This window comes from Pipistrellus hanaki (genome assembly GCF_964339955.1).
Source record: "Pipistrellus hanaki genome assembly, chromosome: X".
In the NCBI taxonomy this organism is placed as follows: Eukaryota; Metazoa; Chordata; class Mammalia; order Chiroptera; family Vespertilionidae; genus Pipistrellus; species Pipistrellus hanaki.
Genome location: NC_140524.1, coordinates 31,387,458 through 31,531,636, shown reverse-complemented (window position 1 = coordinate 31,531,636; position 144,179 = coordinate 31,387,458).

The window sequence follows — 144,179 nt, the reverse complement described above, 5'->3', positions numbered from 1 at the left end:
ATGCCCAGGTTGCAGGCTCAATCCCCAGTGTGGGGGTGTACAGGGGGCAGCCTATCAATGATTCTCTCATCATTGATGTTTCTATCTCTCTCAGCATATGAAAATTAAACAATGTAATATACCATTCTCTAATTAATATTCTCATATTAAAAGAGTGAAAGATAAAACCCCACAAAGCATCTCAATTGATGTACTAGTAATAAAAGCATTCGAAAAACCCAACACCCTTTCATGAGAAAAACACACAGCACACTAGGAATGAAAAGTAACTTGCTCAAAATGATAAAGGGCATCAACCAAAAACCCAGAGCTAACATCATACTCAAGGGTGAAAGACTGAAAACTTTCCCTCTAAGATCAGGCAGAAGACAAGGATGTCTTCTTTCTCCACTGCTATTCAACATTGCACTAGACATTATAGCCAGGGCTGTTAGTCAAGAAAAGAAGACATCCAAATTGGAAAATAAGTACTATATTCATCTGTAGATGCCATGATTTTATATGTGGCAATCCTAAAGAATCCAGAAAACAACTATTACAGCTTATACATTTTAGTGAAGTTGCAGGGTACAAGATCATCAAAAAAATATCAGTCTTATTTCTATATGCTAGTAATTAACAATCTGAAAATGAAATTAGGAAACAATTCCATTTACAATAGTATCAAAAAGAATAAAATACATTTCATAAGACAGTTTCTTGTCTTCTGAAGCTGACCAGCAGACCCTGAGCAATGGATGAAAGATTACTCTGACACAAGTTCTCTGTGAGAGGGCTAAGGGGCTGCCTGGCTAAAGGAACCAGACAGCCTTGATCATTTGCCTCTTCAGGCTTTTATTGCAATAGAAGTTTGAGATAAAGTTTATCTTTTAGATAAAATCAGTAGGGTAAGTAATCTTGGGAGGACACATGTGTCTGTAGTGTCCTTTAAGCAAGGACACTTAAATATTAAGCATAAAGATTCCGGTAAACACCCAAGGGTCTGCACATACACAGACATGTTTGGAAAGGTCAAGGAATAATTAGGGGCAGTCACCTTCAGCCAGCTCCCGTAAGTAGGAATTCCGACAAACAGGGGTGGGCCACCTTTAGCCAACTTCCCTTAGGTTGGAACTTCCTCCTTACACACTTTTCCAACCAAGTATCCTGTGCTCCCCCACACTTGTCTATTCTGCATCTCTATTGAGAATGCACATGATGAAGATCATTGTTACCTGCCCACTTTTTATACTTTATCAAGTCTTCTGAACAAACTAAACCTTCTCTCAGTTCCTTGCATTACATTAGTAGTGAATAGCAAAGATCTTCTCACTTTAATACTCCCTTGAAAGTAATTTTCCTGTTCTAGTCTTTGACTTGTTCACCATGGAGATTCTGAGAAGTCAAGACCTCTAGGACAGTGGTCAGCAAACTGTGGCTCTTGAGCCACATGCGGCTCTTTGGCCCCTTGAGTGTGGCTCTTCCACAAAATACCACGTGTGGGTGCACATGTACAGTGCGATTGAAACTTTGTGGCACATGCGCAGAAGTCTGTTTTCGGCTCTCAAAAGAAATTTCAGTTGTTGTACTATTGATATTTGGCTCTGTTGACTAATGAGTTTGCCAACCACTACTCTAGGACAATACTTTATAAAGTATTACTTAATAAGTTTTTTTAGTAATTACTTACTCTCCCCCCTAAGCCCACCCCCCACACACACACACAATTCATGTTTTTTAAAAAATATTTTAAGATTTATTTTTAAAAAGAGAGAGAGGGGAAGGGAGGGAGAGAGAAACATTGATGTGAGTGCAACATCTATCACTTATCTCTTGCATGCTCTCTACCAGGGATTGAGCCTGCAACCTAGGCATGTCTTCTGAGCATAAATTGAACAGGCAACCCCCAGGTGCATGGGATGGCACGGAACCAACTGAGCTACACTGGCCCAGGCTCTGAGTACTTTCTTACTTAGCTTTGAGAAAAACATTTTATTTCTTTGTCCTTCCTTCCTTTACTGCATCCATGCTACCCTGTTTCCCCGAAAATAAGACAGTGTCTTATATTAATTTTTGCTCCCAAAGATGCGCTAGGTCTTATTTTCAGGGGATGTCTTATTTTTCCATGAAGAAGAATACGGTACACATTTATTGTTAAATGAAAATAAAGGAAATTTATTACCTTTGTATGGTACGGTAGTATGGTAGTTGTCAACACAAACCAGACAAACTGTGAATCCTACAGTATCAAGAATTTACTCATTTATTCAATGACAATCATGTCATCATCTTCTGGAACATCATCATAACAATCCACTTCCTGAATTTTCTGGTGAATTTCTTGTGACTCCCTTTCTTTCAGAATCAGTGGATCAAATCTCTCATGTTTAGCAATAGCACTGTGTTTAAATGAGTACTTCTTGTCAAGGTAGCCTGCTCGCAGTGCAATTGCAATGCAACTATCAGTGATTTTCTCCCATGAATTCTTCACCCAAGTCACAACTTCTTGCAGTTTAGGTTTCACAAAGTTTCCACGCTGATTTCTCTCCATTCTATTTTCAAAGTAGTCATTAATTTCCATGTGCAAATTGCCTTTGAATGGCTTGTTTATTGCAATATAAAGAGTCTGGAGATAGGTCGTCATCCCTGCGGGAATCATTATCTGATCTATTTTTCTTTCGTGAAGAAATGTCTTCATGTCTTTAGTGCAGTGAGTGGTGGCTGCATCCCAGACTAGCAGACCTCTTTGACTCCCTCGCATAACAAACGGCAGCATTAAATCGACCCACTTCCTTATAACTGCTTGTGTGGCCCAGGCTTTTTCAGTTTCAAGAATAAAAACGCCCAAAACACGTTCAATCTTTTCCTTCTTGCCCTTAGAAATGATTAAAGGTGGGATTTTAGTGCCATCCAGACGAATTGCCAAAATACAGGAAACACGTGCACTTTCATAAGCAGTGGAGGGAATGTACACTAAGGAGGCACCCTGCTGTTCAATTGTTGTTTGAAATGATTGGCCCATAAACACTGCAGTTTCATCCATAGCAATCATGTTGGAAAGAATGTATTTAGAGAAGTCAGCATCATCAACAAAGGACTTGAATGCAAGTGCTCGCTTAATAACTTGAGTATCTTCCAACCTATCTTCTTAAAGACAGTTCACTTCGCTGAAGGAAATTATCCAGCCAGTGTTGTGATGCTTTGAAGTCTTCGGGGGCTATGTCAAACTGTGGTGCCATTGCAAGGGCAAATTCTTGAATCTGAGCCCTATTCACAACCAAAGCCTCTGCTCTCCTGTCAACAACCCATTCACAGATCAGGTCTTCCAGCTCGGAAAATAATGGTTGCCAACCTGATCCACACTTGCGCTTTTTAGCATTTCCTTTGTCCACTTGTTCAATGAGGTTACCATACTCTGCTCACCATTGTCGGACCAATCGGAAACTCAACATCTTCTCTTTGCAGAAAGCAGTAAGATTTTGGCCCCAAGAGTCTTCCACGATTCCTTTCTTGTACACCACGGAGTAGCTTTGTCTTTTTGCGCTTATTTCTAGGGGTAAAAAAAAAAAAGGAATTGGGATATCAAGGTGGGGGGAGGGGGATCACTTAAAATGACACAGGGGGGATCAGAGGGGAGAATAAAAATGGCACAGGAGAATCAGAGGGGGGATTACCATTTTAGTAGCCCCTTTTGATCCTCCTGTGTCATTTTGATTGCCCCCTCTGATCCTCCTGTGTCATTTTAAGTGAACCCCCTCCCCCTCCCCCTGTGCCACTGAACACCTTCACCAGACATCCACCCTACCCCTTTATCAGACATTTACCCCCTGGGTCCTGCTTGGGGACTGTCACTGGGCTTGCTGGGGCCTGGATCTGGGCTGGAGCAGGGTCTGCCACTGACTGAGTACCTTTAGTCATCACGAGGGCGGCCGAGAGCATCAGGTAGTGTCACTAGAGACAGACCAGCACTCACCACCTTCGCGAAACGTCACTGACTGGTTGCTAGACGCCAGTTGGGGCGGCCCTAGTGACCAGTTTACGGTAAATGAATTTTCATTCTGAGTCAGAGCCTGGGGGGCCTTATTTTCGGAGGATGTTTTATTTTCGGGGAAACATGGTACCTTCTTTTGGCAATTTCATTTTGGGAAATTCTCTACATTTATACTGGATAAATTTGGCAGGAATAGTAATTAAAACACCCTATCTTCTCCTAGCTTAGGAGCAGTGATGTTGATCCAAGCTGAACTGATTAGAAGCTTCCTCTTAAATTTGAGCCATGAGTGGAGTAATCAAAAAGACCGTATAAAGCATTAAGCAGTTCTTGCTCAACACCTTCTGGGGTTGCCTGGTTTCTGCCCTAGTTTCTCAAGATCTGGGTTCTCTAGTCTTTCTTAAACCTGTTTTCTCCCCGGTATCCTTCAAATAAATTCCTCTTTGTCCTACGTTAGCCATAGTTGAATTTTGTTATTCAAAACCCAAAACCCTTGGCTCAGAAAGGCGATCCATTCAATCATTCAGCAATTTTTTATTAAGTATTTACTATTTGCTAAGTACTGTGCTAGTCACTGGGGAGGGTTCTCCAAGTGCTTAATAAGCTGATCTCTTTCTGTCAATAAGAGAAAACTGGGGGTTAACTCCACAAGCCTTCATTTTAAGTGCCAGGAAAGACAGAGACTCTAGGAAACTCTAGGAGAATAATTAACTATCATTATACAAAGTTTAATAGAAATAATAAAAACATGAATGCTGAGAAATATTTTTCTCTACTTGAAGTAACTCAGGGCTGTAATAATTCTCAACTTCATAAAAAGTTTCTTTAGAGGTCAAATGTATTGTTATACTCTAAAAGCACATTTGATTCCTGTTGCTAACCACTCCAGAACACATTACATAGTGTTGCATATATGAGAAGCAGCTTCATCACAAAACAATGCTGGTTATTTGAGGCATCTGCGCTTGTGATGTATTAATAGCATGGGGGAAATATATACTCATTTGGTATTTCAGGCATTTAAAAGATAAAGGGGTAATTTTAAAGGAACGAGTGGTTTTGGGGAATTAAAGACTGATTCCCCTCTACCGCACCCCATGAAATACACAGTTGAAATGTGGATATTATCTTAAAGGTCTTAGAATTCTGATACTGTTCTATTATTCATTTTAGCAACTTTGGGGGCTTAATAATTGGTTCCAACATAACCTTTTCATTGGAACATTTAGGCTTTCCTTTCAGGTTCCAGACATAGAACTGGTGTAGATTCTTTAGCATAATTGATTTGGAGCTCATATTTAATAGCACTATTTTTTTCTAGCAGAAGCATCTGCATTCATAGCTCACATAGCTCCTGGTCAGCAGTCAAATGTCTCTTTGAATTCAGACTTTGGTTTTAACTGCCTGTGAAAGAACATGATTACCCTGGTTCCATCAAGCATTCATCTCATTGTACCTCTATTTGTTCTTGAAAGAGCTTATCTTTCCAATTGGCCCTCGTATGGGTGTGCATGTCAAACTGGGTTTCCATCTCTCAAAAATTGCTCATTTAAAAATGCACTTGGTGCCCTGACTGAGTAACCCAGTTAATTGGAGCGTCGCCCTAATACATCAAGGTTTCAGGTTCAATCCCTGGTCAGTGCACGTACAAGAATCAACTGATGAATACATAAGTATGTGGAACAACAAATCAATGTTTCTCTCTCTGTATCTCTCAAAATCAATTAATAAAATATTTTAAAAATTTCACTTGGTGATGTGAAACTAATATTCAAAATATTCGAGGTGAATTTTGTGGTATTTAATTTGTGTTTGGAGAAAAAAAATTATTAATTTTGAAATTAAATTAATGAAATTTTTGAATGTCCTCTATATCCATGGCATTTTAGCAAAATTCATTAAGTATAAATTTATTTTCTTTCTCTTTAAAAAATATTTTTATTTATTGATTTTAGAGAGAGAGAAAGAAGAAGGCAGAGAGAGAGAGACTGCTTTGTTGTTACACTTATTTATGCACTAGAGGGCTGGTGCACAAAATTTGTGCATTTTGGGTGGTCTTTCAGCCTGGCCTGCACCCTCTCACAGTCCAGGAGCTCTCAGGGGATGTCCGACTGATGCTTAGGCCTGCTCCTCATGATCCTGGCTTCTGCCTGAGTGTTGCTACCCTGAGAAAGTGCACTGACCACCAGGGAGTGGCTCCTGCATTGATTTTCTTTCCCCTGGTGGTCAGTGTATGCCATAGTGGCTGGTTGTTCCATCGATCAGTCTATTTGCATATTAGACTTTTATTATATAGGATTCTTTGGTTGATTATTGTATGTGCCCTGACAGGGCATCAAACCCCAAACCTTGAAGTATTAGGATGACTCTCCAACCAACTGGAACAATGCTATAACCAACTGAACTACACAGCCAGGGCTAAATTTCTTAACTCATCCAAATCTATATAAAATGATAGGCCACTGCCCTAACTGGTGTGGCTCAATTGGTTAGAGCCTGTCATCCCATTCACCAAAATGGGGCGTGTTTGATGCCTGGTCAGGGCAACTAAGGGAGTCAGTTGATTGATGTTTCTCTCTCACATTTTTATTTCTCTCTTTCTGTCTTCCTTCCTCTCTCTGGGATCAATAGGAAAAAGTTTGTTGTTTTAAAATGATGGGCTACACCTCTCACTATGAAAGAAGAAGAATAATCAAGGTGTTCTACAGAGTCCCTAACATTAATTTTGTCAATACAATGTATTCTAAGTCACACTACCTCAAACATGGCCTTCAAATTTGGTGAAAATCTGTGAGTGGTTTCCATGCTATGTAGAAACAGACAAAACTGGATGTTGATTACATATAAATAAGACATAGGTAATTTTAGTCAGTAATGACCTTGTCCCTTTCTTCCTTGACTCCTGCTACTCATTAATACCTCCACCAGAGGGCAGGCAGTAAAAGAAAAAGGAAAGAAGAGGAAAAGCTGTGAGATCTGCAACATGAGATAGAACTCAAGGTTACCATCTCTGAACCCATTCACCAGTGGCCCTAATGGGTCTAACTTATTTGAATGAAGGTATTATCTCAGATGGTGACACCAGGACCAAGTAATGGTTCAGTCACTTTGGGAAGTCAAGAACTATTTATTGAATGTTTGCTATATGCAAGGCACTGTTCTAGACACTGTGGATACAATAGTAAACAAGGCAAAAATATTAGCTTGTAGAACTAACATTTTAGTATTATCCTATTTAATAAAAGAGTAATATGCAAATTAACCATCACCCCACTACACCTACAAGCCATGCTCACCAGCCAATCAGGAGTGTGTATGCAAATTAACCCAACGAAGATGGCTGCAGCCATGGAGCGAGTGGGAGGGTTGGGTTTCCCTGGCAATGGAGGAAGCCAAGCTTTCCACACACCCTGGCTGGCCAGGCCGCCACTCAAGCCTACAAAGTTTCAATTATAGAAGATAGATAAATCCCAGATACCAGGGCCTCCACTTGGGTCACCCAGGGGCGTGGCCAGCCTGCAAACCACCACAGGCCCCTTGCTCAGGCCGCCCCATGCCCCAAGGGAACCCCCACCCTGATCTGGGACACCCTTCAGGGCAAACCAGCTGGCCCCCAGCCATGCACCAGGCCTCTATCCTATCTAATAAAAGAGTAATATGCAAATTGACCATTACTCCAACACATAAGATGGCTGCCCACATGTGGTCAAAGATGGCTGCTACAAGATGGCCAGCAGGGAAGGGCAGTTGGGAGCAATCAGGCTAACAGGGGAGGGCAGTTGGGAGGGACCAGGCCTATAAAGGAGGGCAGTTGGGGGCAATCAAGCTTGTAGGGAAAGGCAGTTGAGGGGGACCCAGGCCTTCAGGGGAGGGCAGTTGAGAGTAAACAGGCTGGCATGGGAGCAGTTAGGCATCAATCAGGCTGGCAGGGGAATGGTTAGGAGGTGATCAGGCTGGCAGGCAGAAGCAGTTAGGGGCAATCAGGAAGGCAGGCAGATGAGCAGTTGGGAGCCAGCAGTCCTGGATTGTGAGAGGATGTCCAAGGGGTCCCAGATTGGAGAGGGTGCAGGCTGGGCTGAGGGACAGACACCCTCATGCATGAATTTTGTGCACTGGGCCTCTAGTATTTTCATAATTCAAGAAGGCTTCAATTTACTATCTATATCATGGGGGCAATAATACTAGAGTTTCTGTGAACATTTACATGAGATACTTAAACATCTAAAAAATTTCCTGGATTATAATTTATAATTTGTACAGAGTTTTAAATAGTGTCTATAAAATCATGCATTCTAATTTTCATTGTTTCATAAACACTTTTAAAAAAATTAAATTTATCGGGGTGACATAGGATCATATAGGTTTCAAGTGTCCATTTCTATGATACATGGTCTGTATACAGCATTGTGTGCCCACCACCCAAAGTCAAATCATCTTCCATCATATGTTTGGCCCACTTTTCCCTTTACTACCCTGAACCCTTCCCTCTTGTAACTACGATGCTGTTGTGTCTATGAGTTTCAGTTTTATATCCAAAATATGAGTGAAATCATATTGCTGAACACTCCTAAGAATATTTTTAGGCCCAGCAGGCATGGCTCAGTGGTTGAGTGTCAACCTATGAACCAGGAGGTCATGGGTTCAATTTCCTGTCAGAGCACATGCCCCGGTTTTGGGCTCCATCCCCTGTGTTGAATGTTCAGGAGGCAGCCAATCAATGGTTCTCTCTCATCATTGGTGTTTCTATCTCTCTCTCCCTCTCCCTTCCTCTCTGAAATCAATAAAATTTATCTTTTAAATATATTTTTAAAAAGAATATTTTTAAGTTGGTATTTTAATAGTTATGTAACATTTCTTTGTGTCAATGTATCATAATAATTAAACTTACTCTGTTCTATTATATACTTGGTTCATAGAAGGTTCTCAGTAAATATTTGTTGAAAGGATGATGCATGATTACCCCAAATTTATATTATTCCCATTTTTTCAATATTGCAAATTCAGAGGCAGAAATATTTTCCCTCTACCCTTCTGGTTGTTTGCCTGGCCTAATCAAATTGTCATAAGACAGGTTAACAAGAGAAAAACACATTTAATTATGTACTGTGGAGAAAAAAAGGGTGGGTTCTATGGAAGATAATATTACAGGGTGATCTGATTCTAAATTCCTAACTGGCCAGGTAGGTAGTCAAGTCCAGGCCTGTAACTTCTTTAGTGAAAGGTTTTAAGCCAGCTCTGTCCATTGTTCTTGGGCATCTAGGTTAACACATCTTTGAAGTACCAGAAGTAATACCCCTTGAAGGGGTTATTAACCCTTAACAGAGTACATGATCTTGTTAACTATCCTGTAATCCAATTCCCACCTGCTTTCTCTAATCTTCCTTACATGCCTTCCTTAATTTCAAATACATAGAAGTTGAAAAACTGTTAATGTGCAGAGCATTTGAGATCTTGCTCCCTGATATATTGTTAGTTTAGCTCAAATAAATTCTTATAAAATTTTTTTATTTATTGGTTATAGAAAGAGAGAGGAAGGGAGAGAGAGAGAGAGAGAGAGAGAGAGAGAGAGAGAGAGAGAGAGAGAGAGAGAGAGAGAGAAACTTTGATTTGTTGTTCCACCCATCCAAGCACTTATACGTGCCCTGAGCAGGGGTCAAACCTGCAATCTTGGTCTAGTGGAACGATGCTCCAACCAACTGAGCTACCTGGTCAGGGCAGGTCTCAATGTTTGGGGGAGGAGTAGGGTGGGTGGTGGTAGAAGAGGGTATAGAGGGGATAAATGGTGAGGGAAAAATAAACAAATAAATGCTTAAAATGGTGAAGAAATAAACAAAACAAACCAAAACAAAACCAAAAAATACCCAACCAGTACCTATGGGAGCCGAATAAAAATATGAGGCCCAAAAGGCAGCCAGGTAATTGAAGTTTATGTAATATCCTAAACTAAGGAAAGGAATAGGAGCCTGGGAATACAAAGGTGAGGAAGACCATTTACAGGAAGGGCAGAGGCAATGTTTGGAAAACAAAGTTGCGGATACATTTCTTATGTAAACATAGTCTCCATTCTGTGTAAGCCTCCCATTCCATTGTCAAGTTAGGTAGTTGAGGGGAAGGTAAAGAACATTTTCTGAATCTTCAGGGTTTTGATTGCTTAACTCAAAAATAATCCTTACACCAAAGAGTCATATTTTGGGGTAGCAATATCTACCCTCTTTACAAACAACATTCTTTTTATCTTTTGAACAAACTTCCTGTGAAAAGTTCTAAAAGTAGGCCTATTGCCGAGACTGGTTTGGCTCAGTGGATAGAGCGTCAGCCTGCGGACTGAAAGGTCCTGGGTTTGATTCCAGTCAAGGGCATGTACCTTGATTGCGGGCACATCTCCAGTAGGAGGTGTACAAGAGGCAGCTGATCGATGATTCTCTCTCATTGATGTTTCTAACTCTCTATCCCTCACACTTCCTCTCTGCAAAAAATTAATAAAATATATTTTTAAAAATAAGTAAAAGTAGGCCTATTGCATCAAAATGCATGATACAAGGTATAAATATTTTCGTATCCTGTAGGGGTTTAGAACAAATCACCCCAAGAGGTGCCTTTGTGGTCTATGGATTGTTTTGAATTAAAGTCAACACAACTTCGTGGGCTCAAGAGAAACTTCTGCTCCCCCTTACCTACCTAGAAGAATTTAAATTGGGGGCCTTGCTCATAATAAGATTATCAGAGGTAAGTTTTTTTTTTTAACTTATTGTGGGAACCCTAATCAGAGTATACTGGATGATCAAGGCCCATTTGACACACACATGAGCAAAGGCAATGACATAGCAGTTTTACTGTATGCACTACCAGGCGTACCTTTCTATAACCCAAATATTGATGTCACTATTTGGCAAGAAGCATATTTTGTCTGAGAGAGAGAGAGAGAGAGAGAGAGAGAGAGAGAGAGAGAGAGAGAGAGAGAGAGAGAGAGGGAGAGAGAGAGAGAGAGAGAGAGAGGAAGAGAGAGAGAGGGAGAGGAGAGGAAAGGAGAGACTTTAAAGAACTACTTTGTCTGATGGCTACTTGGTAGCAATGGCTACTTGGTCTGCAATTAAGTCTCTCCTATGATTTCGTTTGTCTTCTCTGTCTAATACACGATGTCTGAGGACCTGTACTCTCACAGTTGTCACAGCGAGCAGGATCAAGGAGTAAGTCCTCTGACACCTATTGGAACAGGGCAAACTACTAATTACTGAACATCTGCTCTTCTTTAAAAAAATATATATATTTCTATTGATTTTAGAGAGGAAAGGAGAGTCAGAGAGAGATAGAAACATCAATGAATCATTGATCAGCTGCCTCCTGCACACTCCCTACTAGGTATTAAGCTCACAACCCCAGACATGTGCCCTTGGCCAGAATCGAACCTGGGACCCTTCAGTCCAAAGGCCGACGCTCTATCCACTGAGCCAAACTGGTTTCAGGGTTTCAGCTATGTTTTTTATTATTTATTTACCACAAGTAAAGGTCAGGAATTGTTATCTTTCCTTAATTTTTTTTTTTTTTTTTTTTTTTTTTACTGTTTCACTTCATTACTGCTGTGTACGTGTTCCATGGGAGTGACATAGGTGCTTATGTAGGTGGGTTCTGACTTACGGTGAAAATCGCATTACATCACATTGTAGGAACAGATCTCTGACATAACCCGAGGATCTACTGTACTTCTCATCTTTCCTTTCTGTTTTGAACTTCTCATACATGTGAGGTCTCTATCTCATGTTTGTGGGGTGCCCATACATATGTATGTAATAAAATTTGATCACCTCTTGCTAGTTTGTCTCATGACTATCAGACCAATTGAAAGAACCTTGAGGGTAACCTCTTCCACAATCCTCAATATGCACCGAGTGGCCAGATTATTATGATCTCTGAATGCATAATAATCTGACCACTCAGTGTATATATAGTATATTAGCATCATGTTGCCATGAAGAGTAGTACTAATTTAAAAGTAATGACTGCCCTGGCATGTGTTGCTCAGTTGATTAGGCATTGCTTGATGCACCAAAAGATTGCCCATTTGATTCCTGATCAGGGCACATGTCCAGGTTGTAGGCTTGATTCCTGGTGGGGGGCATGCAGGAGGCAGCCAATCAGTATTTCGTTCACATTGATTTCTCTCTCTTTCTCTCCCTCTACCTTCCTCTTTCTCTAAAAATCAATTTTAAAATATTTTAAGAAATAAAAATAAAAATAAAATAAAAAATTGACTACCACATTGTTGTTTAATTTGTATTCCTTAATTACTCATATTGTTTAATTTCTCTCACATAGTTACTTATTATTTGGATATCCCTGTTGTAAAAATTATGTGTTTGAGGGGCAGATTCCAACTGAGGAGGACAAGCCCTTTTACCATCCCTTTAACCATCAGGGCTTGAAGAGCAGAGAGAAGAGGAGCAAAATTTGTCACCTCAAAATATTTCTTTGGCATAGGCTTATTTTAGGATCATTATTTTTAAGAAACAACAGACCCAGGAGAAGCTCTAAAAATTGTGTAGAGTTACCCTTTTGAAAGAGACATTTACACGTATAAGGGAAATTTCCATTTGTAGTGTGTCTCCTTCTCCGTACCAGATGCCTAAACCTCTAGAAACTTATCAATGGAAAAGGCATGGACATAAATCTTAATAATAACCATACCATTTCTTATTGTGCTTTGCCTGGTAATCTTCTATAACTGACTCTCCTTCCCCCTCAACATCTTTCTCTTGTCATTAGAAGAAGATGATATGTAAGGTGATGGTTTGGGCCATTTGGGGGATTTTTTCTGGGTATCTCCCGTATATAGAGGAAGGATACTTGTTATTACACGTCTGTTGCTTTTTCTCCTGCTATCCTGTCTTATCACAGGGAAGGGGGCTCTCAGCCAAGAACATATAAAGGTAGAAGAAAAATTATTTCCCTCCCCCACAGGAGAATGAGGTGACAAAAGGAAGAGCAATGCAGAAAAGATATTGCAGAGGCATTGAAGAGTTGTTACAGATTTGCTAAAGACTAACAGATGCCAGATAAAGACTGTTACCACAGAGGAGTACCTCTTTGCTGCATCACATCAGGGTAAGTATGTTTTGAGCAATGAGCACCTGCAGCATTAGAAGTCCTAAAACTCTGCTGCCTTGGTCAGACTCCAGAGAGCTGATGCAGCACTGGGCATAGAAATGTTGATGAATTAGTATGAATAGGTGCCTGCTTGTTAGTGTGATTTGCATACCTGTGGTTTGGGGTTATGAATACCATGATTTTTCCTTTTTGCTCTGAAAAAAACAGGACTGGTTGAGTGGTTGAAATTAAGCTATGAGCCTTTGATCTGAAATGGTTTGGTAAAATAACAATTGCATGGTTTTGAAAAATAATGTATTTTGAAATATTTTCAAACCTACAGAAAAGTCACAAGAGCAGTACGAAGAACTTCCATGGTCCTTTTGCCCAGTTTTCTAATTAACATTTCACTGCATTTGGGCTCCCTTGCTCTTTCTTTCTCCAATCTCCAGTCCTTATTAAAATTGTGCCAACTGTCTGTGGACAAAAAAGGGGCCATATACAAACTCAGAGAAGCCCTGCATGGTGGGCCTTACCAACTCAGAGACCTAAAGTAACCACATAGGATGCTCTAAACACAAAAATCCCTAACTAAAAGCGAGTCATATAAACCAAATCATTATGTGTGGTCCTTCATGACTAACATCTTTCACTTAGCATAATGTTTTTCAATAGTCATGTTGGAGCATGTATCAGTACTTTTTATATGACTTTTTTGGCCTTTTCAATTTCTTGATAAGATTCTTTGGAACACAAAAGTTTTTAATTTTGATGAAGTCCAATTTATCTATTTTTCTTTGTTTAGAATAGGTAAATATATGGAGACAGAAAGCAATTTAGTGGTTGCCTATTGAGGGTTTGTGGAGTGTTGTAGCTAAAGAGTATTGGTTTCTATTTGGAGTGATGAAATGTTCTAAAATTGACTGGGGTGATGGTTGCAGAACTCTGAATATACTAAAAACCATTTAATTATACACTCTAAATGGGTGAATTGTATGGTATGTGTACAGTGCTGTCACAAAAAAAAAGATTGAATTGATAACTTGAGGGTTTGGGGATATGAATAGAGCCCATTACATAAAGAAATAAAGTACAGCTGAAACAGGTTTGACTCAGTGGATAGAGCGTCGGCCTGCAGACTGAAAGGTCCAAGGTTCTATTCTGGTCAAGGGCATGTACCTTGGTTGTGGGCACATCCCCAGTAGGGGATGTGCAGGAGGCAGCTGATCGATGATTCTCTCTCATCAATGTTTCTAACTCTCTGTCCCTCTCTCTTCCTCTCTGTAAAAAATCAATAAAATATATTTTAAAAAAAGAAATAAAGTACATATCCAAGCTCTAAAATTAAAATCTTTAGAAATCATTAAAAAAATAAATAAATAAAATAAATAAAAAAAGAGCAACTCATGGCGAGTAGTCAAGTCCTAGGCTGTAGCTTCCTTGACAAAAGTCAATCTTTACCTTAAGTGAGCTTGTCTATTGACTTTTTTTTTTTGCATCTAAGGTCCATTTCTGTGTGCTGTAAATGCTAACTATCCTGTACCCACCAATGTAAAAGAAGTATATGTCTCTCTGTTTTACTTTTTATCCAATCTCAAAGATTTTCCTGCTTTATTTTCTCTCACCTCCCTAACCTATTACCAATGAATTTTATGTAGCCTAGTGCTTACATCTCCTCCTTTGATTGTAATGTATGAAATAAGGTGTTGGCTTTTGGTTGGGACCTCAGCTGGAGCTGTCAGTCAGAACTCCTACATGAGGAGGTAAGGCTAACTCCTGACTCCATTTTGTATTGTGGGGTCGGGCGGAGTTATCCTCCATTTTGTGTAACTGGACCCTAGCCCTCACCCAACCAATCAGGGTCAGCCAAAGCAGTGACATCACCACCGGTGTAAAACCCCTGGGCTTGGCAAAATTCGGTCTCTCTTCTGCCATGCTGTCGATGTGAGTGGGAGCCCATGCTAGCATGGAAGAGGCTCTTTTGTTTATTGCATCGGACTCGGCTCACTGGTGGTCCTTGGGGATCATGAAGTCTGGGCATAACAGTAGTATTCTCAGGAAGTCAGAATGGGCCATCAGTCAATTTAACATTAAAGTAATTTTTTTTGGGGGGGGGCGGTTCTTGGAAAGCAAGAATGTCGATGCCAAGGGCAACAAATGAAAAACCAGAAATCTCATAAATCCCCCTTTTCAAGGGCAAAACTACTCTATGTAGCCTTTGGAAGAATTAGGTTGTGGATATCTGATAAAAAATAAATGGGATAAGAAATAAAACCAAAAAAAAAAAAAAAAAAAAAAAAAGAACTACATGAGGCCTCTTTATGTGGCTGTTTGATTTCATCCCAGCATTATGGTTAAGATTCAACACAAGCATCCCAAGAGAACAAGGTGAAAGTGCATGGCCTGCTCGCCATTCTTCCCATACATTCTTCTCTACTTACTTTTTTATGATACAACTGCAGAATTCATATAGCTTCACTTTCCTTGTACAATGCTGGCTGAGGCAGTCATACCCATCCACTGAGTTTCAAGGGGAGGGGATGTAGCCCTTCCCACTCAATGAGAAGATTGTTAGCATCACAGTGTAAGAACAGCATGTAGGATAGACTATATTGTGGTGGGCTTCTTTGTAAAATACAATCTGCCCTGTCCCCCATTTATTTATTCACTTATGCCCTGGCCACTTGTGTGGCTTAGTTGGTTGGAGCATCGTCCTGTGCACAGAAAGGTCACAGGTTCAATTCTGGTCAGGACACATACCCATGTTTCTGGTTTGATCCCCGGTTGGGGTGCATACAGGAAGCAGCCAATCGATGTTTCTTTCTCACATTGATGTTTTTCTGTCTCTCTCTCTCCCTTTCCCTGCCCCTCTCTCTAAACTCAATAAAAACACTTTAAAATATCTATTTATTCACTTACTAGAGGCCTGGTGCACAACATTCATGCACTGGAGGTGTGGGGTGTCCCTTGGTCAAGCCTGTGCCCTTTCACAGTCAGGAAGCCCTCAGAAGATGTCCGACTATGGCTGCAGCGGTGGGCCACTGCGCTTGCCGCCGATGGTCAGTGTGAGTCATAGCGGCCAGTTGTTCCCCAGTTTGGTCTATTTGCATATTACCCTTTTATTTTATAGGACTAGAGGCCTGGTGCATGAATTTCGTGTACAGGGGAGGTGTCCCTCAGCCCGGCCCGCCCCTTCTCACAGTCCAGGAGCCCTCGTGGGGAGTGGGCCTAAGCTGCAGTTTGGCTTCCCTCTGCAGGAGGCAACCCTTCGATCAGGAAAAGGCAACGACCCCATCACGCCTCTGCTGCTGTCACTGCCCGCTGCTAGGCTGCCTGAGCCTTGGCACAGCCACTGCGGCTTGCCTGAGCCTCACCTGGCCCTCATTGCCTGAATCTCAGGCCCTCACAGGAGCAGTGTTTGAGATGACTACCTGAAACTTTCTAGCAAGTGACTTATTATTCCAGAGGCAGAAGGTTACAGCCTCATCATCCCATTGAACTAAATTCTTTTCTTACTAACTCCTCTTCTTAAACTTCTCATTTCTTCCTCCTATTGTCTCTTTTTCCTGGCCCATCTTTTTAAAATTCCTCTTGCACACATTCTCTGGCTCATTTTTTTAAAAAAAGTATTTTCTTTCCTGCTCTCCTTTTAAAACTTTTTCCTCTATCCCCTTTCTCCTCACTCGTTACTCTTTCCTCCCCTTCCCTTTTCCACCATATTCCATCGCATCCCTTCTTTTACCCTCTATTTACTGACCACTTTTAACATTTTTCATTTCTTCTCTTTCCTTCTCTAACTCTCATCTTTTAATATTTACTGGTTTTTCCTTTTCCCAATCAGTTCTATCTACCTGTGCATGTGTCTATCAATTCATTCACACACCTACCTAGCTATCTTTATTATATTTTTTATTAACTTTAAAAAAAATCTTATCCCCTTCACACATAATTGTATTTGACTACCTTATTGGCTTCTCCCTCTCACACAATTTTTCTCTCCTTTATGTAACATTTTCCTACTGACTCATCATTCATAAACTTTTCTTTCCTCATTTCCTACTTCTGTTCCATCATCATTCTTCCCATCTTTCTCCTACCCTCCCTCCCTTCCCACATTCCTTTTTTCCTTTATCTTTACTCCTGCCCTCCCTCTCCTTTTCCTTCCTTCCTACCTTAATTTTTTTATTCACTTCCTCCCTTATACCTGCTTTGCTCCCTCCCCCATTTCTTCCTTCCTCTTATTCTCCTTTTAAGCTCTACTGGCTCCCCTTTAGAACTTTTTCTTCCCTCCCTCTTTGTCTCTCATCCTCCCTTTCCCATACATTCTTCTCTACTTACTTCCACTTTTTAAATATCTATCCACCTGCCTAATTATTCACTATCATTTTTTTTCTTTTCTGTCCCCAGTACACAACTATACTTGATTTTCATTATAGCTCTGTCAGCTCACTCATACATCCTCTTCCCTTCTTTAACTCTGCTCTCTACTGACTCCTTTATAAAGTTTTTCCCTTCCTTCTTTTTTCTTCTTTCCCATCCTCCCCCCTCCTCCCTCCCTCCCTCTTTTGCTCTTTTTACAGGCTAATTTAAAAATAATTTCTTCTCTCTCTTTCTATGCTTTTTGTCCTGTCTTCTCCACTTAAAAATCACTCAATAAAAATATATTTTTAAAAAATCATTCTATACTTAGTTTTCTTACTAACTCCTCCTTTTAAACTCCCCTCACTCTCACATTGTTTCTTCTTTTCATTTGACTATTTTTGTGGCCTCACCCCATTTTAGCATCCTTTTCTTTCCTCCCTTTGAACCTCCCTCCTCCCTTCATTCTCCTTGTAAGTCTCCTTATTTCTCTGCCCTCCCCCTGTTCCCCCATTCGCCTTTCCCTTGTGAACCTGAACTCAGCCTCTCCCCCTCCTTCCCTATTATTTCCCTTCCCCACCGCCCCCGCCATGTTCACTGGTTCCTCTTTTAAACCTTCCCCTTTCTTCTCTGGGACCTGCTTCCAGCCCCGCTTGAGCGCACTTTGATATTAAAGCTTCTGTTTGGGGGGCATTAACCCCCAGCCCAGGGCCCAGCCCCAGCCAGGCCTTTGCCGCCCCACCCCCTTCTCCAGCTTCCCCACCACCGTCGTCCTCCCATTCCCTGCCCGGGATGCCCCAACTTCTAGTCAACAAACTACACTTAATGTGCCACCAACCTAACCCTGGCCAATGCGTTTGGGGTGTAGCCCTTGGGGGCGAAACGGGTACCCTCACTAGTGTCAGATTCTGCCCAGATAAGCTGGGCCTCCCCTCCCAGTGCAGGACGCCCGGTCAAGAGAGGGTGCCGAAGCCCGCGCAGCCCGGGCGCTGCTGCTGCAAAGCTGTAGGGCCTCCGCTCATCCGCGCCCTCCCACCCACTACCCCCTACACCCCACCCCCCACCCCCGTCGAGGACCCGTGGGCGCCTCCTGGCCAATGGCCTGCGCTGGGGGCCCCCGCCCTCCACTCTGCGTCTGCGCGGTGCTCCCCGTTCTCCCCCTCCGCGCTGCGCCCCGCCCCTTGCCAGGCACACTTGCTCCGCCCCCCGCTCCCCCGCCTCCCCCGCGGTCTCCACCCTCTCCCACATGCAGGAAGTGAAATACAAGCCCCACACCCTCTTCCTGCCCAGCCTTTCACCCCCTCCCCCCTTCCTTCCCTTTTCTATTCCTGCGTCTTTTTCTCATTCCCATTCTGTATTTCTGTTTCTCCTCTCAGCTTGTCGGCACGCAGGCCTGCCTTCCTCTCCCTCTCCTTCCTTATCCCCTCCTGTGGTATCATATCCTACCCACCCCCGGCCTCCAACCTTGCAGCTGCCTGAGCCCGGCCTCGAAACCATTGTGACTTTGCCCGCCCTAATTAGCATATTGCCCTTTTATTAGTATAGATTTATTTGTATCAATATAGACTGATGGATTTTTATTTAATATAATTGGTTGTAATACATTATTATCATTATTTATTTTGATGTTCAAATCGTCCCAGATTTGACCCTTGCGAGTCTCTTTCATGATAGTATCTATGTCCTTTGGACATGTTCCCATTATTTTTTGAGCACTTTCTCTAGTGGAGAGTGATTTATAGAAACCATGATCTGGGCACTTGGTATATTCACTGCAAATGGGCTATCATTGCTTCTAGGCCCCCTTACAAACAGGAGTAAGAAATACATACATATATTGTATTTCTACATATAAGTATATAGCTGCATCTCTCTGAATAAATATGTTTAAAAAGCACAAGTTCATACCAAAACCTCCAATTTCAACTCAGAATCTCAGGGGTCAGTCTGGTCTTCCTCTTATCTATGTGTTTCGTATCTTTTCCAACAGTGAGACTATTATCTTCAATATAATCCTCATTTTTTTTTCTCAATTACTGTAACTAGTCTTCCAAACCACACTGGCTTTTTCCTCCACCTGCCACCCCTGCACTCTACCACCAGCACTCGGCATTCTCAGATATCAGCAGGCACATACCCAATGTACTTCCATGTGCCATCCTAAACTGCTTTAGCACCCCATATCTTCACATACCTCCAAAGAATCTATGCAATTCCCTTCTTAACCGCCCCCCCCCACCTTACCATTTCATGTCCTTGTGTGCCAGAGGGCATACTATTTAAAAATATATATATATATATATTTATATATATATATATATATATATATATATATATATATATATATATATATATATATAATTGATCTTTTACAGAGAGGAAGAGAGAGAGAGATAGAGAGCTAAAAACATTGATGAGAGAGAAACATCGACCAGCTGCTTCCTGCACACCCCCTACTGGGGATGTGCCTGCAACCAACGTACATGCCCTTGACCAGAATAGAACCTGGAACCTTTCAGTCCACAGACCAATGCTCTAGCCACTGAGCCAAACCAGTTTCGGCAAGAGGGCATACTATTGATGTTCCTCCATATAGCACCTCTTGTCTCCCTTCCTAGCACTCTGCATCTTCAGGCACCAGCAGGCATACCACTGATGTGTCTCGGCGGTGCTGGCAGCCCTCTTCACTGCCACTGACTCCTCTGAGCTCAACTTTTCCAAAATGGAAAGGGAAGGCAAGAAATTTTAGCATGATTGAAATTGGCCAATACGTGGTCCAGGTACTGAGGCCTCTGTCTTTGAAGATCCATACTAGCTCCCTTTTAAATAATTTTTTAAAAGTGCAAACTTGATCTTGTTCTTCCCCTACTTGAAACCTTTGAATGACTTTCTAGCCCTTAGGCTAAAACCCAAAAACTCTAATATGGACGACAAGATGCTACAAAATTTGACACCCTTCATACTTTTCCAGTAGCATCTCTGTTGTATTTCTCTGGGTTCAGTCCGTTCACCAGAACAGAATTTTCTAATTTCTTGCTTGGAGTGTATAAACCCGACTGTCAGTATTTTGGGAATTGAGCCAAGGAAGGGGATAGGAGGTCTCAGTGTTCCTCCTAAATGCAGACTTTAACTTAATCCCCGTTTTCAGCATAGCACTCAGTGGGCTCTCAGCTGTACGTAGTTTAATTGTTTCGTGTTTAGCTGGGATGGAGGAAGGGATCTGAGGACTAACTGCTCATTATAAAAATGTTCAAGCCCTGGCTGGGTTGGCTTAGTGGATAGAGCATCAGGCTAGGGACTGAAGTGTCCCAGGGTTGATTCCTGGTCAGGGACATGCCTAAATTGTGGGCTCAATCCCCAGTAGAGGGTGTGCAGGAGGCAGCAGATCAATGATTCTCTCTCATCACTGATATTTCAATCTCTCCCTCTCCCTTCCTCTCTGAAATAAATAAAAATATATTTAAAAAAATGTTCTATTAATCATCCTGATTTAAACCTCTACCGCTTTAAGAGATACCTGGTACCTTCAAGTTTTGAACCTTTGGGGGTTTACAGTACAAACAGCTTCCTTAGGTTTTAGCTTTCTCCAGTCTGCTAAGTCATTTATCCATTTTCTAGTTTCCGTATTTTGTGGGGGGAGGGTGACTGGGGTGTGCTGTACTGCCTGCTGTAGCCTTGCCTTTTGTTTTTATGGTCCTCATGGTGTTTTGGTTTTTAAAATCCTATCCTTTTTTGTAGGCTCTCAGGAAGGACTTAAGTACATGTGTTAAATTTGCCAGATTTAACTACAAGTGAAGTTGTTTTAAATAGCAAACATGCTGGTTCCTTTTGTTATTTTTGTGTGTGGAAATAACAGGTATTTATTTATTTTTCAATTACAGTTTGCATTCAACATTATTTTGTATTAGTTTCAGGTGTACAGCATAGCAGTTAGACAGTCATATATTTTACAGTGTGTCCCCCCACCCCCATATTACATAGTTATTAAAACACTGGAGGCCCAATGCATGAAATTCATGCAAGAGTAAGCCTTCCTTCCTCCCAGCTGCTGGCGCCAGCTTCCCTCTGGCACCTAGGACCCGGGCTTCCCTTGCAGCCCCAGTAATCCGGAAGTATGTCCAAAAGGACGTCTGGTCTAATTAGCATATTACGAATTTATTATTATAGATTGTTGACTATATAGTCATTATGTTTACATCCCCATGACTATTTTGTAACTACCAATCTGCACTTCTTAACCTGTTAACCCGAGCGGGACGTATAAATACGTCAAACGTAAACAATATCGGGTACGGGTAGGACGTATGAATAGGTCCTTGAAATATAAGTTGCGCCCTGAAACGGGCAGGACGTATATTTCCGAACAACAAAGGTATTAGTCATCCATACATGTCTCCACATGAATTTAAGACACGGAGGGAATCAGTATAATTTCGCTATTGAGAGTGGTGGACGTGTTCTGGGTGAGCAGTGACGGTAAGTACTTACACTTAACTACCTACTTTCGTATTATATGTTATTTACTTATATTTTTTTATATCTCCAACCTTTATATAATAAAAAACATATAAAATTGATCCAATCATCAATTAATTTGTCAGAAGGGTTTAAAAGTTTTTATGTACGTGAACGAGAAATATGCGTAGATGAATCTCCTTTATTATGAAAAGGGAATTTATCTTGGAAACAAAATATATCTACAAAAAGAGCTAGATTTGGAATGAAGTTGTTATTTTGAGTGAAAGCCAATCTGGATACTTACAAAATATAATTTTATACACAGGCAAGGACATAAATTATGGTTTGAACTACCCACAAGAAAAACAATCAACAAGAATTGTTTTGGAGTTAACACATGACTTACTGAATAAAGGGTATAGGATTTACTTAGATAATTTCTATATGTCAATTCATTTGGCTGAACTCTTGTGTCAAAACAATACAGACATTGTTGGAATAATGAGGATAAACAGAATCGGAATCCCCAGTGAAATAAAAACAAAAAAAAATTACAGAAAAATGAACATATGTAAGAATCAAAGACAAACTTATGGTTTTAAAATGGAAGGATAAAAAAGACGTATTGATGCTCAGTTCTATTCATAATGACGAAAAGACAATGATTGAAAAGGGAGGAAGAAGGCAAGAAAAACTGAATGTTGTCCTGGATTATAACAAGAATATGGGCGGCGTAGATTTGGGAGATGGAGTTATGGTGGCCTACACGGCTGCCCGTAATAGGGTAAAAAAAATTTATAAAAATTTATAAAAAATTTTTTCTACGATTAATTGATATGTGCTGCTTCAATGCATATATTATATACAAAAAAGATAAAGGTCATTTGGATCGATTACACTTTTTGATAGAGTGTGTAGAGAAATTGGTAGATAACAACATAGTGAAAATCCACCCAAAGACATCAACAAGCAGCTCTACATCTAAACCATCACGCTTAGTTGAAAGGCATTTTCCAGAACAAATGAAAAGCGATATAGGAAAAACTAAATCCAGGAAATGCTGAGTTTGCTACAAAAAAGGTGTTAGGAAAGAATCTACATACTGGTGTCCGGATTGTAAGGTAGTACTATGTATCAACAATTGTTTTAAAATATATCACAAGGAAGTTGAGTTTTGAATTTTTACATCTATATTTCAATTTTTTAAACTCAATATTTCTATTTTATTTGTGTACTTTTGTTTATTGTTCTGTAATTGTTAACTTTTTTATATTTTTTATTGTGTATAGAAATAAAAAATATATTTTTTGTAATCTTTATAATTGTTTATAAAATTTATAATTTTTTAATTTGATGTTTCCATTTTTTGTAGGTATTCTTTTCTATTTGTAATTTTGTATTTTCATTTGTGCTTCATATATAAATAAACGAAAAAATATATATTTCATTTATTTTAATTAAGTATAAAAAATAATAATATAAAATTACGTCCACTGGGTGTGACGTACTGACACGTCCTAGTGAAAGAGTATGCGCCCGTTGTACGTTGCGTAATTAAAAAGGGAACTCCCTGGTTAACAGGTTAATCCCTTCACCTTTTTCACCCATTCCTCAAGCCCTCTTTCCTTCTGGCATCCACTATTCTGTTCTCCTTATCTATGTCTGTTTCTATTTTGCTTGTTCGTGTATTTAGATTGTTAGATTCCACATATAAGTGAAATTATATGGCATTTGTTTTTCCCAGTCAATCTTATTTCACTGAGCATAATGCCCTCTAGGTTTAACCATATTGTCGCAAATGGTAAGATTTCATTCTTTTTTTATGGCCAAGTAATATTCTATTCTATATATGGAATATTTATCCCCTCTATTGATAGGCACTTGGGTTGCTTCCATATTTTGACTGTTGTAAATATGCTGCATTGAACATAGAGGTGCATATATTCTTTTGGATTAGTGTTTTGGGTTTCTTCTAATATATACCAAGAAGTAGAATTGCTGGGTCATAAAGCAGGTCCATTTAAAATTTTTGAGGACCCTCCATACTGTTTTCCATAGTGGCTGCACCAATCTGTATTCCCAAAAGTGCACAAGGGTTTCCTTTTCTTCACATCCTCATCAACATTTGTTGTTTGTTGATTTACTGATGGCCATTCTGACAGGTGTGAGGTGATATTTCATTGTTGTTTTAATTTGCATTTCTCTGGTGATTAGTGATGTTGAGCATCTTTTCATATAGCTATTGGCCATCTATATGTCCTCTTTGGGAAAAGGTCTATTCAGGTCCTTTGCTCACTTTTTAATTGTTTGTTTTTTGGTGTTGAGTTGTATGAGTGCTTTATAATGCATAATTATTAACCCTTTATTGAACATATCATTGGAAAATATGTTCTCTCATTTAGTAGGTTATTGATAGCTTCCTTTGCTGTGCAAAAACTTTTAGTTTGATATAATCTCATTTGTTTATTTTTTTTCTTTTGTTTCCCTTGCCTGAAGAGATATGTTAGAAAAAAAATGTTGCTAAGAGAAATGTCAGAGAGTTTTCTTTCTATGTTTTCTTCTAGGATTTTTATGGTTTTAAGTTTTACATGTAGTCTTTTAGTCCATTTTGACTTTATCCTTATATATGGTGTATGAAGGTGGTCTAGTTTCCTTTTATTTGGCATGTATCTGTCCAATTTTCCAAACACCATTTATTGAATAGATTGTCTTTACCCCATACTATGTCCTTTCCTCTTTTGTTATGGATTAATTGTCCACATAGGTGTGGATTTATTTCTGGATTCTCTATTCCATTTTTTTTTAACCTATATGTCTATTTTGATGCCATGTGTATGCATGCATATTAGCATAACCAATGAACACAGACACTTGGTGGTGGGGGCTTGCTCGGGTTAGGAATGGCTGAGGGGGGGGTGTTAATCAGAGAAAAAATACATGTCTAAAACTTTAGACAATAAAAAAATACTTTAAAATATATATTTTTATTGATTTCAGAGAGAAAGGGAGAGGGAGAGAGATAGAAACATCAATGATGAGAGAGAATCATTGATTGGCTGCCTCCTGCACACCCCCTACTGGGGATCGAGCCTGAAACCCAGGCATTTGCCCTTGACCAGAATGGAACCCAGGACCTTCAGTCTGCAGGCCGACACTCTATTCACTGAGCCAAACCAGCTAGGGCACCATGCTGTTTTGATTACCGATTTTATTTTTCAGTTCTCATAGTTTTTTTTTTTGTTGCGTCTTTAGGTTTCTCTCTATTTAGTATCATGTCATCTGCAAAAAATGATAGTTTTACCCTTTCCTTTCCAATTTGAATGCCTTTTATTATTTTCTTCTCTGATTGCTGTGGCTAGGACTTCCAACAGTTCCTTTTAAAGCAGATCACATGAACAAAAATTGGGTTTCATATAATTGTAGAGGTTCAGAACAAGTCACCCCAAAGTGTATCTCTATGATATGCAGATTATTTTGAATTAAAAGCAACTGAAACCCTGCAGGCCTACGAGAAACGTTTAGACTCTTCCTTAAAGAATTTAAATTAAGGGCCTTGTCCATAAAAGTTATCACCAGAAATAACTTTTTATGATTTATCTATATGGCAGGACAAATTTCTAATTATTGAACATCTGCTCTTCATGTCATTCTGTTCATGGAGGGGAATGTGCCTAGTCTCCCCTAGTTGCTGCTGGTTGTGGAGTTCTTGCAATATCTTGAGAAAAGGAATTTTCTGAGACTCATATGGGAGGATGTGATATGGTAGAAAGCTTTGTTTCTGTGGAATTATACCCCTGGTTTTCCAAAGTTCCATTTCCCATAGCCTAGTCATAGAAAAAATGTAGCTGGGGTTTCAGTAGAGATACAAATTAGAGCCAGTGTCCAGAGTTTCTTTTCCATGTTAGCGCTGCGTCCAGTCCAGCATCAGGCTAGCTGCAGTCTTTTGGGTATGAAGTCTGCATGGCTGTGGGCCTTAAGGGGGGATGCAAGAGTGCTAAGAGAGCAATCCCTGGACAACAAGAGTCCCAAGAGCAGAAGAGAGAGAACTCATTTGTTCAAGGGATTATGTATTCATATCTTCACACACTTGCAGTGGCCACACCCATTCTTGCCAACCATCTCTGTCCCCAGGTGTGATTGACAAACATCTTCTCTATGTCACCCCAACTTTATTGGGCATGAATTTATCTTTGCCATCTGGTTCCTTCCCCCACTGTTTTGTAGGGAACCTGGCCTTCCCTTTGCTCTTTTTCTGTTATTAATAATGAGTTAACCTGCCCTGACTGGTTTGGCTCAGTGGATAGAGCGGAGGTCCTTGGACTGAAGGGTCCCAGATTTGATTCCTGGTCAGGGCACTTGCCCAGGTTGCAAGCTCCATCCCCAGGAGGCAGCCAATCCATGATTCCCTCTCATGTTGGATGCTTCTCTTTTTCTCTCTCCCTCTCCTTCCTCTCTGGAATCAATAAAAAATATATTTAAAAAAATGAGTAAATTACAATGGTATCAATCTTACAATGACTTTTCTCCCTGTGAAGCTGAAAGGTGCCTTACTTCATTTTTAGCTCAGAATGCCAAATACACCCTATTTCCCTTTCTATTTGAACTTTTCATGTATGTGGGGGTCTCAGATTCTATCATGTCTGTGGGGTTCTCATGCAAACATATACAATTAAATGTGGCCATTGTTTCTTGATAATCTGTCTCATGTAGATGTAATTATTAGAGCAGTCAAGAGAATCTTGAAGGGAAGTTTCTTCCTCCATAGCAGAATCATGAAATATTATAACTAGAAACATTCATCCATTCCAGTGATTCTTGTCTTGTTTGTTTAATTTTTAATAGTCTAAATTTTAAAAAAGAGTATCTTTATTGATTTCAGAGAGGAAGGAAGAGGGATAGAGAGATAGAAACATCAATGATTGAAAGATGAGACAGAAGGGAAAAAAAGAAGATGGTGGCACTGGGTAAACACTCCTAAACGGCCGCCAGGCACAAGTCCAAGGAAAAACTATAAAACAAATGTCTATCTCCCCAAAACCAAACGAAAGCTGGCTGAGAGGAAGCCCTTCATCTAGACTGAAATAGAAAGAGGAGAATCCAGGGCACAAGCGCTGAAAAACTGAGGTAGGAGGGGCGAGGACGTGATATGGGTTGGTAAAGGATCCTGGTGCACAGAGGGCGGTGCTTTCTTCAACCGGAAAAGAGACAAGCGCCTGATCTCTCTGAAATCGTTTCTGGGGAGAGGCTAGACTGTCTGCCATCTGGTCAGAAAGTGAGGCTGGCTTGCTTGCAGAACTGAGATTGTCTACTGTGCTGTGGTGCGAGACGTGGGAAGACGCAGGGACGCCATTCAAGAGGCGGCGGCTGCCATTGCTGTTGGCCACGCCTTAGCCTAGTGACACCCTGAGACTCCATCCTGAGACTCCATCCTGAGACTCCATCCTGAGACTCCGCCCTTCACAACACATCCAAGCTCCAAGCAGCGGACTTTGCATATGAATGGCCCTCTCGGTTGCAGTTTAGCAAAATTGCAATCTGGGGCAAACAGATCCAAGGAGGACAGCACTATAATTCATGCTGTAGCTTCTGCGACAGTACTGGCCTCAGACAGTAGCTGAACTGCACCTCATTGAGACCCAGAAACCAGAGTTCTAGTGCTCAGTTTCAATCCCTCACAACCATAAGTGACATATTAGGGAGACCGTCTCAGTGAGCACCAAAGCCCCCCTGAAACAAGGTGTGTCTCCAGCGCAGCAGTTCTTCCTTTATAGACACAGCAGATCCTCACAGACAATTGGCCTAGAGGTCAATTCCTCCAGTATACCAACAGCAATCAAGGCTTAATTACACCAAGACTGTGCACTAAGCCCACAAAAGGATATAGCAAAAGCGACCACCTCAGGTGATTGGGGAAGCTGACCTACTGACCCCTATAGGCTACCAACCACATAAAGCCACTCTATCAACACAGGGAGATGGCCAAAATGAGGAAACACAGAAGCATGACACGAATGGGAGAAATGGAGGAGAATAAACTAATGGATGACATACAGTTCAGAATCACATTTATAAGATTACTCAAGAATCTTCTAAAAACCATTGAGAAACTTGATGAGATCTCCAAGAAGCTTGGTGAGACCTTCAAGGACCTTAAAGAGAATACCAAAAAAAATGGAAAAGGACCAGTCAGAAATTAAGCATACAATTTCTGAAATAAAGAATATACAGAAACTCAACTATAGATCAATGTACCCCAAGAATCAAACCAAAGATCTGGAATATAAGGAAGAAAAAATCACCCAGCCGGAGAGGCAGAGAGAAAGAAGAATCCAAAAGTGTGAAGATAGTGTAAAGAGCCTCTGGGACGGTTTAAAGCATACCAACATCCAGATTTTTGGGGTGCCAGAGGAGAGCGAGAAGGATATTGAAGGCTTAATGGAAGAAATAATGACAGAAAACTTTCCCTACCTGGTAAAAGAAATAGACTTACAAGTTCAGGAAGCATACAGAACCCCAAACAAGAGCAATCCAAGGAGGGACACACCAAGAAACATCATAATTAAAATGCCAAGGGCAAAAGACAAAGAGAGAATCTTACAAGCAGCAAGAGAATAACAGCTAGTTACCTACAAGGGAGTACCCATACGACTGTCAGCTGATTTCTCAACAAAAACTATGCAGGCCAGAAGGGAGTGGCAAGAAATATTCAAAATGATGAACAACAAGAACCTACAACCAAGATTACTCTACCCAGCAAAGCTATCATTCAGAATTGAAGGTCAGAGCTTCATAGACAAGAAAAAGTTAAAGGAGTTCATCAACACCAAACCAGAATTACATGAAATGCTGAAGGGTATTCTTTAAGGTAGGGGTGTTGAACTCAATCAGAGAAGGGGCCAAAATCTAAAATCCAGCCTAAATCGCGGGCCGAATGGTTTACTGAACAGTCATAAACTGACAATGTCATAAACTGACAGCGGAGTGCAGTGATGACAGCGCGGTGCGGGCCACATTGCAAGGCCTGGCGGGCTGGGTTTGGCCCGCGGGCCTTGTGTTTGACACATGTGCTTTAAGGAGAGGAAGAAGACGAAAAAAGTAAAGGTAAAAATTATGAACAACAAAAAGACATAGAATACATACCTACCAACAAGCGAACCTAAAAATCAAGTGAATAAAAAAATCTGAAGAACAAAATGGACTAGTGAATATAATGGAATCAGGGACATAGAAAGGGATTGGACTAACAATTCTCAAGGGGTGAGGGAAGAGATTGGACAAGAATCTTACACCTATGGATGAAGACAGGGGCATGGATGGGGTGGAGTTGGGGATCAGGTGGAGGGGAGCTATGGGGGAAGTGGGGGAAAAGAGGAACACCTGTAATAATCTGAACAATAAATATTTATTATAAAAAAAAAAGATGAGACAGAGGGCTGAAAACCAGGACTAAAGGCTTTATTAGAGGAGAAGGACCCCTGCCGGGCTGTCTTGCAAGGGGAGAGTAGCAATACGTGCAGAGGGGAACACACTTTTTGAGGAGAGGAAAGGGAAGGGATGGGGCTTAGGGTACTTGGCACGTGCTGATTGGTGGTTTCATATAGGGCGCATGATTAGGGACCTAGAGACTTAGGAATCAGGGGCTTAGGGTATTTGGCAGGTGCTGGTTGGTGGTTCAATGTATAGTCCATATAAGGTGCCTGCTTAGGTGCTCAGGAATGTCCAGGCCACAGGTGCAGGTTACATCATACTCCGTCCATCAGTTGGGGGAAGGGAGGATCTATCAATGATGAGAGAGAAACATTGATTGGCTGTCTTGTGCATGCCCCTTACTGGGGGATCGAGCCCGCAACACTGGCATGTGCCCTTGGTCGGAATTGAACCTGAGACCCTTCAGTTTGCAGGCCGATGCTCTATCAAATGAGCAAAACTGGCTAGGGCAAAAAACTAAATTTTAAAGAGAAGTAGGTTTACAACAAAATTGAGAGAAAGGTACCAAAATCCCCCATATACCTCAACACATGCATAGCCTCCCCCTTTATCAATATCCCTCACCAGAATGGTACATTTGTTACAGTTGATGAGCTTATATTAACACATCATCATCCATAATCTTGGTATTGTACATTCTATGGGTTTGGGCAAATGTATAATGACATATATCCATCATCATAATATTGTGTAGAGGATTTTCACTGTCTTAAAAAAAAATCCTCTGTGCTCCACTTATTCATCCTTATTAGCCCACAGAGGGCTAAACACACTGGGAATCACTGGGGCTTCCTCAGAGCCTCAGGGGAACTATGTGTTTAAAATGTAATAAAGGTTTCTCTACACCAAACGTGAGTTAAAGCAATGCTGGGAACACTCCAGAGTCAGTGTGGGAGGTCTTGTCTATCTTAGTCAATCAACCAAGCCGCGAGGATAGATTAGATTTGTACTGTGAGCTCTTCTATGCTAGAAGTTACCAAGGATACATGGGCTTTGCCTGATGGGGTTTATGATAAATTTGCTGAGACAAAACATCCTATCAAACAGCTTGTAACCTCTCTAAAGGTATGGCCTTTGTCTTCCCTAGTGCTTGTGGGCCTCAATGCACTTGGCCTCCTTCTGGATACATCTTAGTTATGTATGGTTTGATTAAGCCGCCTTTGTTGTAGTACTTCTCTCCAAAGGGGAGACAATGAGTGCTGAGTTGATGCAACCATTTAGCCACATTTTCCCAGGTAAAGTACATATATTTTGAAAAGGTAGTGTGGTGGTAGGCTGGCAGGCTTAATAGCCATCTCAGAAGATGGATAAAGAAAAATTGAATTTACTTACGAAAAGGGGATGGGAGATTGAATATCCAAGGGGAAGGGCTGCATAGCACCAAGCCAAGGGGACACTGGGTCTATGATGGCAGCACTCAGGAGCTGGAGTTTCAGCCTTATATGCAGTCACTGGAGGGAAGCTCTTGTGGTCAGTGGGTCTGGGGCTAAACTGGTGACTTGGAATATGGATGGAATTCAAATGTGTGATCAGGTGTGTTTAAGACAATAGCAATTCCTTACATGATCTGATTGCTAGTATCCAGCAAGTTTTTCCTGGTCTTTGTCCTCTTGTGGCAGGAAGCGTACAAATGGCCATTAAAGATTATATTGCCCTATAGTCCTAACACATTTTGCCTGGAAACACTTCCTTGTGCAGAATTCCGTCACACTCTTAAAGGTTAAATTTTCCTTTTCTCCTGGCTCTTTTGAAAATATCTACAAATGAGGAAGCTAACAATAAAACCCCTACTGTTTGTAAAGGCTTTGTAGTTTACTGTGATCTCATTTAATCTATTTTGCCTTTTTCTTCAGTGCTTTGTACACAAATGTTATGCATTCTCTCCAGAGGCAGCCATGTGTGATGGAATAAACAGCATGAGATTGGAGTTTTAGCACTCACCTCTTCCAACTAACTATCTGCGTGTTAGTAGGCAAGTTGCTTCTCCTCGCTGGGCCTTGATTTACTGACGTGCAGAAGGAGGAAAGGGTTTGGATTCCAAAGAATCTGAGACCACTTCCAGTTTCTAATTGGAGTGCAGTGCTACTGTGCGATTTCTGTTATGGGCCTGTTGTTCTAAAACCAAAGGGCTGGGACGGGATGCAGTCTGAGGATCAGGGACAAAAGAGGAGTGGTTGAGCAGCTTTGCACATTTGTTGGTCCCTCATTCCCTGTCCTTTAGATTTCCCAGGCTGTTTAAGTTCATGATCCTAGGTCACAGCTGGTCCACCCTCTGCCACACACACCATGCCATTCAGGGCTTTCTTTCCCAGGGTCTGTTTTAAAGCCAGTGGAATATTTTCAGAGGTCTGGGATCTTCTTATTTCTTGCCCTCTTGACATCTGAGGCCTGAAAAGAACTTGGGTTGCCTGCCTAGGCAGGCTTCCAGAGGCTGCAGCCTTCTGTCTTCCGGGGCTGGGGCAACAGGGTGCCCAAGTGAGCGCAGGCAGTCATTGTTTGGGTATTGACTCAAAGGAGTGAGAGCCACAATGCACAGGAAAAAGGATGAGCTCATGACGGCTAAATGAAAAGATTCTTATCTTGGAAACAGCGGTTTCTTATGCAAAACAGGGGGCGGCAATGTGATTGTGCCCCACTGAGTACATTCAACAACAGGGATTTCAAATGAAGAAGCTGTTTTGCATACCTACTGGAGCAGCAATGGGCCAGATTGTTCATTAATTTAAAAAAAAAAGGGGGGGGGGGCGTTGCTGAAAACCCCGCTCTCCCTTGCACTTGCTGCTGAATGAAAGTAATTCATTTGTCTTCTTCTCAGTCCCAACTGATCAGCTGGGAGACAAATGTTATTTTCAACCTAGGCCACCTCTGGAGAAAGGAGGGGAGGGGAGAGGAGGAGAGAGAACCAGAGAAGGGGTAGGGAGTAGGGATGTCACAGATGACTAGAACAGCAGTGATCTCTCAACCATTTCTATTTGGCGTTCAAATGTATTGTACAGAGGTGGTGGCATTTTGTTGTCTTTTTTTTTCTTACTCAGGAGATTTACCTTCCTCATTCTGTTTGATTTTGTGTGAAAGAAGTCTGAGCAAATACCCACTGATGGGGAGGAAAGCAAAGGAGAGAGATAAAGAGGGTGGGAGAGGGGGAGGCCAGGAATGTATCCCCTCCCCTATTTCCCCAACTCTGACATGTGCTCCCCTGAGGGGATGGACTAGAACTGTGGCTGTCCTGGAAATTTCAGAATGTAGGTCACCGGCTGAATGCGTAATGCCACAAGTGGAGGGAAGAGTTAAATGTGGTTGCAGGTGGGAGGCACCAAGGCCCTCCCACATATCTTTCCTACCAGCCAGAATGCTCTTCTACCCCAATCATCTTTTGATTTAGGAATAAGATTGGTTATCATTTACAAAGCACTTTCATGTACACTACTTCCTATGTTATCTCCTATCACTGTTATATATGCTTTAACTTATGTTTGCTCAGGTACCCTGCGAGATAACTGGATACTATTACTTCTGTCTTAGAAATAAAGAAACTGAGGCTCAGAGATATGAAGTGGGTTACCAAGGACATATAACTTGGTGATGGTGAGAAGGCTAAAAAGGGCTAATTCCAAGGTAACCCTGATATTTGGGATTAGTGAATCCAAGCTAGCAAGCTCAGTGTACATTCCTGATAACCTATACCAGTAATTCAGTCACTATCTTCCTCCCGGATACTGGTCTTGCAGAACCTATTACTGTGAACAGTGCATTGCCCTGGATGGTGGGTCATTAACCCTGGTACCAGGCAAGACCATCAGATATGGCCTGGGGACCCCCAACGCCTGGGGGACTTCTTGCAAGGCCCGAGAAAAGGACCAGAAGCATAATCCATAATTTCAGGACAAAGACCACAGGGAGATATAAAAGAAAGCCTCACGCATGTTTCTTCACTCAGATTTGGAAGGTTGTTCCCTGAGTCCGCCAGTGTATTACACAGTGTCCCTCCTCTTCTTTAAGGCATTGATTGGTTTGTCTTTGGTCTTCTGCAACAATGGGATTCAGGACAAACTGCCTAAATATGCCAAAGTGGCATGCTGATGGTTTTTCATGAAAGTTTCTTGAGAAAGACCTGGTGCAAGAACACTCTGACTCTCCTCTCTCTGTCCCCCTAAAAGCAGAAATAAATCCCCCCATATGAAAGGTACCGTTCCTGCACTGGGAATTAAAGAGACATCTTCATTCCCAGAGATAGGGAATTCAGGACCCAGAGGCCTATATGAACAAGTCTCATTAATTCTTTACTAATTTAATCCCTAAACCATACTCTGCTTAGATTCTTCACTAATTAAACATCCTATTAGGGGTGCTGAAGGAGGAATGCACTAGGCCAAAAGGGGTGAAGAATTATGAATTTATTAGGACATCTGGAAACCCAGATGGGGTTAGCCCCAAAATGGCATCAGCACCCAAAGACAGGGAGTCAGAGGTTTTTAAAGGACTCTAGGTGGGCTTTTTCTCTGCAGGGAATTCTCTGTGCAGGTCTGGATTCTGGTAAATTCTGGAAAGGAGAGATAATGGTCTTAGCAAGTGAAATGTGAGCTAAGCAAGTAGAATGTCCCTTGTGAAGTGGCCTAAAGGTCAGTTCCCGAGGAAGGGTATCGATTCAATTATTTCAACAGACCTAACACATCCAAGCCTAAGTCTCTTTGTCTTGTCTATACCTCACAAATATATTGTTTCTTTCTCTAAAAAGTATAAAGTCTGCCTGTTTTGGTCATATATTTAGGTCCCATTTCTGTGAGACCTCAGTACGTATGAATTAAAGTGTTCCTTCCTGCTTGTTAATATTTCTTGAGCCAACTAATTATTAGACCAGCCAAAATAACCAAGTAGGGTAGGAGAGGGAATTGCCCCCTTTCCAATATTGGAAATAGCAAAGGTAGGATTTGAACTACTGTGCTATACTAACTCTCCTGCCTTTCCCCCATCTTCCCTAAAGTGTATTTGCCCAACTGTTACCCAAAAGGCAAATCTCCCAAAGTTGACATTCTGGCAACTAAGCCATGGATACAGGTATATCTGTTGTCAGTTGAAATCAGGCTCTTCCACGGGTTTTGAGAAAAGCATTTCACCAACCTACACACAGGAGACTACAGTGTGGCAAGATGATTAATTTGTGATGCAAAATCAAATGAGTTTCCTTCCTGGGTTCCCAATGTCCTATCTCCGTTTGTCCTGCCATGAAAAAAGTCCAATCTTGTCTTCATCAAGGCCAAAACAAAGGCCAGTGTCCAGAGTTTTTGTTTCATATTAAAGCTTAGTCCTTTGGAGCCTGCGCAGTCTGTGGCACCTGGTTGCTGCTAGACCTGAATAATCCTGTGCTCTTGGAGCAAGAGAGTGAGTAAAAGAATGGGCTAGTGTGTTACCAAGGCAGGGAGAGGGGGAGGAGAGGGAGAGAGAGAGAGAGAGAGAGAGAGAGAGAGAGAGAGAGAGAGAGAGAGAGAGAGAGAGAGGAGGAGGAAGGAGGGGGGGGGGAAGAGAAAGAACATGCTCTTTGTTCTTGCAGGAGCTTTTTCTGCAGGAGCTTTTTTAAAATAATCAATCAACTTCCCAAGCTTTCTCGGGCTTCCAACAGGTCCATACCCTGGCCAATGATCCCTTTCCCCAGGTTAGATTCTGTGGTCAAGCACCTACCACTGTGCCATTTTGCCTCTATTGCACAACTGCTTATCTCTTATTCCATTGGTCTACAGATCTGTTCCTATGCCAATTTTGAGAACAGTGGCTATGTAATACAGCTTGAAATTTGGTATTAAGATTCCACCTACTTTGTTCTTCTTTGATAGGATTGCTGAGGCTATTCGGGGTCTTTTTTTATTCCAGATGAATTTTTGGAGAGTTCTTTCTAGGTCTGTAAAATATGCCATTGGTATTTTAATGGGGAGTGCATTGAATCTATATATTGCTTTGGGAAGTATGGACACTTTAATGATGTTGATCCTACCAATCCATGAACATGGTATATTCTTCCATCTATTTATGTCTACTCTATCTCCTTTTTCAGTGTCCTGTAGTTTTCCATGTATAGGTCTTTTACCTCCTTAGTTAAGTTTATTCCTAGGTATCTTAATCTTTTTGGTGTGATGATAAATGGGATTGCTTTTTTAGTCTCTCTTTCTGTAAGTTCACTATTGGTATATAGATATGCCATAGATATATTGGCATTAATTTTGTATCCTGCTACATTCCTGAATTCATTTATTAAGTCTGTTAGTTTTTTTATGGAGTCTTTAGGGATTTTTATGTACAATATCATGTTATCTGCAAATAAGAACAGTTTTACTTCTTCTTTTTCCAATTTGGATGCCTTTTACCCTGTTTCCCCGAAAATTAGACAGTGTCTTATATTAATTTTTTTCTCCCAAAGTTGTGCTATGACTTATTTTCAGGGGATGTCTTATCTTTCCATGCACTAGGTCTTACTTTCGGAGGATGTTTTATTTTCGGGGAAACACGGTATTTCTTCTTTTTATCTATTTGCAATGGCTAATACTTCCAGTACTATGTCAAACAAGAGTGGTGAGAGTGGGAATCCCTGTCTTGTTCCTGTTCTTAGGGGAAATGGTTTTAGTTTTTGTCCATTGAGTATGATGTTGGCTGTGGGTTTGTCATATATGGTTTTTATTATGTTGAGGCATGATCCTTCTATTCTCACCTTGCTGAGAGTTTTTATCAAGAAAGGGTGTTGAATTTTGTCAAATGTTTTTTCAATTGATATGACTATGTGATTTTTATCTCTCAATTTGTTTATGTGATGTATCACGTTTATTGACTTGAAGATATTAAACCAGCCTTGCATTCCTGGGATAAAGCCTACTTGGTCATGGTGTATGATCTTTCTGATGTACTGCTGGATCCGATTTATTAGAATTTTGTTGAGGATTTTGGCATCTATGCTCATGAGGGATATTGGCCTGTAATTCTCTTTCATTGTGTTATCTTTATCTGGTTTTGGTATTAGAGTGATGCTGGCTTCACAGAAGGAGTTTGGAAGTGTTCCTTCCTGTTGAATTTTTTTGAATAGTCCGAGGAAGATAGGTTTTAGTTCTTCCTTGAATGTTTGGTAAAACTCCCCTATGAAGTTGTCTGGTCCCGGACTTTTGTTTGCTAGGAGCTTTTTGATGACTGCTTCAATTTCTTGCATAGTTATTGGCCTATTGAGATCTTTAGATTCTTCCTGATTGAGTTTTGGAAGGTTGTATTCTTCTAGGAATGTGTCCATTTTCTCTAGGTTGTCCAGTTTATTGGAATAGAGTTGTTTATAGTATTTTTTTAAACAATCTTTTGTATTTCTGTGTCTGTTGTTATTTCTTCTCTTTCATTTCTGATTTTGTATATTTGAGTCCTCTCTGTTTGCTTCTCTGTGAGTCTGGCTAGAGGTTCATCAATCATGTTTATCCTTTCAAAGAAGCAGCTCTTGGTTTTGTTGATCTTTTGTATTGTGTTTTTTTGTTTTGTTTTATTTTGTTTTTTGTCTTATGTTGTTTATCTCTGCTCAATCTTTATTATTTCCTCCCTTCTGCTTACACTGGGATTTTCTTGTTGCTTTCTTGCTAACTCTTTGAGTTGTAGGGTTAGGTAATTTATTACCATTGTTTCTTGGTTCTTTTGCAGCAGGATTGCAGAGCTATGAACTTCACTCTCAATACTGCTTTCGCTATGTCCCAAAAATTTTTGGATTGTTGTGTTTTCATTGTCATTTGTTGCCATGATGTTTTTTATTTCTTTTTTGATCTTCTTGGTAACCCAGTCATTGTTTAATAGCATGCTATTTAGCCTCCAGGTGTTTGTTTTTTTTGGATTGTTTTTATTGTAGTTGATTTCCAGTTCTATGCCACTGTGATCTGAGAAGATGCTTGATATGATTTCTATCTTCTTGAATTTGAAGACTTTGCTTGTGACCCATTATATGGTCTATCTTTAAAAATGACCCATGTGCACTTGAGAAGACTGTATATTCTGTGGCTTTGCAGTGAAATGTTCTGAAGATGTCAATTAATTTCATCTGATCTAGTGAGTCATTTAGGATTGATATTTCTTTGCTGATTTTTTGTTTAGAGGATTTGTCCAATGGTGATAGTGGGGTATTAAACTCCCCTAGTATGATTGTATTGCTGTAAATCTCTCCCTTGATGTCCTCCAGAAATTTTTTTTTTTTATGTACTTGGGTGCTCCTGTATTGGGTGTGTATATGTTTACCAGAGTTATTTCTTCTTGCTGGATTGCTCCCTTTAGTATTTTTTAAAAAATAAATCTTTATTGTTCATATTATTACAAATGTTCCTCATTTCCCCCGCCCTCTATTGCTCCCCTCCACCAGGTTCCTACCCCACCCTCTTCCCTTTCCCCACACCCCATTGTCCTCATCCATAGGTGCATAATTTATATTCAATCTCTTCCCGCACCCCCCTCTCCCCTTTTCCCCGAGAATCATCAGTTCACTCCCCTTCCATACCTCTGATTCTATTATATTCACCAGTTAATATTGTTCATCAGATTTTTTTTAATTCCCTTGGTTTTTAGATTCACTTGTTGATAGTTACGTATTTGTTGTTCATAGTTTTTTTTTTTTAATATATCTTTTATTGATTTTTTACAGAGAGGAAGGGAGAGTGATAGAGAGCTAGAAACGTCGGATGAGAGAGAAGCATCAACCAGCTGCCTCCTGCACACCCCCCACCAGGGATGTGCCTGCAACCAATGTACATGCCTTTGACCGGAATTGAACCGGGGACCTCTCAGTCCGCAGACCAACACTCTACCATTGAGCCAAACCGGTTTTGGCTGTTGTTCATAGTTTTTATCTTTATTTACTTTCTCTTCCAAAAGAACCCCCTTCAGCAATTCATATAATTCTGGTTTGGCGGTGATGAACTCCTTTAGCTTTTTTTTTTTTTTTTTTTTTTAATTATTAATGAAGCACTTTATCTGGCCTTCGATTCTGAGTGATAGCTTTGCTGGGTAGATTATTTTTGGCTGTAGGTTCTTGCTATTCATCACCTTGAATATTTCTTGCCATTCCCGTCTGGCCTGCATGGTTTCTGTTGAGAAATCAGCTGATAATCGTATGGGTGCTTCTTTATAGGTAACTACCTGCTTTTCTCTTGCTGCTTTTAATATTCTCTGTCTTTTGCCCTTGGAATTTTAATTATAATGTGTCTTGGTGTGGTCTTCTTTGGATTCCTTTTGTTTGGAGTTCTGTGCGCTTCCTGGACTTGTAAGTCTAATTCTTTCACTAGGTGGGGGAAGTTTTCTGTCACTTATTTCTTTCAGTATGCTTTCGATATCTTGCTCTCTCTCATCTTCTGGGACCCCCATAATTTTGATGTTGGCTCGCTTGAAGTTGTCCCAGAGGTTTCTTACATTATCTTCAACTTTCTGGATTCTCTGGCCTTCTTGAGTCTGCGGAGGAGTGTCTTCTGGCTCTTTATGTTCCAAATCTTTCACTTGATTCTTGTGATCTTCCATTCTGTTTTTAGGACTCTGTATAATATTTTTTATTTCAGACAATATATTCTTTATTTCTTGTTGATCCCTTATTATTTCTTGTTGATCCCTTATTAGTTCTTGTTGATCCCTTTTCATCTCCTCATAGGTCTTATCAACCTTTTCTAGGAAATTCTTGAAAAACCTTATAAGCGTGGTTTTGAACTCTATATCCAGTCTCTTATTTTCCTCCATTTCTTTTGTTTGTGATCTATTTCCTTGTCTCGGCATTTTCACAGCTTCCCTGAGTTGGTAGGGTGGCTTTGTGTGCTAAGGTGTCCTATATGGTTCAGTGAGTCAGCCTCCCAGTTACCTGAGGTGGACAGTCTTGGTGTAGCCCTTTGTGGGCTGTGTGTGCAGTCTTGTTGTTAAGCCTTGCTTGTTGTTGGTATCACTGGGGAGCGTTGATCTCCAAGCCAATTGGCTATGAGGATCAAAAGTGTCTCAGCTAGGAGGGTTTCTGTATTCCGCTTGAATGGGACGGAGTCTCGGGGTGGCACATACAAGCTTTGTTGAATCCCGCACAATTGGTTGCAGACAAGCTTTAGATTCCTGTCTGCCCCTCCCTAGGAGAGTCCTATTGGCAGCGAACGAGGAAGCTAGCCACTGGAAGGGCTTCTGTGCTCTGCTTGGATGAGGCGGAGTCTCGGGTGGTGCAGACAAGCTTTATTCAGCCCCTTCCTACGAGGGTCCAGTTTCCGAGTCCCGCAGCAATGGCTGCTCGCTTCACACACCTCTAAGAGATACCCGCCCACTGCCCGACAGTCTGGCCTCTCCCTGTTTGGGGCCTTCTATCAGCGCAATAGGGTGGTTCTGTTTTCCTCCCAAATAAGAAAGCCAGTTGAGCATTAGCTGTCCGCCCTCTCTGCGCGCAAGGAGCAAGCAGGTAGTGAACTCGGCCTGCCCTCTCTGCGCTCCGCAAGCAAGCCGGCAGCGAACTCTGCGGCCGCCTATTTGTGCGCACAGTTCTCCGCACCTTCACAGTTCCTGAGGTTCACCACGCCTTCTCTCTCCTTCGCAGATGGTAGAGCCTCCCCTCAGCCAGCCATCCGGTGCCTCAGGGTGATGTTTCCCCTGTTTTTCAGTTCCAAATTCAAATTTGTTGTGGTAGGCAGCCTACCACAGCTTGCTTGCGGAGTGCAGAGAGGGCGGGCCGAGTTCGCTACCTGCTTGCTCCTTGCGCGCAGAGAGGGCGGACAGCTAATGCTCGACTGGCTTTCTTATTTGGGAGGAAAACAGAACCACCCTATTGGTAGTTCGCAAAAATCAAGTGAAATATTTGGAACATAAAGAGCCAGAAGACACTCCTCCGCAGACTCAAGAAGGCCAGAGAATCCAGAAAGTTGAAGATAATGTAAGAAACCTCTGGGACAACTTCAAGCGAGCCAACATCAAAATTATGGGGGTCCCAGAAGATGAGAGAGAGCAAGATATCAAAAACATACTGAAAGAAATAGTGACAGAAAACTTCCCCCACCTGGTGAAAGAATTAGACTTACAAGTCCAGGAAGCGCACAGAACTCCAAACAAAAGGAATCCAAAGAAGACCACACCAAGACACATTATAATTAAAATTCCAAGGGCAAAAGATAGAGAATATTAAAAGCAGCAAGAGAAAAGCAGGTAGTTACCTATAAAGAAGCACCCATAAGATTGTCAGCTGATTTCTCAACAGAAACCATGCAGGCCAGACGGGAATGGCAAGAAATATTCAAGGTGATGAATAGCAAGAACCTACAGCCAAAAATAATCTACCCAGCAAAGCTATCACTCAGAATCGAAGGCCAGATAAAGAGCTTCATTAATAATTAAAAAAAAAGGAAAAAAAAGCTAAAGGAGTTCATCACCGCCAAACCAGAATTATATGAATTGCTGAAGGGGGTTCTTTTGGAAGAGAAAGTAAATAAAGATAAAAACTATGAACAACAGCCAAAACCGGTTTGGCTCAACGGTAGAGCGTTGGTGTGCGGACTGAGAGGTCCCCGGTTCGATTCCGGTCAAAGGCATGTACATTGGTTGCAGGCACATCCCTGGTGGAGGGTGTGCAGGAGGCAGCTGGTCGTTGCTTCTCTCTCATCCGACGTTTCTAGCTCTCTATCACTCTCCCTTCCTCTCTGTAAAAAATCAATAAAAGATATATTTTTTAAAAAAAAAACTATGAACAACAAATACGTAACTATAAACAAGTGAATCTAAAAACCAAGGGAATTAAAAAAAATCTGATGAACAATATTAACTGGTGAATATAATAGAATCAGAGGTATGGAAGGGGAGTGAACTGATGATTCTTGGGGAAAAGGGGAGAGGGGGGTGTGGGAAGAGATTGAATATAAATTATGCACCTATGGATGAGGACAATGGGGTGTGGGGAAAGGGAAGAGGGTGGGGTAGGAACCTGGTGGAAGGGAGCAATGGAGGGCGGGGGCAATGAGGAACATTTGTAATAATATGAACAATAAAGATTTATTTAAAAAAAATAAAAGCTGTTCTACTTGGGTATTTTTTTCCATCCTGTCTTCTACCTCACTGATGCCATCCTCTGCTTCTTCTAGTCTACTCTTGATGCTTTCTATTGAGTTCTTTACAGCAGCAATGTCATTTTTCATTTCTTCTTGGTTCTTCATTTCCTCTCGGTTCTTACGCATATTGTTGAATTTGTCTTCCATTCTTTTCATCTACCTTATGACCATTTTTCTGAATTCTTTCTCTGATAGGTTGCTTGTCTCTAATTCGTTTACTTCCTTCTCTGGTGATGACTGCTTTTCTTTCATATGCGGGCCATTTCTTTGTCTCCCCATGGTCTCTCTTCTCTGGATGTCTTGTTATCTAATTCTCTCTCTCTCCTGCATTGATTTAAAGGCACAAAATACAACACAACCATGTATAACACACAAGGCACTGAACAGAGATGTATCCACAATATTAATAACCTCCAATAAAGGTGATCACCAGAGAAAGGCAAATTAAGGCAATAAAAAAAAAAGGAAAAAGAGAGAAAAACAATTTTTTTTATATATATATATAGTTAAGACAGCGAAGAGAGGGGTGTGTATGGACTTGGAGCAGAGGACGGGAAATTAGGTATATAATTAGGGTGAAATTTTAGCAGGGGATAAACAGAAAGAATAGGGAAAATATAAAACAGTTAAGGGTTAAGATAAATAGGACACCAAAAGGGGAAAGGTTAGGAAGAGAGTGATGGCATAAAGGTGGAGTTGGCATAGAAATGATGGTAAAGGAAAGATGAAAATAGAATGTGGAACACTAATCCCAATCTAAAATAAAGAGAAAATAAAATGACAGTTAAAAAAAAAAGGTAAAATAGAGTAGTAATGCTGATTGCAAATAAAAATGTAATAATTAAAAAGGTAAAATCAAGTGGGGAAAAAAGAAAAAAATTAGTTTTTCAAGTAAACGATGCAAAAAATGAAAATAAAAATTAAAAAGAATGTGCAGTAGTGAAGGTCATTCACTTCCTCTATTGTTCTGTTTGGTAAGCCTGTTTCCCAGTCTGGACAGTATTGTTCTTCCCTGCGTTTCATTACTCCTCAGTGTTGTAAGCCAGTTCTGATTTTTAAGCAGGTGGTGTCTTAATTTCTGGTATTCCTTTATTTTTTATTACACTAGGGTCAATTTGTGATTCAGCCTCTGGCTAGCAGTGTTTCTGGGTTGATTTCCAGGACCCTAAGGCCTCTCTAGGTTTTTTTCTCTGTGATACTCAACTGGTTTGTGGAGGCTGGAGGGCAAGTCCAAGCAGACTGCACACCCCTGAAACTCTCAGGTTATCCCTCAGCGTCAGATCAAAATGGGTTGCTCTTTAGAGATCCCCTCCTGTTAGCAGTTCTGAGGAACCCCTTCCACAATCACAGATCACACCAGCCCCAACAGCCATGGACTTCTCCAGGCACAGATTTTCCCTGGTCCTCCAGCTCCCACAGCACGTGCTTTTCTCTCTCCCACCGGGATCAGAGACCTCACCTTATCCCCAGCGAAATCTGACCTTTCCTTGGTGGAGTGGAGAGCTCCTTTGAATGCTAGCCTTCATGCCACCTGGGGACCGGTATACTGTGGCTCACAGCTATTCGGCAGTCACTGCAAATTTGGATTTTCAGGCTTCCAACAAGATCCACTTTTCCTTACAAGATGGCAAGGTTTCCCTGTTCGAGCCCGTAGCTCTGGGAGGGGACCCAGCCACCATGGGGGCTGCCCTGTTAGGGGAATCCCGTCCAGCAATCCCCGACCTTCACCTGGAGTTCAGCTGTTCCTTAGCTTGCTAACAAAAACTGCCCGTGTGACCCTCAGCTGTTCTTTCTTTCTGCTCTGGAACAAGGCTCGGACACATCTGTCTATTCTGCTGCCATTTTCTCTGCCCTAGAAGCTTATAATTTTGGAGGGAGAAGCTTGACTTATTGATTTTTTTTCTCCTATTGTTAATTTTTCTCTGGTCATATTTAATACCTCTTTGTCTAACCAGAGGTCACAAAAATATTTTTATGTTATATTCTTGAAGTTTTATAGTTTTGGCCTTTATATTTTATGTCTATCATCCATTTTGAGTTCATTTTTATATACTACATAAGGTAAGGATTGAAGTTCATTTTTTGCATATATAATAGTCTCCCCTTATTTGCTGTTTTGCTTTTCATTATTTCAGTTACCAACAGTCAACCATGGTCCAAAAATATTAAATGGAAAATTCTAGAAATAAAAAATTTATAAGTTTTAAATTGTGCACTATTCTGAGTAGTGTAATGAAATCTTGTCCTGTTCTGTTCCTTCCCACCCAGGACATGAATCATTCTTCTGTCCAGTAGATCCGCTGACCATTAGTCATTTAGCAACTTTCTCAGTTATCAGATCAGCTGTTGAAATATTGGTATCTCAGTGCTTGTGTTCAAGTAACCCTTATTTTATTTAATAATGGTCCCAAAGCATAAGAGTAGTGATGTTGGCAACTCACACATACCAAAAAGAGCTGTAAAGTGCCTTCTTTAAATGAAAAGTGAAAGTTATCAACTTAAGGCAAGAAACAAAACTGTGTGCTGAGGTTGCTAAAATCTATGGTAATAATGAATCTTCTGTGAAATTGTGAACAAAGAAAAAGAGATGCATGCTGGTTTTGCTGTTGTACCTCAAATTGCAAAAGTTATGGCCACAGTGTGTGATAGGTGTTGAGGTAAGGTGTGAAAAGTATTACATTAGTGGGTGGAGGACATTAACAGGAAATGTATTTCCATTGACAGCAATGCATTATGCCAGAAATCACTAAACCCATACAAAGACTTCAGCAAGGGATTCCATGGAATCAGTGACACCAAACCATTTATTGTAAGTAGGGAATAGTTATACTGATTCAGGAATAGGCTTGGACTGAAAATATAAAAATTATTAGAGAATGACTATATTTACGGAACTTATATTGTAGTATATTATAATTGTTCTGTTTTAGTATTAACTATTGTTGTTAATCTCTTACTGTGCCTAATTTATTGTCGGAAGATAATTCCAGCATGTCAGCAGGGCTGAATCATCTGGAATGGCTGAGGGCATTTCCCCAAACCTAAAAAGAATGCATAAATGATTGCTTGCTGCCAGACAGCTAGGGGCATTTCAATCTCCATGTTATTGCCTCCTACTGGCCAACACCTGAACAGCCGAAGGCAGTTCCCCCAATCTGACAATGGATTCTGTATACTAAACGTTGGCCTTTGATATGTATATCTACCTTGCTTTAGGACAATTTGTGTTAATAAAAAGCAGGGGGGCCAGAGAGAGAAGAGAGCTTGGTTTCTTTAGCTAAGTTTTCTCTGGCTCCCCAAGATGCTTTCCAAAATTATGTTTTGTCTTTAGACTCTTTAATAATTTATAACACCCCCATTCTCCAGATTCCTGAACCCTTTTAGATGTTAGATTAAGAATCCCAGCAATTTATAAATTAAATTTTACTATAGTATGCATGTGTAGGATAAAACACAGTATATAGAGGATTCAGTACTGTCCATAGTTCTAGGCACCCACTGGGGTCATTGAGGACTTCGGTAGCTATTAAATTGTCCCAGCACTATGTGTTAAAAAGACTATAATTTCTCCACTGTATTGTCTTTGCACTTGTGTAAAAGATCAACTGACCATACACTTGTGGATTTACTTGTAGACTCTCTATTCTTATTGATCTATATATCTAGCTTGATGATGATACCACACTGCTCTGTTTACAGTATATTAATATTAAACCTTGAAATCAAACAGTGTAAGTTATCTAAATTTGTTTTAAAAATTTGCTTTGGCACTTTAATATCCTTTGTTTCTCCATAGGCTTACAATGGAGAGATTTTGATTGAGATTGTATTGAATCTATAGACAAGTTTAGGGAGAACTGACAGTTTAGCCCTATTGAGTCTTCTGATCCATGAACATGGTATGCCTCTCCACTTCTTTAGGTCTTCTTTAATTTATTTCATCAGTGTTTTGTAATTTTTAGCCTACATATTTCAGCCTACATATTCTTGCACATATTTCATTAGATTTATTTCTAAATATTTAATTCTTATGTTATTGTAATTTTTACTATTTGTTAAATGTAAATTTACAATTAATATTTTATATAAATAATATATAATATATTATATATATAATTATATATAAAATAAATATATATATTATATAAAATAATATATAATAATTTATATAAATGACCTTGTATTCTATGACTTTACTAAACTTACTTATTAGTAGGTTTTTGGTACACTCTGGGACTTTCTAGGTAGATGATCATAATGTCTATTAATAAAAGCAATTTATTTCTTCCTTTTCTATCTTTGTGTATTTCATTTCTTTTCCTTGCTTAATTGCCCTGGCTAGAACCTCCAGTACAATATTAAATAGAAGTGGCAAATGCAAATATCCTTCTCTGGTTTTTGATCTTAGGAGGAAAGCTTTTATTCTTTTTACCATTTAGTGTGATGTTCAGTCTGGGCTTTTTATAGATGCCCTTTATCAGGTTAAGGATATTCCTACTATTCCTAGTTTCCTGTAAATTTTTATCATGGATCAATTGCATTTTGTCAAAAGCCTTTTCTGCATGAGGTCATATGGTTATTTCTTATTCTCTTGATATGGTAAATTACATTTATTTATTTTCAAATCTTTAACCAGTCTTGTATTCTTGGGATAAACCTTATTTGGTTATGAGGTATTATTCTTTTATGTATTGTGGAATTTGATTTGCTGACATTTTGTTGAGGATTTTTTGGTCTATGTTCATGAAGGATATTAGTCTATAGTCTTTATTAGGTTTGGTACAAATTGGGTTTTAAACTGGAATTATTTTTTAAATAAAGGAGCTGAATTTAGTGCTGGTCTAAGGCAACAGTGTTATAAGGAGGGCATGTTTTTCTGAAGCACTCGCTTTGCCTTCCTCTATTCTGCTAAACCACACTGTTGACCTTTCTTCCCATAACTGCAGATGGCGCTGGACCCTTAAAGTCCCTATGCTGTCCAGCTTTCTGGAATTTTCTGTCTTCCTTTTCTGCTTCACTTCCAAACCAACAACACAATGCACAAAACAACAGAGACCTGCTTCCTGTATGCAAAAGCTACCTAATCAGATACACTAAATCTTAGGGCCCAAGAGACCATGTATCATATCTATCCATCTATGCTTAGGGTCAACTTGACTGAGCTCCATGGGTGCCTGCACAGTTGGTCACCAGGGTTCAAAGTATGGTGAAGGGAGATTGCATACAGTTTGAGAATGAGAGTACTTTCAATTGTCACCTGTACTTAGCAAAGGTTAAAGAGTTCTCTGTAGTAAGGATCCTGAGTATTTAAGAAGCATTCTGATGCTGAATATTGATTACAGTGGTACATAAAATAGAAAGATTAGAGTCTCAGTTGTCTGCTTAATATGTAAATATATCCAGTTATGTGTGAGTGCTTTTAATGAAGTAACTTGCACTTCTATTCCCTGCATCGAGAGTGATTGCAACCCCATTAGAAATTAGCAGCCAGCAGGCCCTTTGAAAGGGCTCTGTGATGCTGCCAGGGGCTAGGAGGCAGTAGGACTGGGTTTTAGCCCTGACTTTAAATTTGATTTTTGCTTCTTTGGGCAATAGGAATTAGACTTCCTTATCTCCAACTGAGCTCAGAGAGTTGTAGATGATGGATTGTGAAATAAATTCACTTATTTACTTTGTATTGGTTCTCATTCCAACATACAGGTATGGATAATAAAAATAGCAGCTACCTTGCAATTGTGCTAAGAGCTTTATTTATATTATTCCCTTTATTTATCTTGAAAGATAGGAATTAATACATCCACATTTTATAGATGGAGAAACTGAGGCTTTGACAAGGTAGGTCACTTGCCTAACCTGGTCTTCTAAGTTAATGGCTAGGCTAGGATTCAAATTCAGATATCCATGGCTACACCACACTATCTCTCCCACTGCTGAGGTTGGTGACATCTGTCTGCCAGAATTATCTAACATAGCTGTAACTACATGAGCTTGGAAATACAAGAAGTGTTTTGTGTGTCTGCGATGAAAAGCTAGATCCAGATGGTGACAAGGGCTGAACACTTCCTTCTGCGCCCTAACATACACACACACACACACACACACACACACACACACACACACACTTCTCAGCGTTTCACAAGACTGGTGAGGATTTGAATTGCATCTCTTCTGAAGTCTGGTTTATAAACAGTGAAAGCTTCTACCTACTATCTCTGTAGCAGTGAAGGGCCCTTTTCCCTTTGCAGAGGCCTTGCAGTAGCTGTAGGAATGTTGTTCTATTGAGTGTCTCTAACTGAAAAAAAAAAATTGTATCTAGCACTTATACACCAGACACTTCTCTAACTACTTTATACATATTAACTACACCAGACACTTCTCTAACTACTTTATACATATTAACTCATAATTCTTACAAAACAGTCTTGTGAGAACCCTTATTATTCCCATTTCACAAATGAATATATTAACTCTCATAAAACAGTCTTGTGAGAATCCTTATTATCCCCATTTTACAAATGAATAAACTGAGGCAAAATGAGGTTACTTAATTTGTCAAAGTCCCCAAACAACAAGAGGCAGAGCTGGACCCTGGCCAGTATGGCTGTTGGTTGAGTATTGTTCCATGCACCGAAAGGTCACCAGTTTGATTCCCAGTCAGGGCACATGCCCAGGTTGTGGGTTGCATTCATGGCTGGGGTGAATACAGGAGGCAGCCAATTGATGTTTCTCTCTCACATCAATATTTCTCTCTTTCTCACTCTCCCTTGTTCTTTCTCTCTCTCTCAAAGCGATATATATATATATATATATATATATATATATATATATATATATATATATATATTTTAAGCGGAAGAACTGGGATTTGAACACAGAGTGTGGTAACTCTAGCCATGTGCTGGTACATATGATGGTCACTAACCATACATGGCTATTTAAATGAATTAAAATGAAAAATTATATTAAAAATTAACTTTCTCAGTCATAAAGGTCAATTTTAAGTGCTTAATAGCTACATGAGCTAGTGGTTACTATACATTGTATTGATAGAACATTTCTATCATTATGGAATTATGTTGTATAGCACTAGGTCAGTTCTTGTGCTTTACAAAGGTTAAAAAGCATTTAGATGGTATACCCACTGAGGAAAATCTGAGCACATCTCTTTATGTAATTGGATTGGTCTCCACTTATCATTCTCTCCAATTTTCTGTCCCATTCCTCTTTTTAACTTGATTGTTGAAGAGGATAGCATTTCCAGCCCTTTTGAAACCTAGCTCTAAACTCTGACCTAAGCCTCTTCTACTAACTACCCTGCTGCTTCCCCACCAGCCCCACCCAGCCTCAGGCCTCTACTGATGCTTTGATGTTTGAAGAGCCACAGATTTTGCTCTGGAATTTGTGTTATGCCTGCAGATCCCCTCTGGAAACCCCAAATCAGGTAAAGAAAAGATGCCAAGGGGATGCTGGCTGTTAGCTCCTTGCTATCTGTCTCCACACCTTGGTCATTATCAAATCAGTCTGATGTGTTGCCTACAAAGAGAAAAATAAAGGAGCTTCCAAACAAGAGCTACAGAATCAAAGTCTGCAGCAGTTTTCCTTGGCTACACTGATTTATAGGCATTACCACAAAATTCCCCAGGGCTGGGGCAAGCATCCAAGTGATTGACCATGATTACCAAAGGAGTTCTGTATAGGTTTTCAGAGGCCTAACGAAGTAGGGTCCTCCTTACCAGCAGATAGCTATCGAGAGGGAAATTGACAAGGCCCCTCCACCCCTTAAATAAATCTCCCTCTGACCTTGTAGGAAGTCTGACCTTGTAGGAAGTCTCCTCCCTTTCAGAGCGAGAGTGTGCTGTTTACTTTATGGCTAACTATCACATCAGTGTTGACAGTGTTGCTCATTCTCCCTCCACCCCCCAGGGCCTCGAGAGGAGCACAGGGTGGGGATGTTTTGATGGGTGGAGAGTAGTTTGCAGAAAAGTTGCAAGCATGTCAGACACACTGCAGTTCTCTCGTGAGCCTGTGACCCTGTCTGCAAGTTCAAATTCAGAAAGGAAGATTTGCAAAAACTCATTGGCACTATGCCTCCCATAAATAGATGTTTCTTGGGGCAGGCCAGAACCAGGATTTCAAGAATGGTAATGACAAGCTTTCAAGAGGAAAAGGAGGCTACTGAGTAGTTACTTGTGGGTAGGTCTTGGCATCTGTGGTCAATATAGCAGGTACCTTGCTGTCATATTGACAGGCAGTGGGGGAGGGTGGTATCATTGGCTGTTTATGCCATCAAGCGCCCAGCACTTGAGTGAAAGGTGACTTGGAGAGCAAGTCTGAGTCAGTACTATCCTTTCCCTTGTTCCTATTTCTGGAAGCAACCTGCTGTCCTCATGTATGTTGTTATAAAACCTTTTCAATGTGCCTTGCAGAGCCCATCAGAATAGTAACAACAAGCCCCCATGCCTGAATGTTCATATAACACTTTCAAGTCCTTTCTCTCTTGATTTCCACCTGTTGTTTGTGAAGTAGGGCAGATGACAATGTCATCTCTATTTAAATGGTGAGAAGATGGAGGCTCAGAAAGACCTCAAGGTTTTTGGGCAAGATAGTGTCTGAGTGGCATCTGATAGACATCTGACTATCCTTCTTCTCAAAGCTTCTAGTAGCTCAATCTGTTCTTTTGTTAGGCCTTTGGGAGAAGGTAGAGAAGTGGGTTGCTGGAAGGGGAGGTACTGCAGCTGGCACAGTGTGCTCTTTCATGAGGTTGAGGTGGTTAGAAGCTTTGATGACACTAGCAGCTTCTCTGGGCTCTCTTCTGACTCACTTTTGTTCTTTAGCTTCTCCCCATTCCCACAATTAGAAAGCCCCTCCAGTTTTGTGTGTTTGTTTTTGCCACTGGCCAAGATCCAGTAAGGACAGTGTGAATTCAGAAATCAAGGGAATGTTCTTGAATTGATTGCTCTGTCTTCTAACTTGGGGAGATAATGTCCAACATGCCTTGCTGATTGATGAAGCTATGCTTTGAGGACCATGGAGTGCTTGAAATGACAGGCTAACGAGTTTGGGCTTCATCTTATAGGCAGAGGTTAGCCATGGAAAAACAAACAGGAAGCAGAAAAAGCTCTGCAGGGGTAAACAAGGTGCAGGAATTACCTCAGAGATGTGATTCAATGAAGACTTGGTGCCAATTAATTGCTATAACTCGCTCCTCACCTTCCAGCAAATGGTTACAATAATAGATGGTCACAGCGCCTAAGTGTGTTGTATTTGTTGGTTTATTTGTCTGCCTTCCCTGCTTTTCTATAAGTTTTGAGAACAAAGTGGCCTAGGTTATTCCTGTTTCTAGCACAGAACAAGACCTATAGTAAATGGTCAGTAAATGTTTGTTTGAATAATGGGAATTTCACAGATAGTAACAAATTCCAATCAAGGAGTGCTAATCCTTAGAGTCTTTCCTGCTTATGTATTAGGCATGTGGTTGGAGACACTGGGATCCTGTTTAATGGGCTGGAGCAGGCCTTAACTAACTAGAAAGTAGTTGGCTAAATGGATCCCTGGTGTCTGGCAGAGTAGTTTTTCCCCTTAAGGGCCTGTTAAAGAAACATTATTCTGACACCTGTTAAAATGGTAAAAAGATTTTCTTCAAGACTATTGCAATAAGGGAGTGAGAATGAACTCAACTCCTACTACAACGAGGACAAGTAGGGATTTATAGCCAATGAGCAGAGTGAGGGGGTTGGTGGATGCAAATTTACTAAGAGGAAATTGATTAGATGTCATTATGGATTGAATGTTTGTGTCCCCATCCCCATTTTCACGTATTGAAGCCCCAACCCCCAATGTGATGATATTTGGAAGTTGGGTCTTTAGAAGGTTTAGATGAAGTCATTAGCGTGAGGCCCCATGATGGAATAGTGTCCCTTTAAAAAGAAGAGAGATCAGAGTGAGCTCTGGTTTGCTCCCTCTCCTTCCTCCCTCTCCTTCCTCCTCCCTTTTCTCCTTCCTCTTCTTCCTCTCTCCTGCCCGTTTCCCTTTCCCTTCCTTTTCTCCCCATCTCTCCTTTCTTCCCTCGCCCCCCCCCCCCCCCCATGTGAAGACACTGAGAAGGTGGCCTTCTGTAAGCCAAAAAGAGGGTTCTTGCCAGGAACTGAATCGGCTAGCTTCTTGATCTGGAAATTCTAGCCTTCAGAACTGTGAGAAATAAATGTTGTTTGAGCCATCCAGTCTATGGTACTTTGTTATAGCAGCCTAAGCTGACTAAGACAGACATCAAAGGTGAGGAAATTCTTACTAAACTGACTTAACAGGATTATTGCTAAAGGCAAGCCAAGGACTTAGAAATCAAAGGTTGGGGGATGAAGAACTTGATCAGATATCAAGAGTGATCAGATATCTTGAGTGGGAGGATTTTCCAATAAACTGACTTAGCAGGATTCTTTGACAAAGGCAGGTCAAAAACGGGGCCAAAGAGGAAGCTAGTTAAAATGAAGGCTTAGAGCAGTGTTTCCCAACCTTCTCTCATGATGAGAATCACCTGGTGGAGTTGTTAAAACACAGATTCCTGAATCCCAACTAAGAAGTGCTAAACTAGAATTTTTGGGAACATATAGGTAAAATTGTATACTTAACTAGTGCTCTAAGACAGATTTTATATACAGAGCACTAAGTTAGGTATGCAATTTTACCCATATGTTCTCAAAAATTCTAGTTTAGCACTTCTTAGTTGGGATTCAGGAATCTGTGTTTTAACAACTCCACCAGGTGATTCTCATCATGAGAGAAGTTTGGGAAACACTGGCTTAGAGAGCCTGACCAATCTTTGTTCAAGGAGGGAGTCTTTTTCAGGCCTACTCTGCTGGAGCATAGTTTTGCTCATAATGCCTTTCATTTGCCACACCACTGAAACCTCCATTTGCCTAGGCATATTTTGCATAGGCAGGCATACCTGGTGGGAATCTTCAGCTGATACCAGTGGTTGCCTAATGGAGCTGTCCATTAAAATCACCTGGAAGCAGCTTTAAAAATACCTATGCTGCCCTAGCCAGTTTTGTTCAGTGGATAGAGTGCCAGCCTGATGACCAAAGGGTCCAGGTTTGATTCTGGTAAAGGGCATGTACCTTGGTTGCAGGCTCTGCCTGGCTCAGCCCCTGGCCAGGACTCATGCAGGAGGCAACCAATTGATGTGTTTCTCTCACATGTAAGTTTCTCTCTATCTTTCCCTCTATCTTCCACTCTCCCTAAAAATCAATGGAAAAGTATCCTTGGGTGAGGATTATCAACCCTCCACTCAAAAAAACAGAACAAACCCAATGCCTGGGCCTGATCCCAGACCTATTAAGTCTGAATTGATGAGGGGATGAGGCAGCTATTTATGTATTTATTTATTTATTATAATTTAAAAAATATATTTTATTGATTTTAGAGGGAGGAAGGAAGAGGGATAAAGAGTTAGAAACATCGGTAAGAGAGAAACATCAATGAGAGAAACATCTATCAACTGCCTCCCGCATACCCTCCACTGGGAATTGAGCTCACAACCAAGGTACATGCCCTTGACCAGAATCAAACCTGGGATCCTTCAGTCCCCTGGTTGACGCTCTATCCACTGAGCCAAAGGAGTCAGGGCAGCTATATATTTAACACACTTTCCTGGTGATCCTCATTATCAGCCAGGTTGGTGACCTCATGAGTATATACAGGTTTACACTGTGGACCAAGAGGGTAACAGAAAGGGGATGGGAACTAGTTCTTGGAAAAGGCAAGGAGTAGGAGAGGCTGGAAGGGATCTGATGTCTACTTTGTCCCCTTTCCCCATAGACATGGGTTCCCTCCACCCTTGGAGAATGCTAGGGCTTGTGTACTCGACCAAATGGCAAACTAAGTGAATATTGTTTGTTATATCTGCTGCCTTTGCTTTTCAGGCCTTCCCCTCTTCAGAGCCTCTGTTGCCCCTCAGACAATTTGGTACTATCAAAGTAAGAAATGTCCAAACCCATAATAATTTTATGAGTTATTTGAACCAAAATGACACCAATTGCTGGGAAGCAAAATCTCAACAAATTGAGAGAATGCTCTGGAGAATGGCAATTTTGCACCTTATTTTATACATTAGAATTTAAGGAGGAGTAAGGGGATTACTTGAAATCCACTGGTGATAGATTAGGGAGGCAGGAGAAAGCAAAGTGGGGGCGGATGGGGGAAATCTCTGGGATTGGATAAAGAGTAAAACAAATACACATACTTCTTTTACAGAGGTGGATACTGGATAGTTAACAATTAACATGATAACAGTAATAATGAAGTGCTCTATGGTTTCCTGCTCTGGTGAGAGATTGTGCCCCAGAAGTCTTGAAAAAAGAAATTATCCTGGCATTCCAAACGTAAGTTAACATATATGCAAAAAGACAACAGACAGGTTCATTTAAGGTAAAGATTGACTTTTGTCAAGGAAGATATGGGCCTAGGACATGACTACCCTCCATGATTCAATTTTAATTAGGAAGTTTAAATTTCAGACCATACTGTTACAGGCCGCAGGAATGCCACCAGGTATAAACCCATGAGGTCAGACTGACCTGGGTTCAGCAACCTCGGTACTTAAGTTCTGGCTAAGAAAAAATTCAGAGCCAAAACTCAAACTGTTAGGTGCAAAAGTAGAATATTGGGGACTAGCTATGGTTATGGGAAATATTAATCATGCTCTATTAACCATGATTGTCTTATTCTGGTTAAAGAAAGGACATTCTAACTTGGCTGGAAGTTGTATGCCCCCAGGGTATGGGAGTCAACCTTGAACCTGGGAATCAACCTTGGAACCATTCTCATTCAAGTACTGCCTATTGCCGAAACTGGTTTGGCTCAGTGGATAGAGCGTCGGCCTGTGGACTGAAAGATCCCAGGTTCAATTCCGGTCAAGGGCATGTACCTTGGTTGTGGGCACATCCCCAGTAGGGAGTGTGAAAGAGGCAGCTGATCGATGATTCTCTCATCGATGTTTCTAACTCTCTATCCCTCTCTGTAAGAAATCAATAAAATATATTTAAAAAAGAACTGCCAATTATCATGGAAAGATTAACAACCTTATTGTCTAAACCACACGTGTCAAACACAAGGCCCGCGGGCCAAATCCAGCCCGCCAGGCCTTGCAATGTGGCCCGCACCGCGCTGTCATCACTGCACTCCGCTGTCAGTTTATGACATTGTCAGTTTATGACTGTTCAGTAAACCATTCGGCCCACGATTTAGGCTGGATTTTAGATTTTGGCCCCTTCTCTGATTGAGTTCGACACCCCTAGTCTAAACAATGGAGTCGCACCCCAGCCTTCTTCTTCCCCATATAATCCTTGTCCTACCCTATAAAAACAGATGGTTTATGGGGAGCTGCAGAACAGATTTTCGTGGATGACCTGCTGCTCTCCCATACTGCTGGCATTATTGGAATAAATGCTCATATATGATTCACCCCTGTCTCTGCTTAATTGGCTCAAATAGTGACAGGTAGCACAGACCCATTGATTGTCTGGTCACAAAATTATTTTTAAAAAATCCTATATAATAAAAGGCTAATAAGCAAATTGTCCCTTTGACCGGGTGTTCAACCAGGAGTTCGATCAGGGGGTGGGGCCAGCTGGCCAACTGCCATGCTCCCCCCCCCATTAGCCCAGCCAGTAGGCTCCAATCGGGATGGGCCGGCCAGACCCCACCCATGGACCAATTCGTGCACTGTGCACCAGGCCTCTAATTTATTTAGAAAATCACCAAGGTAAAAGAAGTAATTTGTAAAAGAAATGGGCTTAGGAAACAAGTTATAGAGGTAAAGGAAGGGCCCTAGGATAAGGTGACCAGACGTCCCACTTTTGGCAGGACAGTCCCGGTTTTTAACAATTTGTCCCACGTCCCGCAGCATTTTAACAAAAATCAGGACTTTTTTTTTTTTTTTTTAAATGCTGCGGTACTCGGGACAAATTGTTAAAAATCGGGACTGTCCCGCCAAAAGCGGGACGTCTGGTCACCTTACACTAGGAGCTTGAGAGTAAGGAAGGTGAAGGTGAAGGTGATGTGCCTGGGGAATGAAGAGGGAGAAGAGGAAGGGAAAGGCATGGGGTGGAGATTTTAGGGGGGGTCCCAGGGGAAGATCACAATAGCATATTTAGCAGTTTTCCAGGTGTGTCTTTTCAAGGTTGTGGGTTCCATTGATAGATTGACCAGTGGTAAGTCATGGTGTTGCTTGGCTGGTTTTGCTGCTTTTCTGGGCCTAGAGCTAAAATGCAACTGAGGCTAGATGTTATTTTCAGGAAGGAAAGGTCAGTGGTCATGATCAGCAATATGAAAGGTTGGGGTCCGAACCGCATGACCAGCATTATGCTAGGGGAGGAAAGGTCACCCTGGGGATGCGGCCCCACACTACAATTGTCCCTTGCTAAGCACCCAAGACTTTCCATCCTGGTGACCTTCCGTACCTGGTCCCTGGCCCTTGCACTGTCTCTGTTTATGTCTGTTTAAATCTACCACAATCTTATTTTTTTAAAGCTTTTTTGTATTGTCTAAAGTTTTACATATGTCTCCTGTTTCCTCAATTGACCCCCAAAATCTACCACAATCTTACGTGGTTTTTTTAGGTCTGAGTTTGTAAGGCCACATAGAAGCCTCCATGAGCTTGTCAGTTTAGTATGTGGTTACTTTTTCTCCCACAGTACCCTCACCTTTTCTCTACTCTTCTTTCAGAAAAAGGCAGTTTAAGTACCGCTCACCAAGGTTTGTGCTTTTAATGAGGCAGATTGGCATTTATAAAAAGGGACAAATCCAAATGTTAAAGGACTGGATGCCCCAAAGTAGAAAATTCAGACATCTGAGAAGGGGCCAGCAAGGCTTTGCACGCGTGCTTGCGTCCAGTGGTGGTGGAAAAGCTCGTTAGTATCCCTACACATTACACAGACATAGCTGCTTTCTTTGCCTGAGCCTAAAGTTTGCTCAGATATTTTGTGCCCCAGATTCCTAGGACTTTCTGGGAGATGTTAGGCAGAGCTTTTTTCCCCCTAAAAAGACAGAAAAACGTAAGGTTTAAAGCTAAACCCTGACTCTTAGATAAGATGCAACCCTTACTAAAATAGCACTATGTCAGTGAAACTAAGTCTCATTGGTTCATTATCAGGTAAGGTCAGGCCATTATTTCTGGCAGCTTCTAAAAGCCAGAGCCTTAGAAAAAAAAAAAAAGTCTTCTTCCTGAGGATTTAATACAGCTTGTTCTTGCTCCTTCTCAAGAGCTAGAGCTTGCTCTCTCTTTTCTTGGGCCTCCTTTTAAAATGTTAATTAAATTTGCTTGATCTCCATTGAACCCCAGCCCCAGCTAATTTTTGAGATTTGGAAAAAGAGCTTGATATTTATAAAAGATGTGCCTGTCTTTGCACCTGAGCTACCTTTGTATTTCATTCTGTTTTATTACATGAAATTGTGTGGGGCCCTAAACACTAACATACATAACATTGATTGTATTCTGCATAACAAATTGGATTAGGATAATTACCACACAGATGTTAAAAAACCCTAAATGCAAATCAATGCAATTAGTCATGACTTAATATATTACAATTCACACATTGCAATGTCTTATTGTGATTATACTATTTTAGAACAAAATGCTTTAACAAAAAAAAAAAGGAAAAAAAGAATTCTTTTACTCTGGTGCTGCACGTGCTTTGAACAAAAAATTGTTTTATGCTAATTTGGAATTTCACTACTTAGAATTCTTATTAACTAATCAGATCCTTCAGTTTCTCTTGCCCCCTTTTATATAGAGAAAGCTGCTTCTTTAGCAAGACAATTTCATGCACAATTCAACTTGAATGCCACCATTATGAACAAAGAAATTTGCACACGGATGGTTTTGACAAACATAAACATGGCTTTAGAAAACCGAGCCTTGGGTGGTGGGGGGCCTGCCTCCCTCCAATGGCCAGGACCCTGAAACAATGCAGACAGAGTGTAAGCGATTGGAACGGGTCCAAGTTAGCCGGCAAATTGTCGAACCTGTCACAAAGGGCAATAGGTTCAGAGCTGCCACAAAGGGTTGTACAGCTTGTTCCTAGCTGAGCGATCAGTGGTGGCTTAATTCTAGTCTGGGATCCACACTCGAAGATGTGCACCCACGTGAAGTAAGGAAAGGGCGATGGGAGAGGGAGAGGGAGAGGGAGAGAGGGAGAGAGGAAAAGAGGGAGAAAGGGAAAGAGATTGAGAATTCAGGTCTTATTACAAGAAACTACAGTAGCTGGAATCTCTAGGGTCTGAACTGTGAACTCAAATCTAATTCCCAAATTCTCTTCTGGTTTATCCTGCAGTGCTCCTCCACAATGATCTGCACTTGCTTAGAATTCCCCAAAATTTAAGTTTTATACTCTCAAGTATGTGCTCTTGTACTTTTCTAGATTCTTGGCTGAGACCCCCTCACCTTACCCCGTAATAAAAAGACAGATTAACAGGAGAAAAACAGAAGTTTAATGACATGTATATCTTCTGTATACATGGAGATACCCAGGAAAACTAACTCCAAAATGGTCCAAGCCATCACCTTAATTAAGTAAACATCATCTCCAGCTAAAGACAAAAGAAGATGGGGAGGCAGTTATGGGAGGCTAGCAAGAAAAGCACCATAAACAAGGGTAAGGTTGTTAGGCAGATTTAGGTTGTTGTTTTCTCCATTGATAAGAGTCTCTAGTAATTCTTCCTGGTACAGGGAGGGAAACATCCTTACAAACGGTGATTTCCATAATAAATGTAAACATCTCTTACAAACCTCTCCATTGGCAGAGATTCTCCTGAGCTTGCTATTTCTTAGTCAGTAAAAAATAATCCTTATGCCAAAAATGTATATTTGGGGCTGGCAATCCTGCTCCCCTTGTCTAGAGTCCCCTTTCACAGGGTTGCCACATTAAAAAATATTTTTTTTTATTGATTTCAGAGAGAAAAGGAGAGAGTGATAGAAACATCAATGACGAGAATCTTGATCGGCTGCCTCTTACATGCCCCCTACTGGGGATCTAGTCAGCAACCCAGGCATGTGACTGGAATCAAACCCTGAACCCTTCAGTCCACAGGCTGTCACTCTATCTACTGAGCTAAACCAGCTAAGGTAGGTTTGCCAGATTTGGTGAACAATTATTTATTGTTTGTTTGTTTTAAATCCTTACCCGAGGATATTTTTTCATTGATCTTTTAGAGAGAGTGAAAGAGAGAGGGAAAGACAGAGAGAAACATCCATGTGAGAGAAACACATTGATTGGTTGCCTCCTGCATGCTCCCTGACCAGGGTCCTGGCTAGGGAGGAGTCTGCAACCAAGGTATGTGCCCCCTACGGAAATCAAACCTGGGACACTTTGGTCTGCAGGCTGACGCTCTATCTACTGAATCAAACAGGCTAGGGTGGTGAATAATTATTGGAATTCCAGATATACAACAAATGCTTTTATAAATATAATAAAGTGAATAACAAATATATCCCATGCAAGATTTAGCTATGCTAAAATTGGTGTTGTTTATCTGAAATTCAGATTTAACTTGGTGTTCTGTATTTTATCTGGCAACCCCATTCCCACCTCCACCCTACCACCAAGCACAGAGATTGTTGATTAAAATAGATCTAGGCCAGTAGTTTTCACATTTGAGCATGCATCAGAATCACCTGGAGGCTATTAAGACACAAATTGCTAGTCCTCACTCCCAGAGTTTCTGATTTAGCAAGTCTGGAGATATACCCCACAATTTGCATTTCTAACAAGTTCCCAGGTACTGCTGCTGTTGGTCTGGGAGTACACTTTGGGAGCCACTGCTCTAGAACAACCTCAATAAATAGCTCTAATGAGAATGAAACTTTTGTTGTCAAGTTGGTAATGACCAAGCAGAAAGTTTCCCAGACTTCTTGCAGCAAGATATGTGGGCTCCTTAATGTGTATATTTAGCCCTAGCTGGTTTGGCTTAATGGATAGAGCGTCTGCCTGTGGCCTGAAGGGTCCAGGTTTGATTCTGGCCAAGGGCACATGCCTGGATTGCGGGCTTGATCCCTAGTAGGGGGGATGCAGGAGGCAGCTGGTCAATGATTCTCATCATTAATGTTTCTCCCTCCCTCTCCCTTCCTCTCTAAAATCAATAAAATATTTTTTAAAAGTGTGTATTCACCTATGTTACGCTCAGCTACCTCCATGCATAATCACACTGGTTGGTGATTATGCTAGGTTGGTGCTAAGCAAAATTGTGGTTTAGATTTATTGGTTCCAGGCTTGTTTGTACCTTCATCAACTTAAACTCCTCTATCTTCCTCCCTTCCTCTAGGTCAGTGGTTCTCAACCTTTCTAATGCAATGACAGTTTAATACAGTTTCTCATGTTGTGGTGACCCCCAACCATAAAATTATTTTCGTTGCTACTTCATAACTGTAATTTTGCTACTGTTATGAATCGTAATGTAAATATCTGTGTTTTCCGATGGTCTTAGGCTCTGCAGCAGTGGTTTTCAACCTGTGATCGCTTAAGACCATCGGAAAACACAGATATTTACATTACGATTCATAACAGTAGCAAAATTATAGTTATGAAGTAACAACGAAAATAATTTTATGGTTGGGGGTCAACACAACATGAGGAACTGTATTAAAGGGTCACAGCATTAAAAAGGTTGAGAACCACTGCTCTCGGTGCCAGCATCTTACCATTGTCTAATCTAGGGATGACAAATTTATACATTAGGGGTTCCAGTGAAGAGGGACTCCATTTCTTTCCTAAGCAAGGGAGCTGCCATTCAGAAGTTATTGGCAGTTTTTAGTATAGACATTGATTCCCTTTGAGGCTTTCTTCCTTTATTCTGAGGAAGTCACCAGAATCACCCTAAAGTTACAAAAATATAAAACACTACATGCCCATTGACATAGGATACTAATAGTTGCCAGGAGGAAATTGGGGTAATTTACATAAGGCATACTAGGACTTCTATTTGAGACAGGTTGAGATACTTAATTTCATTTCATTTCTTTCTTTCTTTCTTTCTTTCTTTCTTTCTTTCTTTCTTTCTTTCTTTCTTTCTTTCCTTCCTTCCTTCCTTCCTTCCTTCCTTCCTTCCTTCCTTCCTTCCTTCCTTCCTTCCTTCCTGTCTTTCTTTCTAAGATATAACTGACTTTATTAAGTGATTCATGAAAATGTGGTGGCTAATACCACACAAATTTTACATATTATAGGTCTGATCATCTAGAACAGGGGTAGGGAACATCTGGCCCAAGGGCTGTGTAAGGCCTGAAAAGTCATTTGGTCTGGCCCTGTCAAGGCATTAAAGGTGAATTAGTTAAATATTTGACCAAATATAGCAGCCTAATTTTTTAAAAAAATTCTTTATTATTTAAAATATTACATATGTCTACTTTTCTTCCCCATTGACCTCTCTCTAGCCGTGCCCATCTTCCAGCACATGCCCTTACCCCCTACTGTCTGTGCCCATGGTTATAAATACAAGTCCTTTGGTTGATCTCTTACTCCTCTCACTACCTCCCCCACCCCTTCCCTCTGAGGTTGGACAGTCTGTTCAATGCTTCTTTGTCTCTGGATCTATTTTTGTTCATCAACTTATGTTTTTCATTATATTCCACAAATGAGTGAGAACATATGATAGTTATCTTTCTCTGACTGGCTTATTTCACTTAGCATAATACTCTCCAGTTCCATCCATGCTGTTGCAAATGGTAAGAGTTCCTTCTTTTTTACAGCAGGATAGTATTCCATTGTGTAGATGTACCACAGTTTTGTAATTCATTCATCATAGCAAGCTAATTTTAAGTTGATAATTTTGTATGGCCTGAGAATGGTGTTATAAATATCCAAATGGCACTTGCCAGAAAAAAGGTTACCTACCTCTGATCTAGAGAAAGGAAAAGGAAAAGTACTTGAAATGAAGTATTCAGAAGACAATAGCTGTCCACAACACCTTGACTCAGCATGCCTTCTAGGAAGTGATCAGAATTGCTACACAGATCATCTGTGCTCTGATCCTCCCTTTGCCAGTGCATAAAATGAACATGGTAATTTCATTTACACTTACTGCATTGGTCAAAAGAGAGGATTCCCCTTATCTGTACCAAGTTGTACCCTGTTATCTGTCTATATAGTCATTTTCTGCTCATATCTACTACTGTTTAACCTTGTCCTGCGGTGAACTCAGTTAACTGAATACACTTTCAATGAGCTTTTCCTAGACATGGTGACAGAACTGTTATGGACAGAGAAATTGCCCCCACGAGGGATTGTGGCAATTAGGAGTGATGCAGGGTGAAGGTGTCATTAAGAGAGTTCCTCTGTCTGGCAATTTAGGCAGGACCTTATAGGGGCACTAGTTAGGTTTAGAAACTGAATTTTGTCAGAGATACTTAGAAGTCAAGAATCTCCTGGAGATGGACTCATGCTAATAAAATAGAAATCACAAGGGATAGAAATATATGTAAAGTTAGAATTTTGATTTATCCATATTCAGACTGGAGTTGTCATATCAACCGTCAGGTCAGACTTGAAAGGGAAGCTTAATGATAGCAGAAGGTTGTTTGGGGCACTAGGAATGAGGACTAGGGGACATCCTTGGGTTATCTTAATGGCATCAGTCATCCACCAGGGAATGGATTAGAGAGCAGGTACTAAATACTGATGTATTTGTATGTCAGAATGAGCTTTCCTGGACAATTGAGGAGAACATTGAGACTTTCTTGTTCTTTGACTCACCACCTTCTAGATCTCCACACTAACCTCTCCTTTGGTTAACACATCTATCGTCAGCTTCGGTCAAATGAACATGCAATGAGTTAGCAGCAGCATTACCTCAAACTAGTGTTCTGAGAAAGGAACATTATTTTGTGGGATGATAATAAATGGTTGCAGCTAACAGATTTTTGATGATCAATAATGAGGTAAACTTATAGATTTCTTTTCTATCAAACTTCTCAGAGCCTTTAGTGAACCAGTGTGCACCGTGAATTTCCAAAAGAACGCTAGATATTGCACATTTATTTGACCACTTAGTTGTATTTTTCAAAAGAAGTCACAATAGCAAGTGTATTAGTTTTCTATTGTTGCTGTAACAAATTAGCATACTTAGTAGCTTAAACCAGCACAAATATATTACCTTACAGTTCTGTAGTTCAGCCATCTTAAAATCAAGGTATCAACAGGGTGGTGTTCCTTCTGGAGGCTCTAGGGGATAATCTGTTTCCTTGCTTTTTCCAGATTCTATAGGACACCCACATTCTTCTTCATCTTCAAAGTCAGCACCATAGCATCTTTAGCCCCACCCCCTCTCCTCTTCCCCTCTACTCTGTCTTCACATGTATTGACTCTGACACTTCTGCCTCACTCTTATCAGAACTCCTGTGATTGCATTAGACCCATCTGGATAATCCAGGGTAATCTTCTCATCTCAAGATATTTAACTTAATCATACTGCAATGTCCTTTTGCCAAGTAATGCAACATGTTCATAGGTTTTGGGAATTAGCATATGGACATCTTTGGATGGGGGGGGGAGGAATTAATTATTCTACCTACCAACTGGGAACAGTGGGAAACACTGGGCTATGGTATTTCACATGCCAGTAGAATCCTACTCTTCTAAGACTATAGCCCGGTCAAACTTCATTGAATTTGGGGAGTTCTTGACATTTCTCACTGTTTATAGAGTTTAGAATGGGCTATTGCAGATCTCACAGAATCCTGAGAGTACTTATTACCTATAAGATCTAATATTATCTACTTGTGGGGCAAAAGCTCCTGGGTGGAGAAAGAGGAAGGGCTTGTGCACTGAAGAAGGGGACTTTCCCCAAGACTCCTTCCCAGAAACACAGCATTTTTAGAGACCAAAGTTATACAGAAGAATTCCATAGTGGTGGGTTAAAGTTACTTGTTTAAATGAAAGTAGAGATAACCTATGGTTTGAAATGGAAATTAGGGCTCCAGAATGTCTTAAATTAGAGTGTTACCAGCCTGGGAAACCCCCTTTGACTTGTGAGCAAGAAAGTAAGTCTGAAAGCAGGTGACCTTTTCATGCTACCTCATATATTTGTGACAGGTGCTATGCTATGTTTAAAGAAATTGACACACTAAATTTTTCTGTGGAGAAAGTTTGGTCTTTTCTTTCTTCTAAGGATATTTTACTGTATTGCATGATGATGGTAATAGGTCTTGACTTTGATATAATTTCTGTTGAGTATGGGGGTCCCCAAAACTAATGATGTCACCAGAAATCAAACTGAAGATGGTGTTATTTTTAAAAAAATTATTGATTGTCTTTCAAAGAGAGGGAGAGAGAGAGAGAGAGAGAGAGAGAGAGAGAGAGAGAGAGAGAGAGAGAGAGAGAGAAAGAAAGAGAGAAAGAACATCAATTTGTTGTTCCACTTATTTACACATTCATTGGTTGATTCTTATATGATCCCTGACCAAGGATCAAAACTGAAACCTTGGCATATCAGGACAGTGCTCTAATCAACTGAGCTACCCAGCCAGACCTGAAGATGGAGTTACTGAGATTCCATTAAACACTGTTGCATTGATTACTGGTAAGAATAGTAATTTCAGCTTAAGCACCCATTATGCCAAATATTTAATTACAGAGGACAAGTAAGATTTTTGAGAAAAAGTTCTCATGAAGGTTTGGGTCTGCTTGTAAAAATATATACCAGAGTTGCTAGGCATTTCTTTCTCACCAAATATCAATAGTCTTTTCTTTTTAAACTTTAAAAATTTTTACATATCTTTTTAATTCAAATACCATTTTGATCACTCATGGTCTAAGAACATTCAAATAGCTTAAATAGATATTAAAGATTGGTCTTCAAACATTATAATCAATGATACCACACATGTCTATAATCTGACATAAAGCCACATCCACACCTCAGTGTCCACCAAACCATTCAGCAGAGCTTTCTTAACTGTGAACTGTTTGAAGATACCAATTTGAGCATTATTGTCTAGTTTTCTCAAGCTCTGAATAGTTGCAGGGATTTCAGCAGGGGTTGGAGGAACCAGCTCAACCTTGGTATAATGCCAAAAGGTGGCCAATCGAGGCTTCTGAGTAAGTCACAGCAGCATTTGCCAGTGCAGGAGCCTTCTCCACAAGGTTATGGACAAATTGTGCCATGTTTCTAGAATGAAAAGTCTATGACCTTGAATGGCTGGCCGAATGTTATTCCCACCCTCCCACCCCCTAAGAACACCTCAGTAGCCTTTTATTTATTCCCATGTTTGTCTTATTCCAACTGACACTGACTGTCCTAACATACAAAAATTTTAAATATTTGGCTTCTATGACCCAGGCCTATGCTAGTTTTCTTTTTCATTTTTTGACCCCCCCCTCCCACTTTTTAAATTTAATAAATTTTTATTGTTCAGATTATTACAATTGTTTCTCCCCCCCCATAGCTCCCATCCACTTGACTCCCCACCCCACCCCATGCCCTTATCCCCTGCCACTGTCTTCATCCATAGTTGTAAGATTTTTGTCCAGTTTCTTCCTGCACCCCTCAAACCCCCTACCCCCGAGAATTATCAATCCACTCCCTTTCTATGTCCCTGATTCTATTATATTCACCAGTCCATTCTGTTCTTCAGATTTTTTATTCACTTGGTTTTTAGACTCACTTGTTGGTAGGTATGTATTTGATGTCTTTTTGTTGTTCATAATTTTGCCTTTGCCTTTTTCTTCTTCTTCCTCTTCTTAAAGAATACACTTCAGCATTTCATGTAATCCTGGTTTGGTGGTGATGAACTCCTTTAGCCTTTTCTTGTCTGTGAAGCTCTTTATCTGTCCTTCAATTCTGAATGATAACTTTGCTGGGTAGAGTAATCTTGGTTGTAGGTTCTTGTTATTGATCACTTTGAATATTTCTTGGCACTCCTGTCTGGCCTGCATAGTTTGTATGGGTGCTCCCTTATAGGTAATTCACTATTTTTCTCTTGCTGCTTTTAATATTTTCTCTTTGTCTTTTACCTTTGGCATTTTAATTATGATGTGTCTTGGTGTGATCTTATGCTAATTTTCATTCTATCCCCTACTACATACCTTTTTCTTTTATTTCTTGGTTCCCTCTTTTTTTTCTTCATTCTAACTGTGGAGTCTCATGAAGACACAGTGAATGGCTGACACCCTTTTCTTCATGTCTTTTTCATCTATTCATCAAACATTTTTTTAATGTTTAAATATTTATGTTTGGAGACCTATATTGTGTTCTATACAGAAATGCATTAGACACAATCATTGTCTTCTGGAAACTCAATGAATACAATATAGTGAAATATTTTTCATGAAATACATAGTAGAAGCAAGTAACAGAAAACTCAGCTCAAGACGACTTAAACAAAAAGAACAAATATTATTTCTTATAACAAAAGTTCTAAAGATATGGAGGTTCCAGAACTGGTCAATTCAATAGCTTAAGAACCCAGGTGTTTTCCATCTTTTCATCTGTTATGTTTAGTATATCCCTTCCAGAACTGTAAGATGGTCCATGTCTTACATGTAGAAATGATGATGTTCATCTATAATAAGGTGTTTCCTGCAGTATATTTAATTTTGAGTAAGAAAAACCTATATTCCACACACCTGGTCATTAACATTTTTAAAGTTCTCCAGGTGACTGCCCTGTGCACCCAAGGTTGAAAACCACTGGCCTAGATTTTTCCCACTGGAGCAGAAGAGCTCTCAACTTCCCTTAAGAACATGAGTGTCTCCTATAGGAAAAAAATGGGATTCTCTAAGCAAGAAGAAACGAGGAATAGCTTTTTGGTAGGCAAACCACAAAGTCCGCTACAGTAACTAATCAACATTCATGATTTCAACTAGCACTTCTATATGGAGTCTGATGATTCTGGCTCTGACCTCATCTGAACTTCTGACCTATTTCTTCAACTGTCTCCTGGCATTTCTACTTGGATTTTTTGTTCACATTTCAATCTCTATTTGTTCCAGCCTGCTTCTCCTCCTGATGACATTATTTCCATCATGTGATACCAGCATTCTCAGGGTATTTTAGGCCCAAATTCTTAGAATCTTTTCTTATCCTTCTTTATCTCTATTTATAAAGTAACCTCACCCTGATTTTTCTCCCTGAGATATTTCAATTCTACTCCACTATATCTCCTTCTATCCTAGTTTAGGATATCCTACATTTCAATGCTTGCATTCTGTAATGGCTACCAAGCTGCTATCCTAATTCCAGGCTTTCACTCTTTTGAGTCATTCTACATATCACTGTAAACTCATTACTAAAATACTGTCTTCATTATGACTCTGCACAATGCCTTCTTTTTTTTATTGTTAAGTTTTACCTGAGGATATTTTGTCCATTGATTTTTAGAGAGTGGAAGGAAGGAAGAGAAAAAAAAAATATATATGACTGGTGCATGAATTCGTGCATGTTGGGGTCTGGCCAGCTTGGCCAGGGGTAAGGGACATGGGCGGTTGGTCCTCCTGCCTGCTGGTCGAACTCCTGGTCGAGGAGACAATTTGCATATTAGCCTTTTATTATATAGGATATAAAGAGTGGCCAGATTATTATTTGTTCAGAGATCATAATAATCTGGTCAATATATATGGGGAGAGAGAGAGAGAGAGAGAGAGAGAGAGAGAGAGAGAGAGAGAGAGAGAGAGAGAGAGAGAGAGACATTGATGTGAGAGAGACACATCAATTGGTTGTATCCCTGCATGCGCCCCTACCTGGACAGGGGCTTGAACTGGCAACCCAGGTATTTGCCCTTGATTGGGAATTGAACCCAAGACCCTTTTGGTGCTTGGGGCCCATGCTCCAACCATTAAGCAGTATTGGCCAAGGCATGCACAATGCCTTTTTATGGTTATCAAATTCCTACCTGTTTTCAAGGCGTTTTAATTTGAAGCCCTTCCCATCTTTTAAGGACTTGTTGCAGCTCTAGGTCTTCCAGGAAAGTATTCTTCATTTACTCCAATTCTCTTGGATTCAGACAAATCTTGGTTGAACTTCTGACTCACCACTTATTATCTATGTTTCTTTGACTATTTGCATAACCTTTCTGAGTTTCAGTTTCCTTATCTGTAAAATTTGAATAATTCTAGTTTCTACCTCACAGGTTTATTAGGATGAAATAAGTTCCTTTTCTCTCTGCCTCTTTTTGGACCTCTTATGTTGCCTACTCTTCACTACATAACTGAGCCTTTTATTATCTAATGCTCTGCACTATTACCTCATTATTTCATGAATATAACTATCTGTTCTTCCCAACTTTATAGTAAAGCTCCTTTAAGGGCAGGCACTGTACAGTCGACCCTTGAATAAATAATATGGGGGTTAGGGTGCCTATCACCACACTCCTGCACTTGAAAAATCGGAGTATAATTTAAGTTGGTCCTCCCCATCTGTGGATTCCAACGATGAATCAAAAATACTATTTTCCAAATGATGGTTGCTAGAGTGGGAGGTGTTGGGAGGCTGGGTGAAAAAGGTGAAGGAATTAAGAAGTACAGATTGATAGTTAACAGGATAGTCAAGGGCTGTAAAGTACAGCATATGTGATATAATCAATAATACTGTAATAACTATGTATGGGGCCATGTGGGTACTTGAAATATTGGGGGGAATACTTTGTAAAGTATATGATTTTTTTTCCGAATTTAATAAATTTTTATTGCTCAAATTATTACAATTGTTCCTTCTTTTCCCCCCCATAGCTCCCTTCCACCCCACCCTCTACCCCTACCTCCCCCTCCTCATTGTCCTCATCCATAGGTGTATGATTTTAATGCAGTCTCTTCCTGCACCCCCACACCCCTTTCCCCCTGATAATTATCAATCCACTCCCTTTCTTTGCCCCTGATTCTATTATATTCACCAGTTTATTCTGTTCCTCAGATTTTTAATTCACTTGATTTTTAGATTCACTTGTTGATATGTATATATTTGTTGCTCATAATTTTTATCTTTTTTCTTCTTCCTCTTCTTAAAGAATACCTTTCATCATTTCATATAATACTGGTTTGGTGATAATGAACTCCTTTAGCTTTTTCTTATCTGTGAAGCTCTTTAGCTGACCTTCAATTCTGAATGATAACTTTGCTGGGTAGAGTAATCTTGGTTGTAGGTTCTCGCTATTCATCACTTTGAATATTTCTTGCCACTTCCTTCTGGCCTGCATAGTTTCTGTTGAGAAATCAGCTGACAATCGTATGGGTGCTCCCTTATAGGTAACTGTTTTTCTCTTGCTGCTTGTAAGATTCTCTCTTTGTCTTTTGCCCTTGGTATTTTAATTATGATGTGTCTTGGTGTGGTCCTCTTTGGATTCCTTTTGTGTGGGGTTCTGTGTGCTTCCTGGACTTGTAAGTCTAATTCTTTCACCAGGTGGGGGAAGTTTTCTGACATTATTTCTTCAAATAGGTTTTTTAGTATCTTGCTCTCTCTCCTCTTCTGGCACCCCCATAATTCTGATGTTGGTTCGCTTGAAGTTGTCCCAGAGGCTCCTTACACTATCTTCAACTTTCTGGATTCTCTTCTCTTCTTGCTTCTCCAGAGGAGTGTCCTTTGCTGCTTTGTATTCCAAATCTTTGACTTGATAATTGCGATCCTCTAGTCTGCTGTTGGGCCTCTGTATAATATTTTTTATTTCAGTCAGTGTATGCTTAATTCCTAGTTGGTCCTTTTTCATATCCTTGAGGGTCTCACTAAATTTATTGGCCTTTTCTAGGAAATTCTTGAAAAACCTTATAACCGTGGTTTTGAACTCCATATCCAGTCTTTTGTTCTCCTCCATCTCTTTCATTTGTGACCTGTTTCTTTGTCTCTGCATTTTGGCTGCTTCTCTGTGTTGATAGAGTGGCTTTCTGTGCTAGGTGTCCTATAGGGCCCAGTGTCTCTGCCTCCCCAATTACCTGAGGTGGACACTTGGTGCACCCCTTTGTGGGCTGTGTGCATAGTCTTGTAGTTAAGCCCCTTGATTGTTGTTGGTATCCCTGGGAGGAATTGACTTCAGGCCAATTGGCTGTGAGGATCAGCTGTATCTTCAATGAGAGAACTTCTGTGCTGGAGACACCCTTATGGGGCATAACTTGCTTCAGTGGGGCTTTGGTTCTCACTGAGTCTGCCCCCTGAGTGTGTCCCTTATGGATCTGAGTTGTTATCTGGATGGTCCCACTGTGACCTCTAGGTACACTGGCTCTTGGATCTCCAAGGAGGTGCAAATTTAGCTCTGCCTGAGGCCACCCAGCAGGAGCAATGGAGAGATTTGAAAATTCCTCTTCTTTGTTTGGGGTTTGGAGGTGCGCAGATGAGGCCCAACTGTGAAGCAATGCAAGCTGCTATGGAGCCTTGGAAGTTCCGGGGCTCTCTGACCCAGCTGCAATTTGTTAGGTAACTTTATATTGCAAGGGGCCAGACCATTCATATGCAAAACCCTCTGTGTACAGCTGGGGTGGGGTTGTAAATTGGGTGGGGTGGGGTCTCAGGGAATCAACAGGGCAGAGCAAACAGCAATGGCTAACCTTCAGCCCTGCCTTAAGAGGCCCCTGGGTCTCAGTGTCCCTTGGTAATCATTGCAAGCACCTCTGAGAAAAAGCCACCCTCGTGTTCCGTCCCAAAGCCAGACAATCCAGTTTCTCCCCGAAAGAGTCTGGGTCCCCAGGATCTAGCCTGGAACTGGAGTTCAGAGTATTCAGGAGCTTGTGTCTCCCTCCCGATTGAAAAAGACAACCGCATCCTCAGTTTCCAGCCCTTTCCGCACTTTACTTCCACATGTCCTCTGAGTCTCAGTGTGCTTTTCTCTTCCCTTCTAGTTGTAGAATTTCCACTCAGTTAGCCTTCCTGTGGTTTTGGATGATGTCCATTTTGTCTTTTAGTTGTAGTTTGAAGTGGTTGTGTGAGGAAGCAAGTTCAGGTGTTTACCTATGCTTCCATCTTGGTTTCTCCTGATTAATGTTTTAGTTTTATCAGTAGTTATGGGCCTATTTAGTTTTTTGATTCTTCCTGATTGAATTTTGGAAGCTTCTATTTTTCTAGGAATGTGTCCATTTCATCAGGGTTGTCCAGTTTGTTGGAGTAGTTGTTTTTTGTTTTTGTTTTTTTTACAATCCTTAATACTTTGTATATCTGTGGGGTCAGTTGTTACTTCACCTCTTTCATTTTTTATTTTGGTTATTTGGGTCTTCTCTTTTTGCTTCTTGGTGAGCCTGGCTAGAAGTTCATCAATCTTGTTTATCCTTTCAAAGAACCAGCTCTTGGTTTCATTTATTTATTTATTTTATTTATTTTTTATTTTTTGGTCTCTATGCCCTTTATTTCTGCTCTGATCATTATTTCTCCTTCAATCTGGGTACTGTGGACTTTTCTTGTTGCTCTCTTCCTAATTCTTTAAGTTGCAAGGTTAGATAATTTATTACCATTATTTATTTATTTATTTATTTATTTTGAGGTAGGGCTGTAGAGCTATGAACTTCCCTCTCAGGACTGCTATCATTCTGTCCCATAGATTTTGGATTGTTGTGTTTTCATTGCCATGTGTTTCCTGGATGCTTTTTATTTATTCTTTGATCTCTTTGGTAACCCAATCACTGTTTAATAGCATAATATTTAGTCTCCAAGTGTTTGATTTTTTTCATTGTTTTTATTAAAATGTCTATACTACCCAAAGCTATCTAAAGATTCAATGCAGTCCCCATTGAAATACCAACAGCATATTTCACATACCTAGAACAAACTTTCCAAAAATTCATCTGGAATAACAAAAGATCCTGAATAGCTGCAGCGATCCTGAGAAAGAAGAGCCAAGTAGGAGGGATTTCAATACCAGATATCAAGCTGTATTACAAAGTCACTGTTCTCAAAACTGCCTGATACTGGCACAAGAACAGACATATAGACAAATGGAATAGAATAGAGAACCCAGAAATTGACCCAAACCACTATGCTCAATTAATATTTGACAAAGGAGGCATGAACATACAATGGAATCAAGACAGTCTCTTCAATAAATGATGCTGGGAAATTTGGTCAGATACATGCAAAAAAAAAAAAAAAAAAAAAAAAAAAAAAAAAAAAAAAAGCACCTAGATCACCAACTTATACAATACACAAAAATAAACTCAAAATGGATAAAGGAGTTAAACATAAGATAGGAAACCACAAAAATATTAGAGGAATCCACAGGCAGCAAAATCTCAGACATATACTGAAGCAATATCTTCACTGATACAGCTCCTAGGGCAATGAAAACTAAATAGAAAATAAACAAATGGAACTACATAAAAATAAAAGGCTTCTGCACAGAAAATGAAACCATCAGCAAAACAACAAGAAAGCCCATTGCATGGGAGAACATATTTGCCAATGTTATCTCCAATAAGGGTTTAATCTCCAACATTTACAGGGAACTCATACAACTTAACAAAAAGAAGATAATCCAATAAAAAAATGGGCAACGGACCTAAATAGATACTTTTCAAAAGACATAAGGAAGGCCAAGAGACATATAAAATCATGCTTCAAAGTCACTAATTATCGGAGAGATGCAAATCAAAATGAAAATGAGGTACCATCTCACACCTGTCATAATGGCTATCATCAACAAATCAACAAATGACAAGTGCTGTCGAGGATGCAGAGAAAAAGGGACCCTTATACACTGCTGTTGGGAATGCAGACCGGTACAGCCACTGTGGAGAACAGTATGGAGCTTCCTCAAAAAACTAAAAATAGAACTCCCATTTGACCCAGTGATCCCACTTCCAGGAATATATCCCAAGAAACTAGAAACATGAATCAGAAAGGATATATGCACCCCTATGTTCACAGCAGCACAATTTACCATAGCTAAGATTTGGAAACAGCCTAAGTGCCCATCAGCAGATGAGTGGATTAAAAAGCTATGGTACATCTACACAATGGAATACTATGCTGCCATAAAAAGGAAGGAACTCTTACCATTTGCAACAGCATGGATGGAGTTGGAGAGCATTATGCTAGGTGAAGTAAGTCAGTCAGAGAAAGATAAATATCACATGATCTCACTCATTTGTGGATTATAATGAACAACAAAGTGATGATCAAAAACAGATCCAGAGACAGAGAAGCATCATTCAGGTGCTCAAACCTCAGAGGGAAGGTAGGGGAAGGTGTGGGTAAGGGGGAGAGATCAACCAAAGGACTTGAATGCATGCATATAAACATAACCAATGGATGTAGACAACAGGGGTTGAGGGTTGATAGCATGATTGGGGTTTTGGGGGACTTGGGGGATAAGGACACATACATAATACCTGAATCAATAATAAAAAGATTTATATTATTGTCTAAATAATATATGATATAATTTATATTATTGTCTAAAGGTATTTGATGGCTCTTCAATGCTTCTCCTTGCAGTGTTTGTAGTTCTGCATATGTGATAGTGGTGGTGAACTTTGGAATCCTATGCTCCATATGATTTTACTTTGATCATATGTATTTGGTTTATTTGGAAAGTCTCTTATTTACACTATAAGTAAATCACTTCCTCCCTTCCCACTGTTCTTGAGTGTCTTAATAAGTTATAATTAAATTTATTTTGAGCCGAGACCGGTTTGGCTCAATGGATAGAGCGTCGGCTTGGGGACTGAAGGGTCCCGGGTTCGATTCCGGTCAAGGGCATGTACCTTGGTTGCGGGCATATCCCCAGTAGGGGGTGTGCAAGAGGCAGCTGATCGATGACTCTCTCTCATCGATGTTTCTAACTCTCTATCTCTCTCCCTTCCTCTCTGTACAAAATCAATAAAATATATTTAAAAAAAATAAATTTATTTTGAGTATCATAACAATTAACATTCTTTGAACACTTATCTTGTATAGTAGGTCCTCTGGTTATGTCGGAGATCTGTTCCTATGGTGTGATGTACAGAATTTTTGCCATAAGTCGGAACCCACCTACATAATCCACTAAGTCACTCACATGGAGCACATACACAGAAGTAATGAAGTGAAACAGTAAAAAAAAAAAAATTAAAAGAAAGATAAGAATTCCTGACTTTTACCTGTGGTAGGTAAATAGTAAAAACGCAAAGCACATATGTACATATGTCGAAATGATGTAAGTTTTTAAAAAACAAATAAATGGAATATGGCTATGTAACCAACCATGAAACAATGCACGCCGAGTCCAACGTAACCCGAAGACTGACTGTATAGTCAATTTTATGTTACCTATATTTATTTATATGGAGATAATGGTAGCCACCAAAGAAGTCTGAGTTTGAGATAGGTGAGGGTTACTTACTTTTTCACAATTTCCCTATAGGTTTTAATGAGATCAAGTCTTGGACTAAATTTTGTCATACATGTTAACATTTATTAATTGAACATTAATTATTAACTATGACAAAACAGTTCATGCCACCTGTTCTGTAAGCTTGAAAATGTCCCAGCAATTTGTCATTTAAAATACTTTGAGCATAATGTGCTTAGAATGGTCACAAGAGGAAGGCACAACTACATTTCAGAAGCAGGATTTAAAAAATTATTTTTTGATTGACATAAAATTACATAAAATTAATCATTAATCACTTTAAAGTGAACAATTTGGTGGCATTTAGTGTATTCACAATATTGTGTAGGCATCACTATTATCTAATTTCAGAATATCTGATCACTCCCAAAGAAAACCCTATACCTATTAAGCAATCATTTCCCACTCACTTTCTCCCTACCCCCACCCCCCAATCTCTGGCAACTACTAATCTATGTGCTGTCTCCACAGATATATTTATTCTGGAAGATCAAATTTAAAGTCTTTGTCCAGTAAGTCCAAAGTCTGGACTTTCTTTTTTTCTTTTATATATTTTATTGATTTTGTACAGAGAGGAAGGGAGAGAGATAGAGAGTTAGAAACATCGATGAGAGAGAGTCATCGATCAGCTGCCTCTTGCACCCCCCCCCCCCCGCCACCGGGGATATGCCCGCAACCAAGGTACATGCCCTTGACCGGAATCGAACCCAGGACCCTTCAGTCCCCAAGCCGACACTCTATCCATTGAGCCAAACTGGTCTAGGCCAAAGTTTGGACTTTCTAAGGAACAGATTAAATTATTTTTTCCCCCTGTGGATGGGCAATGTGCACTTGTATCTTTGCATTCCTTGCGATTTTTTAAAATTAAAAAGTAGATATTTTGAATATTATAATGTGGTGATTCTGGAAATCAGATTCTCCATCCTACCCTGAATTTGTTATTTGTGCCCTTTATGGGCTTTTCTAAACTATAGGGTGTCCCTCTAAAATGTATACACACACATTGAATAATTATAAAGGCAGTGCTTATTAAAATATATTTCATTTTAAAAATTGAGCTGTCAGCTGTTAAAGTGTATATAAATTTTTTTTGACACTTTGTATCTTTGGAAAGTCTATGTTCTTTGTCATATGTAGTCTCTGAAGTCTCTGTTCTGTTAGCTTAGTGGTCAACTGTCATTTTAATAGAGTTATCTTAAATGCCTAGAACCAACAAAAGATAAAAAGAAGATAAAATAAATAAGAAAAGGACTACTACAAAATAATATTGAATGTAAACTATAATTGAAAAATAAAATTTGAAAAAAAGAAAATAAAAGGACTACTCTTTCAGTTTTTGCACACTGGTTCTATGTTGGGGCACTCCTTCAATATTTAGTCACGCTATTTACAACTCTTAGTCTTTATTTCCAACTTGTATAGAGCCTGAAGCCTAGCTAGAGGTTAAAACTTAGGGTCTTCTCTGAATATGCATCACACACAGGGCATGCATATGCATTCTTTGATTTCCTGGTATACATGGGAGCTTTTCAAAGTTCTTATTCCCACTTGTAGCTCTTTTCAAAACTCTTCCTTCCCAGGATTCTTGGTCTATTTAATTTTTAAAAAAATTTTAAATTATAGTTGACATTTAATATTATCTTAGTTTTAGGTGTACAGCATAGTAGTTAGACATTTATATAACTTAAGAAGCAGTCCCCCCAATAAGTCTAGTACCTCCTGACACCATACATGATTATTATAATATTATTGACTATATTTCCAATGCTATACTTTACTCTTATTCTATTTCTTGTTCCAAGTGTTGTCCCTTTCTTCAGACTGCTGCATCCAGTACCTGTACCTTTATATACACTTATCCAGCAAACTACCCTACCACTGGATATTCTCTGAGTTGGGTAAAACAAAGGGCAGTCTTTGCTCTGCCCCTTGAAAGAAATGCCAGATAGGTCATGACCTAATTTTTTGAGAAAAAGGTCTATATTGCTCCTTCTGGCACCCTAAAGCTACATCACAGGTGCAGGCTGTGGTTGGCACAGCCACTGCCAATCTGATGTGTGGGAGATGGTTTGTGGGTAAATTATAATAACACTAGAGACTTGGTGAATGAAATTCATGCACTGGGGGGGAGGGGTGTCCCTGCACCCTCTCCAATCTGGGACCCCTCAGGGAATGTCTGACTGCCAGTTTAGGTCTGATAACATAGGGATCCACATTGGACCTAAACCGGCAGTCGGACATCCCTCTCACAATCCAGGACTGCGGGCTCCTAACCACTTGCCTGCCCACCTGCCTGATTGCCCCTAACCACTCTGCCTGTCAGCCTGACTGCCCCCTAACTGCTCCCCTGCCAGCCTGATTGACACCTAACAGCTCCTCTACTGGCATGATTGACATCTAACAGCTTGCCTGCCAGCCTGATCACCACCAACTGCCCTCCCCTGCAGGCCTGGTCACCCCCAACTGCCCTCCCCTGCCAGCCCGATCACCCCCAACTGCCCTCCCCTGCTGGCCATCTTGTGATGACGTGGGGGCAGCCATCTTATGATATGAGGGCATGAGGGTCAATTTGCATATTATCTTTTTATTATATAGGATTGTGCCCTATTACCACAATGTAGCCTCTTCTTTCTTTAAGTCTTTCCCTGGTAATTGTCAGTTTTTTATTTTGTATTTAAGAGATGATTTTGACAGGTTTTTTTTTTTTTTTGCCAGACCATTAGTTGCTTTTAGGGAGAAGTCCTATATTCCTCTATTAGTCTATATTCAGTGACATTCCTCCCAGAAGCAGGTTTTGTTCCTTATAGTAGGTATTTGACAACCAAGAAAAAAACTAAATCAATGACTGAAACAGGAAGACACTTAGATATAAATTTTAGAGAAAGAGAGAGGAAGGGATTGGGAGAGAGAGAAACATTGATGTGAGAGTGAAACATCAATTGGCTACCTCCTGCACTCCCCCTACCAGGGATCTAGCCCTCAAACTGGGCATGCGCCTTGACAGAAATTGAACTGGCAACCTTGCTGTGTATGGGACAATGCCAAACCAACTGAGCCATACTGACCAGGGCTCTCCTTTCTTTCTATCCTGCCACTATTGTACAGCAGTGCCTGCTCAGATTGTTAATTCTTCTTGCCTGTCATAAGATCCTAGCACCATACACAGATGAGATGCACTTAAGTTTGATAGATGCATAGGAGAGTCTTTTAGGATAGACTATTAGTGATTGATGACTGGAAATAGGTAAGAACATGAATTCAGTTTTACCCTAAAACTATCAGAGGTATCTGATTTCACCTTAGTTTTCTGGACAGTCTTTTTTAGAAAGCATATTCAGGTTTTTAGTAACATCTTCAAGTTAACACCAACAGAGTTAGCTTTAAGAAGTAGCAGAAGCCCTAGCTGGTTTGGCTCAGTGGCTACAGTGTAGGCCTGCAGATTGAAGGGTCCTAGGTTCAATTCTGGTCAAGGGCACATGCCTGGGTTGCAGGCTTAATCTCCAGTAGGGGGCATGCAGGAGGCAATCACTGATCAATGATTCTCATCATTGATGTTCCTATGTCTCTATCCAGACTCTCCCTTCCTCTCTGAAATAAATAAAAATACATACATTTTAAAATATATTTTTATTGATTTTTCACAGAGAGGAAAGGAGAGGGATAGTTAGAAACATCGATGAGAGAGAATCATCAATCAGCTGCCTCCTGCACACCCCCTACCAGAGATGTGCCCACAACCAATGTACATGCCCTTGACTGGAATCGAACCTGGGACCTTTCAGTCTGCAGACCGATGATCTAGCCACTGAGCCAAACCGGTTTTGGCGAAATACATATATTTTTTAAAAAGTGGCAGAAGATGTGGTCATCTACAGAATGAGGTTTGAGGAAACAGCTGGCAGTTCATTACTCCCCGCATATTCTACTGCAAGTTATTCCTTTTCTCAATTTATTTGTGTTTTCAAAACTGTCCTTGCAAAATGGCAAATTTGGTATAGAGTATACTAATGGTTTTTCGAAGTAAACCTCCCTGAAAAGTGACTTCTTTTCCTTTTCAACAACTTTTGGAAGGTAGACAACAGCATGGGGACCATAAAACTTACACTTCTTACACTGGGGGAAATGAGGATGTCAAAACTTTTCCAGATGGCTTGAAATGAGTGCAGGTGTGCCTGGAATCTTGTCATTGCTCCTCATCCTGGAATGGTAGTCAGTAAGCGCACTTTTGGTAAACAGTTCCAGTTTTAAATGTGCCAGTGGAATATGCTAGCTGAAGAAATCCAACTATGAATCTGTTTATTCAGCAAATAAGTGTCCCTGTTTCTGAAGTTTGCATTTTATTAAGGTTCCTTGGATTGTGTGTCTGTGTGTGTGTGTGTGTGTGTGTGTGTGTGTGTGCGTGCGTGCGTATGTGTGTGCCTGGCAGGGAGAGGTAACTAGCATGCTTACTATGTGCCAGGGACTGTGCTAAGTGTTTTTCATGTGTTTGTTTAATTCTAATTTGAGATAGATACTATTATTCTCCTTTTACTGCTTAAAGGGGTCACAGTAGCAATTTGATTCTAAGTAAGTAGCAGACTTCAATCTAGCTGTGTGACCTTAGGCATTTCACTTTTCTTTGGGCTTTAGTTTCCTTAACTGTAAGATGAAATATTATCTTGAAAGGACTTCTAACTGTGACACTGTGATTCTATGTGTCTGGGCTTCTTCTAGGTTTTGTTTCATAAGGAGATAAAGGCCAGAAGTCAACAATGACTGGTTTTGATGTAGGGATATTTTTAAACATAGCTATACTAGTATTATATCATAAGGGTATTTTAAAATGTAGCGACATATATGAACTAGCGTAAGAGAGAGCAGGTTTCTATCAACAATATGTTTGTTTAGCATTTTTGTGTTGTTATTAGTGGTGGTTTTTATTAGGGTGATATGACTTCTTTTAAAAAATATATTTTATTGATTTTAGAAAGGGAGAGAGATAGAAACATCAATGATGAGAGAGAATCATTGATTGGCTGCCTCCTGCATGCCCCCTACTGGGAATCGAGCCCGAAACCCGGGCATGTGCCCTTGGCAGGAATCGAACCTGGGACACTTCAATCTGCAGGTTGACGCTCTATCCATCCAGTCAAACCAGCAAGGGCTGATATGACTTCTTGACACTATTAAAACATTTTGTTCTCACTATTTGCTTTGGTTTTAAGAGAGATTGATACCGTGTTTTCCCGAAAATAAGACATCCTCCGAAAATAAGACCTAGCGCATGGAAAGTTAAGACATCCCCTGAAAATAAGATCTAGTGCAACTTCGGGAGAAAAAATTAATATAAGACACTGTCTTATTTTCGGGGAAACAGGGTAATCAGAACACATGTAATAATTATTTCTTGAGTAGATTTGGGTTCTTTTACTGTTTTCTATTACCTCAAAGTATTAACCCTGTTGACTTGGAATGACATAGTTCCATTCACTCAACCAGAAATATTTATTGACCTTCTGCTATTGTAAAATATTTTTCTAGGCACTAAAGATATATTAATGAACAAAACAAACTCACATTTCTGCCCTCACGGAGCTTATCTTTTAGTGGACTATGCAGAAAATGAACAAAATTTATTAGCTCAATGTATAGTGTGTTAAACAAAAATACATTCTATGGCAGAAAATAAAGTAGAATGGGGGCTTCGAGTGTTGAGTACTATTGCTTATTACCTCCCTGGAAAAATCAGTGCTAGTTCTCATCAGAGCTCAGGTAACAGGAAACTCCTTACCTAGGCAATTAAGCACTGACTTTGGGGTCAGCTAAACCTGTTGTAATTTACAATGCGGCTTCCAGCTTGTGAATGTGGGCAAATAATTTTACTTCATTGAGCCTTCTATCAGTTTTGAATCAGAGAAGCAGAACCATTTTGAAATGATTAGAAAGAAAAACCAGCCAAAGGATTTATTATGGGAATTATCTTATATAATTGTGGGACTTGATAGTTCCCACAGGCTTTTCTTATTCATCTGATGCTGGGCTTGAAGTCAGCAGGATAGATAGTCATGAAAAGTGAACGTGAAGTGGAGAGAGCAAGGTCAAACTAGAACTTATGAGGAACAGCTGAAACCCATGAGAACAAACTGGAATTCACATCAGCCTCTCACAGACTTCAAACCAACTTCAAAGATTGGGGAGGGGGTGTCCTGCAGGAAAAGGTGGTATGCTTTATCACAGAACCCACACCTGGCCCCTGAGTCAGAGAAGATGCCGAAGGAGATTCTATGGGAACTGGAGGAGGTGTGGCCTATGTGTATTACTCCCAAATTCAGAGAAGCTGAAGGAGAAGGTTTAGCATTTGCTTGGGGTTCAGACATTGCCCCACACCGAAGGCTAGAGCCTGGAGAGAAGAGACAGCATGCCTAAGGTGCAATAGCACTTGGCACCCTACACCCATCATCTAGGCATAAGAAGATGAAGGCTGCTACTTCACTTCCACCTCTCAGATCTCATGCAAAATTGCTTTCATGGCCCATGCTAACTCTTAACTATTTTGAATAGGGAAGAAAATTCTAGAAATGCTAGTTTTAGCTTAGCTAGGTTGATGGAATACAAATCACCACAAGTCTGTTTTTTTCTTGCAGAAAAATGTTTTTTAATGTACAAATATCTCTTACAAATTAGACCAATAATCCACAGAAAAAACTTTCCCAGGAAGTAAAATATACATAACTTCCAAAAAATTGAAAAGAAGCTCAACATCATTCATCATCAGAGAAATACAAAACCAAGCAATGAAATAGTAGTTTTTGTCTATCATTCTGGCTAAGATATAATATCTTATATCTTATAATCTTATATAACCTGGCCATATAATATCACCAGGTTGTTGAGAAACAGGCATTTTATTTTATTTTTTTTTAAATTAATTAATTATTTTACATTTTCTTTTTCAATTGCAGTTTACATTCAATATTATTTTGTATTTCTAGGTATCCTGCATAGTGGTTATACAATAATGTTTTACAAAGTGTTCCCTCAATATTTCAGGTATCCATTGGCACCATACATAGTTACTGTATTTCCTGTGCTGTACTTTACATCCCAGTGACTATTTTGTAACTGCCAATTTGTACCTCCATCTTTTTTATCCAGCCCCCAATTCCCTCCCATCTGGCAGTCATCAATCTGTTCTCTGTCTCTATGTGTCTGTCTCTATTTTGATTGTCAGTTTGTTTTTTAGCTTCCACATATAAGTAAAATCATATGGTATCTGTCTTTCTCTAATTGACTTATTTCACTTAGCATAGTACCCTTTAGGCCAGTGTTTCCCAAACTTCTCTCATGATGAGAATCACCTGGTGGAGTTGTTAAACTACAGATTCCTGAATCCCAACTAAGAAGCGCTAAATTAGAATTTTGGGGAACATATAGGCAAATGAAGTGCTCCGGAACTATTAGTTAAGTATACAATTTTACCTGTATGTTCCCCAAAATTCTAATTTAGCACTTCTTAGTTGGGATTCAGGAATCTGTAGTTTAACAACTCCACCAGGTGATTCTCATCATGAGAGAAGTTTGGGAAACACTGCTTTAGGCCCATCCAGGCTGTCGCCTAAGGTAAGATTTCATTATTTTTTATGGCCTACTAATATTCCATTGTATATATGTAGCACCACTATTTTTATTGACCCATCTATTGATGGGCACCTGGTTTGCTCCCATATCTTGGCTATTGTAAAAACACTATGATGAACGTAGGGGTGCATATATTATTTTGAGTTAGTGTTTTGGGTTTCTTAGGATAAATACCCGGAAGTAGAATTGCTGGGTTATAAGGCAGTTCCATTTTTAATTTTTTTGAGGAACCTTCATACTGCTTTCCACAGTGACTGCACCAATCTGCATTCCCACTAATAGTGTATGAGGGCTCCCTTTTCTCCACATCCTTGCCAGCACTAATTGTTTGTTGATTCATTGATGATAGGCATTCTGACAGGAGTGAGGCGATATTTCATTGTGGTTTAAATTTACATTTCTCTGATGATGATTGAAACTGAACATCTTTTCATATGTCTATTAGAGAGTTTCTATTCAGGTTCTCTGCCCATGTTTTAAGTGATTGTGTTTTTTTTTTTTTTTTTTTTTTTTTTTTTTTGTGTGTGTGTGTGTGTGTGTGTGTGTGTTGAGTTGCATTCAGTCATTATAAATTTTGGATATTAACTCTTATTGAATGTATCATTGGAAAATATGTTCACCCATTCAGTGGTTTGTCTTTTCATTTTGTTGATGGTTTCCAATGCTGTGCAAAAACATTTTAGTTTAATGTAGTCCCATTCATTTATTTTTTCTTTGTTTCCCTTGTCTGAGGAGATATGTCAGAAACATACTGCTAAGATAAATGTCAGAGATTTTACTGGCTATGTTTTCTTCTGGGAATTTTATGGTTTTGAGTCTTATATTCATCTTTAATCCATTTTGAGTTTATTCTTATATAAGATGTAAGAATATGGTCTAGTTTCATTTTTTGCATGCATCTGTCCAATTTTCCCACCACCATTTGTTGAACAGATTGTCTTTTCTCCATTGTATGTTCTTGCCTTTTTGTCAAATATTAATTGACCATAAAGACATGGGTTTATTTCTGGGTTCTATATTCTATTCCATTGATCTATCTGTCTGTTTTTATGCCAGTACCATGTTGTTTATTTTTGTTTGTTTGTTTTGCCTTTGCCAAAATAAGATTTTATTTTGAAAGTAATTTAAAAGACACTAAGACTCAACAGATGTAGATTCCAAATTCATATCTGTCCAACCCCCACCAATATCTGTAATGCCAAAACTTGCTTTCTTTGGTAATTACAACTTTTATTTTCCTGGAGAAGAGGTATTTTCCCATAAACCATCTTCATTTTTTTTTGTAGGATAGAGCATTATTTCCACACAACCCAGCACCCACCCATCTGATTCTTGGATAACACCCTCCCCAGGAAAAGTGCTTCTTAAGTCTGGATCCCCCTGCAGGACTGAACACAGCAGGACAGGGCCACAGTAATGAAAAGGCAGGCCAAGTGATTCAACAGGGGACACCAGCTCTGTGTTTTAGGTGGGGAAGAATGGTCCTCTTTCCAAAGATACACAGCTCAATTACTGTCTGAGTCTCCACCAATGGATTCTCTAGAAAAAGAGCACCACAAAGGTCCCTGCTGGGTGCAGTCAACGGACCCCTGTACAGGACCCTCGCTCAACAGAGTGGTGTCTCCAGCAGTTGGAGGACCAGGCAGAACACTCCCCAGGTTGGTGCTGTAACAATAGGAGTGCTCTACCCTGAGAAGGAAACATATAAGTCTCTAGCAAACTCCCTCATCTCATGGCTGCTAGACTGAATCCCCACTCATTTTTACCACCGGATGCCATGCAGGATCCTCTTCCTGTCTTTGTTGTTCTGGGTTGGGGATCCCTATGAGGGCTTGAGACCCCATACTTCTGGGGGAGGGAGTTTTACATCAGAGTTATCCTCCAGCTTCTCAGCCACCATCTGTTGGAGTGGGCCAGCTCTTTCTGCATCTCTATCCTTCTGTGGCATCTTCTGTAAATCATTGGTTATAATATTTCATTTCAGTTGACCTTTAGTTGGTAATTAAGTTTGATTGCTTTATAATTTAATTGTAAATCAGGTTTGGCTCCATGAGAAGGTGAGTGTAGCTTGCACTTACTCTGCAGTCATCTTGGAATCCAAAATTTAATTTATTAAGTCACAGAGTCAAAGAATGTCACAGCTGGTAGGAAATTACTAGGTCAAGTAATCCAACAACTAATTTTGAGCAATCTCAGGCTCAGGAAGGGGCAGTTAATTTGCTAAAGTCACAACTTGTTTGACCCAGAAGCATTTTTTTAGCAGGATATTTTTTAGAACCCTGCAGAATTAGTTAAATCTATTATAGGCATATTGTTAAAGACTCAGTGTCCTCTATATGACATCCCCACGTGAGAAATTTTGGAACTGAGTGCCAGGAAAAATTTGTTTATCCTGAGGAACTGCTTTGCTTTTATTCCTCACGGACAATACAAATCTAGTAAATGATCATGTGGAAACATGATAATTTTGCTTTGGCTGCCAGGATGTTCAAAGCCAAATTTGCAACTCAAACTTTATTAACCATGTAGTACTTCATGCCTTGAATATCTATGTCCTACTTCCTTTTGGCTTTTTTCCCCCCTCTTGGTCTAGATTTTTAGTTCATTTCATTTTTTATATGTAATGTATTGATTGTATTATTGTAAGTTACCTCAAACCCTTTGTGGTATGAGGAGGGATATAGACATATATTGATAAATAGAAGAATCCTATATTATTTGACCTCAGTGGAAAAGCATTGTTTGAAATAGCTTCTAGTTCAAGCTTTGATATTTTAACAGACTTCTTAAGACCTCATTTGCCTTTGATCAGCTTGGATATCACAATCTCTGGTATTCAGAAGACAGACTTTATTAAAGAATAGAGGTATCTGAAACCTATGTAATAATTGTCCCTGACTTTTACTAGGTGTTTTGGGGATCTGGACTCTAAGAGATTCAGGGTGATTTAAAAGAAACATTTAACTCAATTCTGGATAGGGAACAAGGACTAGATTAAGTTTTAAGATTACTGAGGAAAAACAGTACTGAAAGTAAAATTTACTCACTTATTTGCTTTGATTTACATTTTTTTATTTTTAAAAATTATTATACAGTAAAATTTACTTGTTGGGAAAGTGCACAGTTCTATAAATTTAATAATTACCCCAGAGAACTCCTCACCCAAGTCACGCTCTCATCCCACCCACAAGCCTTGATTTTATTTTAAAATGTTCTCCCTAATATTTTAAGAGAATAGATTAAGAAAATTGATTTGATTGACCCATTCACTTGAGAGTTCCTACTGTATACTCACCACTGTGGTAGGTTCTGCAGGCTATATAAGGAGTATCATATGTAGACTAAGGCTTTTAGGATGTTACTTACAGTATGGTTGGCAAGATCAGCCTAATACATTGGAAGCAATTAGAGCACCATATAACACACTGTACAAGCAAGTGCTAAATTGGCATAGATTAGAGGATGGGAAAGCATCTGTCTAGGCTAGACTATATGCTTTTGCAACCTAATGACACGTGATTCATATATATCTATATCTTTCTGTGTGAGTACAGATTGGAATGTATTTAGAAATGTAAAGAGTTAAGTTTAATCTCTGAAAGTGATATATTAAACAGATGAAAGGAATCACATGCTTGTGAGAATATTTACAAGTCTTCAGGATCTATAATCAAGGAAGTCTACCTAAATACAAAAAATTATTTTACTTTTCTAAGATGTGGAGAGACATATGACAGCCAAATGGCTCTGCTCTGTGTCCAGATAAATTGAACAAAGCTGACATCCAGATATCTATTGCAGAAGTCTGACTAGAATTTTCCGTTATGAATACAGTGCATGTAAATGCTGAACATATGGCTCCCATCAGTGATCTATGAGGAGTTGATGGAATGTAGGTTGGGGAAGACAAGAGGAAGGCCAAGTCTCTGACTCTGAAGTGAGGGGCAGCTGGACACCATATGTGTGTGTTTAGACTTGGAGCCAGCTTTATGTCGAGGGAGTGGGCAGTTACCCAAGCCTCGTGATTTGTAGGGTGTGGGGAAAGGATGTTCTTTTGCCAAATTCTTCCCCTACAGTCAGGCCCCAAGGCCTGAACTTTTCATTAGAGAAAGAAACAAAATATTGTGTGTTTTGGAGCTCTTCTTAAAAATATAGGGAGCTGGATGGGGAGGGACACCAACACATGAAGCTGGAAAGAGTTATCAGAGATCTGCTGTGGGGCAGTTTATCTAATTAGCTTAGCAGAATGGGTGAGGGGAAGAGTGGGGTGAGGGGAAGAAAAGTGTGGGATAGGGTAGGTGTGTGTGTGTGTGTGTGTGTGTGTGTGTGTGTGTGTGTGTGTATGCATATATCCATGTGCATGTGTATGCATTCTGGGAATCAGGGTGTTTGCAAAAAGCTGGCCCCATTAAGGTTAGAATGGTAGAATTTAGTGCATACTTACACAGCTCATTGGCTGTATGTTTGGTGTCTGCAAAGGTTTACTCTCCAAGGTGTCAGGCATTTCTAGTTTCGGTAGGTATACAACTTAACCACAGAGATTTGCTAAGAATTGGTCAGGAAGATGGCCCTGTGAGGCATCTTGGCCTTAACATATCAAATAACTTTCTTAAACACCCTCCAGCCAGCCCCCACAAAAGTGGGCGCAAAGTTGGAAGTGTGAAGCCCATGACGTGAATGGAGAGATTCGTTGTTACAGAAATTATCACTTCTCTATAAATAACCTAGATATTTAGCTTAGAAGCAGGGAGGACTGGTGTGTGTGATGAGTGCCACAAGCCCTACCCTTTCTAAGCAATGAAGTGACATGGAAAGCACACGATCCTGCCTCAAATCCTGAAAACTGACCTACTACTCCAAACAAAATTGCATCTAGGGTCCTTTTGTTGTTGTTGTTGGTTTGTTTTGTTAATCCTCACCTAAGGATATTTTTCAATTGATTTTTAGAGAGAGAGGAAGAGAGGGAAAGATAAAAAGAAACATCAATGTGAGAGAAACACATCCATTGGTTGCCTCCTGCAGGAGTCCCGACCAGGGCCCAGGCCATGGAAGAACCTGCAACCAAGGAATGTGCCCTTGATCGGAATCCAACCCAGGCTCTTTTGGTCCATAGGCCAATGCTCTATCCACTGAGCAAAACTGACTAGGGCCCAAGCTAATTTTATTAGACAGTGTAACCTCACTAAGCTGGGAAAACACATAAAGCTCTTTTTTCTTTTGAACTTGAAGGAAAATGTATGCCAAGAAGCTATGAAGATGTGAAGGATGTCATTAAATGTTGGACTCAACTATTTGAAATGTATAAGAAAAATCACTCCAGAGGCTGTCAAACCCTCAGAATACAGAAGAAGCATTGGACCTACAAAGAAGGAGCTTTATGAAAGTTAAAATATAGGGCCAAACCTAATGCCATATTCATTGACATAAAATGGTTAATTTATCATCTCACATTCCCATCTCGCTTTGGTAATTCTACAACTGAACCGTTTGCATGCAGAAAGAAATGTATTTTTCAGATTGGTTTTGGGTAAAGAAAATCAACAAAACCCCATGTGGGTGTGGTGTTGGCTTTTCTGAGTTCAGTGTTGGATGGAAAATTCAGATTACTTCTCAGCTTGAGTCATCTGAAAAAATTGGATTTGCTCATTTGCAGGTGGAAATTTTAATGTGCCCATTAATTTCTTCAGATGATGACATTTAAAGGCGAAAGTGATAATGGTGCTGGGAAGCTGTCGCTGGGGATCTTTATGGTACTGGGCAGAGAGCTACTGTTGCAGTTGTGTGAATTTGCTTTGTCAAAGGCAGAAGCCAGGGTTCCAGTATAGTTTCCCTGCAGATTGATAATGAAAATTTCTCATTACAGTTTGTGGTCACTTGATGTATTGGAAATTCATAAATAGAATTCTTGGGACTTGAGACCTTCCTTCTGCCATATAATTGGGGTAACTTTGGGGTGGTATCTAGGGATGGGAACCACACCAACTTTCTCAGTAGCCTCTTCCATTTCCAGGAAAGCTAAGGAACTATTTTCAACCATGTCTCTCCTACTTGAATTTTGCCCATGTCTACTTGGTCAGTGTTTCATTTACATTGATGATGACTTCCTAGCAATGTCCTCATCAAATCCTTTCACAGACTATTGGACCATACTCCTCAAGACTTCTCCAGGGTAAATAATTTTCTTTCTTTTTAAAAATATGTTTTTATTTGTTTTGTTGTTGTTATTTGTTTTATTTGTTTTTTGCTTAGAAGTTTGGGAAAAGCTGTTAGGACTCAGTGTTTTAACTAGAGGGAATTAATTTTATTTCACTCTAAGAGCAGCACTTCTGCCTGGGAAATATCAAACCTCAATGCCTGGCTACAGCAGACATCTATAGTTTTTTGCCTAATCACCCTCTTTTAAAAAACTCTTTATTGTTGAGAGCATTACAGATCCCTCCTTTCCCCCCCTTTCTCTCCACCACCTGGTTCCTGCCCTGCCCTAGGCCTTCACCATCCTATAAAAAATGTTTTTAAAATGGATTTTTAGAAATAGAGGAAGGGAAAGGGAGAGAGATAAAAAAACAACAACACACGATCAGCTGTCTCTCACATGGCCAGAAACTCCTAGATGTGTGGATTTGCCTTGACTGAGAATCAAACTAGTGACCTCTCAATGCACATGATGATGCTCACCCAACTGAGCCACACCAGTCAGGGCCTAAATAACTTTCTGTAGTGACAGTATAGGCTTTTCCTCCCTCCCTTCCTTCCTTCCTTCCTTCCTTCCTTCCTTCCTTCCTTCCTTCCTTCCTTCTTTTAATTATAGGTTTAAGGTTTATTAACTCACTAATATGGGAACTAGTAAGATGGTGAAGCTGGTTCTAAGAGCACTTTGGGCTTTTGTTTGTTTGTGTGTGTGTGTTTTTTTTTTTTTTTTTTTTTTTTTTTTTTTTGTTAATCCTCATCTGAGGATATTGTTTTCATCGATTTTTAGAAAGAGTAGAAGGGAGAGGGAGAGACAGAAACATCGATGTTAGGGAGACATATCGATTGGTTGCCTCCTGTATGCACCCTGACCAGGGCCGGGGAACCTGCAATCAAGGTATGTGCTCTTGACTTGAATCCAACTCAGGACCCTTCAGTCCGTGGGCTGATGCCCTATTCACTGGGCCAAACCAGATCGGTCTGGGCTTTTCTTAAGAAATGAGTCTTTAGTTTTCCTGCTTTTATAACAATAACTAGAGGCAGGGTGCATGAATTCATGCACCAGTGGGATCCCTCGGCCTAGCCTGAGGGATCAGACCAAAACTGGTTCTCCGACATCCCTCAAGGGGTCCCAGATTGTGAGAGGGTTCAGGCCAGGCTGAGGAATCCCACTGGTGCACGATCGGGGCCCAAGGAGGGACATGGAAGGTTGTCCAGCCTGGGAGATACTGTGGGAGGGCTCCAGGGTGTGTCTGGCCCCTCTTGCTCAGTCCTGATTGGCTAGACCCCAGCAGCAAGCTAACCTACCAGTCAGAACATATGCCCCTTGGTGGTCAGTGCATGCCATAGATATCAGTTGAGTGGCCTTAGCATATCATTAGCATATTATACTTTGATTGGTTGAATGGATGACCAGATTACTGGACACAGCATATTAGGCTTTTATTATGTAAGATAGTTATAATAATCATAATTTTTTAAAAGGTTAAGATTTCTTAAATTTAACTAATTGCCAGGCAGTGTGCTAAGGATCTTACATTTATTACTTCATTTTATCCTCTCAATAAGCCAACAGGGGTAGAAATTATTTTGCCATTTTAAAGATTAGCAAACTGAAACTGAGGTTTGATTTGTCCAAGTTGACACTGTTAGTTTAACCCTTTCTATGATGTTCTATAGCTTCTCAAATTATTAAGATTACTCTGTTTTACTTGTATGTTTATTTTTCAAATATATATATATATATATATATATATATATATATATATATATATTTTAATTTTCAACTTTTTAAAAAAATATATTTTTATTGATTTTTTACAGAGAGGAAGGGAGAGAGATAGAAAGCTAGAAACATCGATGAGAGAGAAACACCTACCAGCTGCCTCTTGCACACCCCCTACTGGGGATGTGCCTGCAACCAACATACATGCCCCTGACCAGAATCGAACCTGGGACCTTTCAGTCTGCAGACCGATGCTCTACCACTGAGCCAAACCGGTTTTGGCTCATATATATATTTATGTGTAAATGCATATATACATTTATATGTATATATACACAGTGTATATATAAATGTATATATATATGATTGAGGGTAAATTTGCTAAATATGTGCTCTGCCAATTTGTGCCATGCTGAGGTATTAATACTTTTTAAAGCAAAGAGTAGCTGACTTTCATCTGTACTCATATTATTCCCTTAGGAATATTCCATTTCTCGTTTCCATTAATAAGCTGCCTTGAAGAACAAATTAGTTCTACGAATGATGCTACATTAAGTTTCAAAGTGCTAAAGTCAAAGGAATTTTAACATTTTAACCTTTATTCTATTCACATGTGTCATCCTATGTAATAAAGAGGAAATATGCTAACTGACCATCATACTCTCACAAAAATGGCTATGCCCACAGCCAATAAAGAGGGAGTATGCTAATTGACTACCACACCCTCAAAGATGGTGGCACCCAGAGCCACTAGATGGTGGTGCCCACTCCCCTCAGCCCCACCAGGGTGGCAGGCGTGTGGCACGGCTGGACCTGCCCTCAAGTAGGTCTGGCTGCTCTGTGTACCTGCCTCTGGGGACCCCCAGTCCCCTCAGCTCCCCAGCCACCCAGGGCCAGCCTGAGGTGCAGGCAAACCTTGGATTTAGACTGCCCAGCTGCCTAGGGCCAGTCCGAAACTCAGGTAACCAGTGCTGGCTGAGGCTTGTGCTGCTGGCAGTGGCAGCATCAGAGGTGTAATGGGGTGTCGCCTTCCCCTGATTGCTGGGTTGCCTCCCTTTCTTGAGGGCTCCCAGATTGTGAGGGGGGCAGGCTAGGCTGAAGGACACCCCCCCCCCTTTCAGTGCATGAATTTTCATGCACCGGGCCTCTAGTAGTTGATAAAATTTTACAGGAGTCCCTACTCTGTGCATTGCCTTCCAGTTTTAGGGGATGTCAGGTGGTAACTAATAGGAACCATTGCATATTCCCAGCAAATGGATCGTAGGTCACTCTGCAGCTTTTTGTGGTCTGGTAGAAGGAACAAACATAAACCTACATTATTGTTGAAAACATACGAGGTTGCACATGATATTTGTGCTCTGAGTACATATCCAAAGTTGCTTTTGGTCCTTGGAGGATTGAGGAATGCAAACAGCAAAGTGCACACTTTCAGGGGATTCAATCATGTCTGAGAAGTCAGGGAACCAGGATAAGTTAAGGAATTTGGTTTAGAATTTGAAGGAAAATACCCAAGGAGGAGTAGAGGAGTTCTAAAATAGAATTCATTCGTTTTGTATTGGAATTAAATTGCTGGTCCTAGATTGGCACTGCTGGGTGCCATGTTAGACTGGGGCAGAAAGAAGAGCAGAAACTCTTGAATTTGTCAAAACCGGTTTGGCTCAGTGGATAGAGCATTAGCCTGTGGACTGAAAGGTCCTGGGTTTGATTCTGGTCAAGGGCATGTACTTTGGTTATGGGCACATCCCTAGTAGGGGGTGTGCAAGAGGCAGCTGTTCAATGATTCTCTCTCATTGATGTTTCTAACTCTCTATCCCTGTCTCTTCCTCTCTGTAAAAAATCAATAAAATATATTAAAACACACACACACACACACACACATACACACACACACACACACAAAACCCTCTTGGATCCTAAGCCGGCCTTGCCATTTTGTAGGTGTGCAACCTTGGAAAAGTTAAGTCTTCCCTCTGAGCCTCAGTTTCCTTGCTTATAAAGTGGGGATGAGACTATATATACCTCATAGACTTTTTGTGCTGGTAAAACAGGGTAATATATGGGAGACTGCTTTGAGTCTATAAAGAGCATTAGAAATATTAGTCATTAATAATTCTGTTTTATTTTTAATAATATATATACATTTTATTGATTTATGAGAGGAAGGGAGAGGGAGAGAGATAGAAACATCAATGATGAAAGAGAATCATTGATCACCTGCCTCCTGCAAGCCCCTTACTGGGGATCAAGTCCGAAACCTGGGCATGTGTCTGGGATTGAACCTGGGACCTTTCAGTGTGCAAGCTAACACTCTATCCACTGAGCCAAATTGACTAGGGCAATACCGTGTTTCCCCGAAAATAAGACATCCTCCGAAAATAAGACCTAGCACATGGAAAGATAAGACATCCCCTGAAAATAAGACCTAGCACAACTTTGGGAGAAAAAAATTAATATAAGACACTGTCTTATTTTCGGGGAAACAGGGTAATTATATTTTAGATGTGTTGTATTATATATGACACTAGAGGCTTGGTGCACAAATTCGTGCACCAGTGGGGTCCCTTGGCCTGGCCTGCAGGATTGTGCCAAATCCGGCTCTCTGACATTCCATGAGGGGTCCCAGATTACAAGAGGGTGTAGGCAAGGCAGAGGAACCCCCACTGATGCATGATCAGGGCCGGGGAGGGATGTGTGAGGTTTGCCAGTGGGGAGGGACCATGGGAGGACTCCAGGGTGTGTCTGGCCCATCTCGCTCAATCCTGATTGGCTAGACCCCAGTAGCAAACTAACCTACTGGTCAAAATGTCTGCCCCCTGGTGGTCAGTGCATTTCATAGTGAGCAGTTGAGTGATCTTAGCATATCATTAGCATATTACACTTTGGTTGGTTAAATGGATGACCAGACACTTAGCATATAAGGCTTTTATTATATAGGATTTCTTTGTTTATTAGCTTTAATTTCTCAGGAATGTCTTTTACTTTCCCAAGTATGTCTCACGATATGGAATTGAAAATATTTGGCAACTGATAGTATTAAGTTTAGCCACTGATCCAATTTTGTCTTAGCTACTCCTTCAGCCCACTTCTGAGCAGATTTAGGTTGGCCTTCCCCTGGTTGAGGACACTGTAGGAGCTTCTCCACTCTCTTAATTAAATGTTCTCCATATTCCCACCTATTCATTTGGGTTCCAAGTTTATGGCTCGCACTTAATCAGTAACCTAGGCCAAAGGGGTGGATGTATGAACCCCCCGAGGTAGTGCAAGATGATCTGTTTTGGAGTAGGGAAATCATTTAAATTTATATTCACTTTTTCTTGGGGGGGAAAAAAATTAAGCCTTACCAATGTTTAATCTTTGGATTGACACTGCCCACTCATTTGGATCTTTGGGTTCGATGTGTCATGTATGTTATCAATGCCCTGAAGGCAGAATGTTTCATAATCCAAAGCGGTTCTCATAAGTGGCCTCACCTGTTTTTGCTTTCAGTATATTGCAACATTCTGTGGTTTACCTGTGAAGAGAGAAGGTTATGGCTTATATAATAGGACCTTTTGAATACTTTGTATGGAGACTGGCCATGGAAAATCTTTTATATCACCCAGAGGGTTCACTAGTTATCTTGAGAAAAAGATTTTAAGAGTTGTTGAACTTAGAGATAACTTACACTGTTTTCTTTTAAACAAAAATGGGTATTCCAAATTTGCTGACTTTTCACTTGCTAAGTAGTTGGCAATAGTATGATACCCAGAAGATATTACTAAAAAAAGGACTTACTCTATCCTTTCAAGGTGAATTTTCATGAGTGAAAAGTAGCTGCTTAAAACAATGTACTTTAAAAACAGATACTGGAAAATGTTTCTATCTTTTATGTGGTTTTGTTGCTTTGTCACCTAAGAAACACCTCTGGTATGTGCATGATTTTTTTTTAAATTGGAAAAAATATTTGTAACCCATTTAAAACTCTTTCATATAAAAAATTTAGTAAAATTTGAACCCACTGTTCAAAGTATTGATGTCATGCCTGCTAATTAGTTTGCAGGCATAACTGATTGATCTTAGGAAATTTGGAACCAGCCCTACAAATAGATGCATCATAAGATTTTAAAAATCAAGGAACAATGTTAAATCATATTGCTCTCATTTAATAAATTATGCTGAATAATACTTTTTAGTAAGAACAAAATAAAGTCTTGCCTTGGCTGCTGTGGTTCAGTTGGTTGAGTATTATTCTGTGCACTGATTCAATTCCTGATCAGGGCACATTCCCTGATTTTGGGCTGGATTCTGGTAGGGGATGTGCAGGAGGCAGCTAATCAATGTTTCTCTCTCTCCCTCTGTCTCTAAAATCAACAAAAACTTAAAAAATAAAGTCTTATATTAAGGCTGATTTTCTTATCCTTAAAAAATTAATATTTTTTGTGTTTTTTTTCATAATGTATACAATATATTTATATATAAATTTATATTTACTTTTACTTGGAATATGTGCTTTAAAAATTAATTGATTAAAAATTTGGCCTGGCCAGTGTAGCTTAGCAATGGTTGAGCATTGACCTATGAGCTCGGAGGTCACAGACAGATTCTCAGTCAGGGCACATGCCCGGGTTGTGGGCCTGATCCCAAATATGGGGCATGCAGGAGGCAGCTGGTCAATGATTCTCTCATCATTGTTGTTTCTATCTCTTTTTCCCTCACTCTCCCTTCCTCTCTGAAATCAATAAAAATATATATTTTAAAAAATTAGAGGCTACTGAACTAAACTACCTACTTTCTCCAGATACTTGGTAGTTACTATAATCTTGAATTGTCTGCCCCAGCTCTGAAAAAGAGCCTGGCTGAGAAAACTGATATTAAATAAGGGTCATGCCCCCCACCTCTGTGGGTGTTATATGTGCTACCCTTGGCTCAAGTTAGAAGGGCTACATATCTAGGAAGTCTAAAGTTAGGTGAAGGTTAAAGAGTAGAGATGGAAAGCTACTAGAGAAGGAGTGGGGGTCAATAACTGGAGAGGGAGGAATGAAATACATTTTGGAGGGATTGATATTTTGTACACTCTCCATCTCCAGCTTAACCTACCATGAGTCCTCAGAAAAATCATCTCAAGATAGTACTCTATAGCACATTTCATTCCCCTTATGAACCTGCTCCGGTCACACAGGCACACAAGATCACAAAGAGGAATGAAAAGTGTTGAGTCATGTTATCTCATATTGTTGCTTAATAGTTTTATACAAGTAATCCCTGGATAATGGGAGTCTAGTTAAAAGCAAGAACATCAGACATATAACAGGCCACTCAATAACAATAGTATTATCCACTAGATTGCCACTTTCTGATTGTTGGGACCATGCTAGATGCTCTATGCTTCTTTCTTATACCCACAGTGCCTAACACAGAGATAAGCATATAGGAGGTATTCAGTACTTGTTGAACTGAATAGAATTAGTGGGAAAGGGAAATCTGAACAAGGCTGAAATAGGAATCTAGTGCAGCCCAAGATCAGAGACTTTCAACTAATTTACTTCCCTCTCCCTGCTAACAATAACTTACTCTGGAAAGACATTCTGAAATTTTCTTACCTTAAATCTGTTGCAACTATTATTTTTGTATATTTATATGTTTTAGACTTTTAGACGATAAATAAATATCTTTCCATTTCTATCAGTGGTTATTACTTTTCTCTTTATCAGTGAAGTTTGACTCTGTCCTCTCCTTCAACTCTAATAGGACAATGCTAGCAATATAACTATGCTTCTTTCTGCATAAACACTGTTCAAAAATGACTTCCCCTTGAAGCTTAAGCTCCTGAACCTGGCACTGAACATCTGGCATTTCACTTGACCTTATCTGACCTATCCAAATTCTACCCTGCCACCTGCTCTAGCTAGATGGGTCTTATCATTGGGCATAAGCACTAGGCACAGTTCAAACTCTTAGCTTTTCCTTTTGTTAGGTTAGTATCTCCTATTCCCAAATGTGAGAATTTATCTAGCTTCTAAATGTCCCACTGAATTCTTCTACGATGCTCACTAGCTATATTGTTCATTTGTATTCTTAGGTAAGTGTCATATGTGTGTGTTTGCCTTTCACAAATGAGATCTGACCCACATGAAGGCAGAGAGTTACCCCCATGGTGCCATGTATTCTACGGAGCACATAGTAAGTGATTAAGAAGAAAGAACCACGAAAGTGCTTTGTAAACCTAAATATAAGGGATCATAAAAATTCATTCATGCATATAATAATAATGTATAGAACATCTGCTGTGCTGGATAACTAAGATGGTTCTAAGTAATGTGTATTTTTTAGGGACTCTCAAAAATTCCTGTGGAGGGGAGTTTGGTAAAAGAATAGATTTTCTGCAGTTCAGTGGGATGAATGCTTAGATTTGGTCTGTAAAGTATTGTGTGACCTCATGGACCTGTGAAATCAGAGATATTTAGGTTGTAAGAGTTCTAAAATAAAGAATGAGTCCATCAGAAGGGATTTGCTAATATCTTCATTGCTCATCATTACATCTTAGTGCCTAGAACACAGAGTTTGGCATATAGAAGGATTTTAATGATTACTGTTGAATGAATAAAGGTGAGGTTTCTGAGAAATTGATTTTTCTCTGGGTATGATGACAAAATAAGGTTCCTTGGATCATAAGCCTGAAGGTGAGACAATGGTAAATTTGCAAGGTTAGTGTTGACCTAAAAGAGTTCTTGGAAAATACCCAGGCAGGCTCCCCAAAAGCCCCCAATCTGTCTTTTTCTACTTGAAAAGTCCTAAAAAGCACCTTTTGGCAGTACTAACACCCTTCTTCTCTGAAAGCTAGAGTAACTTTGTACATTTTTCATACATAATTAAAACATTGAATCTTGGTTTATCTTCTTTTCCATATCTGGCCTACATTCACTGTGTTACATTTTATAAATACCACTCTGTAACAACCTACATTAGTCAGTCTGCATCTTTTACTTGTGGTATTTGACACTCAAGTTTTCAGTTAGCCGCCTTCTTCACTTTTAGCATTTTCATAGTAAACCACACCAAACCTTGAGAAACCAGTTGATCATCCTGTCACTCCAGAAAGCAGATAATTTGGAAGTTGTTTTAAAATAAATATAAAAACCTCAGTCCCAATGTGGGCTTGAGCAACTTGAGTACTAATAACTATTTCTGTTTTTGCTTCTCAGTCTATGGATGGAAAGTTCCCCAAATGATCTGAGAAGCATTTTCATTCCACTCTTCGGAGCCAAATCATCTGGTTTGTGTGCCGAGTCCAAAAAAACACTGCTGCATATTTTCCCTAAGGAGCAAGCCAGAGAGAAGGAATCTGAAAAGTCACAGTAGGTTTTAGGTGATAACTTCCAGAATGTCCTTGAAAATAAAGGCTACATGCGATAAAAAAATAAATAAATAAATAAATAAAATGCTGTTCTACAGCCATTGTCTCTATTTCTCTTGTATTAAATGGCAATGGAGGTCAAATGCCATTTGCCTCTCTGTTCCTTTACAACCTAATTCAGGCACTATTGCCTTCACTCCAGCCTTTTAAGTTGCTGTTTTATGAAAGCAAGCATGGAATGAGGATTACAGGATGCATTTACTAGGACATCTCAGCATCGGTCCTGTTATTAACCATGGGAACAAGCACTGTGGCCTGCATTCTTCCCTTGGCTCTTGTCATGTTGAACTCCTGGTTCCTTTATTTCCTCAGCTTATATGTTACTTTTTTCCAAAAGGCCTACCCTGACCATCCCATCTAATATAGTTAGCACCCCCCGAGCCTATTCATTCTTTGTATCATATTACTCTAATTTCCTTCAGAGAAATTTACCACTGTCTGAAATAATCTAGTGTATTTACTTGTTTATCTTACCCCCTTACCTTTCCATTAGAGTGTAACTTCTATGCTGGCAGGGACCATGTGTGTCTTGTTCAGCTGCTGTATATGCCTAATACTTAGCCTGGTGCATTCTAAGTGATCAGGAGCTATTTGTTCAATGAATAAATGAGGAGGACAGAGGGCAATAAGGCTAATGCAGGGCTCCACAGTGTTCCTTCTTCCTGGAATGTACAGCCACACAACAGAAATTTGCCAAGATCTGTCAAGCTCACTGACCTCTACCCACATCTGCTGATTCATGTGGGTACAAATGATTTAATCAAAATAGACTGAACTGGCTCTTTAGTGATTTTAATGTTGGATGTGAAACTTGAAGGGCATTGTGAGTACAGGTTGCATTTTTATTTCTTTCATAGGGTTAAAGGGATGACTTTGGCAGAGAATGGAAGATACAGGAAATTAACAGTTCACCACGTTCATAATTTTGTAAAGGATTTAATTTTCTGGACTGTGCCTCACAGTAGTAGAGCAATGGGTTGTTAGTTAAGGAGGAAATTTATCTCATGAAGACAGACAAAATATAATATGTTTGTCAGGAGACTCAGGAGCCTCATCAGGAGTGGAAGATTGCCAGATTGGACAAAAATAAACAGACCAAAATCTAGGATATCTAGTTAAATTTGAATTTTAGATAAACAATGAATAATTTTTTAGAAGTTTGTCCCAGGCATTTGGTGTCCTGAATTTCATCTGGCAGCCCTACAAGAGTGTTTTCATCTAGTTCTCATTACCCTGTATCACTCACAAGGATTTCATAAGAACTTTATCCCATGGTTTGCTGACTTCTAGAGATAATGTGTCTGTGGCAACATTTCCCAAACCCTGTTCCATGAAACCAAAGGGTCCCACAAGAGGTGAATATACTTTGATAAATGCTCAAATAATGTTTTCAGAATAAACTATCCCCTTTCTTAGAAAACCACAGTGTGTATTAGGATATTAAAAGTGCTGAGAAAGATATGCACATACATACTATCCCCCAAATTTGCTTCCATTTTGAGGCATCATACTCTCTAGCTGAATTATTTCTCCTTGGGACTCCCATTCTCACCTCAGGTGACCAGTCTGGCAGAATATTTTGGCTCTAAGCTTGAACTGAGTTCTGTATTGGCTTGCTTTCATATTTCCCTCTAGAGACAAAGAATGCAGAAAGCTGAGATTTGGGCCCCAAAATAAGATTGCATAGTCTCGCTGAGGGCCTCACTGCCATTCTCAGCTGTGTGAGCAAAGCCAGAGCTGTTCAGGAGCCTTCTAAAGCTTTGTGATCCTACCTACATAAGTGCCCAGCTTAGATGAAAACCCATGATGGGAAGTGTTCACTGTTTTAGATATATTTTGTTGTCATGGTTTTAAAAGTAGATTATAGCAATCTCAGTGTTGAAAAATAGTTTTTTTTTTTTAATAGGAATTAATGTTATTCATATGTGATTTTCTTTCTTTTTTTTTGTTAATCCTCACCCAAGAACATTTTTTCCATTGATTTTCAGAGAGTATGGAAGAGATGGGGAGAGACACATTGATGTGAGAGAGACACATTGATTGGTTGCCTCCTGCATAGGGCCTGAGCACAGGGATTGCGCCTGCAACTGAGGTACATGCTCTTGACCAGAATTGAACCTGGGACCCTTCAGTCAGCAGGCCAATGCTCTATCCATTGAGCCAAACTGGCTAGGGTTCACATGTAATTTTCTCTTTAAAAATTTTTATTATTTAAATATATTTTTATTGATTTCAGAGAGGAAGGAAGAGGGAGTGAGCAAGAGAGAAACATCAATGATGAGAGAGAATCATTGATTGGCTGCCTCTTGCATGCCCCACACTGGGGATTGATCCTGCAACCTGGGCATGTGCCCTTGACTGGAATAGAACCTGGAACTTTTTAGTCTGCAGGCCGATGCTCTATCTGCTGAACCACCTTTTTTTTTTTTTTTTTTTTTTTTTAAATTGTCCTCTCATGCCTTTAAGAGCCAGTCCTCTACTCAGGACGATCCTCCTAAACTGAGAGGGAGGTTGCTGTGTGTCTTGCCAGTGTACTTTTCTAGGCTAAGTTAAGAAAGCATCTTCTTCAAAGATAAACTTAACAACATTTGCTTCATAAACAACATCATTCCTCACTGTCCTCCATGAAAGCTCTAGCCTCAGACATTCAATAGAGCAACAAGGAAATCAAACATGCCTACCTAAACTTTATAAGAATATTTAAAATTATGATTTAATTTTTAATCTCCAATGGTAGCACTAAAATAAATGTTATAAGTCTCAACAGGATCATCCACCTACTTTGCAGTAACACTTAGGGTATAACCACAATGGTCAAGGAAACCAATGTGGCATGGGCTGGGCAAAGAGAGGGTGGTAGATGTTGACATTTTTTTTAAGTCAATCTTTATTGCTCATATTATTACAAAGGTTCCTCATTTCTTCCCCCCTCCACCAGGTTCCCACCCCACCCTCCGCCCCCTCCCCATCCCCCATTGTCCTCATCCATAGGTGTAGTTTATGTTCAGTCTCTTCCTCCCTCCCTTTCCCCGATAGTAAATCCCTTTTCAGATAGTAATCAAGATGTTGACATTTTGCATTTCCTGGAGACCCATTTATTAATTGTCTTTCACAGTGGGTGAAGAGTCAGTTTTGACATGTACTATTTCACAGTTTGGGTTTTCACATTATTCCTTGTTCTTTCTTGCCATTGAATTTCTCCCTTTTGCCATTAAACAAACACCAAGAGATTCAAAACACACAAAACAACCTTTGCAATAAGAATTAAAAAGGCAAGAAAGAACACAGCTTTTAAAAAACTTTTTTTCTTTTCTTTTATTTTTTTATTAAATTATTATCTGTGTACATGTTTTACCATTGCCCCCACCTCCCTAAAAAACTTTTAAAGAGAGCCACTCAGTCTAAAATGATGGGATTTGAGGTTTATAGAGTCCATTGTGAAATCTTTTACACAAGTAGCTGAGGCCTGGGTCACTAGGCATAGTAGAGGTTTAAAAGGGCAAATTGAGGATGCCAAATTAAAGATGGTTTACTGTGTTGGAATGATACTAACAATATACTGTTGATGTAGTAACTAGTTTCTTAGTGTTTCCATAATTTAAAAAGTTTGTGTTGAAAACCTCATACCCCTAGGAAACAAATTTCTAAGTTTTGTAACATCTCATGTATAATATACATTGAGTAGCCAGATTATTATGATCTCTGAATGCATAATAATCTGGCCACTCAGTGTATATCCTATATAATAACAGGCTAATATGCAAATTGTCCCCTCCACCAGGAGTTCGACCAGCAGGCAGGCCAGCCAACTGCCCATGTCCCCTTTCCCTGTCCAGGCTGGGCAGACCCCACCCATGCACGAATTCATGCACTGGGCCTCTAATCCTATATAATAAAGAGGTGATATGCAAATTGACCATCACTCCAACACATAAGATGGCCACTATAGATGGCCAGCAGGGTGGTAGATATTGATATTTTGTATTTCCTGGGGGATCAGGCCTAAAGGGGAGGGCAGTTAGGGGTGACCGGGCCAGTAGAGAAGGGAAGTTGGAGGCGACCAGACCTGCAGGGGAGGACAGTTGAGGGGGACCTAGGCCTACAGGGGAGAGCAGTGGGGGGACGACCAGGTCTGTAGGGGAGGGCAGTTGGGGGGGACCCGGCTGGCATGGCAGGGCAGTTAGGGGTGGCCAGGCTGGCATGGGAGAGAAGTTAGGGGCAATCAGGCCTGCAGGGGAGCTGTTAGCTGTTGATCAGGCTGGCAGGGGAGGGATTAGGGGTGATCAGGCTGGCAGGCAGAAGCGGTTAGGGGCCATCAGGAAGGCAGGCAGGTGAGAGTTTGGTAGCAAGCAGTCCTGGATTGTGAGAGGGATGTCCAACTTTCCATTTAGGCCTGAGCCCTTTGGGATTTGACCTAAATGGGCAGTTGAGCATCCCTTGAGGGGTCCCAGATTGGAGATGGTGCAGGCTGGACTGAGGAACACACACACACACACACACACACACATACACACACACACAAATTTCACACACCGGGCCTCTAGTATAAATATATAGAATGATGAATGTGCTAATTAACTAAATAGGAGGAATTCTTTTACAATGTATACATATATAAAATCATCATGATGTGCACTTTAAATATAGTAGTCCTTCTTTATGTGTGGGAGATACACTCCAAGACCCCTAGTGGATGCCTGAGATCTCAGATAGTACCAAGCCCTATACGTGCTATGTTTTTTTCTATATATGCACATACTTCATGGCTTCTCTGGCATATCTGAATTGCCAGCATCACTACTCTTGTGCTTTGGGGCCATTACTCAGTGAAATAAGTGTTATTGGAACACAAGTGCTGGGATACCATGATAATCTGTCTGATAATTGAGACAGCTACTAAGATGGGAGCATTTACAGTGTGGAGTCTCTGGATAAAGGGATAATTCATATCCCGTGTGGGATGGAGTGGGACACTTGAGATTTCATCATGCTACACAGTGCACAATTTAAATCTTAAGAAATGTTTATTTCTGGAATTTTTCATTTAATATTTTCATATCACAGTTGACCACAGGTAATTAAAACCATGGAAAGAGAAACTGTGGAAAATGGGGGACTACTGTATCTTACAATTTTCTTTGTCAATTATACCTCAAGCTGAAAAAAACCCAAAACAATCTTGATAGCTTTTCTCTTTCCTGACACATTTCTTAACAGGGACTATGAGAATGTGTTGTTATAGAGGAACATGAGAAAATGTGCCTGTGAAGAAAAAAACATCATAGAAGGGCCTTGGAAATGAAATGTGTTTTTAGTGAGCTCAAATTTCCATGTGGGGAGTTTAGGTGGCTTTTTCAGCTCTGTGGGGGATAAAAGGTTTGGGAATATATCCTCTTCATTAGTATTAGGTCAAATTATTTTATACTAGAGGCCCGGTGCACAAAATTTGGGCACAGGAGGGGGTGTTTGCTCAGCCTAGGCTGCACCCTCTCCAATTTGGGACTCCTTGGGGGTGTCCGACCCCCCTAAACCAGCAGTTAGACATCCCTTTCACAATCCTGGACTGCTGGCTCCTAATCACTCATCTGCCTGCCTGCCTGGTCACCCTCAACTTCCCCCCTCTGCCAGCCTAGTTGCCCCTAACTCCCCCCCCCCAGCCTGTTCGCCCACCCCTGCTGGCCTAGTCACACCTCACTGCCCCCCCCCCCTGCTGGCCTAGTGACGCCTCACAGTCCCCCTTGCCAACCTAATCACCCCCAACTGCTCACCTGCCAGCCTGGTTGCCCCACGCAGCCTGCTTCTTCAGTCATTTGGTCGTTCCCCACTAACCCCCCTGCCAGCCTGATCATAGGCAGCCATCTTGTGAGGGTGTGAAATATAATATAATTGCATATTATATCTTTATTATATAGAATAAGTAAGAGACAGAAAGACAAATGGGTGCTTTATGTTTTGGGGATGGAATTATATTTTTTTCCTTCTGATATTATCTTCCTAGACCTGGAAAATTCAGGAGTTAGAGAGAGAGGTGAGGTAGAATTTGAAATACAAAGAATGACAAACAAATGCATATTTGATCCACTGCTGTCCCTCAGATTTCCTGTTTCTTTGTCTCTTCTCCCCCCCACCACTCCACCGCCCCCACCCCGGCAGTATTTCAGATCCAGAGAGTTGGGAGCTATATACTGACCAAAAAAAAAAAAAAATCATCTGATGAAAATGTAATTCCTTCTATGCTAGGAGACCTAAAATTGAATATAAATAAAAAACTTTTATTGTTTGATTTGAACTTTATATTTCATTGGTAAACAATGTGAACTTTGTCATTCCAGTGACAGTTGTCTGTTAGAAATAGAGTCCAAGTGATTGGTTTTTCCTTTTTTCAATTCTGAGGAGGATGTGTCAGAGAAATTTCTGGTACATTTCATACAGCAAACCACTGGCTCCTTTTGAAAGGAGGTTGATTCTTTGGGCTGGTCAACCTGGGGCACTCCACCTTATTGCACACTGTCTACCCTGGTCTAGTACAGACTTCAATTGGCTGTACAATGTGGCCACCAGAGACATATATTGCTGTATCTCTAAACAGACCAGAGATCAAGAAATAGGCCCTGGGCAAAGAACCTTGTGTTCAAAACACAGCAGGCATTGTGAGCATAGTAGAAGCATGAGCAAAGTTCTGACAAGGTTTATTATCCCTGGGAGAAGAGAAGCCTCCTGTTGCCAGCACCTTTGTGGAGTCAGAAGCCCTGACAATGGAGAGGCAGAGCCTGGAAGGGAGAAGGCCAGATCTCCCAACTCTTATCCAGCTCAAGGAAAAGAAATCAGAATGATTGATTTTTTTAGGAAGGGAGCCATGTGCAAAGAGGGCTCCTGGACCCCAGAAGGAGGCAAGGGGAGGGGGGAGGAAACAGATGTTTGAGTAATAACAAAGGGACCCAGGAGGCTGTTATGCTGTGTCAATGATGTAACACTCAATTGAAAGGGCTCCTAACTAGAGATGTGTAGGCTGTCCCTCGCCTTGGGAGTGAAGACTGTTCCCATGCAGGTGCACATACCTGAGTTCCAGACAGCAAGTCACAAATAAACTAGTGCTTGCTCCAATCTGTAAATATTATTTTGGCCCAGGCTTGGCCTTAAGGCCTGCATACTGATTACTCTGGGGATATGGACTGAAAAGCTTTCCAGTGTGATTCATGAATGGCTGGGGAGGGGTAGTGATAGACTTTGAGCCACATGTTGCTAGCTCCCCCAGTCTTTTGCTTTTTTTTTTTTTTTTTTACATTGCTTTTCTCACATTGTAATTCCCCTTTGATAAGACCCCAGAACTTTTCTTATCTATAGATGTCTCCTGGAAATTCCTGACTGTGTACAGATCCTCCCTAAGGGCTGGACTGCACACTCTATTCAACCTCAATTTTATGTTGAGAATGGTCAGATGCCATAGGGGTGAACATAGTAGAAAAACGTATCATTTCCTTGCTTTAACCCTTCCAGTGGTTTTCTCTTTCCCATCTCTATAGCTTCATCTTATGCCACTTGACACCTATTTATTATGCTCTTGTCTCCCTGGCTTTCCATCAGTTTCTAGAATACTTTAAGCTTTATCTCACTGCAAGGATTTGGCTGTAGCTCTTTTCTCTGCTTGGAAAGCTCTTTTCTAAGATTCTTTTAAAAAATATATTTTATTGATTTTTTACAGAGAGGAAGAGAGAGGGATAGAGAGCCAGAAACATCGATGAGAGAGAATCATTGATCAGTTGCCTCTTGCACACCCTTTACTGGGATGTGCCCATAACCAAGGTACATGCCCTTGACCAGAATCGACCTGGGACCTTTCAGTCCACAGGCCGACGCTCTATCCACTGAGCCAAACTGGTTTCAGCTCTTTTCTAAGATTCTTGATGGCTGGTTTCTGCTTATTCTTTAGTTCTTAGGGCCTAGCCAGTGCCTAGCACATACTTGGCACTAAATAAACATTGAATGGGAGCAGATTATATTAGGGTGACTGTGTTTATTTATTTGTTTGTTTATTATTTTAAATTCTTACCTGAGAATATGACTTTTTAAATTGATTTTAGAGTAAGAAGGGAGAGAGAGAAACATTGATATTTTAAGTAACCAAGCCACCCGATCAGGGCATGATTGTGTTTATTTTGGTCTGGTGGTAGGAAGGGGCTGTAGAGGCCATGCTTGGGGCGTGAGGATGAAGATACAGGTGGGGATGGGAGGCATTTTGTAGAATGAGTGGATGTAAAGCAGTGAGCAGGGGAAGAGTTTCATCTGCTATCCAAGCGGCAGAGATGAGGCACATGGCTAGGCTCTAGGACTGGAAATTCACTGATAGGTGTTGCAATAGCCTGAACTAAGGAGGAAAACCCTTGGTCAAACTCATTTATTGTCATATTCTAAGGAAGCCAAATAGCAGCCCCTGGGATTTCCAGGGAGGATTTCATTTATACTTTTAGTTAAGGGGCTGATTATTAAATAATCATCTCTTCTTGGCTTATCTCCATCTTTGAGAGAGATGTTTTTCCAAACTCCTTTCATCCCTGGATGAAATAGGTGTCCCTCTTCTGCATGTTCTCACTACTCTGGGATTCTTTCCATCAAGACACTGATGTCAGTGTACTGGGATTAGCAGATATAAGTCTGTCTTTCCCATCCAATTATAAGCTTTATGAAGTAAGGGTTCATATCACTAGCAGGCCTGGCAAGGGCTAGAGGTTTGCTGTTGGATGAATGAATGAAACATTCTCTGACTCTCAATATAGGTGGCCCTCATCTTATGTTTGCTCATTCATTCAACATTTTTTTTAAAGTAATAACTCTGTTAAGCCTTCTGTTAGGTACCGGGTTACAAAGGCAGAAAAAATACACCTTTCTCTTCTCTCACAGAGCTCACTCTCTAGTGGAGGAGGCAGACAAGCTAACAGGTTACTAAAGTACAGCGCAGTAAGTGCTAAAACAGGGAGAGTAAAGGTGCTTCAGGAGCATAGCAAGGAGGCTAAATAGCCTTCCAGGAAGAGGAAACAAAATGTGCAAAGGCCAAAGAGACAACAATGTGGAATAATTTGCACATTGGCTGTAGGCTCCATCCCTGGCCTTGGTTAGGGCTCCTGTGGAAGGTAACCAATCAATTTGTCTCTCTCACATGGATATTTCTCTTTCTGTCTCAACACCTCCCTTCCACTCTCTCTAAAAATCAATTAAAAAATACCTTGAAGTGAAGATTAACAAAACAAAACAAAACAAAACAAAAAAGAAAAGAAATAAGGAGATAAAAGATCTCAAAACTCTTGTGGACACGAAATATTATTTAAAAAATATATATTGTTGATTTCAAGGAGGAAAGGGAGAAGGAGAGAGAGACAGAAACATCAATGATGAGAGAGAATCATTGATTGGCTGCCTCCTGAAGGCTCCACACTGGGGATGGAGCCTGCAATCTGAGCATGTGCCCTGACCGTGACCTTCTGGTTCATAGGTTGACACTCAACCACTGAGCCATGCCAGCCAGGCGGAAAATTATCTTTTTCTTTTTTTTTTTTTTTTACATTTACCAATTTGATAGAAAAAAAAAAAGATGTTAATCAGAGTAGTGGTTTTTTTAATTATTGATACAGGACCATATGTATATCTTATTTTGTGGCTTGTCTGTTTATGTCCTTTGTTCATAAAGAGCCCTTTATATATGAATACTTTGTCCACTCTATTTATTGAATTTTTTTTCTGTTGGCATTTTGTTTATTGTCTTTTTAATGACATCACAGGCTTTAACTATAAATGAAACTATAAATGCTTTCTTATTTTTGTTATTGCTTTTATGCTCAGAAAATCCTTTATCATTCTTCGACCAGATTGATATTTCACCTTATATTTATAATCTACCTTAAATATTCTTGTAGGTATTTCAGTTTTTTTTTTTTTTTTAAAGAAATTGACTCTTGAATACATTTGGAATTCATCCATATATATAAAAGCCAAGCGACTGGAACACCAGAACAACTGGTCACTATGATGAGCGCTACAGTGGCTAACTGGCCGGATTAGGGCCCCAATCAACCCCTCAGAACTGCCTGTGACCCTCCCCCGGCTGGCCCCACCTCCGGTCCCCCACTTTGGGGTGTGGCTGGCCAACAGATTTCCTGTGGTCCCTCCCCCGCCACTTGCCCCCATTGGGGCAGGCTGGCATGACCCTACCCATATACAAATTTGTGCACCGGGCCTGTAGTTTTAGTCTAAACTCTGAAGAAAAGTTAGTCCTACCTGGTCTGGCTCAGGGGATAGAGCATTGGCTCTCAGACTGAAGGGTCCTGGGTTCAATTCTGGTCAAGGGCACCTAACTTGGTTGCAGGCTAGATCCCCGGCCCTGGTCAGGGCATGTGAGGCAATCAATTTTTGTCTCTCTCTATCTCTCCCTCTCCCTTCTACTCTCTCTAAAAATCAGTGGAAAAATATTCTTGGGTGAGGATTAACAAAAAAAGAAAAGTTACTTTATTTTGTTTTTCCAATAGTTTAATAATTTCTCTTCTATCAACTTGATTGAAATTGTCTTAGATATACTTTGGGGGAGAATTGACATCTTTATGATTATCAGCCTTATGCTTATTATCCAGGCACTTTGTCTGTCTCTCCATTTATTCTAGTCCTGGTTTTTTTACATTTCAGTTTATTCATACAGCTTTCTTCAAGCCATTCCTTATATGTTTCTTAATGAGATTATTTCTAAATAGCTATAATAATAATAAAAGCAAATATGCTAATTAGACCAGACGTCCTTCCTTTCAGACAAAGTCACAGGGGGCAGGGGCCACTGTGGCACTGGGTGGGGACCAGGGCCAAGGCCCCTGCATGAATTTTGTACATCAGGCTTATAGTTTCATATAATAAAAGGCTAACATGCTAATTGTCCCTTCAATTGGGAGTTTAACCAGGGGGCAGGGCCGGTTGGACAAACTCCCCCCATTTACCCCCCCCCCTGATTCCCCCAATCGGCCAGATGATTTCCTGAGGTCCCTTTCCCCCTCCGCTGGCCCAGCCCAATGGCCCCTATCAGGGAAGGCTGGCCGGACCCCACCTGTGCACAAATTTGTGCACCGGGCCTCTAGTTTCATATAATAATTGGTAAAGTGAATGGAGTCTTTTTCTCCCATTATATTTTTTCATAGGAGGTTGCTCTTATATGGGAAAGCTATTGATTTTTATATACATTCACTTATTCTCTTAATTTCAGTTGATTAGATATTGGCATTTTAAAAACATAATTTGTTAGAATTATAATTGTGTATCCTTTATAATAGTTATGTTCCTAATTCATTTCTCATGTTTTACTGATAGCACTTTTAGAAAATGTATATACACTGACTGTAGAGGGAATTTCTTGTTTGGTCCCTGACTTTAAAGGAAATGCTTCTAGTGTTTTACCCTTAATTAAGATGGTGACATTTAGATTAAGAAACATATTTTTATCTTAATAGAGAAACATCCTTCTATTTCAAGGTTAAGAGATTTTTTTCATTCAATTTTTAAAAATTGGATTTAATTAAATGTACATTTTCCACTTGTGTTTATAAACACAATATTTTCTTTGCTCCACTGATATGATGAAAAATATGGATATGTTTCATTATATTGAAATATCCTTTTAGTCCTGAAATAAACCATATTTAGTGACATATTATTCTATTTATATGCTATTGGATTCACTTTGCTGGTACTTTATATACAATTCTTGCACATATAACTAAAATTTGTTGTGTGTGTGTGTGTGTGTGTGTGTGTGTGTGTGTGCATGCACATGCTATCTGTATCAGCTTGGAATAAGGATAATGATAACTTTGAAAAATAAATGGGAAATTTTCCATTTTTATCCTTGTTTTTAAATTTTATAACTCATTTTTATTTCTTTTTCTTTTCTTTTCTTTTAAATATATTTTATTGATTTTTTACAGAGAGGAAGGGAGAGAGATAGACAGCTAGAAACATCGATGAGAGAAACACCGACCAGCTGCCTCTTGCACACTCCCTACCGGGGATGTGCCCGCAGCCAATGTACATGCCCTTGATCGGAATCGAACCTGGTACCTTTCAGTCCACAGACTGACACTCTACCACTGAGCCAAACCGGCTTTGGCTCTTTTTCTTTTCTTATTGACCTTTTGCTTTGCACTTGTTTTACATTTTATTCTCAGCTCCTTGGAGCAGAGATGTAAGAAGATAGATGTGGACATGATGTATTCTATAACCCAGGGAACTTTGGTGATGTGCTTTAAATATTAGGATTGGATATTTCTTTATGTTCCATTCTTTTCCTCTCATTTGCTTCTCCTATTAACCACGCTTTACCCCTTAACCTCTAGTCACCTTGCATTCCCAGTATGTTTTCTTCTGAAACTATTTAAGTTTACTCTCACCAGTGACCTTTCAGTTGCCTAGATGATGTTTTCTCAGTTCTAATGTTCTCACTGTTGATATCTTTAAATTCTCTCTACTCTTGGTTTTTGGCACCATGCACTATGCTTTCTTGTTCTTCTATTTCAAAGTACTTTCTAATGATAGCTAATAAAGATGAAATGAAAATTTATCTGGTGTAAGATAATGACCAGTGGTAGGAGCTGTGGAGAATGGAGAGTACATGCTTTGTGTAATAGGGCATGCACAATAGAAAATTATTGTCATGCAAAAATGTTGATCTAAAAGTGCAACATCTCAAGATTTTTCTGGAGAAATTGGACTTTTTAAAAAGTTTAATGTCAATTTACAAATGTTGGTAACTAATTACGTTAAAAATTGAATCCAAACAAAACATATCTGTGGGCTGTCAGGGATCTCTGGGCTAGAGGGTTTTTAGATTCATAATTGCAACACATTTTTTTCTATAGAAATTTTTGATAATCAGATTTATTGATATATAATTTACATATAATAAAATGAATATAGTTTAAATGTATAGGTCAATGAGGTGGTTTTAGTTGTTGTTTTTAACAAATGTATATACCTCTATAACCACTACCCTAATCAAGATGAATAACATTTCCTTGCAACTGTCTGGTAAATTCTTCCCAACCCATAGCTGATGTTCTGATTTAAGCTACCATAGTTTAGTTTTGCCAGTCATAGAACTTCATTTAAATGGAATCAAACAGTCTGCACTCTTCTTTTTTAAAAAAAATATTTTTATTGATTTCAGAGAGGAGAAAGAGGGAGAGAGAGATAGAAACATCAATGATGAGAAAGTATCATTGATTGGCTGCATCCTGCACCCTCCCCCCCTCACTGGGGGTTGAGCCCGCAACCTGGGTATATGATTTAACTGGGAATTGAACTGTGACCTTCTGGTTCATAGGTTGATTGATGCTCAACCACTGAGACACACCAGTCAGGCAGTATGTATTCTTCTATGTCTGGTTTCTTTCACTCAGCATAATGTTTTTGAGATTCATTATGTTCTTGTGCATGTCAATAGCTTATTCTTTTAATTGACATGTAGTATTTCATTTTATAACTATATAGCAATTTGTTTATCCAGCTTATTGTTGATTAATATTTTTGGGTTGTTTCCTTTAAAAATTTAAGTAAAAGTAGAGTTTAAAAAACTCTAAGGGTTTAGTTATAAATCTAGACATCACTGAGCAAATCCAGCTTTTGATTCAGTTAACTTTTGTTGCACAGTAAGTTGCCTTTCTGTTCTACTCACTGCTGATTTCTTTAGCTTGGATTTCTTCCACATCTTTATCACCATTATCATTTATCATCCATTGTTACCATAAACAAACCACCAGAGTGTACTGTGCACAGAGCAGATGTGACTCTAGCAACACCCTGTCCCCATTCTAGGTACTAGCTCCTGATGGCAGTGCTCAGTATCTAGTTATATAATCTTTATAGTCTATATGATGCAAATCATATATCATAGTTAATTTTTTTTGTGTTTGGAAATCTTACGAGTAGGAGAAATGCCTGTTTTCCATTCCTGGATGGTCTCCCTCTCCTTTCCTCTTTGAAATCAATGCCTGAGAAACATTGTTTTATGTATAAACAGAAGTGAATGAATTTATTACTGCTTTTATATTACCCTGCCTTGAATAATTATCTGTGAAATGTTCATGAATGTAAACCTCGAGATAAAACTGAAAATGTAACAACTATCAAGCTATATGTTGTATACATTCATGTATTCAACACACACTTAATTTTGTTTGTTCTGATATAAAAAAATAAAACACATGAAAGATACAGTTGAAACACCTTTGTATCCTTCTAAGGTCTTATTTCCTTCTCTCCTTCCCTCCCCAGTGATAACCACTAACCTGAACTTAATTTTTAACTTTTCCATCCATCCATACATACTTTTAATGTACATCTATTCATAAATAATATTTAGTGTTGTTTTTTCTTTTTAAAACTACATAAGCATTGTGCTCACTTTGGCAGCACATATACTAAAACTACATAAGCATCATCATCTTGTATTCATTATTTTGCAACTTGCTTTTTTTTTGTTTAACATTATGTTGGTGAAATTTTCCATGTTGATACATGTAATGCCATCTCATTCATGATAACTGCTTTGTAGTGCTTAATTGAATGAGTGCACCGCAATTTATTTTTCCATTCTCCTGCTGATGGTCATTTAGGTGGCTCCTAAATTTCATTATTATAAGAAATATAGCAATGAACATTCTTCTATTAGTCTCCTTATGTGTATATGTAAGAGACTTTCTAGGGTTTTTACCTAGAAGTGAAATTGTTAGGTTGTAGGTGGTGTACCCTTCCCTTCCTCCTCATCAAATGCTTTAGTAGCTTATTTACAAGCATTTAATTTCAGTTTCTCCAAGAATTTATAAGAGCACCCATATTAGAGTTTTGACTGAGTCAATATAGCAGGTACAAGTTATACATAGGACTGATTAATATAACTTAGAAATAGAAATGAAAAGTTCAGAAAAAGCTATGTTTTAAATTTTCTAATTAAAAAAAAATTCAAATTATCCATGTAATAATAGTCTTTTTTTTTGTTTGTTTTTGGTATAAAAGTCGCCTTCAATTGTACCAACTAGAGTTGGAATTTTTTAAAAAAAAATATATTCCATTGACTTTGTACAGAGAGGAAGGGAGAGAGATAGAGAGTCAGAAATATCAATGAGAGAGAGTCATCGATCAGCTGCCTCCCGCACACCCCCTACTGGGGATATGCCCGCAGCCAAGGCACATGCCCTTGACCAGAACCGAACCCGGGTCCCTTCAGTCCCCAAGCCAAACCGGTTTTGGCTAGAGTTGGAATTTTTTAAAAATTCAATTTAATTTTGTAATATCTGAGGGTTCCCCCCCCCCCCAATTTTTCATTATACCATTTATCTCATTGAAGCCACATTTTTTTTTATAATTTTTTTTATTTTTTGTAGAACCTGTTTTCCTGCCCAGACCTGAACTTGTTGTTCTTGAGGCCTGCTGCACAGCTGGAATACTAGCATTTCCCTCTCCTGCTCTTCTGACATAAATCCACTATTTTCTGGATCAGGTTGTGACTAAGACTGCTAGTTGCTCTTCAATTTCCATTGCTCCTTTCTAAATTAGAAATAACCCCCTATTTTTAGTAAGGTAAAATAAAAATATTTCCTGGCCCTCCTTGAAGGTAGCTGTGACTATGTAACTAAGTTCTGACCATGGAAAGTGACATCTAGAATTTACATAATGGGCCCTTCTTATCCTTCCTTCCTCTATCCTTACTGTCTCCAAGTATGCAAATTGGTGCATCAACTTGAAACATGCATATGACATAATCACCTTGGGGAAGATGAAGCAACAAGATTTAAACAAAAGCTTAGTTCCCTGATGGAGACTCAGGCATGATGCCTGCCTGCTGGCTCTGTGGGGTAGGGTGGAGGGGGTTGCTTAACATAGGAACAATGGAACAATGGCCTCTGCCAACACTTCAGTCTGGGAGAAAGCTTCCTCTCCAGTTCTTGCCCTGCTGCCAGACAATTCAGTTCCTTCCCATTTGTCCCTGGTTCCTTTCAAGCTGCTGCCCCAGTGTTCTAGCTCAAGGTGAATGAGTCTGATTAAGTAAATTCATGGGTGGGCCCTTTAAAAGGAATGCATGGGACTCTAGCAATCCTCTCTCACTTAGCCCACACTGGAACTCTGGGCTGGAGGACCTGGTGTGTGGCTGGGACCCCTCATTCTTTAGGGAGGACCTCTGAAGCTAAGATATTTCTCCCAGTTTTTAATTGCCACGCATGGATGTGGGACCAGTCCATTTGATGTCTCTCTGCTCATTCTACCAGTCTCAATGTGGCTTCTTCTGTATATCCTTAGTTATAGGACTTTTGTTCAGTTAGATTTCAGGCAGTTCTGAATGATGGTTGTTTTGGTAGTTTAGTTGTAATCTTTATGTGGTTTTGGGAGGATGCAAGTATCACATTTACCTACACCACTATCTTGACTGGAAGTACCCTGTTAATTTATTTCTAAAGAGAACTTACTGGATAGCTGATGTGCATTTTCCCTTTGCTGTTTTGGAAAGCTGGCCTGTTTTTCAAATAAAGCAAGTATGTTTTCCAGGTAGTTCTCTCCTCTGATGGCTGACTGGGAATTCTGACAGGGAAGCCTTTATGAGGTAAGGCAGGAGGAGCTGGTTGCTTGACAAGCTTTATTTTAGGGTAGGTAGGCCGGGAATTGGGTATCTGGCTATAAGCCCTCTAAATGCCCAGTGAGAAAGGTATTTCTCTGAGCAGCTGATATCCAAAGTAGAATCTTAACTTTCTCCACAGCATTCCATTTATTTACAGATAAAAAGCTCTCTAGTTTGGGTTTTATTTCTTATTTTGCTTGTTGGCAAACACCATTAACTGGTACTCTGGACAAAGGAGTTGGGGTAGAATGTGGTGATGGAGACTAATGTAGCTGTTCTGTTTTACAAATTGTCAATTAATTCCTTAGTTTAAATTCTCATTTCTCACTCCAGCTCCATTCTGTACTTGCTGACTCAGAGCCCAGAGTATCTCCAGGGTTCTGCTAGACAGGCTGGCTTCCATCTCTTGTGTTGCTTCTTCATAACATATTCCAAACTGTGTTTTCATTCGTTTCGCCTGCCAACTTGCTCACATCTACTTTTCTTCTTTCAGAAATGTGTTGCAATCTCTATTGCTGGCAATCCCTCACCTTCATCTCATTCTTTTTCTTTTAGAGATTCATTCCTTTATGTTGTGATGTACTTTTATTTTAATGGACTCTAGGAGGGATTGTGTGCAATGCGTGTACGTAGTCCAACATCTTGAACTGGTATCCACAAATAATTTTGAGCACCTACCCTGTACCATGCTAGGTGCTGGAAGAGTGAAAATGAGTGAACCTTATTTCCTGGTATCAAGAAGCTAATAGAGCCGAAGCCGGTTTGGCTCAGTGGTAGAGCGTCGGTCTGTGGACTGAAAAGTCCCAGGTTCGATTCCGGTCAAGGGCATGTATCAATACATTGGTTGCAGGCACATCCCCGGTAGGGGGTGTGCAAGAGGCAGCTGGTCGGTGTTTCTCTCTCATCGACGTTTCTAGCTCTCTATCTCTCTCCCTTCCTCTCTGTAAAAAATCAATAAAATATATTTTTTGAAAAAAGAAGCTAATAGAGTGGTAGTACTGACTGCAGTCTTATGCAACAGATATTAAAAAGGGATTTTTCCTGTTTCAGTTTTGGATGAGAATCCAAAGCTGAAAATGAAGGGATCATATATTCTAAAGAGAGCTGGCACACCATATTTATAGAATTGGCTAAAGCATGACTTCTAAAACATGATTTGTGGCCCTATAGCCTATTACTTACCCCAAAGGTATATAAAGAGAAGCTAGGGGATTGATTGAGAGGAAAGTGGTAGAGAGGATGCTTTTGAAGAGAGTTGTGAGGATGCCTTGGAAATTCTTCTGCTCAGGGGAGAACTGAGGAGGTATTTACCACTCACTTAAATGGAATGGGGCTATAAGAGAGTCACTCCAAGGGCTTGACATTCTTCCCAGAGGATTGACATTTACAGGGACTGGCAACTGACCTACATCTGAAAACAAAGTTTTAAGGCGAGAGAGGCTATGACTAAAGCAGCTTGTAACAGGGCTGCATTTTCATGGATCCATACTTCCAGCAACATGTGAGCAAAGCTGTTTACCAAAGGCCAGATATAGGACTCTAGAGTTGAATCATCTTAAGGGATCATCCCTAAGAAAATTGCTCAGAGGTATGAACTGACCCCAACAGTGGAATAGGCTTATAGAAACCAGCAACAGAGGAGTTGTAAGAGGCCAGTTAGAGGAGGTGTTGCCTAGGTCAAGGAAACTAAAGTTGAGAGATCTCCAGAGACAGGGGAGCTAACCCTTTAGTTAAAGTATCAGCAACACTCTTCAATGCCAGGTTATAATTGAAACAGTAAAGGAAAACTTGTTTGGGTCCTTCCTTCTAGTTCTTCCCTGTGTTTCAACGCAGGCAGGGTTTGAGGCAGTACAGTGAGAATGGGAGGAGAGCTAGAAGAGAAAATGAATGAGGAGGGAAGCCACCATACCTCTTACCCTTCCTCCACCATGAATTTCCTATCTGAGTTAGATCTTTGCTGGGGGAGGGGAGAAGCTTGGAAATGGATGGCATATTGAATCTGTGATATATTAGATAGGACCGAAAATTTTAATGCGTAAAAAACAAAACTATTTTTTAATATCTGAGAGTGACTGAAAAAGGTATGAGCTCTGTCTAAAATTTCATGCAGGGATGGGGAAAAATGATTCCACAGAGCTTGTGGTGTGAAGCAGTGGTGTGAAAGAATTATATTGCTTTCTGCGTACGCCCTACTGTGTCTACCTCATTCAATAAACTAGTTTATATAAGTGCCACACTATATGTATAGTCAAAGTTCAGTGAGTGGTAGCACATAGTAGAAAGTAATAAACTCTTCCCAGGGAGGCTGGGATAGGCCTGGCACCTTTTCCAAGAGGAGATAGTGCTTGAGCTAGATTTTAAAGAACAAGAAGGAATTTGCCAGTTGAAGATGTGGTAGGAGGACATTCCAGGAAAAGGAAATAGCATCTACAAAAGTAGGAGGTGTATATGGACAAATGCATATGGTTTTTTGATTTTGAATCACTTTACTGTGGGAGAGGAAGAAATATCTTCCACCCTTCTAGGTTCTTCTGGCTGGTCTAATAATTAAGTTGACATGAGACAGATTAACAAGAGAAAAAATTAATAATTACATATGTATGTATGGGAACTACACATACCTGAATCAGGGACCCCCAATATATATGAGAGGTTCCAAGACAGGGAAAATGTGGCATCCTGAACCAGGAAATGAGGTAAGGTGCCTGGAGCTTCAGAGGAGAGGAAGGAAATTTGCAGGATGATAAGAAGAGCAGATGCTTAGTAATTAGAAGTTTGCTCTGTGCTATAGATAGGTCATAACAAGTTATCTCTGGTAATAACCCTTATTAAAGGCAAGGCCCCCAATTTAGACTCTTCTAGGTAGATAAGGGAGGGGCAGAAGTCTCTCCTAAGCCCATAGGGTCTCAATTTTTCAGTTAAAAATAATCTATATGCCTAAGTAGCATACTAGTATCTTAGGGAGGCCTGTTCAAAACCCCTTCAGTAAGGTAAACTGCTGTTGGGTAGGGGAGGGAGATAGGATTACATTTGGGAAACTGCTTATTAAATGTTTTGTTTTGTTTTCTGAAAGGGAGAGAGGGCCAGAAGAGCCAAGTATTTTAAGCAGGGGAGTCACATGATCATATTTGCATTTTAAAAGATGACTCTTGTCACTGTGTGGTGGGTGGATTGGTGAAGATTATGGAGATTGGGAAGCAATGCCAGGGTAAAACTGATCCAGTCAAGAAGGCTTCTTGATTACCTAGAAATATTCTAATAATAGACCCTTCTATTTTAAAATAAACCACATTTCATTTAAATATAGTAGGGTTCCTAGCTGGACTCCTGGCTGAGATTTCTATTTGCCTGGGCTTATGCAATGGACTGCAGGGGTGGGCAGCTATACATTTTTTAACATGAGGCCCTGTAAGGACTCCATAAAGAGAACTAATTCTAAAGCAGTGATTTTAACCTGGGGTGCATATATAGAATTCACGGGATCTATGAACTTGGAAGAGAAAACAATTACGTTTGAAATTTATAATTTCCCCTCAATTATGAATATAGGCAACAAACCACAATGCAGGCAGTCTTCAGGTTACATCAGTCTCAACATATGTCGTTTCGTGGTTATGTTGCCATCTCCCATTGATTTATTTTTAAAAAGTTCCATCATTTCAACGCATGTACATATGTGCTTTATATTTTTTATTAGTTATTTACCACAAGTAAAGGTCAGAAATTGTTATTTTCCTTTCCTTTTTTTTTTTTTTTTTTTACTGTTTCACTTCATTACTGCTGTGTATGTGCTCCATGTGAGTGACGTAGTGTTTATGTAGGTGGGTTCCAACTTATGGTGAAAATTGTGTTACTTTGAGCTGTAGGAAGAGATCTCCGACATAACCCAAGGACCTACTGTAATAGTAGTAGTATCTGTGACTCTGTCATGGATGGAAAGCACAAATATGTTTATATTCATACTAGAGGCCCAGTGCATGAAATTCGTGCATGGGTAGGGTTCCTAGGCCTGGCCCAACAATCAGGGCCAATAGAGGCCTTCTGGCTGCTGGCCAGGGCTTCCCTTCTCTGGCTGCGGGAGGGGCCTTCCTTCATTCCCTGCCACCCCAGGTGGTCAGCACACATCATAGTGAGTGATGGAACTCCTGGTCTCCTGGTTGAACTCCAAAGGGAATGCTTTTCATATTAGCTATATATATATATATATATATATATATATATATATATATATATATATATATTGCAATTTCTTTCAGATGTCTCAAAATATTATTTACTCATTTACTACTCTGAATTGTTGTGGTATTAGAATAGCTGCTAGATCATTTATTTACTGTGTTAATAAAAAGCATATTCATTATGATATAAAATATATTAAAATAGTTTGATAGCTGTATTTCAATGTAATTGGTTTCTTTTGTAATCTGATGTATTTTATTTTATGCATTTAAGAACACTATTTTGTGAACGGGTCCATAAAACTCACTAGACTGTCAAAAAGGTGCATGGTACACAAAAAGGTGAGGAACTCCTAATTAAGGAAAGAAGAATCATTCAAATTTGTCCCTGTCTATTTACATGTGAGACAGTACAGTAGAGAAAGAAAAATAATTTTCCTTCTACCCTTCTAACTTTTTGTTTGAGACCTCTCCTCCTCCAATAAAAGATTCACAGGAGAAAAACAAACAGAAGTTTAATAACTTATATACCTGCTGTATACATGGGAAAGACTCAGGAAAACTGAGTAACTTCCCAAAAGGGCCCAAGCCACTACCTTAATTAATATTACTAGGGGCATAAATAGATTATTGGGGACCAGCTACAATTATAAAAAAAAATATTAATCATGCTCTGTTAACCATGATGGTTCTGTTCTAATTAGAGAAAGCACGTTCTAACCTTGCTGGGAAAATATACACCCTGAAACGTGGGAGCTAACATTGGAATGCAGTCCATCTTCCTTCCAAGAACTACCTATCATTATGGAAAGATTTATAACCTCATGATACTTAGTCCTAGAGGCACCTATTACTTGTAATCTGGGCCCTGAGGCACCCACTCTCTGTGACTCCTCCCAGCCCGCATGACTTGTAACCTGTAATGATTATCCCATTACCACTTTCCAAAATTTTCCACATAATCTTGTCCTTCCACCCAACATAAGCAGCTGCTTGTGGTGGGGTGCAGAGCAGACTTTTGTGGGTGACCTGCTGCTCTCCCATACTGCTAGCATATTGAAATAAATGCTCGTATATGACTCAAGCCTATCTCTGCTTAATTGGCTCAGTGAGTCAGCCCAGACCCCTAGTTTGTCAGGTTACAATATTTCCAGCTAAAGACAAAATAAGTTTTTGTAGTGTAGGAGGAGGAGCCAGTTATAAGAAGTTACCAGAAAAAGCACAATAAACAGAGTTAAGATTATTATGCAGATTTAAGTCATTGACTTCTCTGTTGATAACAGTTTCTAGATATTTGGTCATCTTTTTCTGGTACAGAGAGGGAGATTCCATTACAAATGGAGATTTCCCTTACTAATGTAGATTTGCCTCACAAAAGGGTAACTTTAGCTCAATTTTTAGAGCTTCTCCTGTATGTGCTATTTCTTAAAAATAACGAGCCTAAAAATAATCCTTATTCCAAGGCGGCAAATTTGGAGGTGGCAAGTTCATGCTCCCCTTCAGTATCTTATGATGAAATCAATATCTGCATTCTCTTAATATAAATGATGAGGCTTTATTTCACCTGTACTACTCAGGCTTCCTCTTTTCACTAAAACAGATAATAGGGCACAATCAGCCTTCTTCCCCATTTGTTAGCTGAGTAGCAGGCAGATCTGACATGTGTAGATCACAGTGCCTCAGTTTAAGGGAGACATTGAGACAACGAGGAGCCTGATGGGAGATGGGAAGACAGGACTCACAGAGGAGAGTGATGCTTGTCTGATGCTATGATGCTCAGTGAAGGGAAATGACAGGGGAAGTGTGCTGGGGCTGACCAGCAGGCCCTGAGCGATGAATAAATGGATTATTCAGGCACAACATTTGCTGTGAAAGAGAGGGCTAAGGGACTACCTGGCTAAAGGAACCAGACAGCCTTGATTGCCTGCCTTATTGTAACAGCAGTTTGAGATAAAGTTTATCTTTTAGATACAATCAGTAGGATAAGTAATATTGGGAGGACACATGTGTTTGTAGTGTCCTTTAAGCAAGGGCACCCAAAGATTAAGCATAAGAATTACAGTAAAACACACAGGGGTCTGCACATGCACAGACTTGTTTGGAAAGGTCAAGGAATAATTAGGGGCACCACCTTTGGCAGTCTCCTAAGTAGAAATTCTAATAAACAGGGTGAGTGGCCTTCCACAATGTTCCCTTTTCTCAGAATGTCCTCCTTACAAATTTTCCAGCCAAGTCTCCTGTGCTCCCCAATAGAAGTGGAAGCAGAAGAAATGGCAGAAACCACATGGTAGATGATTAGACAACTGGTTAAGGTCATTTGTGCTCACAGGTGATATCCATTCCCCAGGAATACCTAGAAACACCCTTGAGGACCCTAATTGAAAAAGCTGGGGTTTGGGGTGCACTGAATGAAAGAACTAGTAAATTTTTAATAGGATCTCTATAGTACCCACAGGTTAGAAAGACATGAAGAAATTTGGGTTCCAAAGGTTTTTGTTCTGAGAATGACAGCCATCATATTGTGTTTTTTAAAATTACTTTTTAATAGAGAAGATAAAAACAAAACCAAGTGAGTTCTCTTTTGTGTGTTCAATATTCCATTAGTTGAACATCCTCTACATGTGTTTACAAAAATATTTTATGACCTGACCATACTTCGGAGGCTGAGAGCATATTTTTCCCAGCATTTGCTTTAGAGCTCACTCAAGGAATCAGCTCCTAGTTTCCAGAACAAATCTTAGTTTCCTGGAACAGCAGTATCATCAGTCATTCATTGATGTATATTTGAATGAAAAAAGTGCCAAGTGTTTCCATTTCTCCCCCAATAGGTTTATAATTAACTGTCAGTAGTTTGTTGGGGTTTAGAAAGGTTCTCCCCTTTGGTTTGTTTTATGTAGAGAAAAGGGATTCTGTACTCTCTTTGGTAGTGATGTGCCCCTGGAAATGCTGTTACCCAGTAGAAAAAAATACTGAATTTACCATCAACTGTGTCCATTGAGATTTATCCATTATACATTGAAATTCCTTGCATTACAAATGCAAGGTTTATATATTTTTGCAAGGTATTATTTATTTTTAAAATATATTTTTATTGTTGATACTATTACAGATAACTCCAATTTGCCCCTCCTTTTTCCCCCCTCCTTGTACTCCCTAGGTCTTCACTACCATACTGCCCATGTCCATGGGCTATGCATATAAGTATATAAGTTGCAGGGTATTCTTTAAAGTAGACCATAATATTAAATAAAATGATACACAATAATTGCTTAGAACAGTGCTTAGTGGCATAGAGGGAGTGCTTGATAGATGTTAGTTATCACCATCATCATCACCATCGCTATCATCATTCCAAACAGTCAGTGGGGGTCTGACTAGTCCTCCCTAGTTTTCCATCATTCTGTACAGAGTATACATGTGAGCAGGGGTGCAGAGGATGGGAAGAATTAGAGACAAAGAAAGTTTTCTCACTTAGGTGCATGCTTGCTTGCATGGTGATATCTCAATGGGAAAGAAAGTACGCCAGAAATTCAGCTTGGTAAGGGCTTAATTTATTTAGGAGAACTTTCCCCTATTCTTTTTTCCAGGAGAAGGGGGTCCCTTGTCAAATAAGTCCATGAAGCACTACATACTTTAGCTCCTTTGGAGAGTCAGAATATCCTTTAACACATTAAGGAAGCTCAGATATCACACACACACACACACAAAAAAAAGCTATTGAATTTTAAAGACTCAGGACAAAGCTCTTTGGCCACATAATTCCTCTTTCTTGTAACACTTATTAATGTCCCCAGGCAGTATTGTTTTAAATGCAATGATGTGTCTTACCTGAGAGAATTATATTTTTTCCTCTTAAGAGAAAGGAGCTGCCAGTCACTCTCTATGCAGACAGTCAGGGAGCATCCTGGCATAGGTCTTTGAGAGGCCATTTCAGTTACACAGATGTTCATCAGACAGATGTGCAGAATTTTGGAGTGAGAGTGGGCTAATCATCATGAAAAGTCCAGACTTCTATGTCCAGCCCCTGAGATTTGGAGTTAGGAGGATCTATCGAGGTAGAGAAAGTGGCCTTTTTCAAGGCCTAATGGCAGGAAAGGATAAAAGGACCTATGAAATAAAGTTACCAACAATTTAAAGAGAGTCCAGTCTGGTGGGCTGGCCCTGGTAGGCTGGCCCTGGTGCTAAGAGGAATGCAGGGGTGGTTGCAGGACTAACAATATAATTTGTGGTGCCCAGTGAAAAATGAAAATGTTGGGATTATTATTAAATGATTAATAATTTCAAGATAGGAATAGCAAAGTACTAAACCAACAATAGGGCCTTCTAAGCATAAGACCTTGTGCAACTGAACAGATTGTACACCCATGAAGTCAACCCTGGATGGTGGTCTTGGTTTTCTAAGACTGTTCACAAAAGAACTGTTCTTATCCTCATTCTTATAGAGCTGTTTTCTACCTAAAGAAGTAATTGGGTGTGAAATGAAATTGCTGGTCATTAAGAGCATGATCCCCTGAAGTCAGTTTTTTGCCCATTTTCTATTGCTGCTGTAACAAATCACCACAAATTTAGTGGCTTAAAACAACATACATTTGGCCTGGCTAGCATGGCTCAGTGGTTGATTATTGACCTATGAACCAGGAGGTCATGGTTTGATTCCTGGGCAAGGCATATGCCCGGGTTGCAGGCTTGATCCCCAGTGTGGTGTGTGCAGGAGGCGGCTAATCAGTAATTCTCTCTCATTATTGATGTTTCTCTCTCTCTCCCTCTCTTTTCCTCTCTATAATCAATAAAAACATATTTTTAAAAATAAACAACAACAACAACAACATACATTTGTTATCTTACAGTCCAGAAGTTTGAACTGGGTCTCACTGGGTTAACATCAAGGTATTGACAGGGTTAGTTCCTTTTGAAGACTCTAGGGGAGAGAAAATACATGTTGTTGCTTTTCCCAGCTTCTACAGGCCACCTACATCCCTTGGCTTGTGGTTCCCTTCCCATCTTCAAAGCCAGAGATGCTGCATTTTCTTGATCATTCTTCTGTACTCACATCTCTCTCTGACTCTACTCTTCTGCCTCCTGCTTCCAATTTGAAGGACAGTGGGCCTACCTGGATAATCCAGGACAATCTCCCACCCTATTATTTGTCATATTCACAAGTTCCAAAAATGAAGACATCTTTGTGAGGCATTATTCTGCCTGCTACACTCAGAACCAAACCAAACTGGACCTTGTGTTTAAAACAAATCAATGGGGTATAACATACAAATGTGCCAATTTCTTAAGTGTACAGCTTGATGAACTTTTGTATCAATATAACATCATTATTTACCTATGTAATGTGTAAAAATACATCTGTGTAATAACAACTGAGATGAAGATGTAGAATATATCTACCCTTCAAGAAGGCTCTCACATGCTCCTTTGTTTTTTAATAAAAGATGTATCTCTCTGTTTTTATTTTTTTTTATTGACTTCAGAGATGAAAGGAGAAGAGAGAGAGAGAGACAGAAATATCAATGATGAGAGAGAATTATTGAATGGCTGCCCACTAAGGATAGAGCCTGTAACCTGGGTATGTGCTCTTGAGTGGAATTGAGCCTGGGACCCTTCAGTCTGCAGGCCAACTCTCTATCCACTGAACTAAGCCAAACCAGCTAGGGCTCGCATGCTCCTTTTCAGTCAATATCCATCCCGTAGAGGTGAGCAGTATTTTGTCTTCTATCACTGCTCAGTTACCTCTTATAAACACTCCTGAAAGGTCCAAGATGGTCTCATACATGTATCTGGTGATTTATGTTGACTATCAGCTGAGCCTTCTTTTCACCATATGGGTATTTAATCCCCAAAGAAGTGAAACTGGGCTGCTTTATATGGAGACCTCAGGGCAACAAGAAGACAACAAATTGCCCAGAATTGTCAAAGCAAGTCACAAGGCCATCCTAGATTCCAGGGGTGGAGAAATAAACTCTGCCTCAGGATTTGCAAAAAAGCTTGTGGCTATTATTTTCATCACATTACCATTTGTTAATTTTATCTTTTCTTGAAATTCATATAAATGGAATCATACCAAATGTATTTTTGTTTCTGATTTTTTTAGTTCAATATTATGTATATGAAATCCAACCATTTTTTTTTGCAAGGCAAATATCTTTACTTCTATATAGAAGGGTGTACACGCACATGATCTGGAAGCATGGCACACTGAGCAGGCAGTCAGCTTGGCTTTTTAATCCTTATGCATGTGACCTGTCACTTACTCTTGATTGGAGCTCAGGTGCACAGTCTTTCATGATTGGCTAATTCAAAAGGAGGGGATGGTCTTTGCTGTTTCAAGATGGCTACCCCCAGGGCAGCTGCAACTTATGTGGCCAACATGGTGGCTGCCAAGTCATGCAGTCCAAACTGGTGGCTGCCAAGTTACACAGTTCAAAATGGTGGCTGCCAAATTACACAATCCAAAATGGCAGCTGTCTAAACTGTTCTTTGACAGAAAAGATGACTTATTTATCCTCACAATTCCCCCCTTTTCTTTATTTAAAATCTTTTCTTCAAACTCGGCTGACACTCATTGATTTTCCTGCTCTGCAGTGTCTAGGAGAAGACTAATTTGCTGTTTGGTCAATGTGGTTTCAATTAACCTTTGGATAAGAACCACCATACATGGGATGATGTGGCATCCCATCACTGTAACTCCTAATAAAAGGGGGTGAATGTGGACACCATCACTCTAGTGCATTAAAGGACCCTCGATCTCAGGCTCCGGTTCAGTCATCAGCTAAAGCTGCCGATGCCTTAGGGCTGTGGTTGGCAAACTGCAGCTCGCAAGCCACATGCGGCTCTTTGGCCCCTTGAGGGTGGCTCTTCCACAAAATACTACCACCTGGGCGAGTCTATTTTGAAGAAGTGGGATTAGAAGAAGTTTAAGTTTAAAAAATTTGGCTCTCAGAAATTTCAATCATTGTACAGTTGATATTTGGCTCTGTTGAATAATGAGTTTACCGACCACTGCCTTAGGGCTTCAGTGATGGTCCATTGCTGTGTTGTCAGGAATGAATGTGCAGCACTGGCCTTAACATTACAGATATTCCTCCTTTTTCTGCCATAATCTTATCTAAGGCCAACCTGTTCTCCCAGGTCATCCTGCTGGTGGCAACTAGCTGTTTAGTTGTGTTCAGATTCCAGGGGTGGAGAAATAAGTTCTGTGTCTTGAGTGTAGTTAACAAGCCTTTGCTGGTTATTGTGGCCCTGTGTCATGACAAGAAACTGGAGGCCCTTTGAGAAGATGTTCCCACAGCTTTACATAGTTCCCAGGGTGCTGACTGCATGTTAACCTCAGGCGAAATTGTCCAGATAAGGAGCAAAGTGACCTCGCCTCGAATGACGTCACCGTGGACACTCTGTTTGGAGACATGAAGGAGAAGGAGGTGAGTCTCCATGAGGGTGCCAGCTCAGATGGGTACCTGGCACACATCTTCAGGCACATGACCAAGGAGCTGTTCACAAGGACATGGGAGTGCTCACCTACCACATCCTGAGGAACAAAGACTTCTAGGAGGTCACCCTTGAAAGGGACAGAGAGGCTCTGCTACTCTTTGAGGCTGCTTACAGCTTCCGGAACACCCAGAAATGGTCCTGAAGCTGTAGAGGCAAGTTCCCCTGCCACTTCGTGGAGGTCCTGGCCTGCACCAGGGATGCCTAAGCGGCAGGGGTCAGGCCCAGGTGAGGCCAGGCGTGCAGACAGGGCACTGCTGCGGCAGATGGAAGGCAGCTACACTGCCATCCGGTGTGGCCCCTGGAGACCAGCGCCCATGTGCAGGAGCTGTACCAGCAGTGGCTGGGGCAGGGGGCTAGGGGCGACTCACCCCTGGCCCAGGTGGCCCTGAACACCACTTAGCAGGGTCCAGGGCAGCCTCCCAGTACATCAAGTTGTAAAGGTCCAGCAGACGCCCGGCCTGCAGGCCACCTGAAGAGGGGTGCCAGACACGTGAAGGAAAGGCTTAGCATCTCTGTCATCGCTTTGGTTTTCAGAATTCCCTGCTCCCCATCTGTCGGCTCCCTCCCTCTGAGGGGTGCTGTTGTCCTCACATGGGTGCAACTGGAATATTGTATCTCGAGAAGATTGCTCCAATGTATGCATCCTTTTATCTGATGATAAAAATCCCAAAGAACAAAAATGGAGACAAACTACTGTCTTTTAGGTTTAAAAAAGCCCCAGAAGTGTCCTGCGAAGAGCTGAGACTTGGTTCTGTCCACATGCCTCAGAGAGATTGGATGAGGAAATGGCCTGGTTTGGCCCTGACTTTACCCACTTATGTTACTCTTGAAGGTGTCTTTGCCACAATGTGAATAAACTGCCACCTTTTGCAATAGGGGTTCATACAAAAGTCTGCATTCCCAACTTTTCCTGAAACAGATCTATGTTCTGTATCTGTGGCCACCGTCCTGAGATCAGGTCCTATCAACCAGGCCCTGTTTCTAGGAATTGGAGGGCACTGGAATGGAGGCCCCCCCCCCCCCAGCCCCGTGCCCTTTTACATTCAGGGATTGAGCTAAACTCACTTTGGGGGAGGCCTGGCAAGGGTGACAGGTGTCAGAGATGGAAGGATGGAGAATGGAGAGGCAGATACCATGCTCAGTCCCTCTCTGGGTGGGGTCAGGCAGATTAAAGCTGGCCAGCCTGCCCCATAATTGGGTGAGATAGCGTCCTCTGTGTCCACCTCTCACCGGTGGGCCCGGCCACTCCCCTCAGCTCCAGGCAGCCCTCTGTGTTCCACAACAGTGCACTCTGCCCTCACATGCTGCTCACCTTAAGTGAGAAGGAAGAGAGCAGTTGGCCCACAGACAACTACACAGAAAGATAGTGCTCATGGCTGGTGAGTGCAGTGGTGGTGGCAGAAGCCTCTCCTGCCTCCATGGCAGCGTTAAGGAGCAGTAAGCTTAGTGGTTAGGAGCAGTGAGCAGATGGGTGATAAGGAGTGAGGGGTCCCGGACTGCGAGAGGGATTTCCAACTGTTGGCTTAGGCCCATTCTGGTATGGGCCTAAGCTGGCAGGCAGACATACCCTGAGGGGTCCTGGACTGTGAGAGTGTGCAGGTCGGGCTGAGGGACCACCCCTCCAACCCCAGTGGACTGGGCCTCTAGCAACATATAATAATAATTCATAGAACTTTTGCTTCAGAAAAGGACTAAGCAAAATAAGGTTTATTTTCTAACTTAATTTGTCCTTGGTTGCAGTCAGCAAATGATACTAATTGGATTTCTGCTATCAGTCTCCCTGAGTACATTGATATAAGCTATTTACTTTCCAGCAAAATGAAAATCATTTACTCTTAAGTGTCCTTGGTTTATGGAAGATAGGATTTACTAGCTAGTTCCAAATTGCTGTTTATTTCAGTTTTTCTATTCTATTTATTCTGAGCTTGCTGGTCTGTGCCATTTATTCAACTTCTTTCCCACATTTTTCTTTACAAACATTTTATAACTTTCACAAATTTTTCTTTAGAAATATTACAACTTTAAGAAATAACCAGCTTTAGAAACCATTTTCTTTCTCCTTCAAAATGCACTTTCATTCTTCATGCTTTCTATATTATACCAAAACCATAATTTCTTTTCATAATTTTTGAATTCTTAACTCTTAGAAAACTTAATTTTTAGGGGGCATGTAAGTAATTAATATTCCCCCAATTAGCAATACATTCACATTTTAAGTGATATTTCAAATAAAATATAAGACTTATTCGTTAATACATTCAAATCTATCCTCTATATTTTCCCTAAGAGGCAAACTCAAATTAATTACTGTTTCAGTATCTGTTATTTCAAAATATTTAGATGTTTATTATTTAACCAAGCAATGCTCCAAAACCTTTAAATTATCAAAGACTTTGGGAAATTATGTATAGGCCTACAAGGTTGGAGGAAAGGGGATGGGGGAAAAAATCAGTCTCTGCAGCCTGTTCTCCGACCTCTAGCTGGATTAAAAACAGCTACATTTTTTCCCAACCATGTTTTTGTGCATGGCAGCAGATTGTTTTTTATTACTATTGCTCATATTCCATTGTATGAATATACTACAATTTATTTATTCATTCTATCATTGATGAACATTTGACTCATTTCTATTTGTGGCTATTACAAAGCTGCTATTAATGATCTTGCACATGTCTTTGAAGGGCATAGGTACTTAATTATCTTCAAAAGAATCAAACCAGTAACCTCTTTGTGCCCTGACTGGGAATCAAACCAGTGACCTCTTGGTTCCTGGGTCAAAGCTCAACCACTGCACAACATTGGCCAGGCTGCAACTATTCTAATAGATATTTAGTGGTATCTTATTGATATTTTGATTTGCATTTTGATAACTGGATGATGTTGAACATTTTTTTACATGTTTAATGGTCACTTGGCTCTCTCTCTTTTTTTTTAATGAAATGCTGTTTTAAAAAATGGGTTTTTGCCCAACTGGTGTGGTTCACTGCTTGAGGGTTAACCTGTGAACCAGGGGGTCATGGTTCAATTCCCGGTCAGGGCACATGCCTGGGTTGTGGGCTCAATCCCCAGTGTGGGGCATTCAGAAGGCAGCCGAAATGATTCTCTCTCATAATTAATGTTCCTTCTTCTCTGAAATCAATAAAAAAATTTTAAAGCATTTATTATAAATTACTTTTGGAAATTTTAGATAAAATTAGAAAATTCCTAGAAAATATTACTTATTAAAACTGATTAAGGAAAAAATAGGCCACTTCTACTCAACCTGGTAGGCCACATCCTATATAGTAAATAGGTAATATGCAAATTTACCATCACTCCAACACACAAGATAACCACCCCCATGTACAATAGATACAAGATGGCCACCACAAGATGGCCAGGAGGGGAGAGCAGTTGTTGGCAACCAGGCCAGCAGGGAGGGCAGTTAGGAGGGACCAGGCCTGCAGGGGAAGACAGTTGGGGGTGACAAGGCCTGCAGGGGAGGACAGTTGGGAGGGACCCAGGCATGCAGGGAGGGCAGTTAGGGGGGACCAGGCCTGAGGGGAGGGCAATTGGGAGCAACCAGGCCTGCAGGGGAGAGCAGTTGGGGGGGGCGGGACCCAGGCCTGCGGCGGGTAGTTAGCAGTGACTGGGTCTGCAGGGGAGGGCAGTTGGGGTGATAAGGGTTGCAGGATAGGGCAGTTATGGGGAGGATCAGGTCTGCATTTGCAGGGAACCAGGCCTGCAAGGGAGGACAGTTAGGGACAATTAGGTTGGCAGGGGAGCAGTTAGGTGTCGATTAGGCTGGCAGGAGATTGGTGGGGGGTGATCAGGCTGGCAGGCAGAAGTGGTTGGGGGTAATCAGGCAGGCAGGCAGGTGAGTGGTTGGAAGCCAGCAGTCCTGGATTGTGAGACTTAATAGGCCTAAATGGTGGGATTGAGCCTAAACGGGCAGTTGGACATCCTTTGAGGGGTCCCAGATTGGAGAGGGTGCAGGCTGGGTTGAGGGTCACCCCTCTTGTGCACAAATTTTGTGCACCAGGCCTCTAGTTTTATAAAAGGAATTAAATCAATAAAAGTTTTCAGGATTTTGTTAATATTTCTTTCTTCAGTACTATGTCAAAGGGGGTGCACTAAAACCTTTTTTCTTATACTTCTCTTAAAAGTTTACAGTATAGCCGAAACCGGTTTGGCTCAGTGGATAGAGCGCCGGCCTGCGGACTGAAAGGTCTGGGGTTTGATTCCGGTCAAGGGCATGTACCTTGGTTGCGGGCCCATCCCTAGTAGGAGGTGTGCAAGAGGCAGCTGATTGATGATTATCTCTCACTGATGTTTCTAACTCTCTATCCCTCTCTCTTCCTCTCTGTAAAAATATATTTTTAAAAAAAGTTTACAGTATAAGGTTGTTCCTCTTTCCTTGTCTAGCTACTATTAGTGAATGTGGATTAGTTAAAACAAGAGTATTTTTTCTTAATTTAATTATGAATCTTAACTCAGAATATAGCAGAATGAAACAGAATTACATAATTTCAACCCTCCTGCCTCCCAGTTCCTATATGATTCTTCTATGGTAGCCCATAGTAAAAGTCAAGCACATATTCAACAGTAATGGATAAAGGGGAACAGCTTATGCAAGCATGTTTGCTGCTTTCTGATAGTCTAAATTAACATATGGTTAAAGATGAGAAAAATCTGGACTATGAATGGTCAGAGTGTAGCTGAGACCAGTGGTCTATAAACTGGTTCACAGGTCAACTGTATCAGGATCATTTGGGGGGAAGTGCATTTTGACTGGGGCCAGGCCTGGAAATCTGCATTCTATACGTCCATTGGGGGATTCTGATGGACATTTGGGCTTGGAAATTACTATCTTGTGCTATCTCAAGCATCAGTTGTCACAAATATGCTATATATATATATATATATATATATATATATATATATATATAATTTATTTATTATTTATTTTTTATTTTTTTATTTTTTATTTTCTATTTTTTATTTTTTATTTTATTTTATTTTATTTTATTTTATTTTATTTTATTTTATTTTATTTTATTGATTTCTGAGGGGAAGGAAGAGGGAGAGATAGAAACATCAATGATGCGAGAGAATCATCAATTGGCTGCCTCCTGAATGCCCTACACCGGGAATTGAGCCCACAACCCAGGCATGTGCCCTGACCAGGAATCAAACTATGACCTCCTGGTTCATAGGTTGACACTCAACCACTGAGCCACACCAACTGGGCTCAATGGTGCTATTATATTTAAGATGGCTCTGCTCAATAAATTTGGAATTCAGAAATTCTATATTTTTAATCAGACTAAAATGTAAACTGGTATGACCATTCTGGAAAACAATTTAGCAATATTTAACTGGAAATGCATGCATGTGGAAAATTCCACTTCTAAGCATATAGTCACAGATGTACACTAGGAGATGTGTACGATGTTGTTAATTGCAACCGTTGCTAATGGTGAAAAGACTGAATAATGCATATTCATAGGGTAGAATCTTAAACAGCAGTTAAAATGAATGAACTGATTTACAGTTATCAACATAAAATATTTAGAAAACATATAAAGTGAAAAATGCAAGTTTGAAACAAGTTGATACCATTTATCATAGAGGTAATAATACATATTTTTATGGATAAGAATATATTTATAAAAGTGTACACAGGAAGATATACACCAATCTTGGGTAACTTTTGAAGAGGGAAGGAGGAAGGGAGAGAGGAGAGAAATGTGATGGAGGAGAGCTGTAGTTTTATCACTAACATTAAATTTCTTTAAAGAAAAAGATCTAAAGCAAGTGCGAAAGGTATTTACAAAAGTGGTGCATTAATCACTTCCTAGCTGTGTCATCTTGGGCAAATTACTTAACCTTTATGAGTCCCAGGTTCTTCATCTACAGAATGGTATAATAATTATACATATAACTCATGGAGTTGTTTTGAAGATTAAATGTGGTAATATATACAATTTATTTTGCTTAGTCATCACATAAGCACTCCCCAAATCATAGTTGTTATTACTGGCAAGAAAATGTCAAAAACACTCATTCAGCTGTGAGTCACCAAGGGCAGATAGGAAGATGGGCATTCCACAGAGAGCTGACAGACAGTTTAGAGTAGAAGCATCTCAGATGGTACAGTGCTGAGCATGCCCTTGGGCAGAGAACAGGGCTGAGATGTTGACTTTGCATTGTGTTGCTCTGTTGGGCACAGGATCTGTCTCCCAGAAGCATTTGTATGAGTTTGTGTTTGTTAGGGTAGTGGGTAATGAGTGCCCTTATCTGGCACTAGGCACTGTATGATCTGGGTTCTACTAAACTGGAATCCCACTTTTCCAGGATGGCACCTCCACAGATTGGTCTGCTGTCTTCCCAGCCACTGTCTTGTGAGGAATAGGACAATAGTGAGTGTGGAATCCAGGCACTGGCAGAGTTGGTGAAGAAATTATTATCCTCTCTTCTCAGCCCTGAGGCACATTTGGAAGGAGAACTGATTTCTTCTATCAATGGCTTTATAGGCCTGTCCTTCTTAGGTTATGGAGATCTGATAAAGTCCCGTGGGCTCTCCCTGTTAGTCATTCATTTTTAGTAGCAAAATGCAGTCCACTGAACAAGGCTCAAAAGTGTTATAGGAAAAAAGTCACAGAGATACCTACGTGGCATCTCAAAAAGAGGCTGTGGGGTGGCATGGGGTTGGGCTTGTCACTACTACCCTAACTAGAGAAAATAAGTTGACTTGACCTCTTTCTGTTTATTCACGAACCAGCTATAGCCTGTGTTGATCTTTAGGTACCCGTGCCCTCACAAGTTTTCTCCTTGCCATTGGATTAAAATCAGAGCAGTATTCATTTTACACACTAGTACAAATGCACTTATATTAATACCATAAGTGGATTTTGGAGGTGGTATTATTGGTAAGCTATTTCTAAGAACTTTTAGGGAAAAGAGGCTGGTCAGTTTCCTCAGAGACTGTGATCCCAGTTTTCTGTATAGGTCAGCCTATGCTTGTCCTGAGATGAGAGACTGCTCACAAATCTGCCACCTAGCTGGTTGTGAAGAAGCACGGGACTCGGTTGGAAAGTCTGTAAGGAGGATTCTCTGAAAGGTTGGGGGCCTCTACTGGGACCTTGCCCAAAGGCGGCAGCCCCTGCCTTGATTTTTCCAAACAAGTCCGCGCCCCCAGGTGTTTTGCTGGAATCGCTATGTTTAGTCTTTAGACTCCACCTTGTATAAGTATGTACTTTCTCAAGGATACTTACCCTGCTGATTGTATCTAGAGGTTAATCTTAGTTCAAGCTGTTGTTACAATAAAAGCCTAAGGAGGCAGGCGATCGGGGTTGTTTTGGTGCTTCCTGCCAAGCAGCCCCTTCACAGAAATATGTGTCAGAGTAATCCATTCATCCTTTGCTCAGGGTCTGCTGCGGCCCCTACCTAATCCCCACCCTTAAGAGTCTCCAATCTTGGGGACTGAGAATCTATTCCTCTGTCTCACACCATGACGCTTGGCTCATCTATCCTTGCCCTCCCCTCCAGGCGTGAAGATCCAAGCATGTCCTGCCAGCCAGTTAGTCGGCTGGAGCACAATGTTCTAGAGTTCCTGTTTCCTTGAGTTATTTTATTTTTTTAAATATATTTTATTGATTTTTTACAGAGAGGAAGGGAGAGGAATAGAGAGCTAGAAACATCGATGAGAGAGAAACATCGACCAGCTGCCTCCTGCACACCCCCTACCAGGGATGTGCCCGCAACCAGAATCGAGGTACATGCCCTTGGCCAGAATCGAGCCTGGGACCCTTCAGTCCACAGACCGACGCTCTACTACTGAGCCAAACCGGTTTTGGCTGTTTCCCTGAGTTATTAAGAGCACTTGAGAATGTGAGCCTGTGTGAGAGATTGTGTGTCTAAGTATGTTTTTGTGGCAGGAATGGAGGTGGGAAGACTAAAAATTGTGAATGACTTCAGTGATAATGTTCAAGTGATGTTACTTACAGATACTTGAGAATTAACATGAATAGAGGAAATCCAGTTTGTCTGTATAAACTAAATGTATGAGATCTGCTTCCTCTTCATAGTTAATTTGACCATATGCACAATGGTAACCATACAAATTGTCAATATGGGCCAGATGAAATTGTAAGCTATGTTTATTTACAATGTGACATTATTTTAAACTTGTGTTGATTATCTACAATGATTTTCTACCCATGTACTCTGCTCACATGGGAAAAAAAAATCAGGGAACTTGATTAGCATTTCTGAGATTAACTGCCCAGATGCCTCCTCTCTTTTATTTTGGCATCTGCTGGGCAGCTACATTGCAGAGGTCACTGTTGTTGCAAAGTACAAGAAAAGAAAGCATATGTAATAAAAGGTGTAATTTTCCTAAAGCAGTATAAAACTGTTCCTCAGTACTCAGCACATACAGCTTATATTTACTGTATATGCTTTTTCTCTATTCTATTTACCTCCTTTGATACCTAGGAGATTAAATCTGCACAAACGTAGATACATACTAATATGATGAACTTTAAAATGTTATTTTCCTTCCTTTATCATCAATGATTATCATTCAAAGCTGTTATGAAAGCTTTGTGACAGAGGTTATACTAAAATTGAAAGTATACGGACTTACTGAAAATCATGTAAAAATTAGCTCTGTTTCTAATGTGGTTTCTCAGATTGATTAATTTATGCAATTGAATTGTTCTATTCTCTTGTAAACATACATTCACACTTTGAAAACTTGCACACCTGCAAAGTAAAGTGTGGTGGTACTTGTGATATTATCATTGTTTCATCAAGAATGATAACCCAGTCAGGTTAGTTTTAAAATATCACTTTACCGGCCATTATATATCACCTTCCTGTTTCAGTACAGTGGAAATTGATTCCATAAAGGTCTTAAAGGTCAGAAGCATCGTACATTTAATAATAATACTTTTAAAACACCGTGGAATTTATGAAGTGTTCTTGGACTAGTTTAGAAATAGTTTGAAGTTGTTATAAAGTTTAACATTGTATAAAAGAACTTCCCCAAAAGATACACGTATCAGTTTGGATATGGTGAACTTTTTTCTTTAGGAATGTATGTGTCTTTTAAAAGCTTAATGTCCTTGTGTTGAAACCATGACAAAGATACCCCTCTAATAGGTTTCAGTCTGAATTTTAACAAGTACTATAGAAATCATGGAATCGTCTCTGTTTCTCCCTCTTTCTATATCTTTCATTATTCCTTTGTACTCCCTTTGGCATTTATACGCACTATTATGTAACTGGAACCATGTCGGGTGCTAGGGATCCTGAAATGAAAGGATACAATTAGTCTCAGTCCTCAAGAGACTAAGTCTAGTTGGTGAGAAAGAAGTATAAAAAATTAATTACAGTATTGGGTGTGGAGTGGTCAGGAAAGTCTGCCTGGAAGAAGGGATGGCTGAGCTGGAAGGATGTGTGAGGGATGACATGGAGATGAAATTAATCTTATCTGGAATATTAATGGGTTTTGGCCACGATAGCTTTCTTTATACCAAAAATGGCAGAGTGGGGCACCCCACAGTTTTATCCCTCCATTAAAGCAACTAATGAGCCGGCAAAAACCGTCAGAATCAACTTTGCAGAACTCTGGAATCTAGTTGAAAAACGCACAACAACCAGGAAAAGCTTAATGAAGAAGCTGCTGCATTGCAGCAAGAGAGTTCTCTGGTGTTTTAAATAGTCTATCCTTCCCCACATACCAAGCCTGTTCTCCTGGTGCCAAGGGCCTGAGGGGGCAATACAGACCTTGTTCTCAAAGAATTGTGGTTGTGTATTTTGATCTGTCTGGTGGTTCCCCTAAGGACTGGTGCACAAGGGCTTGCCTTTGTTTCTCCAAACTCAGAGCATTCTCAGGTTTGGGGCAGCTTCCCAGGTAGCATTTAATAAAACACTTAAAGGCACAAGTATTGGCTTTAGCAGCAGACAAGACAAGTAAGACAAATCAGAAGGCCTGGGAAGAAACAGCTTTAGAAAGGAGATATGTCGGGGAATGTGGGCTTTTAACAGCTCCTGTGTAAAGCATGGAATCAAGAAGGCCATGCGTATGCCCAAGACAATACACATGCTCAGAAAAAGCTTAATCTTCAGAGTATATCCTAAACTTTTACCTCTGGCTGACCTTCAGGCTCTGCACAAGCAGAAAATAAAGGTGAAGGCAGTGTTGCAAATGGCCTGGCTAAGCATTGAAATGAGTGTCCCAATACAGAGGCAATCTTCAGAGTGGGAGAGTTTTAAAAAATTAAAAAAAAAAATTTTTTTTGAGACCTCAAGTGGTTATTGATAGATTTCTAATCCATTGACCACTAAACCTATAGAACACAGACTTCTGTGGCCACATATGCTAAATAAAAAGTTTACAAAAATAATTTAGAAAAAGTAACTAAAACAACAATCCCAAACAAACAGCAACTAACAAAACAAAAATTGTGTTAATTTTTATATATGGGGTGAGATAATAGTCTACCTTCATTCTTTTACATGTAGGTATCCAGTTATCTCAGAACTATTTTTTAAGAGATTGTTTTTCCCCCCCATTAAATGGTCTTAGCACCCTTGTTAAAAATCAGTTGACCATAGATGCATGGGTTTATTTCTGAACTCTCAATTTTATCCCATTGATCTGCATGTCTATCTTTATGCCAGTATCATTCTCTTTTGACACTCTTGACTTGTAGAAAGTGTGAACCCCCAACTTTATTCTTTAAATAGTGTTTTGGCTACTAGGGTCCTTTGCAATTCCATGTTAATTTTAAGATCAGCTTTTACAATTCTGAAAAAAAAAAAAAAAGGACTCAAGTTTTAAGGGGGATTGCATTGAGTCCATTTTTGTAGTTTGTATGTTTTTTAGGAATTTGTGTTTCATCTAGTACCTAATTTATTGCCATGTAATCATACATAGTATTTTCTTATAATCCTTTTTATGTCTTTAAGGTCAGTAGTAAATGTCCTCTCTTCAATCCAGATTTTAGTAATTTGAATCTTTATTTTGGTCTTGAACAATCTTCTTAAAAACTTGTCAATTTCATGGATCTTTTCAAAGAACCTACTTTTGGATTTACTTTCTCTATTTTTCTCTTCTCTGTTTTGCTTATCTCCATTCTAAATTCTGTCATTTTTTCCCCTTTTGCTTGCTTCTAATTCCTTAAGGTGGGTAGTTATATTATTAACTTAACATTATATGTTTCTTTTTTAAAATTGGACATTTGCAGCTATAAATTTCCCTCTGAGCATTGCTTTCACAGAATTCCATTAGTTTGGGTATGTTGTATTTTGTTTTCATTAATATCTACTTATTTTCTAATTTCCCTTGTGATTGTTTTCTTTGACCCTCTGGTTATTTAGCAGTGTTGTTTAATTTTCACACTTTTGTATATTTTTCATTTTTTCCTGTCTTGATTTCTAATTTCAATCCATTTTAGTCAGAGGACATAGTATGATTTCAGTCTTCATAACCTTATTAAGGCTTATTTGGTGGCCTAACATATGGTCTATCCTGTAACAGCTTCAATGTGCACTTGAAAAGAATATGTAGTGTGCATTTTTGGGGTTGACTGTTCTGTAGATGTCTGTTAGGTCTATTTAGTTTATAGTGTTTTTCAAGTCTTGTATTTCCTTATTGATCTTTTATCAATTTTGGAAAATGGAGTATTGAAGTCTCCAACTATCCCTGTAAAACTGCATCTACTGTCAATTCTATTTTTGGCATACATTTTGAACTCTGTTTTTAGGTGCATAAAGTGTATATGCACTTACAATTGGTGTATCTTGATGGATTGACATTTTTAACATTATATAATATCCTATTTATCTCAACATTTTGCCTGAAAGTCTCTGATATTTGGAGAGCTACTCCAGCTGTCAGTTGCTTAGCGTTTGCATGGAACATTTCCTTTTCCCATAATTCTCAGGGGATGGGCCAAAGGTCGGTCCCAGAAGGCTTTGCGGGTTGACAGTTGTGACGCAGTACGTGGTCACTACGCGATGGAGTTGGTGTGGTGCGATAGTCAGCTTTGGTTCTAGTGAGGAAAAGGAGGGTGTGAGGTAGGAAAGAGGCGGAGGAAGAGGCTGGGACTTGACTAGGGCTGGACTGAGACTGAACCTGGAGGTGAGGGGCACCTGGATTGGCAGCCGCCGCTTTTACGGGCAGGCGGGCGGCCTTGTTCCCTGTGAGGCGGGCGGTTGACTAGGCCTCGGCGGCCATGGCGGGGAATTTCGAAGACGCCGCGGGTGGGTTCCGCCACAACGAGGTGGTCAGTTTCATCAACAACGAAGTCCTCCTGAACGGGGGCGGCCCCGATTTCTACACGACGCTCCGCTCGCAGTCCTGGAACGAGATCGAGGACCGGCTCCAGGCCGTCCTGACCGACCCGCAGGTGCCGCGCATGCGCCAGAGGGCCTGCACCTGGAGCGCGCTCGCCTTGGGTGTGCGCGTGGCCGAGAGGCAGCGTGAACAGCTGGTGTGCCAGGTCCAGCAGCTGCAGAACCGGGTGGAGGAGCTCGAGGGGACCGCCTGCGGTCTGGCTCCAGAGCTGCAGAGGCTTCATGTGGAACATGAGAACAAGACCCTGCAGCTACACTTAACACGGACTGCCCTGGAGCAGGCGCTGAATGAGCGTGATGTACTTCACGCGCAGTTACTCCAGGTTGCAGGGTGGGTCCAGGTTGCCCTACCGCGTCAAGAAATGATGCCTGGGCCTCAACCCAGGCAGTTCGGGGCCTCATCATGGCCCCTGAATGAAGAGCAGCAGAGAAATATGGAGGCCATGGGGATGCCTGGCAATCTCTGGGCCCAGAACATGCCACCACCTCTGCCAATGTTCGTGCCATACCCATTTCAATTTCACCCACCATTCCCACTGGAGTCCCCATTCTTGCCACCTCTACCACCAGTGTTCATGGAAGCAGGAGGGGCAGTAATGCCACCTATGCCTCCTTTGGGGATCTACACCCCTAACCCGTGGGCTGCAGTGTGGGCCCAGGAGGAGAGGGCCCCACTGTGGGACCCTAGGATCCCCAGCCAGGAGGAAGGTCCTGACTTCCTCCAGGATACAGTCCCCTTAGGGGACGTTAGAAACCTTAGCCAGGAACAAGATCCAGAGAGGCCACAGGGCTTAGTGAACCTGAGTGACAATAGGAATCACAGCCATGAAGACAGTGTAGTGGGGCCCCAGGGGATGGTCCCCATTTGGGATTGCTGGAACCACAGCCAGGAACAACATCTAGATAGGTCCCAGGGCATGGTTACCATGAGTGACATCAGAAACAACAGCCAGGAGGAAGGCCCAGAGAGATGCCAGAATATGGTCCCCCTGGAAGCTAGTGGGAGGCATAGCCAAGAAGAAAGTTCAGAAAGACCCCAGGGGGTGGTTCATCTAGGGGGGAACAGAAGCCAATGCCAGGAAGGAGATCCAGAGAGGCCTCAGGGGACTGCCCCCCTTGGAGGCAGCGAGAGCCAGAGTCAGGAAGGAGACTCTCAGACACCCCAGGACACTTCCCTGGGGGGCAGTAAAAGCCTTGACATGAGAGAAAATAAAAAGAAACAGAAGTTTCAGGGGCAGAAGGCCAAGCAACCAAAACGGATAAGAGCCTCACAATCACAGCGCCGTAAGATGTCTGCCTCACACTACAGAGGACAGAATTGGAACTGCACATGGTGTAGAGCGATAAATTTTCCATGGCGCAAGTTCTGCTATATTTGCAGGAAATTCTGTATGTAAGAGAGTAGACCTGGATCCTTCATTTCAGGAAGGTAAGTAAGAATGTAAACATTCCAAAGAAAAATCAATTTCCTAGAACATCCTTCTGATAAAAAAAAAAATAACTCATTTACTTTACAGAAAATCTGAAACCAAAATTATCATAGAAAAAATAAAATAAGCCATTATTCCATTACTCAAACTAACAACTTTTTATCATTGTGTGTACACATACAAACACATATGTAGTTATGTCATTTTTTTTCTTTTTCTTTTAAATTAAATTTATTGGGGTGACATTGTTTACCGGTAGTAATATTTAAAAAAATAAACTTGAGCAAAGAGAGAATGTTTTTTAGTATCACACTCTTTAAATAGGGGATTTCTCCTAATTGCATTTAAGTCCGCAGGTGGTATATTCTGGATGGCTGATGCTGATTGGTTGACACCCTGGAGATGCTGAAGTCATGAAGCCTTTTTCCCCTTTTCACTCCTTTCTGCTGTCTTTAATCTCCTTTCCCTGAAAATGCCATGTCTTTGTCTGGGAAGAGCCATGTGTTTTTTAGAGTTATACACTATATTGAATTTTAGAAGCACTGCTTTTCCTTGAAAATGCCATTGTTCCTTTGTAAACTACTGCAGTGTTTATGTTTTGTTTTGTTTTGAATCTTAAAGGTGAAAGCCTGATTTTGTGTTTCTGACTCTCACAGAATTTACTTGTTACTGAAGAAGTTGAACCTGTCCCATTAGAAGATTTTCCAAGAGCCTAAAGATATCACACCAGCCAAGAAGAGTGAGCAGTCAGGGAAGAAGAAATATTTTGACATTCATCAGGAGGGAAAATGGCTACAAAATAATTTTGTTAAAACTTAATTTCTCTGTTAGGACAAGGGATTAATTGATAAGATTGCAGTGTTAAAATCCACAAATAGCAAATTTGATGAATTTGATGAAATTCATTAAAAAAGTTATTCTCTAGCATGTGTTTGGAACTAGATTTATACGTTAAATATCTGCTGTTCAAGCCCTGACCAGTTTTCTCAGTGGTTAGAGCATTGGCTCATGCACCAAAGGGTTACAGATTCCATTTTCGGGCAAGGTCATGAACCTGGGTTGTGGACTCCATCCCTGCTGCCACTATCCCTGGCCTCAGTCGGGAGGCAATCATTCGATGGATGTGCCTCTCATCACATCGATGTTTCCCTTTTACTCCCCCTCCCTTCCTTCTACTCTCTCTAAAAATCAACTGAAGAAATTTCCTTAGGTGAGGATTAACAGGAAAAAAATACCTGGTGCACACATTATAACTTATTTGGTGAGTTTGGTTAGAAAACAGAAGAGATGGTTTGGCATTCATCAGGGATATAAGGGGAGGGGACAAAGTAATTTTGTTAGAATTTAATTTCTCCGTTGGGACAAGGAATTAATTGATAAGACTGCAGTGTTAAATTCCACAGATAGCAAAATAGATCAGAGGTGAGTTCTTTGCCTTTTATGTAGTATGACCTTTAGGTAAACCCAATTGCAATAACATCAAGATATTTTTGCAGTTCTGAGAGTAACATCAAATAAAAATGCTCATCATGTTAATCCCAATGGAGACGAATGGGCAGTGGCAAAGATCAGAAAAATGGCCTCACAAGAATGTAAGCAGGACTTTTCTAGTATTCTGCTGATTTCCTCCCTTGAGAGGGACAGCTGTTCTGGTTGCCTGAAAGGCCACTGGGTGACTGTCTTAAAGAAGGGCAGTGCTTCAGGAGTGTTAGCTATACACTCAAGTCCTGAGCCTCGGCCACTTTCATCGTAAGTCCTCTTTCAGTTAAGAGTGGATGAAGAGCCCAGCTGATGTGGCTCAGTAATTGAGCATATTGACCTATGTATGAACCAGGAGGTCACGGCTTAATTCCTGGTCAAGGCACATGCCCAGGTTGCGGGCTCAACCCTCCAGTGTGGGGCAGCCAATCAATAATTTTCTTTCATCATTGATGTTTCTCTCTCTCCCCCTCCCTTACTCTCTGAAAACAATTAAAAATATTTTTAAAAAACAATGGATGAAGAGCAAATGGAATTCTAAGAACAGACATTGCGCTTCTCTTGGGAAGGCTAACTGGATTAAAAATAGCCTGCACTGGGTGGGACAGGCACTCTTGAGAATGCTCCTTCCACTTGGTGCATTCTGGACAGGCTCTCCACTCCTGAGGCAGCTGCTGCAAGGCAGCCATGGTGAAGCGGGGGTGGGGTCAGGGAGGAGTTAGATCAGCCTCCTGTTTGAACAAAAGATGTCCTAGAGTTTCCCCCTTGAGATCTGCCCAGTTCACCAAGCTCACCCTTTGTCCAGGTTTCTCTGATTCTAACTAGAAATAAAGCATGTGCACTTTCCTGCTGTGTCCTCTGCGGTGTGCATCTCAGGGCAGGTTTGCTCAAAGGCTGCAGCTTAAATCTGCATCTTCCCTCCATCCCACTGAGGTGAAAGGTCAGTCTCATTCACTACTGAAGGATCTTCTTCCTGAGAGTTACTCAAGAATGGGAAGTGGGCCTGGCTGGTGTGGCTCAGTGGTTGAATGTCGACCTATGAACCAGGAGGTCACAGTTCAATTCCCTGTCAGGGCACATGCCTGGGTTGCGGGCTCAATCCCCAGTAGGGGGCGTGCAGGAGACAGCTGATCACTGATTCTCTCTCATCATTGATGTTTCTATCTCTCTCCTCCCTTCCTCTCTGAAATCAATAAAAATATATATTTTAAAAAAGAATGGAATGGGGAACTCTGGCTGGCATAGCTAAGTGGTTAGAGCCTGTGCACCAGAGGACTGCCGGTTTGGTTCCTGGTCACAGGTTCAAGCCCGGTCCAGGTGTGTGTGGGAGGCAACCAATCGATGTGTCTCTTTTACATCAATGTTTCTCTCTCTCTCCCCCTCCCCGTTCTCTCTCACCCCCTCCCCCTTTTTCCACACTCTGTAAAAATCAATGGAAAAAATATCCTCACTCCTAGGGTGAGGATATTAAAAAAAGAAAGAATGGGAGGGGGAGACTTTGGAGACTTCCATCATTTACTGATAGTCTCTGCTGCCCTTGCTGTCCAATTCCACATAGTCCCTCAAAGGGGGGGCAGCTCTGATGCTCCTGGACCCATGGGCACAAGAGATGAGGTATTTTTACTTAGACTGAGAGACCAAATGCCTGGGGTCCAGCCTCCCCATGCGCACCCAGAAGCTATTTCCCCTAGTCCCTGTCCCTATTGATAGAAATTTCCCTTCTGCATTTCTGTTTTCCATGGCACCGGGCCCTCCTTCCTGTGCACAATCCCATTAAAGTGCTCAGAATTCTGAAAAAGTAGTCAGGCTTAAAAATGCTCCCTGAGGCAAATGACTACCTGCTGGGTACAAGGGCAGTGATGGGATAGAGCACAGAAGCAATCCTGCACCACTAACTTCCTCTCTTCCATCAGAGGCCTGATTACCTGGAGGTCCTTGATATTTGGGAGGGCACTGGGGAGGAATGGGATCATCAAGAACATGAAGCCAAAGCTCCATTTTCAGGATTGGGGCTAGCTTTGTGATAGTCTTGTGTGTGCTAATAGCTTTCTGGAATTTGGGGAAGGTGGGACACAGATGAGAGTTGGGAATCTTTCAGCATTATCCATTTTGATGTACCATCAGGTCATTCTAGATCTCACCACAGTTGCTTCATTTATGGTTTCAAATAGACTCTTCTGTTCATTGACATGCCTTTAAGTGAGCATGAAGGCATGCTCACTCTGTACATAGCTTGTATATAGTTTAATCTACATATATAAATGCCAAGCGACTGAATGGCAGAATGACTGGAACAACCAGAATGACTGATCGCTATGATGTGCACTGCGGCAGCCAACTGGCCTGATTGGGGCCCGATCTCCCTCCCTCCCCCTGCCAACTGCCCAAAGCTCCTCCCCCTGGCCAGCCCAACCTGATCAGCCCCCATTGATGGGGGCCGGCTGGACCCCATCCGTGCACAAATTTATACACCGGGCCTCTAGTATGATTATAAACTTTCAGGGCTGACTTTTTCCAAAGCTATCTGAATCATTTAGGCTGTCAAATCACTGCTTTCATATGGACTGGGTACACACAAGAATAGGTAGCAGGTTTCTGAGACAAGAACCTGGACTTTTAGAGTTCAGATATTTGCTCAGCTATTCACTAAGTGTTATTCACTAGCTATTCACTAGAAGTTACTGAACTTCTTTGATCATCTCAAAAGTGTTGACTCTTTCTACCCTCAGGGTTCTGCTCTATGACAATGGGCTAATGGGTATAAGGGTTTATTAATGATGGTAAGAACTACCATTAAGAGCTTATTACACCTTATAGTCACCAAAAGGGATAATGTGTATATACACTGAGTAGCCAGATTATTATGACCATCTGACGTTTGTAGGCAAGTTAGCCGTACACTGCATCATATGGGATATGGAAGCCAAAGGCCTGTTCGAATACCTTTTCTTTATGCAGTTACCAAGATAAAACATCTCCAATTCACACAGGAACACAAGGATTGGGCAGTCGAGCATTGGAAAAAAAGTCATGTTGTCTATTGAATCATGTTTCCAGTTGGATCATGCAGATGGCAGAGTGAGAGTTTCACAGAAACAGCGTGAAAGCATGCACCTCATATGCATGAGTACAACCCTTCAAGCTGGTGGGTGAAGTGTTATGGTTTGGGGCATGATTTGGGCCCTTAATTCATGTGGAACAAAGTCTGAATAGCAAAACATACCTAAGTATCATTGCTGATCAAGTTCATCCTATCATGTTGATGGCGTATCCCAATGGAGATGACTTCTTCCAACAAGACAATGCGCCATGCCACGGTGCTCGTATTGTGCAGGAGTAGTCTCAAGAACATGAGGGAGACTTTACCTTGCTTAGGTGGCCCCCACAATCACCAGATGTCAATATGTGGGATGAAGTTAAAAGAGCCATCAGGCAGCTGGTTCCACAACCATCAAATCTCACAGAACTGGACAGTGCTATTCATCAGGCATGGTGCCAGATTCCTCGCATCACCTTTCAACATCTTGTGGAGTCAATGCCAAGAAAAATCTCCACAGTATTGAAGGCAAAAGGTGGCCCAACAAAGTACTGATGGGTGGTCATAATAATCTAGCCACTCAGTGTTTGTATATATGTGTATATTAGAGGCCTGGTGCATGAATTTGTGCATGGGTGGGGTTCAGCTAGCCTGGCTGGTGGGGGGGGGGGGGGAGGGCGGTTGGCTGGCCGGCCTGCTGGTCGGACTCCTGGCTGAGGGGACAATTTGCATATTAGCCTTTTATTATATTGGATATATACTGAGTGACCAGATTATTATGCATTCAGAGATCATAATAATCTGGCCACTCAGTGTATATGCACTAGGGACCTGGTGCACAAAATATGTGCACTGTGTGTGTGTGGGGGGTGTCCCTCAGCCAAGCCTGTGTCCTCTCACAGACTGGGAGCCCTCAGGGGATATCCTACTGATGGCAACCGGACTGATCAGGGGAAAGCGCCAGC